Source organism: Eumetopias jubatus, unplaced genomic scaffold, assembly GCF_037043125.1.
Source record: "Eumetopias jubatus isolate StellerSeaLion01/CBP00866 unplaced genomic scaffold, mEumJub1_p1.0 scaffold_10, whole genome shotgun sequence".
Taxonomy (NCBI): domain Eukaryota; kingdom Metazoa; phylum Chordata; class Mammalia; order Carnivora; family Otariidae; genus Eumetopias; species Eumetopias jubatus.
Window position 1 is genome coordinate 51,157,880 of NW_028274816.1, and position 121,525 is coordinate 51,279,404.

Below are 121,525 nucleotides of genomic sequence, written 5' to 3' on the forward strand. Positions count from 1 at the left end.
ACACGGACCGAGGGAGCGGCAAACTCCCCTCCCCCAAACCCACACAGGCCTGGACCCACAAGGAACAAGCCCCAGCCCCCGGCTGGGAACCTGACGTGGACGCACAGACACACACCCTCGGAGACACACAACCCGCAGACACACACACACACACACACACACACACACACACAACACAAATGGACACCCGAACGGGCACACCCGGCTACACAAACCCTAGGATGGACATCCAACCTGGACACAAACACCCAACGCAGCCAGCCCCGCGCACACCAGCTGGGGGGAGGAGGGGGACCCACACCTGGGCACACAACCCACGCACACACACCTGCACACAGCCCCTCCGATGGGCGCGCGACAGCCCCCCAGACACACAGCCGGAGGGACAAGCCACTCGGGGGGACACACGCGCGCGGCCGGACACAGCACCTCGGCTCGACACCCAGCACACACCCGGATGGCCACACAAGCAGGGCGCCGCACACGCCGGCGCCGGGCACACACAGGGCCGCGCGAGCGCACGCCGGGCCCGCCGCAGCGCCGCGGACACACACTCACACGCTCGCACGCTCGCACCCGCGCTCCCACCGGCGCCCCCGCCCGCCGCCTCCCGGGCCGCTGCGGGCCGTGCTCACCCAGCCCGGGGGGGCCCCGGGCCCGGCCCCGCCGCCGCCGCCTCGCTCCGCGCCATGGTGGGGGGGAGGGCCGGGGGAGGGGGCGCGGTGCCGCGGGGCCGCCTCCCTCCCGCCTCCCGCCCTCCCTCCCGAGCAGCCGCCGAGCTCCGCCCTCCGCGCCGCCCGCCGCCAGAGCCCCGCCGCCGCCACCGCCGCAAGGGGGGAGGGGGCGCCGACCGGAGGGGGCGGGCGGGGCGGCCGCACCGCCCAGACCCCCGCCCCCGGGGCGCACCGCAGACCCCTCTCCACTGCGGAGCCGCCAGCCCGCCCCCGACCCCTCCCCAGCCCCACCTCCAGCCCCGCTGGCTTCCCCAGAGACCCCCCCCCCGACCACGCCCCAACTGGCTTGGGCACTCGGATCTCGCAGCGGAGACCTGGGATCATGTCCCAATACGCAGGGGAACCTCAGACCATGCCTTACCTCCTCTGAGGACCCAAACCATGTTCTACAGCCACCCCGGACCACAAACCATGTCCTACTCTCCTAGGTGACCTCAGACTCTGCCCCATACTCCAGTGGGGACCCCAGACCATATCCCAGCACCCAAGGGGACCCACAGCACCCCCCACAGGGACCCCAAATCATACCATAACATTCAGGTAGACCGCAGAATATGCCCCAGCTTCCAGAGAGGACCCAAACCATACTTCAACATCCAGGGAGATACCAGATCATGTCTTACTTCCTTTGGGGACCCAAACCATGTCCTACTGCTTCTTGGGGACCCCCAGCCATGTCCTTCCACCCTCTAGGACCACAAACCATTCCCTGACCCCCAATAGGGACTCCAGACCATGTCTAATTTCTAGGGGGACCCCAAAATGTCTTATTCCCCCTAACTTTCCTCATTACCCTCATTAGACCCAGACCATCTTCCCCTCTAAGCCCCCCTCTTAGTTTCCAGAACCCCTGATTTGCCCCCAGATTCTTTCCCTGCCTCCTTCCTGTTCCTACTCTTTCTTTTGGACCCTGCAGACCTCCCCCCTCCCTGTGACTTCCATGGAGCCCAGATTCCTTGCTCCTTCCTTGGTTAGACTCCTTTCTTGCCCAACTCCAACCCAATAGCTGACCCCCAGTCCCTCCCCCAAATCCCACTGAGTATCTCAGGCCACTTTCCACTCCTTTCTGAGATACTCACCACCCCCCCAAACCCAACAAGTCCTCTCCTCCAAATCTGTCTTACTGCAGTCCCCCAGCTCCCTGGCAGCTCAAACCCTTCCCATTTTGGATCCCACTGTATCAAGGTCCTCTGCCAAACCCCTTCCCTAAATTCTTCCTAGTCACATCATCGCTCGAAGCATGCCCTATCCCTACTCCTCCAACACACCAGCTCAGTCCAACCCCTGGTCTTGGCACTCTTTCCCTTTCCTTTTCATTCAGATCTTAATTCAAACATCATCTCTTCAGAGAGGCCCTCTTTCCCCCTTCCCAGTATGCACCTCCACCCCCACCAATTGTCCTGATGTCTGCCAATTACTCTAAAATCCATAAAAAATTAGATGGGTTGATGGATGGGTTGATGGATGGGGATGTGATAAAGCAAGTCCAATAAAATGTTAATGGTAGAATCTAGGTGGTGGGTCTATGGGTGTTCACAGTAAAATTGTTTCAACTTTGCTGCATGTTTGAAATTTTTCATAATACATATTGGGAGGTGAGCAGGAGGACTCTCCCAGAAGAGACTAAAGAGGCAACAAAAGGTCCCAGCATTTCTATCACATCATCTCATTTTATTTCCTACCTAGCTCTTACCGTGCTTGTTAATAATCTTGTTTGTCTCTTTGTTTACTTATTTGTTTGTTTATTGTTTGTTGTCTAGTCATTGAAATATAAGCCTCCTGAGGGGAAGAGGCATGGGTACCAATTTTCTCCAGTGTCCAGAAGGGCAAATGGCACCCAGTGGGTGCTCAACAAACACGTGTTCTTGAATGCCTCAGGAGAGGGCCTGGGAGCTAGGCCCACTCCAGACTCCTTGCAGGAGCCACACTCAGCAATAAACCTCATGTCCCAGCCTGGGGTCACTAGAAGGGAAGGGGGAAACCCCCAGCGGTAGAAGGACACCCCATAAGGTCAGGGAATGTGAGTTGGCCTGAAAAGAGGACAACAGGTGGAAGTTTCCTCCGGCCTTAATTCCTGCCCCAGACTTTGTAATAGCGACTGGCAACCATTCTCACACTTCCACGATTAGGCCCCGCCCCAAGCCTAGTCACACACACACACACACACACACACACACACACACACACACACCACCCCCTCTCTCCAAGGCTCTGCGCAAAGCAAAAACCCCAGCACTTTCCGACCTCAGGTTGCGCTCAGGCCCCAGACTTTGTAATAGCGACTGGCAACCATTCTCACACTTCCACGATTAGGCCCCGCCCCAAGCCTAGTCACACACACACACACACACACACACACACACACACACACACACACACACACACACACACACACACACACACACACACACACCACACCCCACCCCCTCTCTCCAAGGCTCTGCCCAAAGCAAAAACCCCAGCACTTCCCGACCTCAGGTTGCGCTCAGGCCTAGGTCCTACCCTCTTAGCCCCAGCACTGCCCCGTGCACCTTAAACTCCACCCCAAAAGCATCTAGTTTTCAGTCCAAGCACCGGCCCCTCTTGGCTAGTTTAGATCCTCCATTCTCTGTTTCGCCCTAAATCCCGTTTCTTCCTCTCCAACATAAGCCCTATTTTCCTTGAAGGTTAGCAGGGAGAAGAGCCCCAGGGAAGCCCTAGAGCCTGGATTCAAAAATTAGGGAGCCTGGATCTGTGGAGCCTGGGTGAAGGCTGTTGGGAAGAGAGGAGGTAGTCCCTAGTTTGCCGGGGGGGGGGGGGGGGGGGGGGCTTGAAGGAGTGGCCCCAAACCTGGAGCCATGCCCCATTGTGCTGACTCTCCATTGGATAGTGTATTCTGCTCTGGCCTCTCTGATTGGTCCCTCCGCAATCCCTCTAGCCAAACCTCCTCTGCATTGGGCAGCCCCCAGAGCCACCCTCTCTGATTGGTCCTTGCTTTCCGAACTCCCTGCTCCTGATTGGGCAACTCCTCGTACATGCCTCTTTTTGGTTGGATTGTTTGCAATCATGAGCCTGGAGGCTGACAGAAGTCCAATTACGTGGGAAGGACGAGAGGGAGAGGGGAGGGGGAGGAAGAGGAAGGGATGAGTCCCTAAATCCCCAACCAGGGAGAGGGAGTGGCCCTTGACCACCAGATAGCCTTGAGTTAAAGTTCTAATTGTGCAAACCACTAGCTGTGGGGCTTCAGGCAAGCATTTTTGGCTTCTGTGCCTCAGTTTATTCATCTGTAAATTGGGGATAATGATACCATCCTCATGGGGTATTGTTAGGATTAAATGAGTTAACACCTGTAAAGTGCTTATAGAAGTACTTGGCACATAGGAAGCCCTCAATCAGAGAGTTTATTATTATTAATTTGATCATGTAAGTGCATGCACCTTGGACAAGTCCTTCTGCCTCTCTGACCTCTGCAGGCCGGCCGTTGCTTGACCTCTTAATTGAACGACCTCTCCTATCCCCAGCCCTCCTCTTCTTTCATCTCTAGCCATCAGAGACTGAAGCTGTGATCACAGGGAGGAGTGGAGATGTGCCTGGCAGAGATGGCCTGGTGAGGGCACCAGGACGGGTGTCAGAGAGAAGCTCAAATCCCGCCCCCCCCAAATACGGGGGGGGGGCGGCGTGTGTGTGCGAGGATTTCTCTATGCAAAGGGCTTGTCCCGATAGAAGACAAGGGGCAAGGGATGGGCAGAGGCAGGTGGTGAGGGGATGGTGTGTTCTGGCCGGGGGCTGGGGAGGGGTTGGAACTGGGCTTGTGGACCCTCCCCCAGGAATGACAGGGCTGGGGGAGGGACATCCCAGGCCCAAGGTCATTGTGTCACTGTTACCATGGCAACGAACACCTCTCTACAGGGAACCTGAAAAGGGGTAGGGGGGAGGGAGCTCCCAGGTCCCTGGATCTGGGGACGGAGAGAGGAACAGAGACCGGGAGGAGAAGCACAGAGAAAGAAAGAGTGATTTATCTCTGTGAAGACCTGCCCATCTCAAAATTCTCAGAGCCTGGTACACTGTGGGTGCTCAAATAAATGTCCCTCAGAGACAAAGACAGAAAGCCCAAGAGACTCAAAAGCCCAGAGATGCCAGAAGAAAGAAGGAAGAATCGCCTGACTGGGGCGGGTGTAGGATGTCCCTTTCCTGACCTTCAAATTCATACCCCTCAGGGGTCCACTGAGAGCCCTGGATCCTCTCTCACCTTCCCCAGCCTTGGGTCCTCAGGCCTCCCTAACCCCACAAACCACCCACCCCAGCAACTCCCTGAAGCAATTATGTTTGATCCTCCAACAACTTTTCTGCCTTTAAATTCTTCCAGCCTGGGGGCTCACTGAGAAAAGTAGCATTCAGAGCCAGCTAATGCCTGCTAGCTCCTAGAGCTGGGGTGGGAAGTGGGGAGGAGAGGAAACAGGCACTCTGCCTCCTTCACTCTCAGGAACCCAGGTGTCCTTATTCCCCTAGGAGTGCCGCCTCCTGGATTCGGATATTTTCCAATTCCTCCCGGAAACCACCCCCCCCCCCCCGCCAACTCCTCCCCAGGAAACCCTACAGGTCCCTCCCTTTCTTTCCGAGAAACAGGTACCTCCCCCTCGCCTTTCCTCCTGGGACTCAGCGGGCATCCACTTGGTCTGCCTGCCCTCTGCTGGCCTAAGGCCGGTACTGCAGGGACCCTTGGCTAGCGCTCACAAGGAGAAACAGAAACAGAACTGAGGATCTCTGAGTTCTTGCATTTTAATTTCTGTCGGGTCTCAGACGTTCAGGTTCTAGGGGTCCCAGTTCCCAGTTTCTTCAGGGACTCCAACATCAGGAATCCAGTTCTCCAGCCCAGAGGTCAACGAAAGAAAGACAACTTCTCTTGGAGCCAGGCCTCAGTGAGATCATCAGTGGTGCGGATTTCAAACACCTGGGCAGGGAGAGTTCTCCACATTAAGACCCACTCAGGAACCGAGGGGGTGAACACTCTGACCCCCTCCGCCCCTCAGAACAGGAGCCCAGACCCTCAGCCCATCCTCCTTAGCCCTGGGGAGCCTCAGCCCCAGGCCCAGACCTTTGTGAGTTCTGCAGTCTGCACCAGTCTGTTTTTACTCCCTGCATACATCATCTGCTGTTCAGGCTTGCAGCCTGTAGGAAAAAGAGGAGAAAAGAGCATAACTGGGGGACCCCGGTTATCACTAAGGCCCTAGCAATGTCATGTAGGCCCTGAAGTTTTCAGAGTCCTGAGAGCTGTTCTAAGGTGGTCTCTTGCTGCTATACCCAGAGTTTTGGGGCTTGTTTGGGGGGGGGCTTGTTATTCTGAGGGTCCCTGGAGATGGTTTCGAGGCCACACAGGAGTTTCTAAGCAAAAGGGAGAGGTTAACTGGCTTATACACCTTGGGACTCAGGAGGATGGGTGGGCCCTTAAGGAATCTGAGTCCCCACCTCCGCCCCGCTGCCCTCCCAGCCCCCACCCACCACACGTGCCACGCGCTCACACCAGTCACACATTCCTGCACACCCCACGCACAGAATCTAAGACCCTCTTGTGATGGACAGGGAGAGCCGTGCCTTACCCACGGGGCTGGAGAAGATGAAGCACAAAGGGTAGGACACTCGGCCGTCCTCATGCACGTACTTGTAGCTGTAAACCACGAACCTACACCAGCGAAAGGGAATGCAAATTCAGTACTTCCACCTGGAGCCCAATGCCCATTACCTGAGTCCACAATCTCAAAATCTTGCCTGAGTCTGAAAAGCTAGGCTTAACAAATGAGACCCCAGGATACTGGCCTCAAACACAAAAGGATGAAAAATAATCATGGTAGGTGCTTGTTTGATTCACAATGACCCTCTAACGTAAGTGCTCTTATTATCCCCATACTACAGATGGGAAAACCGAGGTCCTGTGGTTTTCTTAACGAGGTTCTCTTGGATACAGGAAAGATTTGAGCCCAGGGAATTCAGTGCCGGAGTGTAAGGGCTCAAGTACCATGTGGTACCGTCCAGAGCTCTAGACCTCTGGCCTGAGACCAGGGCGGGCTCCATCATTTGCCAAGCACAGTGCGAAATGGAAATGTGGGGCCTGCTGTTCAAAAGGCAGGAGAAAAGCTATTCCCTTCCCTCCGCAGTCTCTCTCCCGACTGGTCATGGTCTTTTAAAATTTGTTACTTCAAGTCAGGCTCTCTTGGGCCTGGGGACACTAGCAGGGGGAGTACAGATGCTCGCAGAAAGACCCTTGAAATTGCCATGCGGGGGGGGGAGGTGTGCCAACCCTGACCCTGATTCTGACCCTCCCCCCATCTGCACTCAGGCCCCCTGCGAGGGACAGAGGACAAAAGCACTCACTGGGTAGGGCAGTGACCAGGGGAGAACCTGTCCAGGGCCGAAGGAGGGAACATGTGTGAGCCGAAGAAGGCTCCAAGCCCCCACACATGCTCCACTGTCCCATCAGACTTTATACAAAACACAAATTCAAAGATAAAACCATAAAAAATTTCCAGATGGCAGGCAGCCGCAGAGCACTAAGCCCCGTCTGTGTTTGAATCTCCCTTCTGTGCATGGGGCCCAGTGCAACCGCACATGTCAGACACCTGGGGAGCTGGTCCTGGCTGAGATCGAGAGCCTGAGATGTAGGGTCAAAATGCTGGGGCACCCCAAATTCACCCTAGTGGAGATGAAAAATCTAAACAGACTAGATTTCATAGGAGTTTGACGTCAAAGAGCTCCTCCGTACAAAAAGCACCAGACTCAGGGCGCCTGGGTGGCTCAGTCATTGGGCGCCTGCCTTCGGCTCAGGTCATGATCCTGGGGTCCTGGGATCGAGCCCTGCATCGGGCTCCCTGTTTGGCGGGAGGCCTGCTTCTCCCTCTCCCACTCCCCCTGCTTGTGTTCCTGCTCTCACCATCTCTCTCTGTCAATAAATAAATAAAATCTTTAAAAAAAAATAAAATAAACTTCAATATAATCGCAAAATTAAAAAAAAAAAAAAAAGCACCAAACTTAGGAGGCATCACACAGGATTCCCCCCATCATTAAAGGTCAAACGACTCCTCTGCTTCCCAAAGTATTCTCAGGCATTGAAAAAGAAAAATTTCATTTTTTGTTTAATGAAGTAAGTGCAATCATGAGACCAAAACCTGACAAAGTTTGTACAGAAAAAAAAAAAAAGAGCAAGCTCTAATATCACATATGACTATCAGTGTAAAATTCTGCAATAAAATATTAGTATACAAACAAAAAGTCCTAGGGTGTGAATTCGTGGCCTCAAACCCAGATCAGAGCCTGTGATTAAGACTAGAATCCAAGGGGTCCCCCAGTCTGTTCCTTCATCATCACCCCCTCTCCCCGGCTTGACCCTCCCCTCCCTACCCCTAGGATACCTGGGCTGTCTCTCTGGCAACTCTGTTTTTAGTTCGTCTGGAGAAATGTTCTAGGGGGGAAGAAAAAGAAAAGACTGTCAAAGTAAGCATGAACTATGTGCCAAAGCACTGGTCTAAGAAACACACATAGATCAACTCATCCACTTCTCCCACAATTCTGTGCGGTAGCTTCTCTTCTTATCCCCACTTTACAGGTGAGCAAACTGAGGCCCAGGGTTGTGAAGACGCTGGTCCAAGGTTGCGGATAGCGAGCGGCAAGATTCAGATTTGAATCTGGGTTCAAATCGTAACCATTTTGCTACACTGCCTTTCAAAGGACCTGAGAGAGCCCAGCTCCTAGCCAGTCCCCCTCCCCTGTCAAACAGCCCCAGCCTCAGCCTCCATGGGCCACCCCCCAAATCCTTACCATAACACAAGTAAGCCTTATCATCATCCCCGTGTGACTGATAAAGACAGTGAGGCAAAAAAGAGGGATATCTACCCTTTTATAAAGGATTTCCCCTGGCTTTTTGTTGACTTATCTGGAAACTTTCATTTAAGTGCCAATAAAATATCATCACCACCATCATTTTATTGAGCATATTCTATGTGCCAGGCCCACTTCTAAGCTCATGACAAGGATGAAAGCATTGAATCCACAGACCCTATGAGGTAGGTACAGGTATCCCCATTTCACAGATGGGGAAACAGAGACCCATACAGGTGAAGTTTCTTGCCTCGAGTCACAGCTGAGCTGGGATTTGACCTCCAGGCCTTCCTGGCCCCCAAATTCAGGCTCTTAGCATCAGTTCCAGCCCCCTGGTTCTCCCAGTCCCACCCTGCCCTTTTTGGGGGTCCCATCCATCCCAGACTCTCACCTGAAATTCTTCCTCGAGCACCACCATCTGCCGGTCTTTGTCCACCTTCACTGGGGAGGAATGGCACAGAGGGGTTAGTTGCCCCTTCCATCCAGTGGCAACACTAGCCCAGATTTCCTTGTTTGTCCCCACCCCCTCTGCCATCCTTCCAAGGGAGGAGATGACACTCACTTATTATGGCTGCATTGTCCGTCTCTTTTCTGAAGCGAAATTTTCTCAGCTTTTCCTTTAGCTCAGGGTCCACCTCGCACACCACCAGGGAATCGGACTGCCAGAGAAGCCCAGAAAGAGCTGAGCTGGCCTGGTCTCAGCCCCCCACCCCCTTCCCCAAACCTCAGTTTCTCCATCTACTCATGAAGAGGTGGGTCTAACGGCTCATAGGACGCCTCTGGGTACTTTAGGGAAAGGGCGCTTTCCTCAGGCAGGTGCTACCCCTTACCAGTGCACACATTTGGGGTGTAGGGCAGAAGCTGGGCTCCAGCCCTCTAGGCAGGTGCCCTTGGGGAGCACTTGAGGAGACACGGGGATCTGCTCGCCTGGGGCTAAACCCGGAACCAGCCTCTCTCTTCCCCACAGCGGGGTAGCCCTCCCAGCCCCTGACTAGCCCACAGGCTGACCTTCACCCAGGCACTCTCCCAGGCCCAGCCCCAGCCCCCAGCCCTTCCCATACACCCCCCAACCCCCTGACCATGACTTTTCTGTCCACAGGCCTCTTCTTTTCTCAGTTCCGCTGTCTTCTAGAGGTGGGGACCAGGGCTGCAGGGGGCGGGGTGTGGGGCAGGGGAAAGGTTTCATCCAACACCACATCCTGTTTATGCCCATTCTGGGACAACTGTCTCAGAGGGCTCCTCCCCTTCCTTCCTTCCCCTCATCTGCCAGGACCTCCCAGGCTTTGCAATCACCCAGACCGGGGTTCAAATGCTGCCTTGCTGTGTGACCCTAGCTAAGTAACTTCACCCCTCTGATTCAGGATTCTTGTGAGGATAAAATAGCTTCACATACCTCCTGGCATGGTGGACATGCTCAATACACAGTAGATAACAATGAGCTCTTTAGTTCCTCCCCTCCTCCAGGAAGCTCTCCTGGATTGTCCGCCCTCTGGAATATTTTGATTCCAGAGTAGAAAAGGGGAGCTTAGGGATGTTGGCTAGCCAAACTGCCACCCACTGCGTTGATGGGGAAATGGAGACTCCACAGCACCCAGGTAATGCTGAATTTTTTCCTGCAGTTATTCAACTTCAGGGGCCTAATAATGGGCCCTACAACAACGGTGTCCAATTCTGTCAGACCGCTACCCCCTTTTTTATTAGGTGCATTTTGTGTTGCCCCCTATCCCACTGTGAAATGAAATTCCTAGATAACGTAACCTACTTATACACAAACTCCCCTCCCCCAAAATCAATACAATGTCCTGTCATATAAAGGAGAAATAAAAGGGAAGTAATTTATGGGAAAACTCCATGTATTTCAGTGAGAAAATATAAGCCAACAAAAGAGACTCTTCACAGGTCCCAGGTCCCCATTGGCTGGCCCGCCATGCTGGCTCCAGCTGTAGCCTTCCAGAACGCCCTCCACAGGCACTGGATCCCGCCCTGTCCCCCTCTACTGACGGGTGTCACTGGAGCTATTCTCCTCCCTGCATCATCAATGTTCCCATCCCTACTAAGATCTTTCCTCTTGGCCTACACGTGGGGTTGTCTTCCTTCTTAAAAACGAAGAACCCTATCTTCCGTCCAGCACTGCCCATTCATTTCCTTCCCTTTTCAGCAAAACTTCTCAAAAGAATCATCTACACTTGCAGCCTCCAATGTCTCCTCCTGATTTTCTCTTCAGCTCTCTCCCAGCAGATTGTTACTCCTGTCCCCATCCCCTGAAGTACCCTTGTCGGGGCCACCAATGACCACTATGGTGTTGGACCTAATGGTCAATTATCAGTCTTCCTCTGTCATCCCCTGTCAGCTGCATGTGACACCATCCATCCCTCTCTGTGCCCTGAAGAAACACTTTCCTCCCTTGGCTTTCAGGACAACACCCTGGCCTGGTTTTCCTCCGAGTGTTCTAGCTGCTGCTTCTTGGCTTCTCTTGCTGATTCTTCCTTTTAACGGTGGGGTGTCCCGGGGCTCAATCCTTCGTCTCTTTTTCACCTACCATCCTCTTTTGATTTCATCCAGTTTCTTGGCTTTCAAAGGGGATACCCTATTTATTTCTCCAGCCTGGGTTTCTCCATGCACTCTACACTCCTACATCCAGCTGCCCAGCTGACATCTCCACCTGGATGACTGTCATCCTTAACCTGTCTCATTCCTCTCATTGTACACTAGAACTTGTCAGTTCTGAACTTCATTTTGAAATGTAACCAGACGGGCGCCTGGGTGGCTCAGTCGTTAAGCGTCTGCCTTCCGCTCAGGTCATGATCCCAGGGTCCTGGGATCGAGCCCCGTGTCGGGCTCCCTGCTCGGCAGGAAGCCTGCTTCTCCCTCTCGCCCTGCTTGTGTTCCATCTCTCGCTGTGTCTCTCTCTGTCAAGTAAATAAAATCTTAAAAAAAAAAAAAAAGAAAGAAATGTAACCAGAACCTGCCCAACTCCCCCCTCCACGGCCCATACCCTGGTCCCATCCACCTGCATCACCTGCCTGAACTCTTGCGGCAAACTCCTCACTGTTCCCCTGCTCCCCCTCCCATACTCTATTCTTCACAGGAATGCCAGAGGGATCCTAATAAAACCCAAGGCAGATGACATACTTCCTCTCTCAAAACCCTCCTACAGCTTCCATGTTATTTGAATAAAAGCTAGAGTCCTTACGGTGGCCTTTATCTGGTGGTCTTTCCCCCTCCTCCATTACCACTTGGACCTTGTCTTCTCCTACCCTCCTCTTTGCTCACTCCATTTCAGCCATGTTATCCTCGTTGTGGTTCTGTGAATAATCCTGCCACTGGGACTTTGCACTTGCTGTTCCCTTTTTGGAACCCTCTTTCCCTTATGATTTACCCCTTCATTTCTTCAGATTTCTGCTCAAATCTCACCTGATCCAAGACACCTTCCCTCCCCAAAATAGTGCTGACCTCATCACTCCATTCCCTCAGCTTGCTTTATTTTTCCCCGTAGCACTTACCACCAAGTCACATTGTATTTATTTATCATGTCCCCTCAACCAGAATGTAAGCTTCAAGCATGAATGTAAGCTTTGTTCCATTGTTTAATTTCTAGAACCTTGAACACCACCTGACAAATATTATGTTAGGTACTTGAATATCGTTGAGTGAATAAATGAACTGTTAACTATGGAACTACTATATATGCTGTGAAGGTTTTTACTTAAATGTAGGGGGTAATGGATGGGGTTTGTGATATCCCCTCCCCTGGCTTGAAATGACCTTTCCTCACTGCATCTTCCTCTCTGGCTGCCGCTTCTCAATCTTGGAGAGATGTCGATTCCTTTGCTCAAACCTTAGGTGTCCCCCTTTCTCAGGGTTCTGTCCAGTCCTTGTCTCCGTTCATCCTTTGTATCCTTCCAGGCTAGATCACTAACACCCACAGCTTCATTACCATCTTTGATGATCGTCAAATCTTGGTTTCCAGCCCCAATTTCTCTCTTAAGCTCCAGACCCGGTGCTGTGCCACCACCCAGCCCCCCACTGCTGGTGGCCCACACTGGACTCAGCATCTTGCAAACCTGCTTCTCCTCTGGGTCTCCTTCTCAGGGAGGCACCACCAACCCCTAACCCCCCAGGCAGGGGCCTTGTCTAAGATTTCACCCTCTCACCCTGCTCTGCGGCCAGCCAGTCCCAAGGCAGGTTCACTCAGCCTCCTGGGCGTCTCTCCCGACCCACACCGCCTCCCTTTCCCACAGTCCGGTCCGGGTGCAAACGCCCCTGTCCCACCCCAACTGCCTCCCTGTACTGAAAGCCCCCAGTTTTATTCCTTCCAATCCACGCTCCATATGAGAGCCAGAGCCATCTTTCCACACGCCCAACTCACCATGACTCTCCCTGGCTTGAAGCCCCTTCCATGGCTCCCTAGTGTCCTCAAAACAAGCCCAAACTCCCTCAAGTGAGCAAACATCTGGCCACAGCTCATTTCCCACCACTCCTTGCCTGGAACTCTACACTCCGTCCACCCCGACCGCATTTTCTTTGAGTTCCTCTAACACGCCATGTCTCTGTCACCTTCTGGGTGAGGGCCCCCGCTCCGCTTAGTCACCAGATCCAGGGAAGTTTGTGGAAGGAACAGATTACAATACTCAAAGCAACAACTCCCATTTGTTGACGGCCTCCATTGTGCCAAGAGCTTTCTACGCATCGTCTCTTTCAATCCTATTCCCACTTGGGAGAGGGCTGCGGTGGTAGAGCTCTGACTCCAGAAGCCTGAGCGCCAAACCGTAACCTGGCCGGTCGGGCCCACCTGGGCCCAGGCCTTAGGCGGGCGGTGCAAGAGGGGCGGGGAGGCCGGCCTTGAACACCAGATTCAGGAATTGTGACCTAGCTCACGGCCACTGAGGTAGACGCGCGCGAGACTGCCCCCTGCGGGCCGGGAGGCCCAATCCCTGGCTCCGCCGCGCCCGTTGCCCACGGCAACGCCGCGCGCGCCCCGCCCCCGCCCCCGCCCCGCCCGCCAGCCCCGAGGCCCCAGCGGGGCCGACTGCCCGTCAGCCCCGCGGCCAACCAATCCCACCGCGCAGGGGGCGGGCCTCTGGGGCCTCGCTCAACCTCCAGCGCTCCCCTCTCCGCCAGGACCCCGCCTTTCTCCGCGCACACCTCCCGCCCTTCGGACTGCCCTCGCCGCCCGTTGGCGGGCGCGCCGTTCGTCACCGCGGCGTGAGCTAATGCCGGCGCGCGGCGGCCCCGGCGGGGCGGGGCCAGGGGCGGTGACGCACGGCGCGGTGACGCAGCGCGACGGCGGCGGCGGCGGCGGCGGCGGCGGTGGTCGGTGCGGGAGGAGGGAGGGCAGCTCGCGGGCCGGAGAGGGGGCGACGGCGGCGGCGGGGGCCTGAGGAGGCCCGAGCGGCGGCGGCGGCGGCGGAGGCCGAGGCGGTGAGTCGCGGGCAGACCCGGGCGGCGGCGGGGCGGCGGCGGGTCGGGGCGCGCGGGGCTCGCCTCAGGGCGCCCCAGGCCGCGCGGGCGGCCCCGCCCCCTCAGGGACCCCGAGCAGCGGGCGGCGGCGAGCGCGGGCCTCGGGGGTCCCGGCCCTCGAGAGAATCCCCCACCCCCGACCCCCGAGTCGCCCGCCCAGGCCGCCTGGGAAGCTTTCCTCCGAAACCCTCCTCACACCCTGGGGACCGCGAGGGGCCGGGCCGGGGACCTTCCCCGTGTGACCCCCCCGCAGGTCTGCCTCAGACACCTCCCTGGAGGGCGTTCCCACAGCCCCGCCAAACCCGCCCTAGAGCCCCCCTGAAAACCCGCACCGCTCCTCCGGCCCGAAATCTTTCCGAGACCCCCCCCCCTTACGTCCCCACCGTCTTGTCCAGACGCCGGCTTAGGTCTCGGAAATCTTCCTCAGCGAACCCCTTCTCTGGCCCCAGATCCCCCATCCTCCTCCGTCCAGAAATATTCCCCGGAGGCCACTCCTCATCTATTCCAACAATGTGTGTCATATCTCCTCCTGGAGCCTCCCTCATAAGCCCTAAAAATCTCCTGCAGTCTCCCTGAGATCCCCTCCAGACCCAGCACATTCCGGAAATCTTCCCCAGAGACCTATTTCACATATCCCCACAATCTCCCCAGGTCTTCCCTCTCACGGGTCCCCAAAATTTTCCCTCCTACCTACCCCCCCATTACCAGAAATCACCTGGGAGACGTTTCACTCATGGCCCCCAAATCTCGGAGCCCCCTCCCCGCCACCATGTCCTTTGGAATGTCCCTGATAATACCCTGGAAGTCTTCCTCAGAGACTCTCTGAAGTGTCCTCACATCCCCAAAATTCACCTAGAGGGACCACCCACCCCCCACGCACCAGCCATCTCCCGTACACACTCCCCCTTCACAACAAAGTCATCCCTTAAGACTCTTCCACAGATCCCAAAGATTTCAGGTCCCCCAAGTCTCACCAGCCTGAAATGCCCTAGAGATCACCCTCACATACCCCAAAAATCTTCCTCCAAGACCACACTCACTTATCCCAAACATTCCTCCAGAGATTCGCTAAAATCCCTGGAGAACTCTTATCCCATATTCCAGAAGGCTTTTCCACAGCCCCTGTTACATACCCCAACTCTTTCCCGGTAACCTACACCACATGTTCCACAGATTTCTTCCGGATTCCAAAAAGGTCCCTTGTAGTCTCTGATACTCTCTAGAGTCCTCTTTAGATGACCCTTGAAAATCCCCCTTTCTAGACTGATGTTTAGTTGAAGTTTCAAAACCCTTTAAACCGTAAGACTCTCTTCATGACCTCTGTGAGATGCAGTTTTTCTAAGACCTCCTCACATCTTCTCAGAGACCTCGGCAACCCCTCAAGCCCTCCTGGGATAAGCCCTTGAAATCTCTCCCAGGACCCTTCCGACACCCCCAAGAACCCACTGAATCACTGCTCAGAGACCTCCTGCCTTACAAAGATACTTTTCCTAGAGGTTTCCCTCCCTGAACTCTTCTTCACAGGTGCCCTCAGGCCCTCTAGAACCTCCTCCCCATTCAGTCTTCCCTCAAAATAACAGCTCCTGCTCTTAGAAAGTCCCAGAATTCTTTCTGAAAAACCTTCTACTCTGACATTCCCATATTCCACTCAGAAGACCCACCTTTCCCATACTATATACCCTTTCGAACACTTTACTCAGAGGTTTCTCCTCACCTGAGCTCTCTTAGGAGTTCCTGAAAAGACCTCTGCCATCATGCTCCAGTACATCCAAGATCTCTCTCAGGAGACCACACCTCCCCCAGACACCCTTTAGAGAATTTTCTTCAAAATTGCTCTACATCAACAACCTAACTCCCCGCACTTTCTGAGACTTCTTTGGAACACTCCCTCATTTCCACCTGTGACATCCTCATCCATTCAGGACCCTATCAGATTTACCCCTTTGGGATCCCTATTTATACCCTCTCACCACCTCCATTCTCTTTCCTTTGAAATCAACTTAGAGATCCTTCTCAGATCTGGACCTCCTTCCCCCCATTGTCCCTTCAGAGGCCCCCAGCATCTTCCAGGCTCCCCTCATCCCTGAGAGCCTCCACTGTCTCCTTTTAATAAAAAAATCCTCAAGAGACAGCCTCACCTCTTGAAATCTCAACCCTCAGAGACTTCTCAGGCCATTTTTCTTAGGTTTCATCCTCATAGACTCCTCCTCCCTTCGGAGGTTGAGAGACCCTTAACACCCTCCTTAGAGACTTCTTGAGGACTCCCCCCATTTTCTTTCCAGCAGCCTTCTCTTTCCTTTTCCCTTTTGAGGGTCTCCTCACTAAAGAATCCCTTCCCCTGTAGCAGTGGTTCTCAAAGCATGGTCCTTGGACCAGCATCAACATCACCTGGGAACGGGTTAGAAATGCAGATTTTGGGGTCAAGCCCAGACCTACTGAACCAGAAAACCTGAGAGTAGGACCCAGCAGTCTGTTTTTAGGGACCCTCCTGGTGACTCTGATGTATGCTTGAATTTGAGAACCATTGCCCCCTGAGAGGATTTCCCTTTTGCCACAGAAAGCCCACTGAAAGATGCTTCAGGGTATGCGTCTGCGCTCCTGCCCACCCCCATTTTCCTGAGAGTCCCTTTTGTGAAATATCCACCCTCCAGAAAGTCTCCTCGCCCTCCTTGAAAGGATTTTGGCTTCTCTCAGAGGTCACCCCACTCTGTGAGCAATTACTTCATATTCTACCTTTGAATGATTTCTTCTCAGGTCTTCCTCAGCACTTTTACCTTCTGGCTGCCCCTCCACACCATACCCTAGCCTTTGGTGCATCTGCTTCAAATTGCTATCTCCTTGAACACCTATGTCCATCTCTAATCTTCATCTGTTCCTCTCCACATAGGCACCCTCCCTTTAGGGCACCTTCAGGTCTTTTCGTTCTCTGTGTCTTACTGTCCAGAGTCCTCCTTTTTACTTCTTAGGGCACCACTCACCTTCTCCCTGTAGTTTTTCATGTACTTGTCCACTCACCCTCACTGGACTAGCAAGTTTGGAAAGTACTGGGATGTGTCTTATTTGTCTCTGAATCCCACAGTGGGAATCAGAGAATGGGCAGCTCTTCCTTCGCATTTGGCCAGAAATCTCTAAGTTTTTCAGATCTTACTCCCCATTCAGGTTCTATACACCTTCCCCACCCCCTCCTGTCTTCTCTCTCTACCCAACCCCCATTGCCTCTCCTCCTAGAAGAGGCTGTCTTGCCCCTCCCACTGCTATTTGAGGGACTTTTTTTTGTGTTCACTCCTGATTCTGAGCTGCCTTAGGTCCTATTCTTGGTGACCTGCCTTACCCCATCCTGGTTGGCTTCACAGCCTTTATAAGTCTGGGGCCTCCACAGGGCTCTCAGCTTTCTCTGAGGGATTCTGTTTCTGTCTAGGATCGAGAAGAGGAAACAGAGATCACAGGATAAACACTGGAGCCTGCCTTCAGTGAGCTCACAGTACATTAGAGGGGTTGGGCAGGTACATGGGGCAGAACATGAGGTACAGATTATATGCTTTGGAAATTTGGCAGTGAAAGAAGGAGCCCTTTATCTGGAAAGACTTAAAGGAAAAGGTGGTATTGGGCTCGGTGATGTTCCACAGGAGTTGGGACAGTGGTGAGTAGCCTTCCAGGCAGAGTTAACAGCTTTGCAGTGGGTCAAAGACAAGGCCTCCTCATCTCCCATCCATGGCATCTCTTCTCTTCTCTTAAAGGACAGAGATGAAAGAAAACAGATCTCTTCCATCTGTATTGTATTTGCCAGCTGCACTTTTATGACCCATAGAGTGATAATATTAATGACTACTGTTTATTGAGTAGTTATTATTTGCCAGTCACAGTTTAAACGCTTCACATGTATTCTCACCTCATGTTCCTCATAGAAACCCTATGAGGTAGGTAAGCTACAATTAATATCACTTTACAAATGATGAAATTGAAGACAAGTGGCACAAATGGAAGGCCTCTGGACCCTGTCCATCCCAAGATGATAGTCCCGTGAGTCATAGAGTGGATTTTCTGTTCAGATAGGGTTGGGTGCAGTGAGGCATAGTAGCATAGTGGTTAAGTATGCAGACTCGGGGGCCAGACAGGATTTGCATCCCACATTGTCACTTACCAGTTTTGTCACCTAGGACAATTACTTAAATTCTCTGGTTCTTAGTTTCCACATCTAAAAGATGAAAGTAATAATGATATTCTATCTTATAAAATTACTGCAATGATTGAATTAGTTAATATATATAAAGTACCTAGAACAATGTTCTGCGTATAAGTGCTCAGTGTTATCAAAAATAAATGGTAAGTAAGTAAATAAATAAATGGCTCATGTCAGCCAGGACTCCAAAAACATAAAAGAACCTTAGTCCTTAGTTCAAACTGGTTTAATCAAAAAAGAGAATTAGTTGGTTCATGTTACTAAAAAGTCCAGGGCTGGGTTGGCTTCAGACCTAGCTTCATCCAGGAATTCAGACAATCTTCTCAGTAATCTCTGCCCATTTCTCCAAGGAGTTAGCTTCATCCTCAACAGATTTCTACTTTGTAGTGACTGAGATGGCCTTCAGCAACCCCAGGCTTAGATCCTACTTCCTTAATAGCCTTAGTGGAAAGAGAACTCTTGCCCAAGAGCCCCAGTTTGAAAACAGTTTCTTTCCTGAATAAGTGTGAAATAACAGAAGATCCTTAGGAACATGTTTGGGGTTCTATACCCTGGAATTCTCTCTTGCTTGCTGAGGTTGCTGTGAGTCCATCTCATGACCTTTCTGAGTACTGGTGGCAGTCCCCCTCCTCCCTTGTTCTCCAGCCCCAGTCATTCTCCACTCTGTGATGGTTTGGATCCGGAGAGAGTTTATGGTTAGCCTGACCCAACCAGACTTTCCTTTGGGATCTCACTGATAGAGACAGGGAAGAGATGACTGCCCGGGTTTGGTGGTAGCCTCGGTAGGATAGTGGAATCCAGGAGTAGTGGTGTTCAATCCTGTACCTCAGCTTTGGGTTTTCCGGACTGTGAACTTTGTGAGAGGGTTAGGTAAATTACCTTGAGTAGGGTTTTGTTTTGTTTGTGTTAGTGTAAATTTGTTGAATAGAGTCTGATTGAGGGCAAGTTACAGAACAACAGTATATACAGTGTATAAATCTCAACTCCAACAGTTAAACAATTTATGGAGGCACTTTTATAGGTACAGGACATATAGCAGTGAATGAAACAGCCAAGGTTTTGGAACTCGTGGTGCTTACATTCTGATGGGGGAGTGGAGAAGATACATAAACAAAAGAAATCAGTGATATGTGCTGTGAAGGAATTAAAATACTGTGAAGGGCGCCTGGGTGGCTCAGTCGTTAAGCATCTGCCTTCGGCACAGGTCATAATCCCAGGGTCCTGGGGTCGAGTCCCACATCAGGCTCCCTGCTCGGCGGGAAGCCTGCTTCTCCCTCTCCCACTCCCCCTGCTTGTGTTTCATCTGGACTAATGTAATGCCTCCTAATCTACCTCCTGCTTCCAGTCTTACCCCTGTTTTCCTTGCAAAAATCAGTGAACATTCTTTAAAAAAAAAAAAAATTTCAGATCATGTCACTGTCTTGCTTTAAAAACCCTCTAATAGCTTACCCTTCTTTTCCTTGCAAAAATCAGTGAACATTCTCTCTTACACAGGTAGTTAAGTGGTAGGATTCTGTTTCCAGCCCAGACAGTGTGGTCCCAGAGCCACCTGAGTTTTACGAAAGAAAAAGGAGGGCATGTTTAGCTGATGTTAAGAAAGAATTACTGGGGCGCCTGGGTGGCTCTTGCTGTGTCTCTGTCAAATAAATAAATAAAATCTTTAAAAAATAATAATAATAAATAGAGTGAAAAAGAGGGTGGCTGTGGCCACTATATTTGGGGTGGTTAGAATTGGCCTCTGAGGAGGTGACAGTTGAGCCTGAAAACCTGAAAGATGAGAAGACACCAGTTGTGGGATGATCTTGGAGTGGGGCATTCCAATCTTAAGCATTGTTTGATGTGGAGAAAGGACTGCTGCAAGGGTGGGGGGGGTATTTTTCACAGATACAGTGAGGGTGTGCTTGCTGTGTGTCAGGTGCAATGCTAGGAACTGAAAATGTAGCAGTGAATAATACAGCCACAGTCTTTCCTTCCCTCATGGATCTTACAGTCTAGGCATTTCTGGAAGAGCTGCAGCCTTCAAAGAAATACCTTTCGATGATATCAGACCAAAAACTCCTTCTTGGGGAGATGAGGAAGACTGGGACACATATGAACCCAGATCTGATTGATGAGAGGGAACCAGCCATGTGGTGATCTGGGGAAGAACATTTCAGGTAGAGGGGTCAACAGCGACAAAAGCCCTGAGTTGGGCTCAAGGAACAACAAGGAAACCAGTGTGAGGGAGAGGGGGCAGGGGATTGGAGAGGCTAGATCATGTAGGGCCTTGTGGGCCATGGTAAGGAATTTTACATTTTCATTTAAGAGACTTGGGAAGCTATTAGAGGGTTTTTAAAGCAAGACAGTGACATGATCTGAATTTTTTTTTTTTTTGAAAGAATGTTCACTGATTTTTGCAAGGAAAACGGGTAAGAATGGAAGCAGGAGGTAGATTAGGAGGCATTACATTAGTCCAGATGAAAAAAGATGGTAACTTAAATATGGTGGTGGCAGTAAAAAATCAGAGAAGTAGATGTATTTTGGGTATAGAGAAAACAGGACTTAATGATGGGATTAGAGAAAGAGAGGAATCCAGGATGATAATAGCTAACAACTCTGTGAGAGTACGTACTATTATTAAACCCATTTTACAGATGAGAAAACAGGCACAGCAAGGTGAAATCTCTTGCCCAAAGTTACACAGGTAGTAAGTGGTAGGATTCTGTTTCCAGCCCAGACAGTGTGGTCCCAGAGCCACTTGAGTTTTAGGAAGGAAAAAGGAGGGCATGTTTAGCTGACGTTAAGAAAAAAAAAGAATTACTGGGGCACCTGGGTGGCTCAATCAGTTAAGCGTCTGCCTTTGGCTCAGGTCGTGATCTCAGGGTCCTGGGATTGAGCCCCACATCAGGCTCCCTGCTCGGCGAGAACCCTGCTTCTCCCTCTCCCTCTCTGCCTGCTTGTGCTCTCTCTCTTTCTGTCAAATAAATAAATAAAAAATAAAAAAAGAAAGAAAAAAAGAATTATCAAGACCAGAGGAATAGATCTTATGGAAGAGAAAGGAGTCCAAGATGACTTTAAGAAATTCTGAGTTGTCCACAGAAAGGTGATAGTTGAATCTGTGGGAGTTGATTATCAAGTGATAGGATACAAGTATAGAGAAAGGAAAGAGATAAAGATACTGTTTTATTGGGGAAGGGTCAACACATTTAAGGGTGGGATGAGTGAAAGAGAGCGATACATGGGGGCAAGGGGGAAGGGGTACCAGCTTCCTCTCTACTCCAGGGTTTCCCACAGCTTCCCAGGGGGCGCTTATCTTCCAGGAGGCCCTGCCTGGCTTCTCCCCTCCTCTCCCTCTGTTCCTCAGAACTATTCATACAAAAGCCTCATTCTTGGCTGAGGCAATAGTATGCATATTTTGTGTACATATTTCAGGAGTTTCTGAAAATAATGGTTGGTCTTTACAAAAGAGAAGTTGAGCTCCCTTAGCATCTGACATTCTCCTGTTCTCCAGTCGGGATAGTGAGTTAACGTTAGGTAACTAGCCTGTTACCTTGTTCATGAAGTATGAATTCCTGAAAGGCCTAGGTGGGTGCTATAGAAGGGCTAGGAATGGGTAAGTAGGCTAATAGGACCCCCCTTATTTAGAGATGTTGTTATTAAAGGGTGTACCTTTTGCCCAACTTTTCTAGGTGGAAGGGAACTTATAGGAGGCTGTAATATTCTTAGGAATAAGCAAGAGCCAGACTATCTGGCCTTGAAAGTCTGAGCTGTGTGTAGTCTTAGGCAAGTGACTTAACCTTTTCTGTGTCTCAGTTTCTCCATTTGTAAAATGAGAATAGTACTGTGTGTGTATATCTGTAGATATGTGTGTAATACATGTGTATCTCACGTATATGTGTGAAATACAGCATATATGTTGTTTTTAGAATCAAATGAACTCATCCACAGAAAGGTGTTAGCATAGGGCCTAACATATGACAGGATCGGTGCTATAGGAAGATATGCTAAGGATCATGGTAGGTATTTTTATATACATTGTTTCATTTCATTCTTATAACAAGCCTCACTGAGGAAGAAACTGAGTTACTTGCCTAAGGTCAACACAGCAAGTAAGTATCAGTAGGAGAGCCCAGGTTTCGGCCATATCAGACTCCACAGCCTGGCTTCCAGGTGAGGAGAGCTGACCTGCAGAGGCACCTCCTATCTGTGGACCACTTCTTGCTGCTTGAAGCCAAGGAAGGGAGCCTAGTGAACAGTTTTTCCTACAACCTCTTAGCCAATTTTGGCTTCATTTCTCACCCTCCAGGGTTGGTAGATGCTTCCAAAGGTTACTTGGTCCCATAGAGACCAAATATGGCAGCAGTAATATTGGACTGTTTGAGAGGCTTTTGCCATAGCGGTTCCCCTCTAGTGTCTTGCCTCAAATGAGGGAGTTGTTTTTTGGTCATACAAAGACAAGACCAGAGCACTGGTGAATTCTGTTTTTGTATGGGAGCAGTCAAGGCTCTTCCAACTTTAAGTGATAGAAACACAACTCAAACTGTCCTTAGCCCGAAAGGTATTTATTGGTCCATATAACTGAAAAGTCTGGGGTGAGAGGCTTCAGGCTAGCTGGATTTGATCCAGGTCTTCAAATGTGAACGGGTCTCCTTCTTTGTCCCCTTATCTCTTGACTCTGCTTTCATCTGAGTTAGCTTCATTCTGAGACAGGCTGTCCCTGTGCGGTAGCAGAAGTGGCAACCAGTAACGTCAGGAGGTGTTGTATATCTGAGTAACTCTAATGGAGAACTTACTGTCCCTAGTAGTTCCAGCAGGAATCCAGTGAAGACTTTCCTTGGCCAGTAGATTTTCTATGTCTACTCCTGGAGCCAAGGAAGACAGTTAATTTTTCAAAGGTACCAGAAGATGGGAATGGATGTTTGGTAAGCAGATCCACCAGAATCCATCACAGTAAAGTGCCTTGGAATAGTCAGTGCTGATGCCTCTTTCGTGGCCCATCGTACCAACCCAGGCCTTCCCTTCTCATTGCTGCCATGCACCCAGGACAGGGGGTAGCTGGGGACCTCTAGCCCTTCGATGGAAGAAGGCCATACAGTCCTCACCTCCAGTCACCATCCAGACCAAACACCTAGCATCCTTCTGTCCTAAAAGTGACTGTTTCTCTAAAGCCCCCAGTGTTTATTGAGAATTGTCAGGGCCATTGCTGGGCATTAGATCCTCTCGGCCAGTCATGTTCCCGAGCAGCTGGGTGGTTTGAAGTTATAAACCAGAGAGGCCTGAGGGAAGGATAGTTCCAGACTCCTGGTCTTTTCACAGTTTGCATCCATCTATTCCAAGGACTGCAGGCCACAAGCTTTGTTTGTTCCTTATAGTGGTTTATTGTTGCTGTTTTAATGTGAATTTGTTTCCAACATTTAAAAATAGGGGAATTTTATTTAAAAATCCTGATTTCTGGTTCCTCTTTTAAAAACAAAAACAAAAAGACACACACACACAACTAAGACCTAACAATACTGGACCCAAATTCCCCCATGGCAGCAGTTGATTAGAGCTAAAATAAGTGACTTCTCCCTTTAGACAGGGTATGTACTTTCCAATTCACCATAGTCCTCACCAGCCTGCTTCATTCAAAACCTGGCCTTATTATTAAATGTCACGTTTGAGACGCTGGTCTGTTCCGCAGCTTTGCTTATTTGGGGGAAGAAGCTGGTCAGCAGCTTATTTAGGGGGCACAGTGCTGTTGCTTAGGAAAAGTAACAAACCAGTAAAAGTTCATGGGAAAGACAGTGCACAACTTTGGTCTGTTTGTGGATTTGGTCATCTTTTTGCCGTAAATGCTGTTGGCATATCAAACCTCTCGTCACAAATGTTCCCTCTGAAATAGTAACATGTCCTTCTATCTTATGAGTTGCCACCCAGTGAAGGAATCCCTCCCACTCCCAAGGGATGTTCATCTAGCTTCCACTTGACCACTTCCATCAGCCAGGGAGCTTATTACCTCCTCACATGGCAGCCAGTTCCTTTCTTGGACAGATATATTATTTTAAAATTCTTCCTTATTTTGAGGCAGCTGCTGTCTCCGTGGGGCTGAAAGCCACAAAATGCTGGAGCTGGGAAGGGAAACTGATTTTTTCAGGCCTGTGAACTACCACTCATCCATCCTGCATTCAGGGCAAACATTGATAATCACTCACAGTGTTCTTTCTCACTGAGCTGGGAAGTAGAATGCAACCTGAAAACTTTTTCAAATAAAATTATTTAAAAATTACAAAAGTAATATGTGTTTACTTGCAACTAGTGAAATGCTACAAAGTCATATGAAGATAGTTAATAATTCCTTCTTCTCTCCAAGGTAACCAATGTGAACAGCCCAGGGTGTGTCCTTATACGCATTTCTTTATACACATGCATGTATAGATATTATACATAAGGGGTTTTGTATGGCTTTTTATTTTCTTTTTACAAAAATGACATTGTATTGTATATATTACTGTGGAGCTTTTGATCATCCCTGCAGGTTGGTGGTTAAAGATCAAACACTATATATAGTTGTGTTTTTTGTATTCTGCTCTCGGGATCAAGCATGTTTTTGATAGCTACACAGTATCCCATCATGTGAGGTATGTCCCCAGTTTATTAATTATTGCCCTTTGATGGGTATTCCTATTGCTTCATTTCTTCAGGATCCTTCTCACCACAGTGCTCCAAGCAGCCACTACCAGTTGTTTGGAGCTAACCTGTGAAGTAAAACCCATTTGTTGTGTCTGATCCAGTCTGGCTCCTTATCTTACACATTGCAGAGAAGGGAAGCAGACTAGCTTAAAGATCAAAGTGAATCAGTGTCTGGGGCAAGACTAGAACTTAATTTTCTTGACTCTCAACATTTCCCATGTCACCTCTCACTTCCAGCTATTTTCCCTGGTTATCCTCTGGAGTAAAAGAACAAGTCTAATTCCTCTTCTGTGTGCTACCCCTTTAGATATTAGAAGTCAGTTATGTCATTCCTTCTGAGTCTTCTTTTCCCCTGAGGAAATTTCCTCAGTGCCTTCAAATTTTTCTCTTAGGACAAGGTTTCTAAATCTGTTTACCATTCCATGGGCCATTCCTTCTATCATCCTCTTGCCGCAAGGCTCAATCTCAAGTGTGACTTCCATGCTTACCTTCTTTATTCATTCTTTCAACAGATTCATATTGAGCACCATCTATGTGCCAGTCACTGTTCTGGGCACTGGGTGACATATAGCTTGCTTTTTGGTGGAAAGAGAAACAACAAAAATAAAATGATACCTGAGGGTGTCAAATTATATAGAAGAAATAGCATTAGTGTGACAGACTCCTTAGATTGGATGGTCAGGGAAGCTCTCTCTGAGGAAGTAACATTGAGCTGAGACTTGAGTGACAAGTAGGGGCCAGCCATAAGTAGGTCTGGGGGAAGAGGATTCCAGTGAATAAGAAAACTTGGTACAAGATGAGGTTGGAGAGGCCACAGAGTCTTGCAGGGCCCTGTAGGCCATGATATGTTCAGGTTTAGTTTAGGTTTCATTTAAATGCAATGGGAAGTCTTTGGAGGATTTAAGCCAGGAGGCAACATTTGATTTCCTTTTAAAAAAGATTTCCGGGGGCACCTGGCTGGGTCAGTCAGAAGAGTGTACAAATCTCGATCTCTCGAGGTCATAAGTTCAAGCCCCACGTTGAGTGTAGAGATTAATAAAAAGGTAAATAAACTTAAGATATCTGGGAGGTCTGTTTAACTTGGAACAAGGTTTCATTTTCCCCTACACTTTTCCTTATATCCAAAGGGATTGACATCTGGGGCAGTTTGATCTGTTCAGGTGTCTCACAGAGGATCTGCCAGGTGAGTCACAGGCATCCTCAGATGTACCTCACAGCCCTCTTCAGCGGGAGCATGGAGGTTCAGGGAGATGGCAGTAGCTCCCTAAGACCTGAGCCCAGCAGGTTCAATGGGTCTTTGTGTGGAGTTCTCAGTCCTTTGGCAGCCAGAAGGAGATAGAGCCAAATGTGGTTTGGGGATAGAGCCAAGGCACTGGTTGCAGGAGAGACAGGGAAATGTGAGTGGAGACCTAGAGCTCAAGACACTTAGAAAAAGGCCTCAGAGTAGTGTCCAGAAATCAGTCAACTGCAGAATAGGCCTGTTGTCTGCCCAGTTAACACAGCTCCTGTGTAGTTCCTGTCTGAGAGGAATTTGGACAGTTTCTTGCTTGGGAGTTTTTTTTACTTTGGATATGACCCTTCTCAGGTTGGCATCCTTTGTGCTCTTAGGAGTCTGAGTGATAGTCTGGCATCTTTGGGAGCCAAGGGGACTTCCCAACCCAGGCGGCTTGGGTCAGGAGTAGCCTTCAGGGGAATGAAGAAGATGTCTGGGGGAAACTCACCTCAGAGCAGAGATGAGTGGGATCTTAGAGGTCAGAGCTGCACCTTTTCCAGAGTGGCAGAGTTGGGTTGAAGGAGGTGAATCCTCCAGCCTGTTGGAAATCTTTGAAAAAGCCTTTGTCCATGCCCCTACCCATGGGCACTGAGGCAGTTACTGATCATTAAGCTATCTGGATACTTGAGATCTCCACTGGGATCGCCACCCCATCATCCACTCACATCTTAGCTTTGTGAGTCTTAGACTGAAATAATATAAACTCCATGGAGTCCTCTTAGCAGGTGAGCAGGCCCCCTCCCCCCCCTCTCAGAAGAGGTGGCCAGAGACCAGCAATGTCAAGGCATGTGCTGGGGGTCATGTGTCACCTGGGACCACGTCTCCATTAATTCAGATCTTTCCCTGTAGTGTGCAGCTTCTCCTATTTCCCATTTCTGGAAAATCCTACCAACTTACTCTGCTTCCTTTGGTCCTATGACAGCTGGGCATGCTAGGCAGCATCTTCTCCTTAGTCTATCTGAATCCCAATCAAGCCTTTTCTCTGGATCTGGAGATTGGAAGGAAATTTGGTTTAGTATCTGCTAATTGGCTTCATCTTTCTCCCTGGGGGCTTAGTAGAGCAGATACCCTGAGAGAGGAAGGCATGAAGCCTCCTTACCCCCTCAATCCCCACTAACCACGGTAGTTCCAGCCCTTTCATTCTGTCTGACCCCCTTGCTTCCTTTTCTAGGAGCCTGGAGAGGTGTGGCTGGACCAAGACCTCCCCCGATGTGAGCAGGTTTCCTCCTCCCCCCACTGCCCGTTGCCACCACGCCAGGGAACGTCCCCAAGCCCTGGCCCTCAGGGGAGAGGTAACAGGAGCCTCAAGCCGAGACCATGTGACGGCGCTGGCCCTCGCCACCGCCGTCCCCTCCACCCTGGCCCCAGGCCTGGCACCATGATGTTCCGAGACCAGGTGGGCATCCTCGCTGGCTGGTTCAAGGGCTGGAATGAGTGTGAGCAGACGGTGGCCCTGCTGTCACTTCTGAAGCGGGTCACTCGCACCCAGGCCCGCTTCCTGCAGCTCTGCCTGGAGCACTCGCTGGCGGACTGCAATGACATCCACCTGCTGGAGTCGGAGGCCAACAGTGCTGGTGAGTCTCCACCCCTAGAGACAAGCACAGTGGAAGGGAGACCTGGAACAAAAGCAGATGTCAGAGGGCTGAGGAGGCCCACCCCGACAATGTGCTGAGAAATGTGGGTCCTGAGCTTGTAGGTGGGTGGGGAGTCCCTGACCTCCCAAGTCATCATCATAGGTCTCCTGGGGCTTTGTTGCCAGATGTCCTCAGATGTGGAATGGGGGCCTACTGGGGAGGACAGTGCAAACTGGAAACAACCCAGAGCAGAGAAAGAGTTATGTAGGGTGGCCTGTCTAGGCGGCAAAGGAAGAGACTAAAGTCATTACCTACGAAAGGGGGTTGGAAGCTGAGCAAGTAATTCATTTCTCAAGCTCCAGGACACCAGAGCTAGGAGGGAATTTTAGAATTCTTCCAAAATTTATGAGTCATCTTAAACTGTTCTTTACTCCCAAAGGTAAGTTGGACTTAGGCATAAACAGCTTCAAGAGAGTTCTGAGTTTAGATATAGTCCATATCAGTTCCCTAAGTGCTCAGTAGAGAAGTATTCTGTGTCCCATGAGGTTGGCGTTGGGATGGCTGAGCCAGGCTTCTCTAGAACTGTCTGTCCCAAGAGCCCCACTCGTAGACCAGAGTCAGGCCAGAGAAGAGGGCAAGTTGTGCTACCTGAAAGCTAACTGGGGAGGGGACCCGGAGGCTCCGTGTTGGCGCATCCAAGCCCTTCCCACCTTCTTCCCCATGATAATAGTTCACATTGAGCCCTTACAACAAGCCAAGTACCGGCTTTACTTGTATGCTAATTATGAAAGCAGCCTCCTTGGGTGGCTCTAGAGTCAGATTGTCTGTCATTTGCAACATAACAAAGTAACTTAAATCGTTCTGAGCCTTGATTTCTTCATCTTTAAAATCAAGACAGTAACTGTGCTTACCTTCTAGGGTTGTTGTGAGCTCTGAGAACAGTACCTGGCATGTAGTAAACACTCAATAGATGTAAATTGTTTTTGTTGTCAGTAACTTATTTAGTCCTCACAACAACCCCATGAAATAGGTACTGTTATTATCCCCATTTTATAGGTGAGGAAATCCACATGGGCTGCTAAGATTGGGACTGGGGAGTCACAGAGTTACCTGGCTTCCCTCATCTCCCCAGGTCCCTCCACCTTTATAATAGTCACCTTTATTTTTCTGAATTTTTATGTACAAGTCACAGAAGCACCATGGTTATAGGGTTCGGTGGCTCCTCAGGCCAGGAGTCACACCGGCTTAAATCCCTCACCGGAGGACAGTGAGAACAAGAACCTAGCAAGGCTGCCGCAGGCTAAGAGCTCCGCAACTTCACACCCCTCCCCCCCTCCCCACCAGGGAAGGCTCCTCTCTGCTCTCTAGCATCAGGGGCCGGAGTTCTTGGTTGCAGGACGGCTCTGCCCCCAGAGTAGGGCTCCTTTGGGGCAGGCCATTGTCTTATGCAGCTTTGGCACACATCCCTCCCACCCCATCCTGAGCAGGCAGTTGTTGAGCACTGGGTGCCAATCTTGTCTGTGTATCAGAACCATCAGTGGTGTTTATTCTGTTTTTTTATTAGAACATGTTTAATTTTTGTGTTTGTTTTCAAGACTTGTAAAATCAAACCGTATGAAAGGTAAAAAAGTGAGGGCTCCTCCCTTCCATACTTCCTCCTTCCCAGTTGGTGTATGTTTTGTGAGATATTCTGTGCATGTGTGAGTACACATACTCTCCGTTCAGCTTGTTCATTGTTTTGATCATTTTATTTATTTTTTTAAAAGATTTTATTTATTTATTTGAGAGAGAGAGAATGAGAGAGAGCACAAGAGGGAAGAGGGTCAGAGGGAGAAGCAGACTCCTCGCTGAGCAGGGAGCCCAACGTGAGACTCGATCCCGGGACTCCAGGGTCATGACCTGAGCCGAAGGCAGTCGCTTAACCAACTGAGCCACGCAGGCGCCCCTGTTTTGATCATTTTAATACATAGAGTGGAACACTGTACATATTAACCAATTTCATTTAACAGTATAACTTGAAGATTTCATACATATATATGTGTATGTGTGTGTGTGTGTATATATATATATACATATATATACACACACACACATACATCCTTCGTTGTTAATGGCTGCATAATAGCAAGAATACATAGAATGGTATGTTTGGTCCTGCTCTTACAGTGTTGTGATGAGTACCCTTTAAGCATCTCTAGGATAAATTCCTAGAATTCTGTGGAACTGCTAGTTTGAAGTGATGTGCATTTAAAATATTCCCTAGGGGCACCTGGGTGGCTCAGTCGGTTAAGTCTCCAACTCTTGATTTTGACTGAGGTCATGATCTCAGGGTTGTGGGACTGAGCCCCATGTCAGGCTCCTTGCTCAGTGCAGAGTCTGCTTATCCCCTCTGCTCCTTCCCCTGCTTGTGTGCACATGCGCTGTCTCCCTCTCCGTCTCTCAAATAAGTAAAGTTTTTAAATAATAAATAAATAAAATATTACCTCTTACCACATTGCCTTGAAAGACATGGTACACTTTATTCCAAGAACCGAGGCCCATCCCAGAAGGTTTGCATTGGGATTTGAGGGGTAATGCCTAGCCAGGGCTGAGAATTGATGAGGAATGAATTCACTGGTGTATGAAAATATGAATCAAGGTCTTCGGCCATAGTCCCATGTTAGATGGTGAGAATGTAACAAGCTGGTACTTGGATGGAGAGGTAGGGAAAACTTAGAATGAGAGAAGAGAAGGAGGGTTATGGTGTATATCAGAGTTGGCAGGAATCCTGCCAGGGTTAGAGCAGAGCATGACTGGAGAGAGAGGTGATCACAAAGGTAAATTCTACAGAGCCTCGAGTGGCTCTTTCTTTTTTTTTTTTTTAAGATTTTATTTGTTCATGAGAGACAGAGAGAGAGAGAGAGGGAGAAGCAGGCTCCCCGCTGAGCAGGGAGCCCAATGCGGGACTCGATCCCAGGACCCTGGGATCATGACCTGAGCCGAAGGCAGACGCTTTACCATCTGAGCCACCCAGGCGCCCTTGAGTGGCTCTTTCTTAATAGACATGGGGCTCCAAGACTAAGGAGGCCTGTGTCTCCTGTCTTGGTCCCACCCTCAAGTAGAACAGCCCCCTTGCCTTATTTGTGAAGGAAGGAGCTACTTCCTGGGCCTAGAGGCCTGCCTTGTGGGAGGAACTGTGCACCCTCTGCCTTTTTCTCTTTCCTTGTTCATTATGGCCTTCCCATTCCCTTGTGTTTCCCAGACTTGCGTCATCATCCACCTTATCTGGTGGAGGGTTACTGACTGTTAAAATCCAGCCCCTCCCCCTCAAGCCAGACCCACCAAATTAGAATCCTGAGGGGATGGGCCTGGGAACACATACCCAGGTTCTGCTGTCCAGGCAGTTTGAGAGATGATGCCCTGCTGGATGAATCATTTGTCATGGGACTTGAGAATAGGAATCCGTACATCCAGGAGTTCTAGATCCATCTCTGCCACTAACACCTCTCAGGTGTTGGACCAGTTCCACCCCTCTTGAGCCTGAGGATCTGTATCTGAACAGTGAGATACTCTTCAAGTGCCTCTTGGGCTCTGAAATAACGCACCAAAGAAGGTAGAGCCACAGCCAAGCATATTACTGCCTTTGTTTGGGAGCCCAGCACGTTCTTCTAAAAGAATAGTTCTTAGTATTTTAAGAGATGGACTCTTCAGAGAATGTGTTCCCCGCCCGCCCCCACCACCACCAAGATGCACACTTACCCCACAGATCAGATCATGAATTCATTTAGTACACCAATCCCCAGGGAAGAGCTGCCTCATAGGGTCTGAGACTCTTCAGCTTTTTAGATACCTTCAGACCAGGATGGCTGAACAGTGAGGCAGATCCTCTGCCATTTTTTGGGTTTGTACTCTGTGTCCCAGCCACCCAACCCTGCCCTTTCTTTAAGTTCTCCCAAGGAGACCCTGGGTTCAGGTTTGGGTTTGGGTCAGAACTACCCACCGGCCCATCTCCTCAGAAAGGGCAGGGAGTGCAGAGGGCTTGATCTAGGCAAGTGGGTCCCAACCCTGGCTTCATGTCAGAACCATGCAAGGACTTTATAAAAATAATCAGAGGGGTCGCCTGGGTGGCTCAGTCGTTAAGCGTCTGCCTTCGGCTCAGGTCATGATCCCAGGGTCCTGGGATCGAGCCCCGCATCGGGCTCCCTGCTCGGCGGGAAGCCTGCTTCTCCTTCTCCCACTCCCCCTGCTTGTGTTCCCTCTCTCGCTGTGTCTCTCTCTGTCAAATAAATAAATAAAATCTTAAAAATAATAATAATAATCTGAGGCCTGGGTTCTATCCCCAGCAAGTCTATTTGTTAAGCTCCCTAGTTGGCTCTTGTGTGCATCCAGTGGAGAACCACTTGTCTTGATACCGGCACTGATTCTGGGTGGGCCCAGGAAGGTGGTGCGGGTATGCAGCCTACTGGGAGTAGGGAGTTGGGGCTGTGGAAGGGGGATCTGGTCTGGGCTATTCCTTCCTCTCAAGCAGCTGGGAGGGTTTAGGGAAGTCCCCCAGCCCAGGCAGCCAGTGTTGGTTTCATGGAAGCAGAATCTGAAACAATACCCAGGAAGAAAAAAGCAGTAGTACCCTACGGGTCTCTGGAACAGGGAAGGAGAGGCCCCAGCTTTCCCCTTGCTGTCATCCCTGTTCGTTTTCCCAGCGCGGTCTTCCCTGCCTGTGTGGAGCTATAACAGTAACCCTGGCCCTCTCTTTCCCCCTGATGCTGACTTGGACCAAAACGGTAGAGCCAGGGAAGCTGAAATCCCCTTCGCTTCCTGGGCCACATTTCCTGCATTTCTTTCCTCCTCCTGTCTTCTGAGTCAGAGTCCCTGTATCCAGCAGGTTTAAACTCCTCCCTCTCTGGCTCACTGAATCTGGGTGGGGAAACTGAGGTCAGGAGGGGGCCGAGGCTGAATGAGTCACCAGAGCTCAGCTCTCATGCCTCCACCCTCCCCTTTGAAGCTCTACTGACACAGTTCATCAAACAAAAATGTGAGCCCCCTGGCCCTCCCCCATGTTTGTGCGAGCTGGGGTGAGGTAGAGGAGGGCGTGCTTGCAGCCAAACCCAGCCCCTGTGACGAGTGCCTGAGGCTGCCACGATTGTTGCAACAGCCCAGCACATAAAAATGGATTTGCTCCTATGGCAGTCTCCAAGATATATTTGGCTCCTATGATTTGCCAGGACCCAGGGTCATGACCTACTTAGCTCTGGTCACCTGGCCAAGGAGAGTACTCATGCACAGTCTCTCTGGTCCTTTCTGTGCCTACAGAATCCAGGTTTGCAGCTTGGTGAGAAGCAGCCATTGGCATCATGGCATTCCCCAGCCCCCTCCCCCATCCGCCCACCTCTAGAATTTCATCATTGCTTATTGTGCCTCTAGCTCAGAGGAACCAGAGACATGTCTGTTTTTGGTAAATAACTGCATGAAATTCCCCACCCCTGTCGGGAAGCTTAAGGGGGAGTCCCAGATGCGCCCTCTTATGTTAATTGCTCCCCACAGCCCCCACACAGCGTGGGCTCTAAATCTTCAACCAGGAGCAATGACAATAATAGTTAAAATGCATGGAGTACTTAACACATAGGTGCTTTGCACGATTGTCTCATTGAATCTTTACAACAGCCCTTGACAGGGTTTTTACTACCACTGTTGTACAGAAGAGGAGACCAGGCTCAGAGAAGTTAAAGGACTGGCCCACAATTATGTTGACCTAGGTCACAGAAGCAGAGGTAGATTTTGAATCCAGGCAAGCTGGCCTGTTGAACCTGTGCTCTTACCCAGTATACTCTGCTGGGACATGAGACAGGGTCACCTGAGAGGTCAGGGGATCCTTGAGAGGCCACATGATACACACTTAGACACCAGTACCTTCTAGGAGGCCATCTGGGTTCAATTGTGCAGGTATTCCTTAGGCCCCTGCTGTGCTTCAACTCTGGGCCAGACTTTTCTGATCTGAGCAGGAAACGAAGTTTCATCCCCACCCATCATCTGCAGCCCCAGCTGGGCTCACCCCAAGGGGCCTGAGGCTGCGCAAATTCCTTGGACCAGTTCCAGTGCTCACTGATGCTTCCCAGTCATGGGAGGCCCGCCCTCCCCACCGCACCGCTGCACAGACACATGAACACATTTCCCCAGGGTCAGCCTCCAGTCGTCCAAAACCACTTTCTCCTTTCTCTGTAGTAGAACAAGGTCCTTCTTTGAGCCCAAGCCTTGGGGCTGTTCTGTCATGTCCCCTGGCAGTACCAGAGGAGAAGCTGTGTCCCATAGCTCTGGGGTCCTGGCAGTATTCTGGGGTGGGGGAGGGAATAGACAAGGCTTCTCTCTGTCCCAGAGGCCTCTGGCTACCCTGTAAGGCCTAAACAACAGCCATTGAGAACATCAGGGTAGGGCTGGAAGGGGTAGGCTGACTGCTAGAGAGGGAAGAAAAACACCAATCACTGAGTCACATACTAAGTGCTTACTGTGGGTAGACTCTGTCAGGTGCTTTACATGCATTGCCTCCCTAAATCCTCTCAATAGCCCTGTAATCCCCCTTTTCCAGAGGAGGTAGCACATTGCCCAGGCAACTGTATAACACAGGCGGGATGCAAGCCATTCACTTTCTGTCCCTAATCCTCATCACTATATTTCTTCTTCTTTCTCATCAAGAGCAAAATCGTCAGGTATTAAGTCAGGGAAATGGGGTACCAGGGTATTCGTTCCTATATGATCAAGTGCCAGATGGAGGTAGGAGGGTGGGAAAGCTGAAGGCTTCCTGAAATCAGGAAGGCCTGTCCCACCTTGGAAACATCCTTAGATATGGGGATGACCTAAGAATCAGCCTTGGAGTCGTGGGGAGCTGGTTCAAGAGAAGGCGGAGGAGATGAGGTTTCCTAGCCTCAAGTGGCAGGTCCTGCATGAGATCTGGAAAGCCAGGGACGGCGGTGGGATGGAGAACAAGAGACTTGGCATTGGAGAACTAGTACAGTGTTATGGGTAAAAGTTCCTCCCAGTTCTGGAGGCTGACTGACCAGGGTTCAGATCTTGGCTCTGTCACTTTGGGGAAGTGATTCCACCTTCTGAATCTAGTCCCTCATCTATAAGATGGAGATGTTAAACGAGGGTTGAGGTGAAGTTCTTAGCATAGCGTCTGGCATATAGTAAATGCTCAATAAATGCTACTTGTTATTACTAGTGTGTAGTGTCACTGTGCTATTTTGGCCAGTACTGTGGGCATAGCAGGAATTGAGGACTCTGCATAAATGGATGAATCCCTGGGCACTCAAACAGGGGTTCTCTAGGAAGTTTAGAGCAGAGAGTCCCAGGCCAAGAAAATGTGTAGTTATATGGCCAGGAGTTGGGAGTTGTGTGTGATTCATTTTCTTAGAGCTACAGATTTAAGCAGAATTGGAATTTTTTTTTTTAAGATTTTATTTATTTATTTGACAGAGAGAGAGCGAGAGAGGGAACACAAGCGGGGAGGGGGGGTGGGAGAGGGAGAAGCAGGCCTCCCGCAGAGCAGGGAGCCCGATGCGGGGCTCGATCCTAGGACCCTGGGATCATGACCTGAGCCGAAGGCAGACGTTTAATGACTGAGCCACCCAGGCGCCCCGCAGAATTAGAAATTTATGTGAATTCCTGGACCGTAGATTTCCATACAGGTCATTAAGAGAAAGAGAGGCGTGAGGGGGTGTTTTTCATGTTTTTGTGCAAGGCTCCCTATGCAGAGGAGACCAGTGGTCCTTGGAAACTTAAGCCTTTAGGAAGTTGGGTTGAGACACCATCGGATGCAGAGGGATCCAGGTCGGGGCTCAACTTGCAATCCAGATGCCTAGTATTCTGAGGCTCTCCTTATATAATATATGCCCATTCCCAGCCTTTCCAGGACCAGGAGTGGGCATGTGGCTTTAGAATCTCGGGGGGTATTTGAAAAGAAGGAGCAACAGTAAGATACAGTAACTGTGACATTCAATAGGGCGGCTCATATTTGCTGAGGACTTACTTTGTGCCCTACTTTGTGCTGTGGTCTCACTTACTTCATAGGAGCTGTGCCAGGTAGGAATGATTCTGACCCCTACCTGACAGAGAAAGTAAAGCTCAGTGAAGTTAACCACATTTGCCCAGAGTAACATGGTCAGTAAATGGGAGAGGAGGGACATAAGCCACATCTCTACCTGTTCTTTTTCATCACTCACCCCTCTAGGGTCCTAGCTCTGTCAGGTTAGAGCCAGCTTCTTTACCCCTTCCCAGGACCTGACCAATAGCCCAAGTAGCTCATATCTCAGAATGCTTGTGTTAGGTGTTTGCAGATAGTCACCCTGGCTACAGGTCTGAGCTCAGTTGCCCAAGAGGGAGGACATAGTTGGCCCTATGAGATCATTATCTCTTTTCTCAAGTATTGGTATTCTTTGTCCCTTTCCTTTGCCCTGTCAGCATTTTCTCCCATCCTCTACTCCATTGAGCTAGTTACAGAAGTGGTAACAAGGTTTTCAAGGAGGACAGTCAGACCTGTAACAGTTCCTTCCTAAGGCCTCCTTTATGTGGCCAGGCTGTGGTCTTATTCCTGGGGAGTGCCCTTCTGGGTCAAGAGGGGAAACCTGGCTCATCTCCACAGACTTAGGCTATCACACTCTGGGGTGGGAAGAAGACGTCGCCAGATCACTATATCATGGAGCAGCTGGGGAGACTTCCCGGAAGAGGGCAGGTTTAAGCAGTCCAGAATTTGGGTGCCTGGGTGGCTCAGTCAGTTAAGTGTCTGCCTCTGGCTCAGGTCATGATCCCAGACCAGAGTCCTGGGATCGAGCCCCGAGTCAGGCTCCCTGCTCAGTGGGGAGTCTGCTTCTCCCTCTCTCTCTCTCTTCCCCTCCCCCTGCTCCTTCTCTTGCTCACTCTCTCAAATAAATAAATAAACAAACAAACAAACAAACAAATAAATAAATCTTAAAAATAAAGGGCACCTGAGTGGCTCAGTCGTTAAGCATCTGCCTTCGGCTCAGGTCATGATCCCAGGGTCCTGGGATCGAGCCCCGCATCGGGCTCCCCGCTCCGCGGGAATCCTGCTTCTCCCTTTCCCACTCCCCCTGCTTGTGTTCCCTCTCTCGGTATGTCTCTCTCTGTCAAATAAATAAAATCTTAAAAAAAAAATAAAATAAAAATAAAGCTATGCTAAAAAAAAAAACAGCAGGCGTTTAGTAAATGCATTCTTTCCATATGCCTGGCCACGTCCCATTCTTTATTAGCTCATTGGATCTCAGGACAACACTGTGAATTGGGTACTGTAATTATCTCCAAAAGTTTTCAGGTGAGGAAATCATTGCTCAGTGAGGTTCAAGGTGACTTGCCCAGGGTCTAGCTACTAAGTTGGAGAGTCCAGAGCCCAAACTGGTAACCATCATATTCCACTGTCATCCCCTGTCAGGAAGGAGGCTCTTTTGATAGGGGAAAGGGGGTGTGAGTAGAGGCTGTGAAGATAATGAATGGGGATACAGCAAGAAGGTCAGGCCTGGGGACAGCAGGAGGAGCTCAGATTCCAGAGTAGCAGGTTTGGCTGATGGCGAGCCACAGCAGGTGTTGGAAAGTAGGAGGGATGGAACCAGGAAAAATTACTCTGGCAGTAGGGTGAGTGCATTGGGTCTCACCAATACGAAGGACAAGCTTAGGGGTCATGAAAGGAGAAGGGAGAGGACATTGGAGCTGAAGGAGCAGACTATAGGTAGCACTCCTGGGTCTCCCTGGCTCCCCTGACATTTCCTTTTGTTCCCTCTGCAGCCATCGTCAGCCAGTGGCAGCAGGAGTCCAAAGAGAAGGTGGTATCCCTCCTGCTGTCCCACCTGCCCCTGCTTCAGCCAGGCAACACAGAGGCCAAGTCTGAGTACATGAGGCTGCTGCAGAAAGTGCTGGCCTACTCGATCGAGAGCAATGCCTTCATTGAGGAGAGCCGCCAGCTGCTCTCTTACGCCCTCATCCACCCAGCCACCACACTGGAGGACCGCAATGCACTGGCCCTCTGGCTGAGCCACCTGGAAGAGCGGCTGGCTAGCGGCTTCCGCACCCGGCCTGAGCCCACGTACCACTCACGCCAAGGCTCAGATGAGTGGGGGAGCCCTGCAGAGCTGGGCCCTGGGGAGGCAGGGCCAGGCTGGCAGGACAAGCCACCCCGGGAAAATGGACACGTGCCCTTCCACCCATCCAGCTCAGTGCCGCCAGCCATAAACAGTATTGGGAGCAACGCAAATGCAGGTGAGAGAGTGGGGGTTCCAGGAGGCCATGCCTACTTGAAAAAGGTCAAACTGGGCTCTTGACTCGCTCTTTGGCCTTGGGCAAGTCACATAATCTCTCTGGACCTCAGCTTTATGAGGCCGTGCAGAGCTTGTGAACTGGCGTTCCGGGAGACGTATCTGACCTGCAGACATGTCTTGTTGAGCCCAAAGTGAAACTTTGGTTTTGTCTTGTTATGTGTTAAAATAAATTTGGTGACATAAGAAATGGGGAATTTTCCCCTAATAATCCAGATTTCAGTTTCTCTTAAAAGTTAAAAAAAAAAATCTGACAACTCAAGTCCTATAATCCTGTAGTAACAGTAAGATGGGGCTGAATATTGTGTCCCCCCCTTAAAATACATGTGCCCCAGTTGGCCGGTGCCCCTGCCACCTTCCTTTGGGCATGTCCGATACCTTCCGGACCTCTGAAAGCATTGAGTTACTGGCCATAATCTAAGGTCCCTTCCAGCCTAGACATTGTGGATTTGTGCATATGGCTTCAGCTAACAGCACTGTTTCTGAGAAATCTGTGTTTGTAAGCCTGTTTATGTAAGATGTAATTCACACTGTAAGGTATTAATAATAGTAGGTAACATTGTTGAGCGTTGACTGTGCTGTAAGCACTTTTCTGACGTGATCTCATTTAATCCTTGTCGCAACTTTATCATCAGCCCCATTCTAGAGATGACACTGAGACTCGGAGAGGTGAAGTCATGTATTCAAGGTTATACGCAGAACAAGTAGTGGAATGGTCCAAAGTTCAGACCCAGGCAGTCTGACACCAGAGTCTGCCCCTGGTGACTACGCTGTCCTCCAACTAAGTGGTCTGGAAAGGGCTGTGTTGGTCAGCACCCCAGAGGCTGGGGTGAGCAAGAGGAGCTGGTATTCTAATGAATTTTTGAAATATTAGTTGAAATGAACAGGATAAGGGAAAGTGGCATTTCCAAGGCTTGGTGAGGTAATATTACCTGACTCCAGGTGTGAGAGGTTTCCAAGATTTAACCTCAGCATGGCTGGTCCCCTTTGGCTGGCTGGTAGTGGTTAAAGCAAGCCAAGAATGAGTGGCAGTAAAATGTCATCCATTCAGGGGTGGGGCGACCCTGGGTCTCCTGTTGGCACCTGGTACACATCCTTGATGCCCTGAGCCTCTTTCTTCCCCCACTTTCATATGGATGTCCTGGCCACCTGCCTCCCTCTCAGGTGCTGGTAAGAATCAAGGAAAACAGAGGGATAGGAGAGCACTTCTTCATCTCTAGCAACCCAAAGTGTGTTAGACCTTGTTTTATAGTCTCAGAGCATCACAGTTTCTGGGTCCAAATTGGGAAAATATATTAATAAGGATAAATCTAGCTAAGATTATTGAGCATTCAGTCTTTTTCAAAAGCTGTCCTGAGAACTTTACGCATATAAATTCTTTGGCTGAGTCACAGAAAAGTCACCTGCCCCAGGTAGTATAGCCAGAATTTAAATCCAGGCAATCTGGCTCCACAGCTCATACTTTTAACTGCTGTTTTGCATTGCCTCCACCTAAAAGTGACCCTGCCATAGATGCTCGGACCTCATCAAGGGGAGGGTTTACCCATGTAGGGTGCCCATACATTACTTCCTCCCTCCAGTGGGGACAGCAGCTATTAAAGGACTGAGCTGGAGCAACGTCAGAACGGTTGAACCAGAAGAGAGAAAGGAATTGGGCCTTCCAGGTAGAGGACACAGCATGAAATGAAGTCACAGGGGTGGCAAATTGGAGTATTCAGACAGGTCTGGCTGGGATGGAAAGATGGAAGGATTTAAATGAGTAATAGCAGTAGCAGACATTCATGTTTATTGTGTGCCTACCCCTGTGCCAAGGACATTACTTGGAAATGGAGGCAGAGGGGGCAGACAGAGTGACTTGCCCAGGATCATAAAGTTAATAGGTGACAGAGCCAGAATTTTAGTGCAGGTCTGTCTTGACTCCCAAATCTCAGTATATTAGGGCCACATTCTGGGGGCCTTGAAGGATAGGGTGAAGCTTTTCAACTTCAAGCAGTTGCAGGAAACAGGAAACCATTAAAATATTTTTGAGTGGGGAGCAAGGATTGGCCTGTAGGGGCAGGCAGGGTGGGTTTGGGGTGCTGCCAAGGACAGACCAGGGTTTCTTGGAGAGTGTGAGGCCCTGGATCTCCTGTTTTTATAGCTCTCATGCTGTGGCCGGCCTCCACCCCAGTGCCTGGCCAAGCAGGACTCCTCAGGAACTGCACGATCACTCCAATCAGGATAATTTCCTGCCCTCTCAGCCTTGCCTGCTTCCTTCTTGGCTGAGAAGGGAAGAGGAGGAGGCCACAGGCACCAAGACAGGCAAAAGAAAAAAAAAAGCCTATACCGAGTCCCATGGGACCCAAAAGGTGCCGTTTTCTGGGAATCCAGACACTTGGAAGAAGCCATGAGAAGAGGACCCCAGAGGTCACAGGCAGAGGTGGAGGCTGGCCTGAGGGGATGGATCAGTGCACTGCCCTGTCCTTCAGGTGACTTCCTGGCTAGGAGCATAGATTTTGTCACAGGTGGAGGAAGGTGGTTTGGGGCCTGTACCAGGTTGGTTGTCCTTCCTGGGTTGAGTTTTGGTGGAGCACTGGCAGGAATCCCAGCCTTTCCATCAGAAACAAGGCTAGAGTTCTTCCATTGCTGCCTCCCAACTCCTTGTGGCACCTGGGGCAAAGTGCTTCTGTTCCCTGAGCCTTGGTGTTCTCACCTTCCCAGGGGAGGCTTTGTGGCTTTGTGTCCTTGTCTTTTTATTTGACTTTGGGTACTTTTGAATTCCCTGTGTCAAGCTCAGAGGCGCCCTTAGCACCCTTAGGATGGACCATGGGTGCCCTCCTTTGGGCTTTTATGAAACCGAGGGCTCTTGTGTATCATGCCCTGCACCTCATCCTGGCGACGCAGAAATGATTGAGCGGGGTTGCTATTCCTGCAACTGCTAAAAATTGAAAAGCTTCACCTTATCCTTCAAGGCCCCCCCGGAATGTGGCCCTAATATACATGAGCCCAGAGTCCAGTGTAGGAGGCGGGCTGGTGATGGAAGTAGTAAATGCTAGGCTTGAGGCAGTAACACAGGGTCCCAGGGCGTGCAGAGGAAGGAGTCACAGAAAAGCTAACACTCGAGTGAAGAGTGAAGGCTGAAGTGGCTGGGAGGGAAGGGTGGAAGAGCAGTGAGTTTAGGCAGAGGGAGTAGTTATGTGGAAAGGTCTGGAAGCTCGTGGAACCTGCCTTGTCCTGAGGATGGTTAAAATCAAGTTGGAACCCTTTTCCTACCTCAGGAATGGGATGAATGGAGAGTATGAAACATCTTGTGGAAGAAGCCCTGGATTCACCCTGAGTCACTGGGCCTCATGGGTGGCTGGTTTTAGCTCAGTTCAGGAAAAATCTTTGGGAGGTGGTGAGGCCCAATGACAGGGATGTCAAAGAAGCAGTTTATGTATTTCATTAATTCATTTACTTTACAAATGCTAATGAAGCAGCTCCTCCGGGCCAGGCCCCACTATAATTACTGAGGATACAGTGATCTTTAAGACAGGACAAGTCTCTGTTGTCACAGATCTTGTGTTGTAGCAGGGGTGTGCCATTCATAAGCATGTACACAAATAACTAGGTAAAATCACTCCAGGTTATGGTAGGTGCTATAAGGAAGCTAAGTAAGAGTCATATAATAGAGTAACCAAGATTGGTTGCAGGCAGCTATTCAGGGAAGGCCTTGGAAGAGATGATGCTTGCTGGAGATGAGACTTTAGGGAGCCAGCTGCTAAGATCAGGAAGACAGGAAGAAAGAGCAAATGCAAAAGTCCTGAGGCTGGACAGCTTGAGTGTTCCAGGAATAAGTAAGGGTTGGTGGGGAAGCAAAAGCTAAAAAGTCTTGAACTGAAGGGTGAGTTGGGGGAGGTGAGAGGTCAGAGATGAGCAGGGCCCAGGTCCCACAGGGCTTTGTAGGTGTGTGAAGTTTGAGTTTTATCCTCAGGGTGAAGGGAAGTCCTAGGTGGGATTTAAAGCAGGGACTGACTTGGTCAGATTTGCATTTTTAGAAGGATCAACGTGGCTTCTGTGAGGTGAATGGACTGTAGGGGGCAAGAATGAAGGCAAGAAACCAGTAGGGAGGCTGCAGCAGTAATTCCAGCAGGGCGCACCAGCTCCAGACCAGGGTGCCGGAAGAGAAAGTGAGGAGACCCAGAGATGTGGTTGGGAGCTTGCTGATGGGTTGGGCGTGGGGAGGAATGAGGGAACGAGCAATGTCTTGTAGGTGGTTCCCCTCAGACCATAGGGTCCCTTCCTGTTGTTGGATTCTGGGCCCGAGCCGCCGTCCGTGGCACCAACCCGGGGGTATAATCTCCTGTGGTCAGATCTCCAAGCCTGACCTCTTGCCTCTCCCCTTCTGGCCAGGTCTCCCCTGCCAAATTCACCCCAGCCCGCTGAAGCGCTCCATGTCGCTCATCCCCACGAGCCCCCAGGCCCCTGGTGAGTGGCCGAGTCCAGAGGAGCTCGGGGCCCGGGCCGCTTTCACCACGCCCGACCACGCACCCCTCTCGCCCCAGAGCAGCGTGGCCTCCTCTGGCAGTGAGCAGACGGAGGAGCAGGGCTCCAGCCGGAACACTTTCCAGGAGGACGGCAGTGGCATGAAAGGTATGACAGCAGAGGGCAGCACTAGGACTCTCTGAAGAGAGGCTTCTGCATAGCCTAGAGGACAGGAGGGAGCTGTGGCCTTCTGTCCTGTCACCCTGTACCCTACCCTGGGCATGGGCAGGTCTGAGCGGGGAGTGAGTCTCTGCCCTTAGGGCTCAACACTGAGCAGAGAGATCCCTCTGGGCCCTGGTCTGATAGGGGAGAAACCCCTGCTCTCAGACACCCCAGCCTAACAAGGCAACCAGGACACAGCAGTAGCTGATGGGACAGAAGTTCCAGGAAGACTTTTAGGGATACCAGTGAAGTCATCCTAGTACATGACCAATCAAGCAGCTCAGAAGGGTCAGATGTCCTGATAGCAGGGAAGGCCACCTAGAAGGGTGCAACTGGGCAGGAGAAGAAGTGGCTTATGGGGGAGCCTGGGTGGCTCAGTCAGTGAAGCGTCTGCCTTCGGCTCAGGTCATGATCCCGGGGTCCTGGGATCGAGCCCCGTGTCGGGCTCCCGGCTCGGTGGGGAAGCTGTTTCTCCCTCTGCCTGTGCTCCCCCTGCTTGTGCTCTCTCTTTCTCTCTCTCTCTCTCTCTCAAGTAAATAAATAAAATCTTAAAAAAAAAAAATGCCTTATGGACCCTTGGCTTTCCCCTACTTCTCCCAGTTTTCTGCAGTTTCTCATGTGACCTCCGGTTATGTTGTACCCCCTCACTCCCTCTCCCCCCTTCACAGCGGAGTTCCATAGGGCTCAGGAAAAGGTGGTCTGATGCTGGGGCCTCAGCGTTCCACCAAGCATGGACCATTAAAAACTGCACAAAACTGCTCCCACCCCACAACCCTTCCCCTGCCCTGGTCACAAGGGCCAGATTCCCGACCTCTTTCTCTCCTTTTCCACAGATGTGCCCTCATGGCTCAAAAGCCTCCGCTTGCACAAGTACGCGGCCCTCTTCTCACAGATGAGCTACGAGGAGATGATGACGCTGACTGAGCAGCATCTGGAGTCTCAGGTGACGCCAAGGGGAACATCAGGGACGTGTCATGGGCAGCACCATTTTGACGTGGCCCCAGCCTCTGATGTCTCTTCAGGCCTTGTTGGGGCACCCCAAGTACCTCAGCCTCACATTTCCAGCTTCCTCTCCCTTTCTGCCCCTACCACAGAATGTCACCAAAGGTGCCCGCCACAAGATAGCCCTGAGCATCCAGAAGCTGCGTGAAAGGCAGAGCGTCCTCAAGTCCCTGGAGAAGGTGAGGACCTGGTACTCCCATCTCCAAGGCCAGCTGACTGCCCGGTGGCTCTGGGTGGCCTCCCCTGGGCTTCCCCAGCCCTCAGGTCTGACCTCCAGAGGCCCCAGCCCTAGGGAGGCCAAGAGCAAGTTGGATCACAGGGTTCACCTGCCCGTGGCTGAGAGGCTCCCCTCCCTTTCTGTCCTGGTCTGTGCCTCCAGACTTTGTTAACTCAATCCCTGCTGTCCCCTTTCACTTTTCCATTTCTGACTGGTGTTTCCGATGGAGCAGAATGTCTCCCTGTGTGCATGATCTCTCTTTCCATTTGGTGGTTTCTCATTCACTCACTCTCCTTTCATATCTGTCTTGATTTGCATTCCTTTTTCCCTTTCCTTGCCTCTTGCTTTCTGGTTCCATCTTTGGTGGGACCCTGAGGCCCCAGCATCAGACCACCTTCTCCTGAGCCCCATGGAATTCCACTTTGAAGGGGGGAAAGCGGGAGTACGTGTATACAGATGGGTACATATATGTGTGTATATGTGAGCTTGTCTTGTCCTTACCTGCCTTCTCTAAGTGCTAGGACACGAGCCTCCACCGGCCCTCTCCAAGCTCTGTCTGATCCCACTTGTGTAGTCATTCTATGTAGCTGTGGGGGTCAGCATGTGACCCTAGATGTGTCCTCCCTACTCAGGATGTGCTGGAAGGCGGGAATCTGCGCAACGCTCTGCAGGAGCTGCAGCAGATAATCATCACCCCCATCAAGGCCTACAGCGTCCTCCAGGCCACTGTGGCTGCTGCCGCCGCCACCACCCCTACTGCCAAGGATGGGAGCCGGGGGGAGCCACCACTGCCAGGTGCTGAGCCTCCCCTGGCTCACCCCGGCACAGACAAGGGCACTGAGGCCAAGGACCCTCCAGCTGCAGAGAGCTACCCCCCTCCACCAGCTCCAGCTCCCACTGATGGCAGTGAACCAGCCCCGGCTCCCGTCGCCGACGGAGACATCCCCAGCCAGTTTACACGGGTGATGGGCAAAGGTGAGACCAGGCAAGGCCCAGCAAGAAGTTCTGGGACAGGGAGCCAAGTGAACCCAGTCATCAGGGATCAAATCCAAGTTAAATGATGGGAGCAGAGCTTTTAAAGTACCCTGGGGACTAGATCACTTCAGAGAGTGGCTGAGACTGAGTAGCAAGGCCCTGCCCTCAGGTATGTCCCAGTTGATGGTGGGAGACAACCCTTACTTAACCCGCACAGTATCTCCAGCCTGAGCAGAAGAGGGAACAGTGTGTCAGTGGAATTTGTGTACAGTATGAGGCAAATCCGTTGATTCTTTCACAGGAGACTAAAGTCCACAGGACGGGGATGGTGCAACTCATAGTGGGCTTGCCCTTTCCTAAGGCAGCATGGCATAGCCAACTTTACACTTGGGTCCATATCCTTTTAGCTGTGTAACCTGGGGCAAGTGATTCCACCTCTCTGAGCCACTGTGGCGGGCTTTATATATCCTCCAATAGCCAGGTACTGTGCTTCGCACACAGCCGGAACGCATCCATCCGGAGTGTCCTCTTCCAACTTTTGTGCTGGCCAGCAGGGGCCGAGGGAGCTAGAGTATGGCAGAGGACATGCTGGGGCTAACGTCCCTCCCTCTCCCTTGCCCCTCAGTGTGCACCCAGCTGCTGGTGTCCCGACCAGACGAGGAGAACATCACCAGTTACCTCCAGCTCATTGAAAAGTGCCTGACTCATGAGGTGAGGCCTTCTCTAGGGTCCCAAGAAAGGAAAGGCTGCCTCCATCGCTCTCAGCATCCACATTCCTCATGCGGCCCTCAGGGCCCTGCCCGGCTGGCACCCACCCAGCGTCCCCAGCCCTCATCCCACCAGTGTTGGCTCCAGTGGCTGCTGTGAGCTCTCCTTCTCAGAGCCTTACTACATATTCCTTCTCTGGGGAGCCAGATTCCCCTCCCTCCTGCTGGTCCCTTGGCCCTCAGTTCGAATAAATACACCTCAGGGACGCTTTCACTGGCCCCTCATAGCAGATCAGGCTTCTCGCGCCTCCTGGGCTTCTCCCTCACGGTACTCATCACAGTTCAGATGGCCTGCGTATCTTCTCCCCAGCTGAACCATTAGCTCTCTGTGTGCAGGTTACCTCTGCACCCCAGCATTGCCTAGCACAGAGCAGGCAGGCCGTAAATATTTGAGTGGATGAATGGAAGGCAGATCTGAAAGCACACCCTCCCTGCTTCACGCTCCCAATTCTAGGCGTTCACGGAGACGCAGAAGAAACGGCTGCTGTCCTGGAAACAGCAAGTGCTGAAACTCCTCCGGACCTTCCCACGCAAAGCCGCACTAGAGATGCAGAACTACCGGCAGCAGAAAGGGTGAGTGGGCGGGGGCCGTGGGGACCTTCACTCCCAAAGCCCTTGGTGCTGGACAGGTGGTGCTCAGTGGGCTGATCGCATTCTGGGCTGGGAATTGGTTGTCCTCGTTCAATCACTGGGTGACCTTCCACAAGTCACTCTGTGAAGATTTTCCCAGAAGAAAATCAGGGTGTTCTTACCACTAGAACAGGGTACTGAGCTGGCAGAAGCAACACGTGTCCCCTGTTCTCCCCTGTGTGCAGGGGGCTGTGAAGTCCCTTTTCTCCCCAAATACTAAATATCGCGTTTGAGAATTCAAGTTAGAACTGCTCTAAGTGGATGTGAGGAAACCTTTGTCTGCTCCCATCTCCATCCTGGGGGTACCTTGGGGCAGGAGTACAGAGTGTGTGATACAAGGACTTGGGCAGGGAGTCCTTGTTCAGAGCAGGTCTGTGTTCTGTCCTTCCCATGGGGATTATGATGGGAGAGGTGAGGGAAGGGGCGGACAGCGGGGCCCCAACCACCTCAACTGACACCGTGCCTTCTCTCTCACAGCTGGGCGTTCGGCTCCAACTCACTTCCCATAGCTGGCTCTGTGGGGATGGGGGTAGCCCGGCGGACCCAGCGGCAGTTCCCCATGCCTCCCCGGGCCCTCCCACCCGGCAGGATGGGCCTTCTGAGCCCTTCAGGCATTGGGGGCATCTCCCCCCGACATGCCCTCACCAGCCCCAGCCTTGGGGGCCAGGGCCGACAGGTGAGCCAGCGGGAAGCGGAGGGCGTGGCACTTCTGGGTTTGGGGTGGTGGTGCCTGGGCTGTGCATGTCCATGTGTTTGCACCTGGGCCCGGCTCAGAGGGGAGAGGCTCCTTTGCCAGCTCCACCGAGCCTGGGCTTGGGCCTCAGGCTTTGGCCTCTTCCCGCTCAGCTCACCACTTTTCTCTTTCCCTGTGCCCTGTGCAGAACCTGTGGTTTGCCAACCCTGGAGGCAGCAACAGCATGCCCAGCCAGAGCCGCAGCTCTGTGCAGCGCACCCACTCCCTCCCGGTCCATTCATCGCCCCAGGCCATTCTCATGTTCCCTCCAGGTAAGCTGCCCCTGTCCTTGCGACTCCGCCTCGGCAGTACTCTCAGGTGGCCCTCCTCTCAATCCCATTCCCACTGTCCTCTCCTACCTCCCACCAGTCTGCACCCATCTTCCCACATCCTGAGTTTTCTTTTACCACCCCGCACTCCCCCACTGCTGTTTTCTTTCTCCGATCCTGCTGCTTTCTCAGTCTTCTGTCTTCCCTTCTCCCAGCCCTACCTCTCCACACCTCTCCCTCCCTGTGTTCACAGCCTTAGTGTCCCTGTTGGTCTCTGTCACTGTCTTCTTAGAGGATCATTAAATACTCAGTTTGGAAGGGGTGGAGGGGACGAGACAGTCAAAGCATCGAGGTTTCTGTGGAGGGGAGTCCTGCCTGTCAGTCCCCTGGGATTCTTTCAGGCAGGAACCAGAGACTTCAGTTCTTAGATCAGGTTCCATACTAAAGGGTCTGTGAGGTGAGACGGCTGTTTTCCTTCAGCTCACAGATGAGTCTAGTGATGAGAGATCAGAATGAGGGTGAAGTGGGCAAAAGGGAGGTTAAGGAAACGCTAGCCCTGCCTTGCTTCTCGAGTGGGGGTGTCCCCTGCCCTGGGCCTGGCCTGCTGCTGGCCACTGAGGCTGCAGAGGCAGAGAAGGCTGGTCTGGAAAGGGCTGCCTCTGGAGAGATCTTCAGTTTGCGGGTGGATGGGGCGTCTGGCTGGCTCATCAGTAGAGCATGCAGCTCTTGGTCTCAGGGTTATGAGTTCAACCCCCATGTTGGATGTAGAGTTTTACTTAAAAAAATTTTTTTTAAATTAGATTCGCATGTGACCCTAAGCTCTTCATGACATAAACTGCCAAATCAGTGGGTTTCTTAACTTACGAGATTATGTGAACTGCCATCTGTCAGAGGCAGAGGACCCTGTCCATTGTGTTCATCCTAGCCTAGGGCTTGGCACGTGGTAGGCATTTGTAACTGCTGTAAATGACTGGATGGATGAACTGCGTGAGCAAAAAATTGGAACAGTTCTTTCTACCGGCGTGCTGTGTGCTGAACTGTGTGTCCGGCGGCTTTCCACGCCGTCAAATCAGATCCTCCCAGCTGCATACATGAGGGCGCTGGTGGTATTCCCCTATCAGTCATGAATCTGAGACTCAGGTGACTCGCCCAAGGTCAAAAAAAATATTTGCTAAGAAGAGACAGTTAGGTGTCCCGACATGGCCTGAGCTCAGAGTTCACTGGGGATGTGATGACAGGTGAGTCTGGAGGTGGGAGCAGGCTCTTCTGAACTCAGGTAGAAAGCTCAGGCTTTCTCCCCATAGCAGTGAGGGGCCAAGGAAGGGGTTGTAAGCCATGTGGGGTGGGGTCAGGTCTGCTCAGGGAGGTGGGCTGTTTCCCAGACACCAGAACAAGAGGCCCTTGAGAGATGGTTTGAGGACAAGCTCCATGGCTGCTGTCCTGATTTGCCCCATCTGCTGGGCCTGCCCAGATGACATCCTGCCCAGGGGAGCAAGTCCAAGTGGGGATGGGAAAGGTTCTAATTAAGCTTCTGCACCAAGTACAGAGCAGGTCATCAGTCAAGGAGTTGGGGGCTGCCCAGTGCCTGGGGCTGGTGCCCAGACTGCGCCTAAGGCAGCATGCAGCGTGTGGCCTCCAGGAAGCCCCCTCAGCTTCCCGTCACTGCCTCGGCCTGCTGGTCAGGCTTGCTTTTCCTTGCTAAGCCTCTGCCCTTGCCATTATTGCCTCTGCCTGCTCCGTGAGACCCCCCAGGCTCGTCTGTGTCCTCCGTCCGTGCCCCGTCATCCTTCCATGGGAGCGTGTGCCGCGTCTTACATGCGGTTTCTCTGTCCCTTGCCCCCCTCCCTCCCTCCTCTTATTTATCCCCCCCCCCGCCCCCCGCACCAGCCCACCCAGTCCTTTGTCTCCCAGGTTCTGCTTTCCGCACTCAGTTCAGCCCTCGCCTCTGTTCTTTCTCCCCCTCAGACTGCCCGGTCCCTGGGCCTGACCTGGAGATCAATCCCACTCTGGAGTCTCTGTGTCTGAGCATGACAGAACACGCCTTGGGTGGTGAGCATTTCCTCTTTCCCTGACCCAGCTCCCACCTACCCAGCAGCGTCTCCACCTCTGAACTGAGCAACTCAGAGCATCCTGAGGGGTCCCTAGGGGAGGCCAGCCTCCAGGGAGGGCCTGACTGGGATGACAGGCTACCCGAGCGCCTTCTCTTGGGCCTCCCGCCAGTTCCTGATCTTCCTCCCTTCCTCCCTTTCTTACCACAGATGGGACAGACAAAACCTCCACCATCTGACGGGACCCACAGCCCAGCGCACCCATAGGCTCCCTGGGCGGCGGGCGGGGGCCAACCCCCAACGGGCTTCTCCGCGACAGCAAGAGGGTGGGCTGGCTCAGCTATACATTCTAGTATTTTTCTACTCTCTCACCCTTTTAACTTTTGTTTAACATTGGCACACGCCTTGCTCACTCCCAGGCCCGTCGAGGGATCTCTGCTGAGGCTCAGGGAGGTAGGAGGCAGCCAGGATAAAGGGGGCAGGGACTGGCCAGCCTGACTGCCCCTCCTTCCCTCCCTCATCCCCCACCTGGCCCCGTCCCACCCCTGCCTCCTCCAGACTGCCGGCCACCTGCCCCTCCTAAGGGAGCAGCTTCCCCCCTATCTTATGGGACCTGCTCAGAACCATCTGACATTTGGGGAGAGAGAAGCAGGGTTGATAACCTGCTCTCCTGGTTGTTATTTGAGAGGAGCTAAAGAGAAGGTGGTAGATGAGAGGAGCCTCTCTCTCTCTTTCCTTGCCACCTTCTTCTCCTTCCCCATTCCCACCATTTCCCGAGGATAGGAGCCACCCTCCTTTCACTCACCTCCTTTTGCCCTGTTTATCAGAGGTTCTCTACAATTAATTTCTTAGGCCTATTTAAGATGCATATTTATATAGTTCTTAACGGTTTTTCTCTCTGATCATTCCCTCTCATTTTTAGAATCCCCAGGCCTCTCTCTGAGCCAAGAAAGTGGCAGGGGGAGCCTGAATTTTACGAGGGGAGAGGGCAGAGCCCCCTCCTCCAGACCCCCTCGCCCTTCCCCACTTCCCCCCAGTCCTGGCTCCCCAGAGGCAGAGGTTGAAGGCAGGGAACCAGGGCAGCCAGTGAGGTCAGGAAGTCTGTTGCCTTAACATCCCCTTCCCGCAACCAACACACACCCTTGTCCACTCCCAGGTCTGGTTGCTGAAAGACTTGGGTTAAGGAGTAAGGGAAAGGGGATTGTTTGGTTTTTGGTTTCTTTCCCCACCCCTCTTTTCTTTCATCCTTCCCCACCCCCCATTCTGTCATGACCTCACTTAAGTGGAACACTATATCATAACCCAGAGATTTGTCCCAGCTGTGGAGTCATACAGACCCTCTGGTCTCTGTTCCTGCTGAGGGGTTGTGCTGGGGCCCAGGTGGAGGGAGGGGACTTGGGGGTTCAGACTGTGGGGAAGCCAGGGTCCCCTGTTCCAACCCCCTCTTCCCACTCAACCCACCCACCCCCCCCACTGGGACATTCTCAAGCTTTTCACACCGAAAAGGAAAAAAAAAATGTTATTTTTAGATACATTTTATGAATAACTTTTGTTATGAATATGGCTGGTAACCATTGTGTATGTTATTAAAGATACAAAATGTTGGGAAAAAACAAAAAACCAAAAAAAAAAAAAAAATTTTAAAACCACCGCCCTCCCTGCACTCTCAGCCCATTCCCCAGACCTTCTTGCCTCTGCCCTCCTGGTCTGGACCTCCCTCAGCTCTGAGCCCAGGGAGGGGGAGGAAGCCAGGGGGTGGGGTGGCCCTGGGGATCTGCTAAGGTCCCCACCTCCTCTCCCAGTGCCGGGCTGGGTGGGGTGTCAGGTTTATTTATGTACCTCTTGCACACTCATCAACCTATGCAAGTCCCCCACCCCGGCCCCTCCATGTTTCTGTGCCTTTGCTCATTCCCCTCAAGCTCCCAGGGCTTCTCCAGTCCCCCTCTCCCAGTAGCCCCGGGAAGTGGGATGGACAGGGGCCACCTCGTTTGGAATCAGCAGGGTGTCCCTCTTACAGGACCCTCACCACCTCCCAGCCAGTTCTGTCTTCTTCACTACCCATCAGGGTGAGCTGGCTCTGCCGGCATTGGGAGGTGGTGAGGGACACCCCCCAACACACACACACACACAACGGGAGGCAAGAGCTGCCCCCCTCCCCCCACCTGACAGCAGAGTGTGCAGGACGCAGGCGGCCCCACTCTGATGGGCAGGACCCTGACCCTCTTCTGCCCCAGCCCCTCCCCAGCCCCCTCCCCCCACCATGATTTCACCCTCCCTCCTATCCCCAGCCCCACTGGCAGAATCAGCTTTGAGTAACTGTACAGTTTTTCTCGCTGTTGGAGAAGACTTGTTGGAGTTTCACTTGTTTAATGGTCTGGGCTTATTTTGGAAAAAAAAAAAAAAAAAACAAGAAACAAAAACAAAAAAGGATTCTGACCTTTGTTATGCTACACTTCAGGGAAAACCTAGTGGCCTTAAGCTGAAACCACGGAGCTCCTGGGAAGGGGGGGGTGGGGGGAGGAGAGGTATAAAGCAAATGAGACCACAGGGCTGGGATGGGACATAAAGGGAAAAAAGTCGGTTTTATTAACAGCAAGGCTTGGAGGAGACGAAGGAAACAAAGGGAAAGGGCTCGCCAATAGACCACTCGAAAAGTGCCTTCCTGCGCATAGCAATCGCATTATAATCATGTCTGCACCAACCCTGAAGGACCTGGGACTCAGTCACTGTCACTGTCGGCTTCACTGGAATCAGAAGCTGCAGCTTCACTGCCATCCTCCTGGGCGGAGTGCTCACTGCCACTGGGGAAGGGACTGGCACTGCGGCTCCGGCTCCGCTGGCCACCCCCATCACTGCCACTGTCCGAGTCATTGTCACTGCCACGGGCCTGGCCTCTGTCCTCATCATCAGAATCCGCATCGTCTTCCGAATCCGCATCACTGCCAAAGATCTCCTCTTTGTCCCGAGCGGCCCGGGCCTCGTCCTCGCTGCTCTCATCCTCACCGCTACCACTCTTGTCACTCGCCTCATCCCTGTCACCCTCTTCACGTTCACTCTCGCTGCCCGAGCGCTCATCCTCGCTGCCTTCCTTCTCACTGCTGCTGCCTTTCTCTCGCTCCTCATCTGTAAGGGAGTAGGGAGAAGTGAGACCCAGTTTCCCACCCTTCCAGAGCTCCTGGGATTTGGCCTGTCCAGCTTTACCTGAGCCCCCAGCTTCTTTCTCTTCTGTCTCCATCTCTTCTTCTTCTTCCTCCTCGGGTTCATGGTTCTCCAGCTGGGCCTTCCGTGCCTCCTAGAAGCAGCAGGGTCGAGGGGAAGGAGGATGCTCTGTCAGGTTTCTGTCTCTCTCCTCACCCACCCCCACCCTCTCCACGGGTGCCCTGGGCCAACCAGTGATGTTTGTTACCTGGGCTTCTAATTCCTTTTCATTCATGTCCCGGTGTTTGACCACAAGCAGGGCATTGGTGCCAGACTGAACCCCAGCCTTTGCCCGACGTTTACTCAGGCGGACCCTGCAGTGGGCAGGTTGGTGGGGAGGGGTGTGTGGAAGATGCATATTTTAAAGACCCCAGTGGGGGATCTACTCTAACTTGGTTCTTACTTCCTCACCAATGCTTAGTCCAAAACAGACCAGAATAAATGCAGGTTGAATGAAGGAGACTAAACTCAGAGGTTGGATAAGGGAAAGGGAAGGTTAATAGCTCCATGAGTCCGACGTATTTATAAAATGTACACACACACACAGTGTTACGGATATGTAACAGATTTAAGGTGAATTAGCAACACTTAAAAGCACAGAACCTAGATTGCTGGCTTTCGGAAAATGTTAATCTGTGGCTCCACTGGGACTTTTCCTTCCCATAGAATAGCAACAATAGGTTGGAGCCCTTTGCTGGCCTAGGTCATGGTGCCCCTTGGAGGCTGCCAAGAGCTCCAGGTCACCCAGAGCCCACCAGCCCACAGTGCTACCTTTTACATGGGATCAGAATTTGTGATCTCTGCTTTAAACAAACTCAAGGTCACACTTTCTTTCCCAACCTTTACATACACCAAGGTCCCTAGCACAGGAGTAAACTTCCAGCTCTCAGGAGAAAGTTTGTGGGGGTCACCTTTTTTAACTCGGGTATCCAGGATTTCATTTGAAATATTTACGCTCATTTGATGTATTACTCCGTATTCCGCCTATGCTGACTTTCACATGAAGTCTCTTATTACATCGGAGGGAACTTGGCTATTCACCCTACAAAGAAGCTCAATCTCGAGATTTTTTTCCTGGGTTCGTGTGTTAGAACCAGGTCCAGCTCACATGCTCAAGCAAGCTGCTTCTATTCTTGTTTGAAACGCCTCCAAGTCCTCCAAATGACCTCCAAGGTGGTTCCTGCGTACCCTAGGCTCAGGATTCTAAAGCACAGGCCCAGGCTAATCTGAGGTAGGGGTGTACCAAGTACCTGGTCTCCAGTTCGTTGTAGTAAACCCCGTCACCCTCCCGGAAGATGAAGAAGTAGTTCTCCTCGTAGCCCTTGCTAGCTTTGTTCTTCACGTTCCAGTTGTACTCCCGAGCGATCTTATAGTCGTACCTGATGAGGACGAGGGGAACAAGGTCAGCAGCCCCATTTCTTTCTTCTAAGGGAGAAAAGGGAGAGCCAGTCCTCAATTCCCAAAACCTAATCCCAAGCCACGCACACATCATCCGGTGCATAGTCCATCTCCTCCTCCTGGTCCCGCTTTCGTTTCTTCAGCGTCTCTTCCACAGGCAGGAAATAGGCCACAAACTGGTTCCCTTCCTCATCCATCATGCCTCTGGATGGGAGAAGAGGAGGAATGGTGAAGAGTGAGGACAAAGGAGCAGTGAGGAACAGGCCAAGGTGGGCAATGGGGCCACTTACTTACCTGATCATGGCCTGAGACATCATCTCCAAAGCAGCTGCACCACTCGTGTCCTTGGGGGCTGGGTCGGAGTCAAAAATTACCTGAGCACATGGGTTGATCCACATCTAGGGGCAAGAGCACTGGGATTAGACTGGGACAAGCAGAGATGGCAGGCTATCCCTTGCTGCCTCCTGCCCTGGATCTGACCTTAAAGTCTGGGAAGACAGGCATGACCTCCACCGGTGTCACTCGTGGCTTGCTGTAATGCTGGGAGATCTGGTGGGGGCAAAAACAGGGTGGGTGAGGAGGATGCGGAGCTCTGGAACTGCACCTTGGTCTGCCCCCAACCCCCATCCCATCCCAGTCCTTCAAATACCGATTTCTGGGCATCCTCAAAAGTTTTCTCAATGGCTGTGATCTGGCTATCCCTGTCTTTGTATATTTCTTCCTCCGTGAACTGCTGCTTCACAGAAACCCCAATCCTAGGAGTAAAAGAGGGAGGCCTTTAGGGATCACTGGACACACCTGAAATCTCCACTTTCCCTCCCTACCCACCACAACTTACTTGACCTCAGGCTTCTCGTTGGAGATGCCATAACGATTGAACTCCGTGGAGATGTACTCAGTCTTCCGCATCCACGGCACCACCTTTGCATGCTGCTGGGATCTGGGGGTAGAGTATTAGGCACCTAGGACCCACCACCCTCCTTCCATCATAGATCCGCCCCCCATCTCCAGCCCCCACTCAGCACACGCTCACCTCTTGGAGCTTGTGGGGGCCTGAATCTCCTCTTCCAAAAGCTTCTCATCAGCTGGATCTAGGAGTACTAGAGGAGAACAAAGCGGTAGGAGGACTATGAGGGCTGTGAGGGAGGGCCTGGCCTTTGCTGGCGTAGAGCAGGCCCTCCCTGCCTTCCCACACACCGTTGGGGTCGATGCGGTAGGTATCGGGGTTGATGAGATCAATGGTGACCCCCAGGTCTGGCTCAGTGAGGAGGTCGTGTTTGTGCTGTTTTTCCAAGGAAGTCGCTTTGTACTGGACGAACCTGGGTGGGGAAACATACCCATTATATTTTCCTTATTCCAGCTTTACCCTTCACATTCCTGCTTCCCAGAGCCTAAGCTTTTCCAGGGAGGAACTCAAATTGGGAGTGTCCCCCCATGTTGGAGTCAGAAGGCTGGCTCTTCAGTGGGAAAAGACTTGGACACTGCTTGTTTCATTCGTTAACAAATGTTTATGGAGCACCTACTACCATATTACTAGGTACCGTTCTAGGCCCTGAGATGAGAGCAGTCAACAAAAGCAGCAATCCTTGCCCTCAAGGAACTCATGATCTGAGTTGTTCCGCCCTCCTCCATCTCAGTCTCACCTGTTCTGGTCAAAGGGGTAGGTGATGAACTTGGGGTCGAAGGGAATGTCCGGGAGGCTATTGCAATACTTGACTCGGCAGACCACTCCAGACCTGGGAATACAGTGGCTCAAAACCCAGCCCCTGCTGCCCCACCTCTGCTCCCAGCCCCCACTGGTCCACCCCTTCTGGGAAACCCCAATGGGGCTCACCTCTCAGGCAGAGTCCGGTGAGAATTGGGCCTGGTAGGTAAGAGAGAGAGACATTGACAGAAAGATGGAGAAAACAGGATTGACAGAAAAATTAAGGGGGGGGGTGTCTCCAAGCTTTTAAAGAAGGGAAGGAGGGGGTGACAAACGGTAATCCCTTTGGGAGGGGTGCTCCAAGAACTTTAACGGAAGGACCCTAGGATTCAACTCCTTGTAGAGAAAGTGTCTCCAAACGCTTTCATGAATGAATCCAACTGCTCAATCCCTTTTGGAGGTGCCGTCTTCGTGTGCTTTAATAGAACTACGTGCTCAATTGCTTTTAGCAAAAGGGTTCTCCAAACGCCTGACTGAAGTAATAAACGCACAATCCCTTCTAGACAGTCTTCCAAGAGCTTAATCCCTGAACTCCATGACAGGGAGGTGGGGGCAACACCCCATCCCTGAAGGAACCCACCCCTGTCTGTCAAAAGTGAGCGCTGCGTGACGTCACGGCGTTCGCGGCGAGGGTTTGACATCACTGGCGGACCCGAGGGGCTGGTGACGTTGTAGGAAGACACCCGCGCCCGACCCCCCGCCTCGCCGAAACCTGGATAGACCTAGACGAAAGCGGTACAGCCAGGTGGCGTGGCGCCTACCTGTGGCCATCCTCCCGCTGGGCCTGGGTCTGGATGGTGGGCGCCATGGCGACAAGGCGAAGGAAGCCCGGACGGGGTCCTTCCTGAGCCGCGGCGAGACGCGGAGGGGTGTACCGACGTCGGCGGGCGCCTAATCCGAGAGAGGGCTCGGTTTGGCGCCGCTCTCTGCCAAGGTAGGGTCGGAAGGAGGTAGGCTGGTGAAGAATTCCAGTGGAGACTCAGCTAAACGCGCAGGCAGCGCCAAAGACGGACTCCCAGCTCCGGCTCCACCAACTGCCGCCAAGACGCTGAGGACCCGACAGGTCGCCTCAGGCCGCGAGGCCTTCTGGGAAATAGAGTCCGGATTAGACCCACACCCGGATTGGCAAACGGCTGGGTAAAGAGCGGAGCGAGGGAGGAAGAGCCTCTTGTGATTGGCGAATCGGTATCTCAATCTGGACGTTTTATTTGAGAGTCAACTCCGGGAGGCGGTTATTCTTTCCTCCCGTTGGCTGAGTTATTTGGGAGGCGGAGCTAACTAGCAAGCGGGGCCTGGAGACAGGGACGCTGAAAAGAAACCGGGAGAGACGCTCTTGTGGCGCACTTCCGGTGCGCTAAACTGAGAAAGATGGCTGCGTCCCAGCAGCAGGCTGCAGCTGCTTCGTCTGCTGCGGGTGTGGCGGGTCCGGGTTCGTCTGGTGGCCCGGGTCCGCAACAGCAGGCGCAACCACCAGCACAGCTGGTGGGGCCTGCTCCGAGCGGGCTTTTGCAGCAACAGCAACAGGACTTCGATCCGGTGCAGCGTTATAAGATGCTCATCCCGCAGTTGAAGGAGAGTCTACAGGTGATTGGCCGAGAGCTGCTAGAAGCTAGCGGGGTTTGGTTCTCTGATTCCAAGGGGGAGGGCGGAGGGGCTCTTTAGTCTGGGAGAGCGCAAAGGAGCATTAGGCAGGAAAGCGGAATGACATTTGGTCCTCTTGATGAGGCCAAAGCGAAGCTCTGCGGCTCGACAGTGCGAGCGGATCAGTACGGATGTTGGGCCTGGGAATGGCCGGAACTCGAGTGGGAGGGAGTTTAAAGGTAAAACAAGGCTCTGGTGGTTAAAGCCTGAGGAAAGGACTGCCCTCTACAGAGATTCTGCCTGTGATTGGTGGATGTGGGAGGACTGTAGGATATGTCGGAGAGATTATTGGGAGAACCCTAGGTGAGAGCCGGCCTTTGGGAAAATATGGGTGCTACTCTGGATTGACAGGAGGAGAGGTGCCAAGTGAAGAGGAAGCTTGCAATTGAATATATATATTTTTAAAGATTTTCCTTATTTCAGAGAGAGAGAGAGAGAGCAAGCATGAGGGGGGCGGGGGAGGGGCAGAGGGAGAAGCAGACTCCCCGCTGAGCAGGGAGCCGAGCGCCGGCCCATCCCAGGATCCCGGGATCATGACCCGAGCCAAAGGCAGACGCTCAACCGACTGAGCCACCCAGGCGCCCCGAAATTGAATAGATCTTAAGAGTGTAGATCTATCAAAAGTGTCCCCTTCTGTTTCTCTATTTTCTGCATTTTTTTTCCTTAACTAGACCTTGATGAAGGTTGCAGCCCAGAACTTGATTCAGAACACTAACATTGACAACGGACAGTGAGTATAGTCCCCTTTCCCCGGTCTTAGAACCTCATACCCGGATCCCCACCCACCTACCCCCCTTCCTTCTGTTTTCAAGCCCCACTCCTTAGCAACCCGGCTTGCTCTTTTGCCTCTTCTAAAACAGCCCCTTAGGCCCTGCCTTGGGCCTTCTGGGCCTAAACTTGGTTTCCTGATGGATACTTGGTTGGGTAGACACTGAAGTCTCGGAGATTGGAAATCCATTCTCCAGTCACCTTCTCCTCCTGGGCTATAGAAAGAGCAGTGATGGACCCATACAGCGCTTTGACAAGTGTCTGGAGGAGTTCTACGCACTCTGTGACCAGCTGGAGCTCTGCCTGGTAAGGGGCCTCCTAGACACTGGGTGACCACAGTCCTGCCTCAGTCCCCAGGTCTTCAGGAACTGTCAGTCAGCACACACTGGGCATCTCCTAGAGGCCACACTTGTGCCTCAGCTGATGCTGGGGACGCAGTGTTGCTGCAATCCTTGCCTTCACTAAGCTTCCAGTTCAGTGGGGTGACATACATCTCCAAACAGTGACAGCTGAGAGTGGTCAGGGCTGTAATAGGAAAAGCCCAGGCCACAGAAGTCAGGGCTATGATGGGGGAGGCACAGGAGGAGGGGTCAGGATTAAAATGAGGGAAGCTCAGGGGATTGTGGAAGCCCCAAAAAGGCACCCGACTCTGCCTAGGGTGGGGCAGGGAGAAGAGAGGGTGGCTCAGAGAGGTTTACTGGTAGAGAGCACATCTGAGCTGAGACTGGAGCAAAAATGGAAGGGGGCAGGAGTTTCGAGGAGGGCAGGTGGCTAAGAGCACAGCCTCTGGAATCTGGATGGACCACCAGTCTCTACCTGTGAGCTTCGGGTTTCTCCTTTGAGAAACGGATTTTGGGGAAAGACGGCAAGATCATACATGTAAAAAGCGTAACGTGGTACTAAGCACGTGGCAAACGTTTCCTGTAGTGACATCATCATCATCATTATTTTAAACTGGGGTTTGAGGCCCCTGGGTGGCTCAGTCGTTAAGCATCTGCCTTCGGCTCAGGTCCTGATCCCAGGGTCCTGGGATCGAGCCCCACGTCAGGCTCCCTGCTCGGCAGGAAGCCTGCTTCTCCCTCTCCCACTCCTCCTGCTTGTGTTCCCTCTCGCTGTGTGTCTCTGTCAAATAAATAAATAAAATATTTTTAAAAAAAATAAACTGGGGTTTGAAGGAAAAGTCAGAATTTGAGAAGCCTGGTGGTGGCAAAAAGGTGTTCCAACCAGGAGGAACAGGTTCTACCTTAATTTCCCTTTAGGAATGTCACGAAATTCAGTTTAGCTGAGGTATAGCAGGCATTAGGGCTTGTTGGAATTTTTTTTTTTTTTTTTTTAAGATTTCTTATTTATTTGAGAGGGAGAGCACATGTACATTCGGGAGCAGGGGGCAGGGGCAGAGGGAGAGAGAAGCAGGCTCCCCGCTGAGCGTAGAGTCTGACGTGGGGCTTAATCCCAGGGCCCCCAGATCATCACCTGAGCCGAAGTTAGACACTTAACCCACTGAGTCACCCAGGCGCCCCAGGGCTTGTTGTATTTTGAATATAGCCCCGAGGGTGCTGGGGAGCAGTGGAGGAGTTTAAGCAGGGAAGAACGTGGACCTGCTGGCTTTTTTAGGAATATGGCTGCTATATTCTTTGGCTGCCAAGTGAAGGATGGGTCAGAGGAGCCAAGAGTGGAGGCTGAGAGCCCAAGGAGGCAACCATGACAGGATTCAGGTGGGCTAGGCTGCACCAGGACAGGGCCCTGAGAAATTGGGGACGAGCAGATGGGAAAGCTACACAGAAGGCTCTGTGTACAGGCTATGGGGCTGCCAGACCGTGGAAGGAGCGGTCTCCAGGATGAGGTCCAGGGCTCCAGTTGGAATGGCAGTGCCCTTCCTGCGATAGGGACCCAGGAAGAGGAAGAGGAACAGTTTGGTGGGGAGGGTAGAAGAACTCTGGGATTTCAGGGGAGGCTGGGGACACAGGTGTGGTGTTGTCACTGCAGAGGTGAGAGCTGAGTGGTGCGTATGGGTGGGACAGCCGTGAGAGGCCATGAGCACGAGAGGAGCTGAGGCCTGGGAAGTGCCTCACTTAGGGCTTGGGCAGAGTAAGCAGGAATTAGACAGAGCAGCCAGAGAAGGAGGAGGAGAACCAGGAGTGTCATCAGAGAAGTCACTGCCAGGGTCAAGGCTGGAGTTAGGACAGTCCCGGCACCGGCAGCTGACACTCATTCCATGATGTGCTAGGATCTCTGGCTGTCTCTCACGCTCTTCTCACCACTCTCACCTGATGAGGTAGCAAAGGCAGTGATTAAACCCATTTTGTTTTCCAAAGAAGGAAAAAGACTCAGAAGCAGCCGCGTGCCTCAGGGTCACCCAGCACGTGGTTGGCAGGGCCAGGCTCTGACTCCCAAGCCCCTGGGAGTCCAGAGGCCAAGCAGGCTACCCAAGGCTGGCCCTTAGGGTGGGGTTGGGAGCCCCGGGAGTGACACTGATGCCGCACCTTGCCTTCCCGTCCACAGCGCCTGGCCCATGAGTGCCTGTCCCAGAGTTGCGACAGCGCCAAGCACTCTCCAACTCTGGTGCCCACGGCCACCAAACCGGACGCCGTGCAGCCGGACAGCCTGCCCTACCCACAGTACCTGGCGGTCATCAAAGCCCAGATTGCCTGTGCCAAGGACATTCACACTGCTCTCCTGGACTGCGCCAACAAGGTCACGGGCAAGACGCCTGCACCACCTACAGGCCCTGGGGGCACCCTGTGAGCTGGCAGGGCTGGGAGTGGGCAGGCTGCTCGGGAAGGGGGCGGGGAGGGAATGAAGAGTGACCTCAAAGCAGCCTGGTCTCTGCCTCTTCTTCGCGCCTGAGCCCTGTGGCGGGAGCCAGCAGGGGGCAGCAGAGGCCAGCAGGGAGCACGCAGGGCGGGGCCTCGCCGCTCCCGGCCCCCCGCTGTCCTGCCTAGCCGGGATGCACTTTGGACCGCCTGTTGATGACCTCTTCCAGAGGCTCTCCCCCAACTTGGCCTGAGCAAAGAGCCCTGACCTGCCTCTCTCCCTCAGTCCTTCCAGATTCTGTTGGGGGGATGGTCTCTCCGTGGTTGCTCCTTTTTCTAGCTGTCTCTCTGTGTGTTTCTAAGGTATGGGTCTGTTGTCTGTCTCTCATTTGGTCTCTTTCTGTCCCTGTCTCTCTGCCTCTGTGGTCCTGTCTCCCTGTCTCTGACCATCTCTGTCTTAGTCCCCTTTTGCTCTCTTCTGCCCCCAGTTCCTAAGTGGGACTCTGTTTTGAAGGGGGCCGGATTCCGGGAGCCAGACCCCTAGGCTACCTGGGGCTAGGGGAAGAAGTTGCATTTCCAGGGGCCACGGCCAAGTCCAGGGATCCCCTGGACCCAGCACCTCCCATGTCAGCCCAGCCCCCAGGTCCTCAGCCCAGGAAAGGGGAAGTGAAGGGGTTCTAGGCCCTGACCTCAGCATGCCTGGTCTGAGAGCAACTCATTCCCCCACCCCAACCCAGAGCCTGCGTCAGCAGCATTCAGACAAGGGGCATTGTGCAATCCGTGGTGAAGCCTAGCCCAGCTGGATGCCTGGGTCCCTGTATTTTTAGCCCCAAAGGAGAAGTGAAAAGGCCCTAGCAGGGGTGAATCATCAGTCCTGGGGAAGAACCCAGGCGCCTGGGCCCCAGCTCCGGGAAGCAGGCCTTGGGGAGGGGGCTTCAGGGAAGGGTGGCCCACCGGGCTCCCCCTCTTCTCTGAGAGCGAGCTTTGGGAGCTCAGGCTTGGCTTTCAGGCCTGGGCAAGTACAAGGCGGAGCTACCAGCCCAGGCCCAGCTGTTGGGGTGTGAAAGGCTCAAGTGAGTCAGCTTGCTTGCGGGACTGCCCCACCCAACACCTTCTGTGCCCTGGTTCCCATCTTGCCACCCAGAGGCGTCCTGTCCCAGACCCCACGTCTGCAAGGAAAGCCTGGGACTGTGGAGACCTGTGATTCACCCAGAGCCCGAGTCCCCACACAGGAGTCCTGGGAAATGGCCAGCCCCTCTGTGTGTGTGTATGTGTGTATGTGTGTGTACACATCCCAGAAAGTTCCTTTCTTGAAGTGCCAGGCATGCAGGGCAGGCCCCCACGAAGGGTAACAGACTTCTCTCTCTCTCTCTCTCTCTCTCGGGCACTAGCTGAAGACACTGTCCACAGGAATAAGTCTGACACAAATGCAAGATATGCAGTTGAAGAATTATGTTACTTTGTTTAAAAAAAAAGTTTGAGAGCTTAGGTTGGGTAGTGGTCCATGGGTATTCATCATTATTATAGTCTGTAAATAGATGTTACACATATTACTTGTCAAATAGATGGTAAGATTTACTTTGGGGGAAGAAAAGTCCTTGGCAGAGGTCACGAAGGTCTTGCTGAGAAGGTGCTACTGGAGTAGATTGCATGTGGGCATTTGGAGGAGCATCCCAGGGAGGAGAGCGGCCAGCGCAAAGGCCCTGAGGCAGGAATGTGCTGATGTGTTTATGGGACAGTGTGGAGGCCTGGACCACAGCACAGGGACAGGGGTAGAAGTTCACACAGGTCACAAAGGACTTTAGCGGAGATTTTTACTAGATTATTAGACCCAGAGGGAGATTATACAGCCTGGTGCACAACCACATACTCCAGGGAAAGGTGTACATGAGAACCACAGCCACACAGGGCACAAGAGACCATGCAGAGAACAGCTTAACCCACCGCCCTACAATCATGGTGTCCCCAGGATCTCCGGTTCAGTGACAGTCCCACAAACCCTAAAGGAGCAATCCAACCACATGAATATACAAACAACTCTAATCACCATTTAACCCTCTATCTTTCACCCCATCGCAGACTTTGCCCATCACAGGCTGACTCAGCCCTACCCTCAGCTCAACATTATCGAAAGCAGCCTTAGCTGGGGATAGATAATGCTTCTCAGGTACAAGTGTGTGCGTGTGTGTCTCGGCTCTGCCCATGGAGGCGGCGAACAGTGACCAGCCGCCCTCCCCATCATGTGCGCTGTAGACGTCAGGAACCGAAGTTCACCAGTTTCACTGCCTTGTGACTGGGCCTCAGAGGAACCTCATCCAGACTGTGGCCTCCCCGTGTTCTCAGCCTCACCCCGAATAAGGACACACACTTGGAAACACTAATTCGCGACTCGCGCAGCTGTGGGGACCATGCACACAGCCACAACTACCTACAGTCACACAGGTGCTCACACACACAGCTTCCGAGTCGCGCTCACAGGTCCTCCTCCCGCCGGAAGGCCCGGCTACCCAGGCCCTCACCAGGCACTCCTCAAGGGGTTCCACACAGTCACTCCAGAGCCCACGGTGGTTCAGCGCCCCGCAGATGTGCGTGTAGGTATGCAAGTCACACGTTCCTGTGACGGCCACCTCGAAGACAACTGCAGTTGAGTACACACTCCCACACGCAGAGATGGCTAAAGTAAACAGCAGAGTCACCCGCACAAGTGCAGGTGGTTTCACACATGTATTCACACAGCCGTGGCGGGCGGGACTGGAAGGGCACAGCCCTCACACAGGAAACGGGGCGCGCACCCTCGTGTCCCACACCTACCTCCCCTAACTGTGCACCCAGCCACGCCGGGGCACACACGCTCGCACCTGCAGTACACACACACACTGAACGTCGGACCCGGTCCCCCCCTGCCCCCCACCGCTGGCCCACGCAGTTGCACGCTCGGCCGCGCCCGCTCGCGCCCAGGCACGCCAGGCGCGCACACGTGCCGCGAGGACACGCTCCCCGGCTCGCCCGCGCACTCGCACCGACTCTCACACCCCCGCGTTTCCCGTCCCCGCTTGTTTTTCTGGAAACTCTGCTCGCCGTTCCCCTCCCCCTAGGCCGGAAGTGCCCGCCGTATTTTTAGCCACACTGGTTTCCGCCCCTTTCCTCCTCGCTCTGCCCGCCCAGGAGCTACCCCCCTGCACCCCGCGGGGGACCCCGGCCATCCCCTTCCCCACCGTCATTCCAGAGGGGATTCCCGGCCGCCGCTGGGGCCACGGATTTTCCCGCTGGCTACGTGGGGAGCGGGGAGGAGTCCTGCCCTGAACTTCCTCCCGGGCTGGGTGTCTGGGGCCTGGACGGGGTGGGAAGGGGGATGGGAGCCAGACTCCTAGATGGGAGAGGGGGGAGAGGCTGGGGGCTCGGACTTGGACTAGAGAGAGAGAAGGGGGCTGGGCGCCCGGACTTGGGGGGTCTGACGTAGGAGAGGCTGGAGGCCCGGTCTCCTGGATCTGAGCAGAGAGGTGGTTTGGAGATCCGCACTCCTAGAGCTGAGCAAGGAGGGGCCGAGGCCCGGGGCCCGGGGTCCCACCCGTCTGCATTTCGGTGGAGGATCGGCCCTTCCCCGCGCAAAGCTCCCTCTCCAGCCTCTTCGAGCGTCGCCCAATCCCAAGCGTCCCGGCTGTCGGGGCCGATGACTAAGCAGATAGGAGAGGGGAGGGGGTCAGCCTGACTCAGGGCTGGGAAATGCTCCCTGTCCCTAGGGAATCGAAACTCCTCCAGGATCGCGGCCAGAGCCGAGCCAGACTCCGGGGACCCCCGGGTGTCTCCCCACCTCCCGTTTCCCCGCCGCCTCCGTCCTATTAGCGGCACAGGGATTTGGAGCCCAGCCGGGAGGCGGGTACCAGACACCTCCCCTTTCCCCTTTTTCCCGTTGTCCTCGAGGCTGTGTGTTTACAGGCGACACAAGCCCTGGTTACAAGAGAGGAACCCGGGCGTCCGGGTCGAGCCTCCTCGTCACGGCTTCCAGGAAGCCCCCCTCCCCCGCCCCTTGCGAATGAGTCACGGGCGAGCGGGAGGCTGCAACCGTGCCAAAGCCGCCCGCAGCCGCCCAGCTCACGGGACTGGCCGGGAAGGTCCCTCAGCCCCAGAAAGCGCCGCACCAGGGATTCCCCCGAGCTCTGTCCGACGAGGCAAGTCGGTGTGCCTGCCGACTCTTCCCACCTCAATACGAGCCCGCGGTCGCAGCTTGCAAAAATAAACTTTCCACCGTTATAACTGCACTCTATGGCAATGATTTCTACCCCCAGGTTTTCACTCAGGGCAGCCAGCTCACCAAGATCCCCTTAAAAGTAAACTTTCTTCCCAGGTCTCTGTAACAGAGTGTCACTCAGGGCTGTGACAATCACAAACTTGCCAACGTGGGGCGTAATCCCCGCAAATTAAGAGTTCTCTCGAGGCACACCCCTTTACAAGACACCCCTGCAACCATCGGTCGGGGGGATGACCCATTTCTCCCGCCTCCAGACGACTTTCCATCCAGGCAACCCTCCACCACAACAAAAGACCTCCCCGTTTCCAATCTTGAGTTTTCTCAGAGGACAAACTCTTAGTAACAGGCACTAGGAGAGTAACTTGGCCTTTCTGTGCCTGGGTTTCCTGGTGCGTAAAATGGGCATAATAACGCCCTTGAGTTAATGTATGTAAAGCACTTTCATAGAACAGTGCTTAGCCCAGACGGAACGATCAGAAGTGCCATTCTTTATCTGCATGAGCATGAGAGGATCCCTTCCTGCCTCTCCAGGTATCCCGGGCCCCACGCCCCCCGCGAGTCGGGCTAGGGGTATGGCGAGCGATCAAAGGTCTCCGGATCTGGGCTGTTTGGGGGTGAGACCCAGCCAGGCGGGTAGGTCTCAGAATTCCCCACCCAGCCTGTTGGTCTCCTCTCGGTGTTGCTCCTAGGGATTTCTGTTTGTAGGTGTTTGTTTCTCCCTCTTTTTCTGTTTATGTGGCCCTCCCTCTCGCTTCCCGCTTCGAGTTTGTCTCTCTGGAATTGTCTCTAACATGTCGTCTTCTCTGTCTCCCAACTTCTTCTCTCCCTGCCCTGTCTCACCCTCTGGGTCTATGTCTCCCAGCGTGTGTCTCTCCCTCCACGTCTGTCTCTCTGTGTGTTTTTCTCTTTGGGTCTCTCCATTTCGGTCTCTCGCTCTCTCTCTCCCCACGTCTCTCCCCGCCCCCGTCCGCCTCTCCCGCGCACGCCCTCTTGGCCTCAGCCCGTGTCAATTCCCCCGGGAGCCCTGCCCCCACCACGGCGCAGTTCGATTCTCCACGCCTCCGTCTCCAGCCTTGAAAACTGGGCCGACACCACCCCACCCCCACCCCCACCCCCACCCCCCTCCCAACCCTGGGCACTCCCCGCTGGGTCGGGGCCGCCCGCGGGGCGGGCTCCGGTTCGTCTTGGCCGGGGGCCGGGGGCCCAGAGGGCCTGGCTGGGGGCGCGCGTCCGGGAAGCGCCCCTCCTGGCCCCACCCACCCGGGCCCGCCCCGCTGGCCCCGCCTCCACCGCCTCTATAAAAAACCCCGGCTCCGCCGGCCAACCGCAGCCTGACTTCAGCGCTCCCAGTTTTGGCCGATTCCGCAGCCCATCGGCCTTTCGCGCCGCCATGGATCTCACCGCCATCTACGAGGTGAGCCCCGCCGAACGACACCCCCGGGGTCTGCTGGCTTGACTCCCTCCTTAAACTAGGGCTCTCTAGCGCCGAAAAGTCCGGCCAGGGACCTCCGGCTCCCTTCTCAAACTGCAGCTAGGAAGAGTCGTACACTCCGGCCCGGGGTCCCTGTCTCCCTTTTCAGACCAGTGCGAGTCTCGGGAGGTGCAAATGGAGCTCGCGACTTCGGGTCTCCGGCGCAACATTGGTGGGGTGGCCCTCGGAGATGGAAAGTTGGAGGACTTTTTTCAGACTCCGGCTGTCTGGAGGCGGAAATGGCCCCACACCTGGCTTACCCCCTAGCAGTTGCTGAGGGCGCGGTTTTGCGCGGAGGCGTCTCTGGGGTTGGAGTCTCGGGGTGAGGGGAAGCCAACTTCTGTCTCTCCACCCCTTGACCCAGCGGAGAACTCTGGGAACTCTAAAACCGAAGAGATCCCGAGTCCTGGGTTAAGTTTGCATGCTTCTCCAGTTGTGAAACTGGAGAACCCCATGCGCGGGGTCAGATCCCGAGGGGCCCAGAGGCTCGAAATTGGGAGGACAGTGGTGGTGTCTGACTTTGAGGGTCTCCTCTTGATCCGGTCGGGGGAGCCGGGGTGCCTTCCTAGGTCCCTCGGGATAGGCTTCTGTCGCGAATAAACTCAGAACGCCCAAATCGGGATTCCCGCGATCCGGCACCCATATTTTAATGTGGGCAGGTGGGGCTCAGGCCGGGAAGCCCACAAACCGGACTGGCAGGCTCTTAGGTGCCCTCCAGCTGTGGTGGGGCGTCACCCAGCATTTTCGGTGTCTTAAACAATCCTTGTTCCCACAGAGCCTCCTGTCGCTGAGCCCTGACCTACCATCTGACAACGGAGAGACCGAGTCCAGCCCAGGCTGGGCCTCCTCCAGGCTCTGGAGCCTCAGCTCATCCGACAGCAGCCTGGCTGGGGTGGGTGCCCGCCTGCCTGGCCGCTCCACCAGCCTGGTGGAGGGTCGAAGCTGTGGCTGGGTGCCGCCACCCCCAGGCTTCGCCCCCCTGGCTCCCCGCCCAGGCCCTGAACTGTCGCCCTCACCCACCTCACCTACTGCAACCCCCACCACCTCATCCCGGTACAAGACTGAGCTATGTCGGACCTTCTCAGAGAGTGGGCGCTGCCGCTATGGGGCCAAGTGCCAGTTTGCCCACGGTCTGGGTGAGCTGCGCCAGGCCAGCCGCCACCCCAAGTACAAGACCGAACTCTGCCACAAGTTCTACCTCCAGGGCCGCTGCCCCTACGGCTCACGCTGCCACTTCATCCACAACCCCAGCGAAGATCTGGCCGCCCCAGGCCACCCCCATGTGCTGCGCCAGAGCATCAGCTTCTCGGGCCTGCCCTCCGGCCGCCGAACGTCACCACCACCAGCAGGCCTGCCAGGCCCTTCCCTGTCGTCCTGCTCTCTCTCTCCCTCCAGCTCCCCACCACCACCACCTGGGGACCTTCCACTTTCACCCTCTGCCTTCTCCGCCGCCCCTGGGACCCCGGTGGCCCGAAGGGACCCCACTCCCGCCTGTTGCCCCTCCTGCCGAAGGGCTACCCCCAGTAGTGTCTGGGGGCCCTTAGGCGGCCTGGCTCGGAGCCCCTCTGCACACTCCCTGGGATCTGATCCTGACGAATATGCCAGCAGTGGCAGCAGCCTGGGGGGATCCGACTCACCTGTCTTCGAGGCCGGGGTTTTTGGGCCACCGCAGCCGCCTGCAGCCCCCCGGCGACTCCCCATCTTCAACCGCATCTCCGTTTCTGAGTGACAAGTGCCCGCCCAGTACAGATCAGCTGGATCTCAAGGGGGCCATTTCTCTTTTGCCGCGGGCTCCACAGGGGCCCCCGGGGCTGTGGGAAACTGGGGCTGTGGGAAACTGCGGGACTCCAATCAAGTAGCCTCCCCACCCCCCACTTTCCAAAGTGCATTAACCCACTCCCCTGACCCCACACTGGGGCAGGTCCCCAGTGTGCAAGCTCGGTGTTCATGGTGTTGGGGGAAGGAGAGTTTTCCGGGGTCTTGTAAAAAAAAAAAAAAAATGTAGCAGATTTGAGGAAGGCAGTGAGCCCTCTACCCACCCCTCCCTTTCCCAATGCTGTGAATAATAGGCTCCCACTGCCCCCTTCCAATTTCTCCTAGACCCTGAGGTTCCAGTATCTGGTGGTGACTGGAGCCTCCCCCTGAGGGGGAATCCTGGTGCTCAAATTTCCCTCCAAAAGCAAGTAGCCAAAGCCATTGCCAAACACCCCCCCGACACACACACCCCCAGCCATTGGGCCCTTTATTTATGACGACTTTATTTATTCTAAGAGATTTTATAGTATTTATATATATTGGGTCGTCTGCTTCCCTTGTATTTTTCTTCCTTTTTGTAATATTGGAAACGATGGAATAATTATTGTTATAAGTATACTATAATAATATATTAATATATTGTTAAAAGTTTATTTTTGTGTTTTTTGGAATTTTTAAATAAAAGGAATCTGCGTGTAAACTGGAATCCTGGATTTTCTGCGGTCTAGAAGCCGTAAAAAGGAGCGGGGAGGGTGGCCTGGGCTTTTTTCAGAACCGGGATAGGTACGGTCGACCGATCGCCCCCTCGAGCCCTCGCAGACGGAGCCGCCCGCGGCGCTTACCTGGCAGGAAGTGACGTCACCTGGCCCGGCCGTTCACCTGAGAGGGCGGGGCCCAGGTGAGGTCACCCTAGGAACTCGGAGAGCCAGTTCCCGGGGCGTGGGGGCGCAGGTGCTCCCGTCCAGCCGGGCTCCTTGACCCAGCTCGCGGCCGGGCGCGGGCGGGGACGGCATGTTTCCGTCCCCAGGGGGCCGAGGGAGGAGGGCGGGGCGGAGCGGAGAGGACGGAATGTGCCGGGGCGCGAGCCCAGGACGGACGGGGGCGGCGCGGCGGGTGGGGGAGGGGGCATCCCGAAAGTCGGGGCGTCCCGGGGTCCCACCACCCGGCGTTCCAGGACGTGAGAGCCCGGGAGAACTCAGGCTTTCTTAACCCCGGGGAAGGCAGCGTGAGAGCCCCAGGATTCCAGACAGAATCTCAGAGGTAGTCTCGGCGACTCAGAATTCTAACCCCCTCGTGTCTCCGAAAACTTGCAGGGACCGCAAAACGCAGCATTCTGGCTTTTCGGGCCCCCAGAACCTCGGAATTGCAGAGTCTTGGCCCGTCGGGACTCGAGAAGTTGGGCATTTGGGGAGCCTTGGAAGATCAAGGGCTCGCGCTCCAGGGTGGGGGCTCAGGCTCGCCAGGCCCGAGTGTGGGTCGCGGCCGCGTCGGGCGGGGCCCCGGGGACAGCGGCGTCCTCGGACCATACAAGGCAACAGGCTGCGGGAACCACCCTGGGGCGGGGGAGCCGGCCGCCCCGCGCCCGGAAGCCGCCCCGCGTCAGCGCCGGGGCCCCGCCCCCCTTCCGCCGCCGCCACCGCCCCCCTCAACCCCTTCCCCCCTTCCCTTTCCTCTCCCCTCCCCCACTTCCCTCTCCTCTCCCCACCCTCCCCCCTGTCAGTTCCTCCTGCGCCGCCCTTCCCTTCACCCTCCCCAACTCTTCTCCTCCCCCAGTAGTCCTCTCCCATTCCCCTTTTTAATGTGTTCCCCTTCCAGCTCCCACCCCGCTGTGTTCACCCCCTCCTTTCTTTCCTTCAGTTCCCCTCCTCCTCTCCCTTCCCTCCCCCCACCCCCCCCCCCCGCCCTCTCCACCCTTTTCCTCCCGGGCTCTCACTCACTGTCTCCTGGGTTCCACCTCTCCTCCCCACCCTTCTGCTCCCTCCTGCTGGTGTTCTCCCTCACCCTCTCCAGCCCCTTCCCCTCCTCTGCCTTCTCCCCTCCCTTCCTCCCCTGCCTCCTTGCCCTCTCTTCTTTGGCTCTCTCTCCTTGCCCACTGGCAGGCCCTGACCATTGATCTCCTCTTCCCAGAAACTGCACTCCCCTCATTTTTGGGAAAGGGCTCAGATCTCCAGACTTAGGAGAAAGGGTTGGAATAAAAGAAAACACGGAGACCCAAAGACATTAGGGAGGTAGAGAGCAAGAACAAGCCAAGCAGAGACAGTTTACAGACACTGAAAGAACAAGAAACTGACATCTCTGGCCCTTCCCTTAGCAAAAACAGATTTACTGCCCCTTCCTAAAACAAAAACCTCATTTGAGAAAATGACCCCTACCACTAGCTACCAGTGCCAAACACCTGGGAGTCCCCTTGACTACTCTTTGTCAAACCCACACCCCAGTCCAGCAGCAATTCTGTGTGATACCTTCCACATAGATCTACCTGTCTCCTGTGGCTCCCACTCTGGTCCTACCCAGCGTCATCTTGCACCTGAACCTTCCTAGCAGCCCCTTCCTGGTTTCACTGGCTCAGGACGTACCCTCAGTCTCTCCCCACTCCCCAACAAGACAACCCCAGGGAACCTGTCCGGACACCTGAGTCAGAGTCAGATCACATGAAAGGCAAAGTCCTAAGTCCTTCACCAGCCTACATGGCCTGATTCTTTGGCCACTGTTGCGCTATTCACACTGGCTTTCTAGCTATTCACCAATATACCTGACCTGCTGCTTCAGCCACAGGGCCTTTGCACTGGCTGCTACCGCTGCCTGTCCTATTCCCCCAGGTATTGCCATGGCTTACTCCCCTCCTATAGGTCTCTGCTCAGATGTCTCCTCAGTGAGATGGTGTTTGACTATTACTATTACAACCCACACTGAAGCTCTGACACCCTCATCCTCCCTACTTTGCTCTACTTCTTCCATGACATTCACCACCATCACCTAGCATATAAAATGTAGTTTTCATGCTTATAGAAACCTGCCTCTCCCACTGGAATGTGAAATCCTCAGTGGCAGGGACTGTGTCTTGTCATTGCTGCATCACTCATGCCTAAATCCTAAACAGGAGTCAGTCACAGAGTGGATGTTCAGCATTTGTTGAAAGAAACAAATCAGTTCAGAAAAAGGGAGGAAAAGAGAGAGTAAACTCCAAAACACGGGAGGAAAAAAATAGTAACTATGTGATGTGATTGATGGTAACTGAACTTCTAGTAATCATTTCACAATTTACACATATATTGAATCATGTTGTATACCCTGGACTGACTAATACGGTGTTATATGACAATTATATCGGGGGGGGGGAACCCAACACGGGAAAGATGGAGAAAGAGGCAGTGCCATACAGTTTGCAGAAGACCCGGCACATCTACAGAAGTCTTAAAACTGAGATTTGCAGACCCAATTAAACGCTCGGGCATTTAAGAGGCGACACCACCCTCTGGCGGCCCGGGTGGAAACGGCACCTCCCCACAATACAGAACGCTCTGCAGGGCGGTCGTCAGAGTTCCAGGAGTTCCAGCCCGAAAACTCCGAAGATCGAAACGTTCATTTCTCTAGGTGATGATGTAGATGTTTTGGTTGATTTCTAAGATACATAAATTTATAAAAAGAGCATAGGAAGAAAAAGATGCTCCAGGTGAGGATCGAACTCACAACCTCGGCATCGCTCCGCTCGCACTGTCGTATAAGTACCGCGCGCTAACCGATTGCGCCACTGGAGCTCCGGCCGCACCCTCCCGTCGCGAAGTCCTTCAGTCGTTCTAGGCCACGTGACCTCGCCGGACAGCTCCGCCTTTTGCTGCATATGCAAATAAGAGTGTTTTGGCTGACCAATGGGAGAAAGTGCGCTGCCAGTTCCGGATTCTCACGCCCCGAAGGCCCTTGCTGTAAAAGGGAAAAGTCTGAGAGGCGTTTGGAATGTGGGGGTGTAGCCTGCCCGCGGCTCGCCTTCTCATGAATATTCAGAATGCGGGGGGAGGGGTCTTAACCCTTTACCGGCTGCCTGGCCGGAAGGCAGCCCCTCCCCCCCGCGGGCGGGAACAGGATATGAGCCCGGGCGACTGGGGGGAGGGGGAAGCCCCAGGCGACCGCCCCCCGCCTCACAGCTGGGACCGGACTCTCCCGCCACAGATGTGGCGCCGCCGCCGTCAGAGCCCCGTGATACCCATCCCAGAGCCTGAGGGGTCCAAAGTCGTGGACTCCGGAGTCGCGAGTCTCTGCACCGCGCCCTGAGAGACCCCAAAGCGCAGGCTAAAGGAACGCAGATATCCAGGTGCCCAGCGCCCCCTCCTGGAGGAGCCGGGAGTCCGAGCGATCCTGGAGGCCGAGCTTCCTGCACCCGGGTTTAAAGAACTTGGGATCCCAGACCGGTGATTTACCTCCAAGGGTTCCCAGATATCCGAGCCCAGATATCCGAACTCGGCATACGGACTCCTAGCGCCCCAGCCAGTTCTGTTTGGGGCTGAAACGCCCACTACTTCAAGGGGACCCAGGAATTTGGGACTCCCCTGCGCTCCCGCCTGAAGATGGTTTAATCTCTGCTCCAAGAGTTAGGGGAACTCAGGAATCCTGTCGCCCCACGGCCATATCTAGAAGATTCAGGAGTTTGGGTCCCCAGCGCCCCATCTGAGACCCAGGAGTCGGGACTCCCAGCATCCTCATTTAGAGGACCAAGAAATTCGGACCGCTGCATCCCATTCTCCGAGAGACCCCGGATTCTGATTCCCGGAGCCTGCGAACCCGAAGTTCACGCCCCTGGCTTGCAGAGACCCAGGAGTCCGGCTGTGCGCCTCCCCGGGGACCGTGCTAGGGTCGAATAAGAATCGAGCAGCCTCGGTTCGGGGCTGGAGACTCCCTGGGAGGTGAGGGGGGAGGCGAGGGGCCCCGACGGGCTGGGGGAGGGGGCGGCGCCGCAGCCGCTGAACAATGAGGGGGCGTGCCGGCGGGGGGCGAGCGGAGGCGCCGGCGGGAGTTTGGGTCTGGAGGGGTGTGGGAAGGCACTGGGGACCCGGGCCGCGGCTGTGGGGACAGTAAGCGGATCGCGGAGGGACTGGCTGGAGGGGGGGAGGGGGGTCGAGGGCTCAGGGCCAGCGCCCCAACTCGCAGCCCTGGGCGGGGGGAGGGAGCCGTCTGCAGGACCCTGGCATCCGGTCCCCCAGCCTCCTCCGCCCTCCCCTGGGACCCCGCGGCCTCCCGCCCACGGCTTTTCCCAGCCCTGCCCCTCGCCCTCGGCTCCAGCCAGAGCCCAAACGTTCCCAGGATCCCTGAGCCTCCGGCCCCAGACGGACCAGACTCCCAGCTTCACTCTTCTTTGTCTCAACCTTTCCGTCTTTTTCTCCGTGTTATCTCCCCTTGTGCCCCTGTTTCTATCACTGTGCCTCCGTCTGCCCCATTAGTTACTCACAGGGGGTCCCTCCTGGGTTTACACCGCGCTCCTAATTCTCTGGCCTAATCTGTGAGTGTGGGCGGCGGGGGAGGCCGATGGCCTCCTGATAGCCGAGACGGGGATCTTTCTGAAGCAGCCGCTGAGCCACTCAGCCATGCCCGAGGGAGCCCGTGGACCGAGCCTGTCCAAACCCAGCCCTAGCCTTGGCCGTGGCCCCACAGGTGAAGTGTGTGACTGTGCAGCTGTGTGTGAGACCCAGACAGGTGAGCGTGCAAGGGAGGGTGGGGTCCGCTGGGCATTGGTTCCTTCAGTCGAGGCACTGTGCAGGCCTCCATGACTGGCCCCCGTGCTGGGCAGTGCTAGCAACACAGGGTGACTGAGACAGTCCCAGCCCTGCCTACACAGAGCTCCAGGTCAGCTGGGGCAGATGGCACCATCCCCGGATGCTGACAGTCCAGAGGGGGAAACCCAGGGTAGAATGGTCAGGGCTGGGACAGGGTTGGGGTGGGGGGTGGAGAAAGCCCCATCCCCTCACTGTGGGAGTCTAGTCCGGTTGCGCAGCGGACAGCTTCGTGCAGGAGGGGACATCTAAACAGAATTCAAAGAGGAGGAGGAATGAGTTGGGGAAAGCAACGAAGAGTATTCATTCCACACGGAGGGAACAGTGTGAGAGCAGAGGTGAGAAGGACTGGTTTTTCTTAAGTAACTGAAAGCAGTTGAATAGGACTGGAGTCCGGAGTGTGAGAAGTGGTGTGGCTGTGGGAAGAGAGCAGAATGGAAAGGACTTGAATGGCCACGTTGCATAGGGCCCTGTGCATCTGAGGAGTTTGGACTTTATCCTGAGGACATGAAGGGGTTGTACTTGGAGTGACGGGGTCAAATGGGCAAATTATTAAAGATCTCCCAGACTGATACATGGAGGTGGATCAGAGCAGACCCTGATGGGAGAGGACTGGACAGGACCGGGGCAGCGCAGTGGGGAGAGGAGACGGGAGCCCGGGGTAAAGATAGTGACCTGGTGTGGGTGAGTGTACGGCCAAGAGCACTCACTCAGTTGGGGAGACCCCCTGATCTCCTGCTCCACACCCCCAGCAGCCCCTGCAGCCCCTGCCATGGCCTCCCCCCGAGGTTCTGGGAGCTCCACATCCCTGAGCACGGTGGGCTCTGAGGGGGACCCGGCTCCAGGGCCCACCCCAGTCTGCTCAGCATCCAGGCCAGAGCCCCTTCCAGGGCCCCCCATCCGCCTGCATCTGTCACCCGTGGGGACCCCGGGTTCGGCCAAACCCTCGAGGCTGGAGCGAGTGGCGCGAGAGATCGTGGAGACAGAGCGGGCCTATGTCCGGGACCTTCGCAGCATCGTGGAGGTGAGGCAGGCCAGCACCTGAGCACAGTGGGGCCCCGAGCCAGCCCTCCACCCCCGTAACCCCAGTCATCCCCACAGGACTACCTGGGCCCTCTGCTGGATGGTGGGGTCCTAGGGCTGAGCGCGGAGCAGGTGGGCATACTGTTTGCCAACATCGAGGACATCTACGAGTTCAGCAGGTCAGAGGCGGGAGAGATGGGCAGGGGCACCAGTCAGGGGCGGGGGGCTATATCCTAACCCAAACTTTGGAGCCCCGCAGTGCCCTGTCTAGGCTGGTACCTGGGGTGTGGTGACACGGGGCAGGGATCGTGATGGGGAACGAGGAACCAGAGTGGTGGAGGGTGAGATGGATGGGAGCCTGAGAACCCAGATGAGGTCTAAGTAGTGGGATGGATCTCAGCACTATGTCAGGTCTGGGGTCACGATGAATTCGGGGCTCTTTTGGGGCCTGAAGATCACGCCAGTGTGAGCATTCGTGTGACCATCTCGGCCTGGGAACTCCCTCAGTTCCCGATAAACCAGATGGTTGGCCAGTGGCACCCAGGGAGGAGGATGCTGGGGTCCAAGGATCATGACCCCTCCGGGTGTGTTCGCGAGATCTTCAGATTATTGCAGGAGATGGGAGAAAGCATGACAAGATCTCAGGATCGCAATAGGATCTGAAGATCTTCACAGCTCTGAGGGTCATGACACCCTTCTCCCTGGCCCATATCACGAGACACTGCCCCCCCCACCCCCGCTGATTTTGAGCGAGGGAATGGGATGCTGTCCGTGGACAAAGTCTGAGCAGGTTGTGACCTCCCAGGTTGGAGTCAGAAGACTCCCTTTGGATGTGGTGGCCCCTTGAGAGATCCTGGCTGCCACCAAGGCCCCAGACCTCCTGGAGTCCTTCCACGGGGCTGTGGGGATGGGGCAGTCCCTCACCACCCTCTCTCCCTCACAGCGAGCTCCTGGAAGACCTGGAGGGCAGCCGCAGCGCGGGGGGCATTGCCGAGTGTTTCGTGCAGAGGGTGAGTTGGGGTGAGGGCGCTCAGTCTTGGGGGGGGCTGGGGCTGGGGGGATGGGGAGCAGGCCTGGGCTAGGCCGGAGGGGGGCCCTCCGGGGAGGTGGGACCTCGGGTCTCTCTGACTCCCGTGTCACCCGCAGAGTGAGGATTTTGACATCTACACGTTGTACTGCATGAACTACCCGAGGTGAGGGCTGAGGAGCCCCTGCTGGGCCCCAGGCCTTGCCCACTGAGTTGCTGTGCCAGCCAGCCTCCCTCCACCTCGACCCATCCAGCTCCAACCCCTGCCAGACTGTGACAGTAACTGACCTCTCCCTAAGCTGCCCTTGACCGCCCGCCCCGCCCGCCCCGCCACTCCCCGCCCCCTCCCAGCCCCGCCCGCGTGGGGCCACCAGCCCCCCTGACCTGTGCTATGCCCCCAGCTCCCTAGCCCTGCTCCGGGAGCTGTCGCTGTCCCCGCCTGCAGCCCTGTGGTTGCAGGAGCGCCAGGCCCAGCTCCGCCACTCACTGCCCCTGCAGAGCTTCCTGCTGAAACCTGTTCAGCGGATCCTCAAGTACCATCTGCTGCTGCAGGTGGGCTGTGGCCCTGGGGGACTGCTCGGGGAGGGCAAGGTCCTGTCCGTCGACCACCTGGTGGGATGTCTGGAGGGTGGACCTAGGACAAGTCCCTAGAAGCTGGGACAGCATTTGGGGCAGGGGCTTGCAGCCAGTGGGGACTGGTCCCAGCTGATGCGACTTTCTGTCTCTGCCCGTGTGTCTCTCTCGTCTGGGTCACCATTTCTGTCCCTACCTTTTTCTTTTTCTCTGTCTCCTGTCATTATCATTCTTACTCTTGTTTCTGTCCCCTCCCTGGGTGCCTGGTGGCTGCCTGGCAGGAGCTAGGCAAGCACTGGGCAGAGGGCCCGGGTGTGGGGGGCCGCGAGATGGTGGAAGAGGCCATCGTGTCCATGACCGCGGTCGCCTGGTACATCAACGACATGAAACGCAAGCAGGAGCACGCCGCGCGCCTCCAGGTGAGCCCAGGGGGGGCGGCGGCCGGCTGCTGGTTGGGGGCAGGGGGCAGGAGGGCCTCTGGTGGGGGCGATCAGCCTCCGAGGGCGGGCTGGGACAGCACCGCCCTGTGGCTGACGCCCCTGTCTTGGTGTGTGTGCACTTCCTGTCTTGGTGTGTGTGCATTTCGGTGCCTTTCGCACCTGGCGGGGTCCCGGCAGGAAGTGCAGCGGCGGCTGGGCGGCTGGACTGGCCCGGAGCTCAGTGCTTTTGGGGAGCTGGTGCTAGAGGGCGCGTTCCGAGGTGGCGGAGGGGGCGGCCCCCGACTTCGAGGGGGCGAGCGGCTGCTCTTTCTGTTCTCACGGATGCTGCTCGTGGCCAAGCGCCGGGGACCGGAGTACACCTACAAGGGCCACATCTTTGTGAGTTCAGGGTTGGGGGTGAGGCCAGAGTGTCCCCCGCAAGGTTTCTCGTGTATACCTATACCTGTGTACCTACAGGGAGGGCCGGGGGCGGGGTCTGCAAAGGAGGGACCACCCAGCTCAAAAGGGCCATGTTTTCTTGAGTCCAAGGATAGGGCATGAGGTTTAATGAGGGGTGAGGCCAGCAGGATGCAGGTGAGGGCCTGGGGAGGGGGGCGGCCTGGATTTGCCCACCAGGCAGGCGTCTTCATGAGGGGAGCACATCTTCTTGATCCAGATGAAGGCGAGGAGCTGGTGAGGGGGAGCAGAGCCAGGCCTGGTGGGGAGGCTCAACAGGGGGAAAGGGGACCCACCATGCAACCTTACGGGGCACGTCTTTCTAGAGGGTTCCTAAGCCCAGATTCATGCAAGGGGCACACTGCTGAGTCTAAGCTCTGAGCTTGCTGCCCCTTTCTGTCCCCCCCGCCCCCCTTATTCAGTGCTGCAACCTGAGTGTGAGCGAGAGTCCACGAGACCCTCTAGGGTTCAAGGTGTCCGATCTGACTATTCCCAAACACAGGCACCTGCTCCAGGTGGGTGCAAGGTGGGGCTGGGTGGTCAGGGCTCCCCTCAGCCTCTAGACCTCACACCCAGCTCCCGATTCCACCCCTGTCCCACCCCTAGGCCAAGAACCAAGAGGAGAAGAGACTGTGGATTCACTGTCTCCAGCGCCTCTTCTTTGAGAACCACCCCGCCTCCATCCCTGCCAAGGTATGGCTCCTGCCATATCCGTCAGCCTTGAGCGTGCTGGAGGACCACCCCCCACCCCCATAGCCCCACAAGACCCTGAGGATAGGGGGACCCTCTTAGACCGTGATCAATAAATTGCAGAGTTAGGCTGCCTGCGTTTGAAGCCCAGCTGAAGCTGTCCCTGCTCTGTGACTTCGGGCAAGTAGGGCAACCTCTCTGGTCTCTGTTTCCTCGCCTGGAGGAATCAGCACCGACCCCGCGGAGTTGGGGGGATTACTCATAATCATCAGTCACGTGACGTGCCTCACGCGTACAGCACCCATTAATGGGACTGTGACCGGGGTGCTCAGAGACAGGCCCCCCCCTCGCCCCCCCCCCGCCATGCAACCCTCACCCTTGTCTCTTTCAGGCCAAACAAGTTCTCCTTGAAAACAGTCTGCACTGTGAGTTGGGGCCTTGGGTCGGGAGGATGTGGAAGTAGAGGCATTACTCCCAAGGAAAAGTAGGTTATTGGGTTCCAAATTTCTCCTATAGGTGCTCCTAAAAGTAAGCCTATCCCAGAGCCCCTGACACCCCCGCTTGGGTCTCCCCATCCTCGGGATGCTAGAAGTTTCACTCCTGGACGAAGGAACACAGGTAAAGATGGAACCCTGAGCTTCTCTCCCCACCCCCCGGTTTCCCTCCCAGGAACTGCCCCCCCCAGACTTCTCCTCCTTCGGGAGCCTGGAGCTGGGCCCCTCATGGCCTTCTCCTCTCCCTCCCCCCACAGCCCCGTCTCCAGGACCCTCTGCCACTCGCCGTGGCCGCAGACAGTCTGGTGAGTGTCCTCCACCTAAGAGTTGACTAGAGAATGTGATGGGACCTGGGTTCTTTTTTTTTTTTTTTTAAAGATTTTATTTATTTATTTGAGAGACAGAATGAGAGAGAAAGCACATGAGATGGGGGGAGGGTCAGAGGGAGAAGCAGACTCCCTGCTGAGCAGGGAGCCCGATGCGGGACTCGATCCCGGGACTCCAGGATCATGACCTGAGCCAAAGGCAGTTGCTTAACCAACTGAGCCACCCAGGCGCCCGGGACCTGGGTTCTTGACATCATTGTGTCCTCTCCCCAGAGCCAGTGAAGGACCCGTATGTTACATTTCCACAGAACGGTAAGTGACCGCTGTAGCCCAGCCAGGTCCAGCCCCGTCTTGTCTGTCTGGCTGTCCCTTCCCAGGGGATGTCCCCCGTGTGCATGGGGGCGGGGTGACGGGCAGCTCAGCAGCTGTCAGGAATGACCTTGTTCCCACATCTCATTCTTGTCTCTTTCTCATCTCTCCATCCCCAGCTAAGCCTAGACTCAAGGTAAGAAACACCCTAGGACAGGGCCTGGGGACCCGGACTCCTGGGTCTGGGAGAAAGGGATGGAGCCCTGGACTCCTGCCCTCCATCTTCTCTCCTTGCTCACAGCATGCTGGCAGTGAGGGGGAGCTCTACCCCCCCATAGAGCCTCAGCCGCCAGTGCTGGCTTCTGGACCCCCTGAGGACCTGGAGGACCCTGGACCCCCCACGCTGGAACCCTCCGGGACCTCCATCACTGAAGAGATCCTGGAACTATTGAACCAAAGAGGCCTCCGGGATCCAGGGGTGAGCTGGGCATCACATTACGGTGTGCTTGGGGCTGTCGGCTGGGGCGGGCACGGCTCCGGGGGCTCAGGAGGGCCAGCCCGCCCTGACATCTTTGGCCTCTTGCACAGTGCCCGCTGCAGCCATCCCCCCACGACATTCCCACGTTCCCCGGCGACTCCCAGGTGCCGGGCAACAGTGAAGCCCTCACATTCCAAGCCCTGCCCAGCCGGGACTCCTCAGAAGAGGAGGAGGAGGAGGAGGAGCTAGAAATGGACGAACGGGGGCCTTCCCCACTCCACGTCCTGGAAGGACTCGAAAGTTCCAGCGTGGCTGAAACTCGCGACGTTCCCGGCCTTAGCAGAAGTCCAGACGCACCCAGCCTCCCTGAAATTCCCGGCCTGTCTGAAATTCCCAAGATTCCCCGCCTTCCCAGTCTCTCTGACATTTCCAGTGTTTTTGAAATGCCCTGCCTTCCAGCCATACCTAGTGTCCCGGACATTCCTAGTCTCGCCGGTGCCCCCGCCCTTCCCTGTGACTCATGGCTCCAGGGACCTCTGCGGCGGCCCGATGAGGCTTTAGCCGCCAGGAAAGAACTGGTCCCCGGAGGCAGCTCGGCAAAACGGGGAGAACCCTCCTCCGGCGGCAGGGCAGGGCGGGAGGAGGCTGAAGAAGGGGAACCGTTCCCAGACTTCCAGCCCCAGGATGTCCCCCGAGATCAGGGATTCCCGGATGGGTTGGAATTCCGCTCTTGTTCAGAGATCCGGAGCGCCTGGCAGGCCCTGGAGCAAGGGCAGCTGGCCCGGCCAGGTTTCCCAGAGCCACTGCTGATCCTGGAAGACTCGGATCTGGGCGGAGGCGGCGGGAGCGGGAAGGCTGCAGCCCCGAGTTCCGAGAGGGCAGCTTCCCGCGTGCGAGAGTTAGCCCGGCTCTACAGCGAGCGGATCCAGCAGATGCAGCGGGCCGAGACCCGGGCGTCAGCCAATGCCCCCCGCCGCCGGCCCCGCGTTCTGGCACAGCCACAGCTGTCCCCCCGCCTGCCCCAAGAGCAGGCCGAGCCAGGTGAGGTCCGCGTGTGTGGTCGGCAGAGACGGCCCAGACGGAGACCTCGGTCCTGACTCTGTTCTTTCTGTGCACACAGGGCCCCTGCCTGCCTTTGGACACGTGCTGGTATGTGAGCTGGCCTTCCCGCTGACCTGTGCCCAGGAGTCTGTCCCCCTGGGTCCTGCCACCCGGGCTCACGCCGCCACACCGTTGTCTAAGCAGGGAGGCAGCCTGGATGGCCGGGGTCTCCATGTTTCAACTTTGCCTGACGCCACCGCTACCCCTGTGCCCGAGCAAGGAGGCCCCAGGAATATCCAGAATGTGGCTACAGCCACCACAGCCTTGCCCCGGCAGGAAGACCCCCCAGATGTGCAGGCGCCGGCTACAGCTTTGCCTGACCCAGAAGGCCACCTGGAAATCCAACTTCCAGCTACCGCTCCTTTGCTTGAGCAGAAAGGCCGTGTGGACGCCCAGGTTCCAACCAGCCCAGCTCTGCCCAGGCAGGGGCACTGTTCTGATGTCACGGTCTTAGCCACCGCCACTGTGCCCGAGCAAGAAGGCCCCCTACGTAGCCAGAGCCCGACCGGTACCCCGTTAGCTAAGCAAGGAGGTTCCAGGGATGCTCCGTTCCCAGCTGGTGTTTGCGATCAAGCCGTCAACGTGGAGCGTAAGCACGGAAGCAGCCTGGACCATCCGATCCCAGGCAGCACTGCACTGCCCTTGCAACATGACCTCCCGGACGTTCTGGTTCCGGGTACTTCACCTCCACCTGCCTGGGAAGGCCCCCCAAGCCATCAGATCCCAGCCAACACCCCAGTGTCTTTGCCCCAAGACCCCTCAGACATTCAGCTTCTGGGCACCTCAGCCTTGCCTGCACACGGAAGCTGCCTAGACCGTCGGATCCCAGCCAACACCCCACTGTCTTTGCCCCAGGACCCGAATGTTCCAGCCGCCACGCCTTTGCCCCAGCAACCAGGCCTCCCGGACACCCAAGTCCAGGCCCTCCCACTTTTGCCCAAGCAGGGAGGCCTCCCAGACATCCAGGGTCCGTCTGCTGCACCTTTGCTTCAGGAACAAAGCTTCACAGACCTTCAGGTCCAAAAACTTACACCTTTATTGGAGCAGAAGAGCCTCCCTGACGTCCGTGATCCGCCTGCAACACTTTGGCCTGAGCAAAGAAGCTCTCAGGACATTCAGGGCCTATTATCCACCCCAGGTCAGACCACCGTGGTTTTGTCCAAACCAGGACGCCACTTGGCCTCTCCTGTCACCAGGTCAGAGTCTTCAGAGTTGACCCCACCCCACAGTCCCCCTCCTCCAACCCGGCAACTCCTGGGCCCCAACGCAGCTGCCCTCTCAAGATACCTGGCAGCCTCGTACATCAGCCAGAGCCTGGCTCGGCGGCAAGGGCCTGGGGGAGAAGCTCCCTTGGCCTCCCGGGGTTCCTGGTCCTCCTCTGCCCCCGCATCACGGGCCCCTTCACCCCCACCCCAGCCCCAGCCCCCACCTCCCCCAGCCCGGAGGCTCAGCTATGCCACCACGGTCAACATCCAGGTTGGGGGTGGCGGGCGGCTTCGGCCAGCCAAGGCCCAGGTCAGGTTGAACCACCCTGCTCTCTTGGCCCCCGCCCAGGAATCTGTGGGCCTTCGCAGGGCTCAGGGAGCTCCTGATGCCCCTTTCCACATGTGAGCCAGGATACCGGGCTTCTTGAAAAGCAAGGACTTCAGCCAGATGCCACAGACCCTCAGAACTTCACCCAGAAGTCCAGACACTGAGCACAGGTGTAGAAATTGCTGCAGCTTTCCAACTCCTGGAAGCTGCTTTGGCGAATGGTCCTTTTTACTTACCTTGATTAACTCAGCAGGGATGGGGAAGGGGATGTCGTTAATATTTTGTTAATATTATGAAGTTATGTATCTTTTCCCATTCTGGAGGCAGTGGGGGGAAGACAAGACAATGCGAAGGCCGGACACAGCATGAATCAGCGGTTCTGAAAACGGGAGGCAAACTTGAGAATTACCGACAACCACCCATTACGATTTGGTGTTTGCTTTTAGAGAGTTTATGAACTACTTGATGCCATCCAGGAAAGCCAAGTTAAGCAGCTTGGTTCCAGGCAGACTTAGAAGTCCATTCCCTTAGCAATTTATCCAGCTCATGCGTCCTAGCATCTCATCTGTCCGGCCGTCTCTATGTCTAGCCTTCAGCTGTGTGTCCATCTGCCTGGCTACCTATCCCATCTTCCGATCCAGATGCCGTGGTTTAGTCAACTCTACCCTATTCATCCATTCATCATCCTGCCCGTTCTTCCATCAGTCCATTCCTCCATTATCCCACCTGTCCATTTTGTCCAACTAACCCTCTGCATTCATCCATGTTCATATTTCCCCCTTTACCCATTCGTACATCTCATTCACTCAACCATCTAATCCATCAGCACAACCACCCAACGTTCTCTACCATCCGTCCATCCAACCATTTTGATCTCTCCATCCATCCCTCCTTAATCAGATTCTTCTGGGTCCTGGTGCTACAAAATTTCTGAGATTGTTCCACACTAACACCAGAGTCAATTGGGTTTGGGATTCTGGAAAGTCTGTTCCACATCTGATTTCTCACTCCCCAACACATGAATGTCCCAATTCTTGTGCCCACCTACACACATCGGATCTTTTCTACCCCCTCGCTCTAGTTTGGGACCTCTCCAGTGCCTCGGCATGCCCCCGCCCCCAAGAAAGAAATTCAGGTCAGAGACAAAGGCTTTTATGTTATCATCATTCTGCCCCTTCCCAGCAGTGGCATGTGGGGCAAGTAGCATAATTTAAGCGGTTTCTTTGGTAATACTAGCTTCATTCATTGAACTCTAAACCTCTTGTACTTAGCACGTTGTCTTATTTAATTTTTCCTGGAATTCCCTGAGGCACCACCGTGTCATAGCTGAGTTCAAATCCTGACTTTTCTGGTTGGCATATGACCTCCCTCTGAGTCTGGGTTTCTTCAGCTGTGCCAGCTGAAAAACTACAACAGTACCTGCCCTGTAAGATCATTGTAAAAATTCAGCGAGCACAGCCTCATTTCCCAAATGTATTTGAGCCTCTGACTCACCGGGGCACTTCAACTAACAGATCCCCCAGGATCCAGGATCTAGTTCCAACTTACGGAATCAGAACTTCCAGGGCGGGAGCCTAGGAATCTGAAGTTTTAACAATCAGCTAAGTGGACATTTATTGAGGACTAACTGCACAGCACTTAGTTACTTTATGTGAACCCATTCACTTTGAATCCTCTCAAATGTCCCTAAAAGGCACGTGAGGATGGTTTCTGATCCTCACTTTAGAGATGAGCAAACAGGACAGAGTAAGGGATTTGCCCAGTCACAGCTAGGAAGGGGCAGAGTTGGAACTCAGATCCACACAGCCTAGCTGGGGTCCATACTGGTAAATGTTTATCCTGTGCCAGGCACAGTTCAAGAACCACTTCCCTCTGGAATAAGGCTTATAACCTAGTGCCTCAAGGGCCCTGGGTGATTCTTGGCTGAGTGAGGTAGCCAAAACAAGGCCTGGCTCAATAAATGTTAGCTGCTGGCTTCTATTTAGTTATTTATTGCATGGTTACTGGGCTATACAGCAGGGCCGGGGCCGAGCCGAACTCCTCTGCCTGGGCCCGCTCCACTTCAGCCTCCCAGAGGTCAAGACTGAGGTTGCCCTCCCCTCCTCCACCCCCAGCTGCACATTCCCAGCTGAAGGAAAGTTCTCAGCCTGGCCTGGGCTCCCAGTGGCGCCGGAATTCCCGGTATTTGAGGAGGCGGCTGGGAGGGAGAAAGGGGCCGTCTACTCCAAAGCCTCAAGTGGGGAAGGAGAGGCGAGCCCCCTCCGCCTTTCCAGATGCAAGATGCATCCCAGCTGTGCCTCTGGCAGGGAGCCAGGAGCCTCAGGAAGGGGGGGGGGGACGGTCTCCGAACCATGGAGAACCATGGACACCAGGCTTGCTTCGGCCCCTCCTGAACCCTGTCCCTGGACTCCATTACTCCCATCTGCCAAACGACTCCTAGCTCTCCTACACAGCCCTAGCTGACACCTTCTCAGGAACACCTTCCTTGCTGGTCCACTAGTCTGCCCACTGTTAAGTTAGCCCAGCCTTCCTTAGTCACAGTTCAAATGGGCTCAAAGTGGGAGGGTAGTGCCCTGCTGCCTTCTTTGGGACATTTAGGTTAATGCCAGCCAAACCCTTAACCCATTAACTACATCTCCAATGCAGAACTAGGTGAGCTGCAGTTATGTGGCCACTAGGCTGATTTCCTTACCTAACATCTAGACATCTGCCTGCCACCAACCTCACAGGAACAATGCTTAGCTGGGGACCTAATTGGTGCCAATCAACCCCACTGTCCATCTGTAAGAAGCACTATCCATGTATACTTCCTGTAGATCCATGTTGTCCTGCAGAATGTTCCTCACAATGGAAATGTTCTCTCATCTGTGCAGCCCAGTACGGCAGCCACATGTGGCTAATGTATTGAGTGGGGCAGATACAAAAAGGGCAACTGGACAATAAATTTCAAGTCCCTTTATATATATATATATATATATATATATAACTTATAATTTATATATATATATATAAATATAGTTTGTAAAGCTTTCCCTTCTCCATCAATGTCGAACTGCCTTACAACGTTCTTGCCAGTACCCCCAGCAGCAGGGGGGAGTGGTGTGGGCCCCCACCTGGGGACAGATGGCTGAGGTATCCAGGTAGCTGCAAGGCTAATGTGGGCGGAGATGCCCTTTCCACTCAATGAAGCTCACTGGCTTCCTGCAAAAATGCAAAGGGTGGGGGGTAGGGGAGAGGACCAAAGGTAACTGAATCCACAAGCAACACTTTACTTCCCTATACACATAAACCAGTGCTGTCCCACAGAACCTTCTTCGACGAGGGAAATGTCCTGTGTAGCCCATGAGTAGCAACTGAGAGCCCACTACGTGTTGGCTCTTACTACACGGCACGCACAACAGATGAACAAGTCCTCAGACACACGTTCTGAGTCCTGTAAGGACAGTCACCACCATGAGTGCAACCAGGACCTTTTCCCAGGAGGGAGTATTGACATCCTGAAAGATGAATCGGGGGGGAAATCCCACCCCTTCCCCACATCCCAAGCCTGTCTCCCTACAGGTTAGCACTAGGAAAAATTCCTTTCCAATCCAGGCGCGGCCCTTAGTGGTTGACTTCAGAACGCACCCAGGAGGTTTCTCCTGTCTTCATACTCAAGTTTACTGATCGTACACGTTTCTACTGCTCCTCCTTGACACGCCATTACAAGAGCAGCAAAGGGACTGAAAAAAGACAAACTCAAAAGGACACCTCACACAACCAATGGCCCACTTGGCTTCCACTGTGCCCACACACTGGACTCTATTGGAGGTGCAGGGAGACTGGGAGCAGGCCTGCTCCCACCCATCCACACTGACCCTGGAGTGGTGTCCTCTGGAAAGGCTTACGATCCAGACTGGCATTGGGCTGGGGTGTTTTTTTGCATTCGTTTTAGTCCAAGACCCACCACAAACGACCAAAGCACAATCTCTGAAACCGTTAAGTCCCGTGACAATTGTTTATTATAAAGATGAACCCTCATCCTCACGATAGGCTTATCGGTAGGATTTCTGGTAGCGAGCACGGGCACCAGGACCGCCAAACTTTTTGGATTCGCAGCGCCGGGGATCAGCTACCAGCAGGGTCCGGTCGTATTGGATGAGGATGTCTTTGATCTCCTTCTTGGAAGCCTCATCCACGTCTGGGAATGAAAAGAGAGTGAAGACTGAGGTAGCCATGGAAGCGCCCTCCTAGTCGCTCAGGCTAAAGACGGGGGGCTGGTCCTCCACTTGCCACCCACCCACCCACCCACCCATCAGGAAGGAGCCATTCTCACTCACATTTCTGGTAATAGGCCACCAGGGCTTTGGAGATGGACTGGCGGATTGCTGTGAGGGAAATACATGCACGAGAGAGTGTTCTCAGCTTTGTGAAGGCCCAAGAGTAGGGCCCTGCTCTCAATTGTCACCTCCCCACCCCCACGTGCCCAGTTCCTGGGACTCACCATAAATCTGGGCCACGTGACCACCACCCTTCACTCGGACTCGGATGTCCACCCCGGCAAATCGCTCCTTGCCCAGAAGCAGAACAGGTTCCAGTAGCTGGAGGAACAGGGGACATGACAGGATTTTAGATCACAACCCGGGCAGCTGAGTGAGCCTTGATGCTTTTGTTTTACCTACTTTAGGTCTCAGCTCACAGATCCCCACATTCACCTCCACCTCCCCCAAGCCTAGGCTGATCCTTCCACCCAGGCGGAAGCCTTCTCTGGGCTCCCCCATCCCAGCCCGGACTATGTTGCGGCAGGGCCTGGTACTGAGTCCAGTCTGTCTTCTCCACTGGACTGGGAGCTCTATGAAGGCAGGGCCTGGGGATAACTGGATCACTGCTGTGTCCCCAGCACTCAACGTGAACTACACAAACAAAACCTTTGCATAAATGACAATCAGTAAGAGTAAACCACAACGTTTGATGTCTGCAATGCAAAGGGATCCCAGACACTGTCATATTAAATTCTAACTAAACCTGCAACAGTGTTGTTTTTCAGAGTTAGAAAGGTGACAGACTTTTATTAATACCTTGCACACCAGAAACTAACGTTGCATTTCGAGTACACTAAAGTTAAAAAAAATAAAAATAAACTAAAAGCAACGCACAAATGTGTTCTCATACGCACTAAGAAGCTTACACCGACAAACTAATCTATCCTCAAAACAGTCCTTCAAGACAGAAAATTACCCCCCTTTTATAAATGAACCCAAGGGAGAAAAATGAAGTTACTTGCCTCAAATAACAACACAGGTAAAAGAGGCAAAAAACAAACCCTGCTCTTTCCATTCTGAGCTCAAGAAACTGAGGCCAAAACTGGCAGGGGAGGAACCCCTTTCACAGCAAAGCACGACAAACCCAAATTCTGTTCGTGTTCTTCCAATATTTGATTACTAAGCACCTACAATGTCCAAATTCTACTTTTAGACACAATGTTTTAAGAAACCAATTGATTTCTGTCCTCAGAGAGTGTATACTCTAGGATGGAAAAGACACTTTAGACTGTAAATACGACACACGTCCCCCATTAACCTACTACAAGAAACCAAGCCGCGCAAGCTCCCCTTATCCTTCAGTCCCCAAATGACTGGGGTTCCAAATGTCCCAATTTTGAAAGCACCCTTTTAATCTGCACGTTTTCACTGTCCGCTCTTATCACAGTATCTGAGCCCCCCGAAAATCCAGCTCCATCTCCAAAGACCCCTTTTTCTGTCCCCAACTCAGCTTCTAAACATCCCATTGCTGATACCAGATCCCTCAGCTTCCAAGACCAATGAATCCCAGGAACCCATTTAACTCTCTCTCTCTCTCGAGCCCTCCAGTCAACCCAATCGCCCACCCTCAATGCCAGCACCTTATATTGCAGCGTGCGAGGCTCGATCATCTCCAGGGGCCGCCCATTCACCTTGATGAGGCCGTTGCCGCGTTTGCAGTGCGCCACGGCTGTGGCCGTCTTCTGCGGAAAGCGAGAAAAAACAGCGGAGCCACGTGAGCTTCGGCCCCCCGGATCCCAGATCGACCCCAGAACCTGCCCGTAGGCCCCTGAAGACCCCGGCCTCCCTCCGCCCCTCCGATCGGGCACCCAGCCTACCTTGCGTCCGAAGACCTGCACGGACTGCAGAGGACCCTTGGACGGCATGGCTGCGAACGTAAGAACTCCTCACCGCGCGGTGCCGCAACCGGAAAAGGAACGTGCGGGGCCACCCCGGCCGCTTTTCAGGGTCTGCGCAGGCGCTTTGGGTGCTGTGTCGCGACGGGAGAGCGCTTTACGGCTCATATTGCAGCCAGAGGGCGAGACTTCGGAAGAGCGGCGGGAAGGGAGGGGGGGGGGGGAGTCCCAGAACCGGAGGAGGCGGGACCTGGGAGTGGAAGGGGCGGGACCTGAGGTGCGCTGGGTGCAATCGCGGAAGGATGAGGGCGGGCTGTTCTTCACATTCTCGGTCCTCGTTGGTCACCGCCGGTTCATTTGCATTTCGGCTCTTTAATAATCTTCCTCCACCCAAAGATCAAGTCTCACCCTCCTCCGAAGAGCCTCCTTTTACCCCGTACCACTGGTCGTCCTCCTCTGTAGACTCCATCCTGCCCTCTAGACACCCTTCTCCCCAAATCATCCGCCATCAGAATCCACAGCAGGAAGTCAGGCAGGATTTCCAAATTCAGGATTCAGAACCCACCCCCTCCGAGAGTCCTCTCCCAGAATCTTTCCTTTTAGCGCCCCTCGCCCAGAATCCATCTTTCACCAGAATTTCCTTCCTTTTAGAGTGTCCTCCTCCCAGAATCCCCCTCCTCGGAGCCCTCACCCAGACTTCCTCTTTCCCTGAATCCTCCTCCACTCAAGAGCCCCAGAATCTACTTCTGCCCGCAATCCACCTTTCCCAGAACAGCCCCGTTAGAATCCCCTTTCACAAAATCTCTCTCGCTTTCGGAGCCCCCTCCTTCCAAATCTACATTTCCTAAGAATTCCTTTCCCTTCAGAGCCTCCTCTTCCCAGCAACTGGCTTCCCCTCGATTCTCCACTCCTTAGAGACCCTCCCCCCAGAATGCCCCCCTTCAGGGTCCCTACCCTAGAATCCCTCTTTCTCCAGGGTCCTTCAAATCATCTCTTCATTTCCTCCGGCAAATCACCCTACTCTCCAGACTCCTCCCCCCCCCCCAGAATTCTCCATCCCCAGCATCCGCCCATCCCATCTGAGGAACCTCAGGATTGAGTTGCCCCTCTGCTCCCCCACACTCAGCATACTCCCTTCCCAGGCAAAAGGCTTCTCTCTCAGAGCCGCAGAGAGCCCACGGTTGGTTGCTTCGTTTCTCTGGCAGCACTGAGTCAGAGGTCCAAGGTTCAAAGGGTGGTGGTGACTTACCTTGTGCCTGGAAGGTGGAGAGAGGGGGTGGAGGTTGGTGGGTGGGTCTGTGGCAGGAGGGAGGATCCTCAAGCCCAGAGTCCAGCTCCAAAAGGGTGAGAGAGGGGAGAGGTGGAGGGAGGGAGCACCCAGAGGCTGACCTGGGGGGACACAGACCGATACACAGCACAAGAGAGACAGGCACACATGGAGAGAGACAAAGAAGGGGCCAATGAAGAAGAGGAGAAAGAAGACAGACACAGGGTCAATTACAGATGGACCCAGAAAACACAAGTGACGGCGATTCGGAGGCAGAGAGGCCAGCCCTCAGAGAAAGAAGACGGACAGGTACAGGGAAGCATGGAGATTCCAAGATATTTGAAATATGGAAATACCTGATACAGAAATAGAAGTAGAAAGGAGAGCAAAGACCCCCAAATATGCACCTGCAAACACAGATAAAGTCTAGCAGGGGTGTTTTCCGATGAGAAGACAGGCCACAGGATTCACATACTCTCACACACTCTGTACTACCTTATGGACCTGTTGGGGGAGGGGGGTGGGACGGGACTTCCCCAAATCCTCCAATCTCTCTGGGCTGATCCTCCTGCCCTTGCTGAGACTTATATCTTCCTGTGGGTGGTGGGGGAATGGTGTCAGGGAACCCTCTGACCTGGACCCTCCCTACTGTAGGGTGACCATCTTCCGCTGGGGCTCTTGGAGAACATTCCCTGAGTATCTGTGGGTTGAGTAGAGCTGGGCGGGAAGGGGTCAAAACACTTCAGTCTTCTAACCTGCTCTGTCTCTCTGTACTTGTTGCTTCCAGGACGCTGGGCTGGGACCAGAGAAAGCCTGGGGGGTGGGCAGGGTGCCTGTGTGGCCTCTCTGGACCATCCTCCTCCTGGTACGGCCCTTGGGAGGCCTAGGATCACCCCTCTGTCCTCGGGAGCCTTTCTACTTTCTAGTTGCCATAATGAAGATGCTGGTGAGGAGGAGGGAGGGGAAAGACAGCAGACAGGCAGGGAGGGGGTGGGAGGGCATGTTTGAGGAAGGGTCAGGCTCTCCCCTCCAAGATCTGATTCTTCTCCCCGCCCCAAATTATAGGGAAACAAAAACGAGGGCACTCTCTACACCCCAGATGATCTCTCGGTGAGTATTTCATTAGCTCCTTACTGGACCTTGGAAGTTTAGGGAGAATCCACTAGGCTCAGAACATATGTTGGGGGCAGGAGGCAATGGGGCTGGTGTTCTGGCTGTCCAGCTGCTGACCCAACTCCCAGCCTTCACAAATACGGTTTGTTCACTGCTGTCTCCAACACCTATTTTTTTTTTAAGATTTATTTATTTATTTGAGAGACAGAGAGCACATACACACAAGCAGTGGGGAGAGGGAGAAGGAGAGAGAGAATCCCAAGCAGATTCCCCGCTGAGTGGGGAGCCCAACGCAGAGCTCAATCCCAGGACCCTGAGATCATGACCCGAGCCGAAACCAAGAGTTGGTTATTTACTTATTTACTCTTCACACTGACCCTATGAGGTAGATAGGGCCACCACATATGGATGTGAAGAATGTATATTGCACAAGGATGCCGCATCAATAAGGGCAGTAGTCACACCCTGGATATATTTGTCAATTTCTGGTAGATAGCAGTAATGTACCTTGTTCTAACAAGCACTTCCAAGTGTTTTAAGAAAGCAGTGTCATTTTCTAGGTATAGGCTAGTGTCAGCCCTGAAGGTAGGAATTCTTCAGAGTTCTGTTTTACAGATGAGGAAACTGAGGGCCAAAGAGGTGAAGGGGCTTATCCTAGGCCATGGTTCAGAAACCCCAGGGTTGGGGATTTGGGTTCAGACCCTTGCCCAGAGACACCAAGTCACTCTGTTCCCACAGGTGTGTCCTGCTGAGACTCTAGGGTGCTTCCGGCTGGAGCTGTCCGTGATCCAGTTTGAAGAGGGCCCATCCTTGGGGATTGCCGTGTTCCGGCTGCAGCGTCTGCTGGATGCACTGGGGTCCCGGCTGTGGGTGACTGGCCAGGGCCCTTGTCCACCCTGTGAAGGACATCCCCAGAGACCTGTCCCTCTCTTTCTGGCCAAACTCTTGGAGTTATTACAGGGGGCCTGTGCTCGGCACCGGCCCTCAGCATGAGCCTGGGAGGACACAGACTCCCTGGTACTGCTGGAGAGGCTGGGTGGAGAGAGGGAGAGAGGACTTGGTCTCTAGCCTCAGCTAGAGTCCTAAGCCTTCTCCCTCTCCTTTTAGGCCAAAGGACTTCATGTGCAGCCCAAGGAACCAAGGGGAAGAGGAGAGAAGGAGGAAAATAAGATCCGAAGCCTGAAGTCTCTGACCTCCTGGGATGCGGGGGTAGATAAACTGGCCCCCGTTTGCCCCTATTCTCCTTCTCAGATACTCACTCCTCTCTCCTCTTCCAGGAAGGGACAAAGCATGACACAGGTGTCTTCTAACTGAATCCCACCCCTAGAGGACAGGGAGAGTCTTGTACCTCAAGTCCCTGATTGCAAATAATTACCACCTGGAGAGATTTAAAGTAATACTGATGGCTAGGCCCCAATCCAGAGATTTTGATAATTGGTCTCTGGTGGATCCTGAACATCATAGTTTTAAAATCAACTTCATTGAGGTATATTTGGCATGTAGTAAAAAGCATACATTTTAAGTGTACATTTCAATGAGTTCTGACAAATGTATACACAGCCACATTTCCATCACCCCAAAGCATCCCTCATGCCCCTTCCCAGTCGATCTTCACCAGTCGTAGACACCCACTAATCTGCTGTCTGTATAGATCAGTTTTGCTTTTTCTAAAGTTTCATATGAATGGAATTAGAATATGGATATATGTTATTATATATATTATATATTTATCCTAGTGTCTGGCTTCTTTCACTTGGCATGATGTTTTTGAGATTCATTCATGTGCATAGCAGCAGTTTACTACTATTCCATTGTATAGACACACCCAATTTGTTTATCCACTGTCCTCACGATGGATATTGCGTTGTTTCTACTCTGGGTCTACTGTGCATAGCTCTCTTCTTGTGTCTTCTTATGTACCGCTGGGGTTGAGCCTTGAGAACCACTGATACGCCAAGGAAGAACTTTCTATGGGGAGGAAATTACTGTTCCTTCTTGTTCCTGGAGTAAATGTCTTCCTACAGCAATGTCAATAGGCATTTTATATGTGGAATCCTATTTTGAAGAGCTGCTGTTAGCGACAACCCCTCCCCAGTCTGTCTTGGTTTCAGTCTGGGATTGTTGGATCAGGGAGTGTGTGCTTATATAGACACGCACCTGTGGTATAGTCATTTCCTGGTCTTGCGAGCCAGCTGGTTGCCCAACCACACCATGCTACCCTGTAAACTAGGTGCATATTAAATTTCTGTAAATTGAATCCAGGTGTCTCAATGCTTATGCAAGAAATTTTAGCAATGTGTTTTAAAAGTTTCTGATCTGTTGTCCCCTTCATCAGATTCATTTTTCTTATCTCTCTCTCATGCCCGGTCCTCTTTGCCACCGTCAGACAAATAATTACTAATATGTAAATTCACATTGATTTAAACTTAGGGATTTGTAAAGGAAAACAAGGATTTTCAGGGTCACCTAAACTTGGGGAGGAGCCTTAGGTCTGCCACTGTGCAGTTAGTTTATTTCTCTGAGCTTCAGTTTCCTTGTCGGCAAAATGGGGGTACTTACCTCCTAAGAATGTTTTAGGGGGTCTAGGAGATAAAGTCTGATTTATTTGCTAATCCGTTATTATTTGGTCATTCCATGACTCCTCACGGCTTGGCACACCGCGTTAGTAAATTCAAGCACGAATTCCTGGCTGGAAATGCTGGTCGGTGAATGAAAGTGAGAGTACCTTAACCCCTCTTTGACCCTCCCAAGATGTCGACTCCATGCTCTACGTTAAGAGAGACACGCCACTTTCAAGATGGCGTCCTGGAAGTGCGTCGCCGGAGATTAGCTCCGGAAATCTCGCGTTAGGCGAGGCCAACGGGTAGGTTCTCGCGAGAGGGCACGTCAGTCCCAGCCAGGCGTCGTGTGAACAGCTGCTGGTGCCGAAGGCTGAAATAAAAACCGGAGCGGTGAGGGGTGGTGGGTCGGACGTCTAGGTAGCAGCGCTGGGGGTCGCCGGGGCCCAGGGAGGCTTAGAGCCCGGATTCGGGGAAACGGAAGGTGTAGCAGGTGGCTTAAGGGGTAGCCTTTCGGGCTCACGGTTGCCAGAACGAGGCTGCCGGAAGTGCGCTAAGGGATTTTTCTTCTCCCGGGAACTGGCGGGGAAACTGAGGCTGGGGTGGGGCTCCTGTCTGGAGGACGCACTGAGGCCGCCGTCTTTTCCTGCAAGAGCAGAAGATGTCGGACAGTGAGGACAGCAACTTCTCCGAGGAGGAGGATAGCGAGCGCAGCAGTGACGGCGAGGAGGCCGAGGTGTGTGGCTGGGACATGGTGGGGAGGCATAGCGCCTGGGGACAGGACCAGGGCAGAAAGGCCCCTATGGGAGCTCAGAGGAGATCAGAACGAGCTCTGGCCTCTGGGAGCTTCCAGGCTGTTGGTAGTGATAGAGAAGTAGGTAAGCCTAAGTCAAGCAGAGGGACAGGTGCGGGAGGCCCGGGATGCCCCAGGTACAGTGAAGTAACAGGTGATGTGTATAAAGGACCTGGCATATAGCAAGCACTCACTGTTAGTTTTTATGAAGAAGTGTGCTCCGTCATTTCGAAAATATATTTTTAGTGCCTACTGTGTACTAGGCACAATTCTTTGTCCGGGGGTTGCACCAGTAAACAAAACAGATTTTGAAAGTCTTTGCCTCTGTGATCGTAAATAAACATAACCGATAAGTATATCGTTTAATAAGGCAGAGAGTACCCTGGAGAAAAGTAAAGGGGAATAGGGAGTCTTGGTCAGTTTTAAAAATAAGGTGAGTCTGAGAGGGTGATGTTTGAAAAAAGATGTTGTGGGAGTTGAGGGAGTGAGTCGTGTGGAGGAAAAGTGTTGCGGTAAGAGGAAGGGGAAGCAGCACATGCAAAGTTGGGAGCGTGTCTGCATGTTCAAGAAGTAACAAGGAGTCGAGTTTGGCTGGATCAGAGTGAGTGCAACAAAGAAGTAGCAGGAGCCAGATCGTATAGGATCTTGAAGGTTCTGGTGAGGAATTTGTCCTGATTGAGTGCGACAGAGCTGTGAGAAGTTTTGGAGCAAGGAAGGGGTGTGATCTCATGTTTTGAAAGGATCACTTCTGCCTTTGGATCTATTGAACATTACTGTTTCAGGAACCAAATAAATATTTCCTGGGACATACCTGATTTTAAATACTGTACTATTAACTGTTTTTTTCTTTTGTTTATTTCTGACTTATTTGTTGATTAAATAAATGTTTGAGCATCTACTACTGTGTTCCAGATTCTTCCGGGTGTTGGAGAGAGTGGAGCAAGGCAAATTTTTGCTTTCACGGAGTTTACACTTAGTAGGCAACAGTTAACAAACTGATAAAAAGATGACTCGATGATTGTAGATGTCTCCTTTAACCTCCAGAAACGTAAATCAATTTTTTAAAGTTAGTTGCCATCACTTGTAAGGGCTATTTCATGTAAAAATCATGATTTTTCCGGGAAAGTGAGAGAAGCCAGCAACCTGAGACCCAGGATTGTTCTACCTAGCAGCTCTTTGCTCAGGAAGTATCAGCCTGCTGGAGAATGGGGAATTTTCTCCCAGTTCCTGGGATGTATCAGTTGCCATTTATCGTCATGCCTACCTTCGGGGGACTTAAGTAAAGGAAAGATTTCCTGTACTTGTGTCCTGGGAAATATCAGGTAGACAGAGAGTACCATAGGTTTCCTTTGAGCTGTCCTCCTTACTTTGGTTCTTTTCTTGATCTCTGTAGGCATTTGATTGTCAATCCTTGTGCCCTCTGGGGAGTCCTCAGCTTCCAGTGAAGAGTTGGAGGAATTGGGAAGCCATGGTGGGGCTGAGGCAAATGGGAGGATGCTAGGAAGGGCTTTTGTTTCAAGCAGTAGCACTGGGTTCTTGGTCTCTCTGACTCATGGCTTCAGGGCATTGTTTGTGGTTAAATCCTGGTGGTAATGAGATCAAGATCCCGGGGTCCTTTTCCTGGCTGCGACATCTGGTTTGCTATGTCCAAATGTCACTTCCCCAACACCACACCGGGCTCCTGACTCACCTGCTGGCCTATCTGCTGTCACCAGATGAAGCAAGAGGACGACAGTGAGAAGCCAGTCAGAGATGGGACTAGATAGGCTTTAGGACAGCCAGAAGTTAGCATATCCTTGAAGGACCAGGCCCTGTAGAATGAAGTAGGTAGGGATGGCAGATGATGAGCCGCTATTGGGGGAATGATCTGTTTCACCATTCGCAGCCCCAGTAACCTGCTCATTCATTCATTGAACAAGTGTTCCTAGTTTCTATCATGTTGGGATCACTGGCTCCCTCATGGAGCTCTCTGTCTTGGGGTGGAGATAGTTTTATAAACAGATGGTTCCTTCAGGGGATTGTGAGGACGGACAGTGTTAAGAGCGCATTCAAGCCCCAAGATAACACAAAGATAGTAACGGGAGTCCTCTTCTCGGGGACTGGGGAGCCCTCAGGTTTGGAGAGAGGGTTTTGCTGGGACTGAGCCAGGGGAATGATGACAAGGTTCCTTGAACTCAGGCTGTGGTCCTGTTGTGGTTTGAGCTGGTAAGATATGGGACATTGTGGATTAGGGATATGTACTAAACAGATCTTTCAATTGTCTTCTGTTCCCATCCCTGGACTGGGTGATGTTGGGGACCCAGCAGTGCCTGAGATAGCCTGGGCCCAGCTCTTAGGGAGCTCTCAGTGGTCAAGGCTGTGATGGAGGAAGCTAGAGAATGATATGCCTGACTTTGCTGGGGGCGGGGGATAGGCATGACTTCCTGGAAGAGGGGCTATTTTGATTGAAGTAGGAGTGAGAGGCAAAGGAGAATAGTTTTGTTTTTTTTTTTTTTTGCAGAGGACTAGCATGAATGATGGATAGCACTGAGAGAGCATGGTACAAGTGTTTCACTGTGGCTGGGACCTAGCATTTGGAAGGGGGAGCCCAAAGAGGCAGGATGAAGGGGAGAGGCAGTGAGTGTGTGTTTCTAGTCTAGGCTGCTAGGGAGCTCGTTCTTTACCTGAGGGCAGTGGAAGAGCCATGGCCATGTTTGAAGCAGGGGACCAAATGATCCGTTTCATGTTCTAGATCATATTTAGTTTGCCAAGACTACGGAATATACTTTAGGTCAGGGGTGATGAGAGGTGCTTTCAGGTAGAAGAACAAGACCTTAAGCCACATTGAATCATCATGAAGTTATTTTCTAAGTTGCCTGTCCTGTCTTTTGATTGGGTCATGGAGAAAGTTTTACTTTGGTGCTACTGTGTCTTGAACACTTTGCTGAAATTTGCTTGTCTCCATGTTTATCAGAACAGGCTTTTGGCTTAGAGCCTGCAGCTGGCAACAGGATCATGCTAGGACTTAATAATAACATGTTTTGCTTTTATCTTTATGGTTACTTGTTGCTTGTGACAAGCTAACTTCGAAAATGTCTTTACTTCTGAACTATTTCAAAGTATGGAAAAGTTTCTCTGTTAAGCTAAATGAATAATGTGAGTGAATTTAAAGAAAATATCAGGTAAATGAATTTAAAGAAAATATGAAGAATATCAGGTAAATATTAGGTGAATTCACACTGATGTGAACTTGGCAAAAAAGCCTGAAGTTAGTGAAGAAGAGATTGAAGTTCGGGGAACACTGTTTTGTCTGGGTCCTTTCCTTTTGTGACTGGTTTGAAAAGACAGATTAGAGGCCAAGAGGCTGGGCAAGGAGCTAGATTTTAGAGGGCCGTGGCCTGGTCTAGGCTAGGGGCTGTAGGGATGGGGAAGAAGGGACAGACTGGAGGGACAATGTTCCAAAAGCAGAAAGGCCAAGAGTTTGGTGCCTAATAGAAGCTAGAGGGAGCCAGCACAGGTCTGGGGGAAGACATTGAGGTCAGTGTAGGATGTGGTATCTGTGCAGGGCTCAGAGGACCTCTGGGGGAGCCATTTGTGGAGGCTGCTGACACATGGGGGCCTCTAGTTCTGGAAGAAAGTGTGACCTGGAGACAGATGGGGCATCACGTGCAGAGACAGGATCTGAGGCTGTGGAAGGTAAAGTGGCCCGGGGAGAGTGTATGCAGCGAGAAGCAGAGTGGGCCCCCGGCCGAAGCCTGGGGACGGAAGCCATCACTTGGGTGAGCAGAGGAAGAGGGGAGTGCAGAGGATCAGCCAGAGAAGTTGGAGAAAAGCCAGGGTACTGTGATGTGACAGATGCCAAGGGAAGAGCTTTTCTCTAGGGAGGGAGGATCAGTGGTGTGAAGTGTTTTGTAGGTAAGGAGTAAAGATGGTTCATGGAACTAGCAATAAGAGGCAGGCAATGACCTTGGGGAGCAGTGTGGACGAACTAGAGACGTCCAACAGCCAAGGGAGCGGATGAGATGGCCTAGGGAGTTGTAGGGTGGAAAGAGATGAGGGCCAAGGACCAAACTTCATGGAGCTACATTTACGGGCCAAGTGGAGGCTAGCAAGGCGCTCTAGAGGAGCAGGAGGTCTGGGCCAGCTCCCAGGTATTGGGTGGGTGGGTGACAGTGCTGTTACTGAGATAGGATGGCTGGCAGAGAGGCCCGGCCAGGGGGGAAGGGAGTCTATGCAGAACAGAGGGGATTATTGACTAGCCAGGCAGAGGTGGCATCAGATTTGGGGGTGGGGGCTTGGTGTCTGGATTTGGGGGTATGGAGCCTTGGTGCCCCAACCCTACCCCTGACTCTCCAGGTGGAGGAAGAGCGGCGGAGTGTAGCAGGCAGTGAGAAGGAGGAAGAGCCTGAGGAAGAAGAGGAGGAGGAAGAGGAGGAAGAATATGATGAGGAAGAGGAAGAGGAAGATGATGACCGGCCTCCCAAGAAACCCCGCCACGGCGGCTTCATTCTGGACGAGGCTGGTATGTCACAGGGCTGTCCGGTGCTGAGCAGCAGCTGGACTTCCACCTTCACTTCTATTTCTTGAATGTACTTTTTTTGAAAAAATTTGGGTAAACGTCAAACCCACAGTAGTAGGATAGTGTGTGGAACCTCCATGTCCCATCAGCTTGCCTCAAGAGTTAACAGCTTAGTACCAATCTTGTTTTGTTTCTTCCTCCTCACTTCCACTGCTGGATGATGTGAAAGCAAATCCCAAATACGTAATTTTGCCCTGAAATATTTCTCTCTGTATTCCTAAAACATCAGTCCTTTTATTTATTTTATTATTATTATTTTTTAAAGATTTTATCTATTTATCTGACAGAGAGAGAGAGAGACAGCGAGAGAGGGAACAAGCAGGGGGAGCGGGAGAGGGAGAAGCAGGCTTCCTGCGGAGCAGGGAGCCCGATGCGGGGCTCGATCCCAGGACCCTGGGATCATGACCTGAGCCGAAGGCAGACGCTTAACGACTGAGCCACCCACACGCCGCACATCAGTCCTTTTCAGATACAACCGTTATAATACCGTAATTGTCCTTTAAAAAACTTGAAATCTGTGCTCGTTGTGAAAAGCTCCAACGACCTAGACGTAGGCAGGACAGGGTCCCTCCTAGCCTGCCTCTGCTCTCTCCTCCATGTGGCCCTGGGTGAGTCGCGGTCCATCCCTTGGAGCCCTTTTTCCCCCTCTGTACAGAGGGGACAAACAGTCCTTCGTATTCCAGAAGGGATTATTTTGAGGATTTGGGGGGGCCGAACACATAAAGCACATTAGGTGGATGGCAACCCAAAGTGACATGCCCAGCCTAGAGCAGGTCCTCAGAAAAGGGGCTTACCTATTAACGCTCTGTAGGCCCATGTCACACCTACTGTTCTGTAAACTGCTTTTTTTACTTTCAGTGATTGTGGAGGAGCATGTAACAGATAGCGTAGATTAAATGAGTTAACTCATGTAAAGAAAGTTTACTGAAGAACTTTTGGCACCTCAGTGCTCGATAAACTTCAGCTGCTTGTCATCATCATCATCGTCATCATCCTGGAAATACCCATTCTTTTTCCCCGATGGCTACATAGTATTTTTTCCGTAATCTGTTTTATTTAACCAATGTCTTATCTGATACTGAAGTTTATGTTTTTCATCATTACAAGCAGCACTGCTGGGAACACCTTTTTATGTACTTAGACACATAGACACAAGTTATTTACCTAGATTGGGGGTTCTTAATCTTAACCTTTATTGTGCTATGGCTCCTTTGGCAGTCTGGTGGAGTCTGCAGACCCCTTTTTAGAACCATGATCTGAGATGCTGAGGGGAAAAATAACATAGGATCCGAAAGAGAACAATTATACTGAAATGCGGTACCTAAATATTCACAGAGTGTGTGGGTTTCATCATGAATGCATTGAAATAACAAGATTTAGTGGAGGGTCTGATAAGAATCTAATTTGGAAGTAGCAATGAGTGCAAATGACATTTTGAGGTATCTGCTGCTGTAACGTGCTGGGAAAATATCAGAGTTCGCTGCTAAGGTGGTTGTGATTTATTTCCATTGTTCGTAATTGAGATAAATATGACTTTTCAGTTAGAGATGAGTGAAAATGTAGTATTTTACCTGTCATGGACCCTGAAGATTTTCTACATGGTAAATCCCTATAAATCAAACTGCTGGGCAAAGGGGATGCATATGATTTTAAAGGCCTTCCGATGTCTGCGGCCAAATATTGGCCCCTGAAAAAGCCATACCCGATCCTTCCACCAGCCATCCATGAGGGCGCTTCTTCCCTACCCATGTAAAGGAGAACCACTTGGAATGCCATCTGCCGTTTTCTTGGGACCCTCTCCCCTGAGGGAACAGAGGGGCAGGAGATGCTCGGGACACTCCTGGTCCTCCCCTTGAAGGCTGAGGGGAGGGAGTCCTTTCTTCGAGAAGAGGTCTCAGGTAGCAGAAGGGCCGAATCTAGAGAAGGGCTAACATGCCGTGTGACACGGACGTGGGCTGCCGGGGACAACCGCGCGTTGGTTGTGGGAGCTTTGTTGGGCACTGCGTGTGGGAAGGCTGTGTGGTAGTGCCCATTGATGTTTTAACAGGCAGGGACCCTTTGATCCAGGAGTTCTTTTTTAGGATTTCACCCGACAATTAAACCCGCACAGGCGCGTAAAGACACGAGGCCAAAGATAGTTGCGGCAGTCCTGTTTTCAGTTGTAAGTGTCTGGTGACCTAAATGTCCACTGATGGTAAGGGCCTGGGAAAAGAGTTACAGGGCAGATCATCAGATAGCAAATGAGGCATGGCTTCTGTGGAAGCGCCCCAGGCTCGTAGGATTGCTTAGAAAAAGAGGAAGGTACAGAACAGTGTGTTAAAAAGTTGCCTTGGGGCAGGTGGTGGTGGAGGGTTTAGATGCATTTCTTGTATATGCATAGATGATCTCTCGGCAAGAAACTCGTTACAGAGTTGCCTCTGTGGAAGGGGACTGAGCTAGTGGGGGTGGAAACGGGAGGGAGACTTCCCTGCACACTATACATCCTCTGAACGCTTTGGATTTTTTCATCACATTTGGGAATCACTGTTCAGTTTTTAGCATAATATTCGCTGCGTACGGAAGAGCATGAGTAACATAGTGAAGAGGTTCGGTGCATGAACCCTGGAGCTAGCCTGATTCTCCGGGACCAGCTGAGAGTCTTTGGGCCAGTTAGGTCCCCTCTCTGGGCCTCAGAGCCCTTAGTGGAAAATCCGAACGGTGCAGGTACCGGAGGATTCGGTGAGGAATCTGTGGCAAATGCTCACAGCAGAGCAGGGCACGTGGGACACTCTTGGTAAGTGGTAGTGTCACAAACCTGAGGGAATAATAACAAAACCAACAGATTGTGAATCACGTCTTTAAAAAAACTATATGCTGGTCTTGATAGTTTGGAGAGAACTTTTGTGCTTACTTATTTTGACCTGATTTTTTTAAGTTTATTTGATGATTATTATTATTATTTTTAGTGATCTCTGCACCCAGCATGGGGCTTGAACTCTTGACCCCAAGATCAAGAGTTGCACACTCAGCTGACTGAGCCAGCCTGGTTCCCTGACTGGATTTTTTTTTTTTTTTAAAGATTTTATTTATTTATTTGAGAGAGAGAATGAGAGAGAGTGTGAGGGGGGGAGGGTCAGAGGGAGAAGCAGACTCCCCGCTGAGCAGGGAGCCCGATGCGGGACTCGATCCCGGGACTCCGGGATCATGACGTGAGCCGGAGGCAGTCGCCCAACCAACTGAGCCACCCAGGCGCCCGTTGACTGGATTTTTTAAATGGACTTGTGGGTGGGGTTGGGGGAGGGATGGGTTTTAGAGCCAGAGGGGGGTGGAGCTGCCTGGGAGACCCGATCCTGTGGCCTGAAGCAGCTCCGTGGCATTGGGCGAGAGCCTCACTTGTGCGGGCATCTCTGTCCTGTCCTGACCTGCACGTGCATGGTTGTCATGCCCACCTCCCAGTGATGTCTCCCAGGAGCCACTGCCATGAGGTCCCCTGTGCTGCAGCTGCCTCCCTGACTGCTTGGCTTTCCTGTTGCAGATGTGGACGATGAGTATGAGGACGAGGACCAGTGGGAAGACGGGGCAGAGGACATTCTGGAGAAAGGTTTGTGGGGGCCCCACCTCTGCAAGACTGCTTTGGGGTGTGACCGAGAGGGTCTTGAGAGCCCATCCCCCACCCATGCCCTGCACCCCCCCCCCACCCTCCTCACCTCGCTTCTTTCTGTCGTTGCCAGAGAGACCAGCTCTGTACCCTTTTCCTTTTAGGCCCATGAGTTGGGGGGTGGGGGCTGTGGGTGGTGGGTGTGGTGGGAAGGGGACTCTGGGATCCCAGGGCCCCAGTGAATCCCTTCTGGGGGTTGTGGGGGGGTGGGCTCTGTCCCAAGATACCCCCCACTTCCTGGGCCAGTGCCCCCACTTCCCTGTTTTTTCCGTTTTGTGCGCCTCATACATTTCGGCTTCTCCCCCAACCACCTGGTGCCTGGCCTTTACTTTTGATTTTCAACCTTCCTGTGTCCCTCCCTTCCCCTTCCCCCAACCCATTGGTTGATTTCGCTGCTATAATTTGGCTCATACTTTGTCTGCCCTCGCCCACCACCACCACCACCACCACCACCACCACCACCACCACCACCTCCTCTTCCTCCAAGTAGAAGAGATTGAAGGTAAGAATCTGGAAACTGTGATTCCCCGACCCTCCTCCCATATCCTGACATCTCCTTCCTGCCCACAGCACCCTCCCTCCACCCCTGACCCCCGTCTGGCCCTGGGGGCTCTGATTCATAGAGGGTCCAGAATCAGGGAGTTCTGAGGCCAGGTCTCTAGCCGTTGGCCTGGGAAAGTGTGTATCTGTTTATGTGTGGGTGTGAGCGTTGTGGGCCGCAACGATGGGTGGGGTGGGGTGGAGTTCAGGGCATACTTAGTGGCTGTGAGATGGGGAATGGCTGGATGCCCCCCCCGTCGGGCCCTGTCCTCCCAAGTCTTTTTCATGAGAAGCAGGATTGCTGAGCAGGACAGAGTAGAGGGTGAGGATCGGGGGTTCCTAGTGAGGTCTCTCCTGCCCCAGGGCGCAACTCCGGCCCTCTCAGCCCCCATCACTTCCTCCAGGCCCCTGCCTTTCACCTCCCCTCACTCACCCCATTTGCCCATTTTTCTGCAGCCTCCAATATCGATAATGTTGTCCTGGATGAAGACCGTTCTGGGGCTCGCCGCCTACAAAACCTCTGGAGGTAAGCAGGAAGGTGGAAGGGTGAGACTGGTTCCCAGGGGAGATTTGGGTGCAGGTCAGCCCACCCTTCTCTCCATAGCCTTTCATTCATGTTTACTTTCCCCCTTCACACCCCAGGGACCAGCGAGAGGAAGAACTGGGCGAGTATTACATGAAGAAATATGCCAAGTCGTCTGTGGGAGAGACGTAAGGGCACGGGGCGGGGGCAGGTGGTCCCTTTTCCAGAAGGGTCAGGGCTCTGATAGAGCCTCACCCCCCTTCCCAACTGCCATCCTCTCTCCAGGGTGTATGGAGGATCCGATGAGCTCTCGGATGACATCACCCAGCAACAGCTGCTCCCAGGAGTCAAGTAAGGGGGGGGGTGGCATGGGCGGGCTGAGATGGGGGGATCTTGTATTGGGGTGATATGTGTACGCAGACACAAACTGGTCGGTGGTGGGGACTAGTGGCAAGTTGGCGCTCGACCGCTTCCTCCCGCTTATGGATGGAAGGATGGAGAAGGAGAGGGGGTGGAGGGAGAGGAAGAAAGATGATTCAGGTTTTTCGGGATGAGGCCATTTCACTGAAGGGCTTCCTTTTCCTCTCCTGCCTAGGGATCCAAATCTGTGGACTGTCAAATGTAAGGTGTGTTCTCTGGGAGGCAGGGGAATGGGGGAGGTGGCCTTGTTAGGGAGAGCTCACCACCTTTCTGTCCTGGGTCTCCTTGGCCTGTCAGTCTCTCAGTCCTGTCTCTGCCTCTTCATCCCCCACCTCCCAGGCCCCTGCCCTGCTGTGCTCCCCTCGCTTACTCACTGTCTCCCGCCCCTGTCTGTCTGTCCGCCCATCCCTCTTGCTCCGTACCTCTTCCTCTCCTGCTCCCTCTCTCTCTCTAGTCTATTTTATCTTTCTTGCCTGATGATTCGGTCTGCCTTGCTGCGGTCTCCTGCCCCTTTCCCTGCGTCCGTCCTTCATGTCCTCATCTCTCTGAAGTCTGTCTCTCTTCTTCCAGATCGGGGAGGAACGGGCCACAGCCATTTCCTTGATGCGCAAGTTCATCGCCTACCAGTTCACAGACACGGTAAGTTGGGTAGGCAGGCAGCATGGAAAAGGGAGAGTGAAGCCCAGAGGGAGGGACGGTGTAGGTCCAAGGGTACTAGGTGCCCATTACATGAGTGACTTTAGCTAAAATGATCCCTCCCTGGACTGAAGGGCTCTTCAGTATCTAACAGAGGTGCCGTCTTCACTGTCTTTGCATTCCTGGCAGGGGTCACCAGCCCCTGTAGCCCTCCAGAAGTCAGCCTTCTTAGCTTCCTGAGGTTTTTCTGAGTCAGTTCTGCCTGTTCACCGACCCTGTTGGGCAGCTGTCACCCTTTTACTGTTCGGGAGGGCTCCTAGGATGGAACAGGCTGAGTGTGTCAGGGGACAGGCTTGTCGGGGAGAATTCCTTCCTTCTCTCTTTCAGCAGTCATCACATATCCGCTGAACCCCTGCTCTGGGCAGGTCTCTGCACTGGGAGGTGCTAAGGACACATTGGTGACCTTTCCAGAGCCGGTCCCACCCCTTCAGGGCTCATTCACAGCACACAAGACATGAAGATGCTGCATTGAGTTCACAGCTCTTTCTTTAGACTGTGGGAGTTTGAATCCTGCCCCTGCTGTATCCTGCCCCTGCTGCGTCTTAGCCCTGTGACCTTGATCAAGCCACTTCCCCTTTCTGGGTGCCCTGCTTGCCCCTCAGCATCATTAGGATTAAGTAGCTTTAGACATGTCCAGCTCTCAGCCAGGACTTGTCCTGCAGCTTGTGTTCAATAAACACAGTTATTGTCGGAGGCATAATTGTCAGTTTGGGAACAGGGGCAAACCTTATGAAGGATATACTCAAAATTGACGAAACATGGAGTGAATACTAACCCTGTGCTGGCTGCTGATTTTCTCACTTAATATGATCCGTGTTAGGCCGAGTGCATTGCTTTTACCTGCTGAAACAGTGGATGTGTGTCAGTGGGGCCAAGTGGATAGTTGTAGGATTTGCAGATCATTTGAAGTGTGCTTAAACCTCGATCATGTGTCCTGGGCAAAACTCTAGTGACCATTTGAGTTAGGACTGATTATTGTTTTTGTGAAGTATATGTGTATTGTAGAAGGCCAGCTCTCCCTCCCTGAGTCCCAGTTTTCGGAAGGAATTACTGTCGGTGTGTGTCTTTCCAGGTCATCTTCTCTGCAAGTCAAAAAATGTCAGTTCTGTTTGTCTTTGTTTTTGTTTTTTTAAAGATCTTATTTATTTACTTGACAGAGAGAGACACACAGAGAGAAGGAACACAAGCAAGGGGAGTGGGAGAGGGAGAAACGGGCTTCCCGCGGAGCAGGGAGCCCGATGCGGGGCTTGATCCCAGGACCCTGGGATCATGACCTGAGCCGAAGGCAGACGCTTAACGACTGAGCCACCCAGGCGCCCCATGGTTTTGTTTTTGTATTAAACAGAATGGTATTACTCGGTATACGTATTATTTTGCAGTGAGCCTTTTGTCAATGCCTTAATCATCTTCTCATGCCCAGTAAATATAAGGTGGTTTCCATTTTCTGCTATCGCAATGCTGAAACAATTTAGTTGTTTCTTTTTTAATTGAGATACAATTTCCATACCGTAAAATCCAGGGTCATGGTGTATGATCTTTCTTATATGTTGCTGAATCCGGTTCTATTTTATTAAAGATATTTGCACCTGTGTTCATAAGAGATACTAGTCTGTAGTTTCTTAACGATGTCTGTGAAGGATTGATGTTATTAAAATGTTGGGTAGAGGGGCGTCTGGGTGGCTCAGTGGGTTGTCTGCCTTGATCGAGCCCCACGTTGGGCTTTCTGCTTGGTGGAGAGCCTGCTTCTCCCTCTTCCTCTTCTCTCCCCACCGCTCATGCTATCTCTTTCTCTCTCTCTCTCCCTTGCTCTAACCCTATCTCAAATAAATAAATAAAATCCTTAAAAAAAAATAAAACGTTGGGTAGAATTCACCAGTGAAGCTGTCTAGTCCTGGCTCTGTGTGTGTGTGTGTGTGTGTGTGTGTGTGTGTGTGTGGAAATTTTTTCTATTACTGATTCAATATCTTTACTTCTCATAGGTCTATTCAGATTTTCTATTTCTTAGTCAGTTTTGGTAGTGTACGTCTTTCTACGGAAAACATTCGTTTCATTGAGGTTATTTGATCTGTTGGTGTGCACTTGTTCGTACTTTTGCTTCATAATCCTGTCAGGTTGGTGGTAATGTCCTTTCTTCCATTCCTGATTTTTGTAATTTGAGTCTTGAGTGACTTGAGTCTCTTGTCTCTTTCTCGGTCAGACTGGCTAAAGGTTTGTCAAATTTGTTAGTCTTTTCAAAGAACCAGCTTTTGGTTTTGATGGACTTCTCTATTTTTCTGTTTCCTCTCTTATTTATTTCTACTCTTATCTTTGTTATTTCTTTCCTTCTGCTCGCTTGGGTTTTAGTTTTCTTTTCCTTTTCTAGTTTCTTTTTTTTTTTAAGAGGAGGGGAGGGGCAGAGGAGAACGAGAGAATCCCAGGCAAGCTCCGTGCCCAGCACAGAGCCCAACATGGGGCTCGATCCCACAACCCTAAGATCATAACCTGAGTGGAAATCAAGTCGGACGCCTAACAGACTGAGCCACCAGGCGCCCCTCCTTTTCTAGTTTCTTAAAGGTGAAAGGTTGGGCTATTGATATGAGACTTTTTTCTTTTTTTTCTTTTTTAAAGATTTTATTTATTTGAGAGAAAGAGTGAGCCAGAGAGAGCATGAGCTGGCAGAGGGTAAGGGAGAAGGAGGCTTCCCGCAGAGCAGGGAGCCCGATGCAGGGCTCGACCCCAGGACCCTGGGATCATGACCTGAGCCGAAGGCAGACACTTAACCGACTGAGCCACCCAGGCGCCCGGAGACTTTTTTTCTTTTTTACCAGCTGTAAATTTATCTCTAAGCACAGCTCTCTCACATCCTGTAAGGTTTAATGTTTTTGTTTTCATTCATCTCAAAATATTTTCTAATTTCCCTTGTAATTCTTAGGCTTTTTTGTCTTAAACTATTTTATTTTTAAGTTATCTCTGCACCCAATGTAAGGCTTGAACCCACAGCCCCACGATTAAGAGTCCCACACTCCACCCATTGAGCCATCCAGGTGCCCTGTAATTCTTACATTTAATCTCTTGGTTACTTAATGTATTTCCACATAGTTGTGAATTTTCTAAATCTGTTACTGATTTCTAATTTCACTCCCATGTGGTTGGAGAATATATCTCATATGATTTCAATTCTTTTACGTTTGTTGAGACTTAATGGCCTAACATACGGTTTATCCTGGAGAGTGTTAAGTGTGCCCTAAGAGTATGCATTCTGGTGTTGTTCGACAGATTTCTATCTGTAGATGTGTGTGAGGTCTAGTCGGTTTATAGGATTGCTCAAGTGCTCTGTTTCCTTGTTGATCTTCTATCTAGTCCTGTCTATTTTAAGTGGGCTATTGTCTCCAGTTATTATTGGTGAACTGTCAGTTTCTGCTTTTATTTCTGTTGCTTTTTGCCTTGTGTCTTTTGAGGTCCTGTTGTTAGGTTCATATGTATCCGTATTTGTTGTATCTTCTTGAATGATTAAACCATCTATCAGTATAAAACATCCTTGTTTGTCTCCAGTAGTTTTTGTCTTAAAGTGTGTTCTGTTTGCTATTAGTGTAGTCATTCCTGTTCTCTTCAGTCCAGTTATTTTTTACACATAGTATACGTTGTTTACCTTTCTTTCTTTTTAAACAGAGAGAGCATGCTTGCAGGGGGTTGGGGAGGGGCAGGGGGAAAGAGACAATCTCAAGCAGGCTTTACACCTAGTTTGGAGTCCAACTCGGGGCTCGATCTCCCAACCCTGAGATCATGACCTGAGCTGAAATCAAGAGTTGGACACTTAACCAACTGAGCCACCCAGGCGCCCCTACGTTGGTTACCTTTCTGTGTCACTACATATAGATTCGTTAGTTTTTTAAGTGCTACGTTTTATGCCATAGTTTAACAAATCCCTCTTGGGGGCATTTACAAACGTCCAGTCTTGTTTGTTTGCTGTCATCAATAACTCTGCCACGGACATCCTTGTGTCCGGGTCGTTGCACGAACATTTCTGTGGGATAAATTCCCGGAAGAGCGAGCACTGTGGTGGCAGCTGTAACTGTTCGGGGCACTCATGTCTCACTGTCCCCTGCCATGGGCTCGGCCCTGCAGCCCCTGCAGATTAAGTCAGTGGTGGCGCCAGAGCACGTGAAGGGCTACATCTATGTGGAGGCCTACAAGCAGACGCACGTGAAGCAGGCCATCGAGGGTGTGGGCAACCTGCGGCTTGGCTACTGGAACCAGCAGATGGTGCCCATCAAGGAGATGACAGATGTGCTCAAAGTCGTGAAGGAGGTGGCCAACCTGAAGCCCAAATCCTGGGTCCGCCTCAAGAGGGGCATCTATAAGGACGACATCGCCCAGGTGCCAGGGCTGGGGGTGGGGCAGGGTGGCTGAGGGGCTCGCGGCGGTCACACTCCTGCTCCCCTGTTCTGTCCCCCCCCCTTTTCCTTTTATCATTCCCGGACCCTTTCTAGTTCAGAGAGCAGACCTCCACTCAGATTAGGTGATGCAGAGCCTAGATTTTGTTGGGAGCACACAGGATTGTGTGTGTGTTCAAAGCACACTGAGTAAGATCTGAAGGGGGTGAGGGAGGGAGCCTTGTGGAGTTCTTGGGGCAGAGTGTTGCGGGAGAAGGAACAGCATGCCAACAGGTCTGCCCTGGCTGAAGCAAGAGTGTGCGAGGGTGAGAGTGGCAGGAGGTGGGCGCAGGGAGGGGACCGCGCCTGTGGCCCGTCATAGGGCTTTGGCTTCTACTGGAGGTGGAGGGACACAGATAAAATTTAAGATTTTATTTATTTATTTGACAGAGAGAGACACAGCGAGAGAGGGAACACAAGCAGGGGGAGGGGGAGAGGGGGAAGCAGGCTTCCCGCCGAGCAGGGAGCCCCATGTGGGGCTCCATCCCAGGACCCCGGGATCATGACCTGAGCCGAAGGCAGGCGCTTCACCGACTGAGCCAGCCAGGCGCCCTGAGACTTAGGTTTTAATAGGATTACTCTGGTAGCTTCATTGAGAATAGACTCCTGGTTCTCAAGCAGGGGCAGTATTGTCCGCATGGGACTTTTCTTGGTTGTGTCAAGTGAGGAGGGAGTCGCTGTAGCATCCAGTGGATAGAAGCCAGGATTGCTGCTAATGCCCTGCAGCATAGGGGACAGCCCCCCACAACAAAGAATTACCCGGCTGGCAAACCCTGGGCTGGACCGGACGGGGCCGCAGGAGCACGGAGACCAGTGAGGAGACTGCCGCCGTAGTCCCGGTGGCAGGTGATGGGACAGGCCCAGGGTTGCAAGTAGGGAGGAGGGCAAGAGGTCAGAGCTGAAGACCGAGCTGACAGGAGTTGCTGGCACACTGGAGGTGGGTGGAAGAGTAAGGGGGAGTCCAAAACGACTCCCAGGCGGTGTGCCAGAGCAGACGGAATGACGGAGGGGAGAAGACCGGGCGAGGAGCAGGCCCGGGGACCAACAGGAGGTTAGTTGTGGGTGTACTAGGCTCGAGGGGCCTTTCAGACATCCGAGCAGAGGTGTTAAGCAAGTAGTGGGTATTGTGCTTCAGAGTTGAGAGGAGACAGGCTAGAGAGAGTGGAGAGTTGTCTGCAGTGTGATTTCTTCACCATCACCCCCTGTCCTGCCCTTCCTGTGTCTAGGGTTGGGGAGGGAAGGCCAGGGCCATCCTGACCACCTCCTTCTCCTCAGGTGGATTATGTGGAACCCAGCCAAAACACCATCTCCTTGAAGATGATCCCCCGCATTGACTATGACCGCATCAAGGCCCGCATGAGCTTGGTACTGGGGGGATGCCCTGGGGCTCACGGGTGGGGAAGATGCCTGATCCTTGCCGGTGGCCGAGCCCTCCTCCTTCACCCTTCCCACCACGCCCCCTTTCCTCCGCAGAAAGACTGGTTTGCCAAAAGGAAGAAGTTTAAGCGGCCTCCACAGAGGCTGTTCGACGCTGAGAAGATCAGGTGAATGCTCTTGGGGCCTGGCTGGGCGGGGTCCCCTGAGCTGGGACGCAGGGTGTGCCTCCGCAGGCTCCCCCACAGGAACGTACCTCTGACCCATCCATGCTTTGCTTTGTGAATGGTCAGCTTGGCAGCACTGCCTCCGTCAAGTTATTGAACATCCCTGGGCCTCTGGCTTCTCTGCTATAACCACCAACAGTGACGCCCCCTGCCTCCTGGGGTTGTCGTGAGAGTCAGATGAATTAATGCTCACGTGTACCCAGAGTAGCACTTGGTCCCAGGATCACGGACTGAAATGGGATCTCTTGGCACGTCAGGCTCTGTGAGGTCTGTTTCCCTGACCTCCTGATGCCTGGATAGCGGAGGTGGGGCTATCCTTCGAGCCCTTCCCTGTCAGGGAGTGTCCCTCGCCCTCTGCAGCTGGAGGGAGCTTTGGAGCAGCCCAGTGAGCCCAGCGTTCCAGGGCTAGCCAGAGGGCTCCCGATGGGGGGAGGGCAGGAGAGGAGGAGATGCAGGAACGAGAGCCACTGGTCGTGTTCTAGAATGCCTTGTGAGCCACCAGATGGTTTTTCATTCCTTTAAAGGGGGATTATAGAACGCTTTTTGAGCTGTACCCCAGGATTTGGCTAATACCTCACATGCCTGAATTGGGCCCCCTTACCCCCCTGCTTCCACCTGACTGGACCTCCTTTTACTGAGTGCTCTGACCTGGCCCGCAGAGCTCCCTCGGGCCTCCACCAAACTCAGCACGCCAACGAGAAGAGGATTGAGTGGCAGGAGGAGCTTGGCCTGCTCCCCCATGCTCCCTTTTTGGGAGTGGGGCAGGCTTTCCCTCCTCACTCTAGAAGCGTGGCCTGGAACTCTGTCCCCCACCCCACATGCAGGGCCAGGAGAGTTAGGGCGTAGGCTTGGGAGTCCCATCCCCCGAATTTGAATCCAGACTCAGACCACCCTAACCATGAGGTGTGCCCCATGCGAGCCTCGCTCCCTCATTTCCCTGGGAAATGTGGGTCATGTGAGTGATGTCAGAGGCTTTGGGGAGGAGGTCCGTGAGGTGTGTGGCCAGGCCAGGCGTAGGCTGAGTGCTCCATGTGTGCTAACCGTTGGCGTGCTCCAATGCTGGGTCCAGCTAGTATTCACCGAGTGCCCCTGCTCTAGGGGAAGTAGCAGTGAATGAAAAGTGTTAGACCTCTGCCCTTCGGGAGCTGCTATTCTGGTTGGGGAGACGCATTAAACAGTAGCTCATCAGAGGTGAGGTGCGCTGTGCTGAGCAGTCAAGCAGGGAGAGAGCGCAGCAGAGTGCAGGGAAGAGTCTCTGGGCTCGGGACATGTCACTCGGCCAGGAGGGCGCGCCGTGGGATGGGATGGGGCAGCCATCCTGTGATCCTTCCCCTTCAGCCAGCAGAGGAGCCTGAGGGCCAGCAAGATTCTCTTCTTAATCCCCCTTCCAATCGTCTCTCCCCCCACAAAATCCCAGGTCCCTGGGCGGTGATGTGGCCTCCGATGGTGACTTCCTCATCTTCGAGGGGAACCGTTATAGCCGGAAGGGCTTTCTGTTCAAGAGCTTTGCCATGTCTGCTGTGGTGAGGGTCCCGGAGGGCGTCTTGCTTACCATGCTGGGGGGAGCAGGGAGGCCAAGTTTTTTCTCCCTCCTTCAGTCCAGGCCCCAGAGCAGTGGGTTATCTGGGTCTGTCCTGGATATCTTCCGAGTCAGGAGTGTAGGAGCGTCCCTAGGGAAATAAATCTCACCATCTCCTTAGCCTGCTCAGCTGGGCTGTGACACTGACCTTCTTCTACTTCCTTCTCTTCCCCTTGTTTCTTGGGGCTCAGATCACGGAGGGTGTGAAGCCCACGCTCTCTGAGTTGGAGAAGTTTGAGGATCAGCCGGAGGGCATTGACCTTGAGGTGGTGACTGAGAGCACAGGTATTTGGTCCCTGTCGGTAACTCAGGCCAAGGAGGAGGGGGCGGCTCATGGTGGACAGTCCCCAAGTCAGCCATGCACCTACCCCTGCAGGGAAGGAGCGGGAGCACAACTTCCAACCTGGGGACAATGTGGAGGTGTGTGAGGGCGAGCTCATCAACCTGCAGGGCAAAATCCTCAGCGTGGATGGCAACAAGATCACCATCATGCCCAAGCACGAGGACCTCAAGGTAGGCCGTGCTGCCCGTACGTGTGTACTGGGCTGAGAGCACGGTGTATTTGTGGGGTAATCCAAGGTGCTGCCTGGTTTGAGTTTACTTTAAGGGCGCATGTGTCTGGGTCTGTGTGTCCGTCTGAGGGTTTGTCCGGCGTAGCACGGTGTGTCTGGGGTGAGGCTTTCTCCGGCAAGGCCTGAGGAAGTGTCTAGTTTGTGTCATATGTTTTGGGGACAGGCTTTCTGTGTGTGGAGTAAGGGGTGTCCGGGATGATACCCTGAGTCTGAGGTGAGCTGTCTCTGGGGCAGTCTGAGGGTTGTCCAGGCAGCCTACAGGAGTCTGTGGTTGGGTGCTCTGAGCCTGAAGTGGGTCTTGGCAAGGTCTTTTCTGCGAATACGAGTGGCTTCTGGAGATGGGGAGGTGCGCGGGATGTGGTTGCTTCCCTTGCCCGGCTCAGCATCCCCACACCCAATCCCCAGGACATGCTGGAGTTCCCGGCCCAGGAACTTCGGAAGTACTTTAAAATGGGGGACCACGTGAAGGTGATTGCTGGCCGATTTGAGGGTGACACAGGCCTCATTGTGCGGGTGGAGGAGAACTTCGTCATCCTCTTTTCTGATCTCACCATGCATGAGGTAGGTGGGGGGAGGTGGGGAGCGGCACGGAATGTACCAGGACCAGACCTAGGCCGAGCGGCCACTTGGACCCTGCTTTACCCCTTTTCCATTTCCCACAGCTGAAGGTGCTCCCCCGGGACCTGCAGCTCTGCTCAGAGACGGCATCGGGCGTGGATGTAGGGGGCCAGCATGAGTGGGGGGAGCTGGTGCAGCTGGACCCTCAGACCGTGGGTGTCATCGTGCGACTGGAGCGGGAGACCTTCCAGGTGTGTGTGTTGTACTTAGTGGCCGGGCTTCCTTGTGGGGGTCTCCCTCTCCCTCGAGCTCCTCATCCTGGGAGGTGGCAGAGCGTGGTGGCCAAGAACCCAGACTGCTCTGGGGGGCCGATGGGGCTCTGTCGGCCAGGGTTGGCTTTGTGGTGTCGGGCAAGTGGCATGTCACTTACCCTCTCCGTGTGTGTTTCGTGCCCTGTAAAATGGAGGTAATGTGGTAGCACGTATTTCTTTTGTTATGACTGAGGCCCTGAAATCAAATATGTAAACGCAGGTGCTTGCTCGAGGGCTGGGGGTTGCAGGTGCCCTCTTCCCCTCCATCCGTACCCTGTGGACATGGGAGTCAGAGCCTGATGCTTAGGACCCTGGACTCTGGATTCATATCTTGGCCCTATTGCTCCATGCTGTGTGACCCGGGGCTAGTGACTTGTCCTCTGTGGGCCTGAGATTCTTCCCTCAGGGAAATGGGAACCGTGACCGCAACCATCTCAAAGGGAAGTTTTGAGGCTTCAGTGAAATCTTGCGTGAAGAATTTAGTAGGGGGCTTGGCACACAGTGACGGGTAAACATAATGTTAACATCTGCTCCTGCACCCGTTTCTCAGGTCCCTGGTGCTCATTAGGGATGGTGTCTCCTCCTGAAAGGTGTTTTGGAATGATTGGGAACATTTTTGTTTGACCCAGTGCCTGGGCGGTGGTGCCCCGAGACTGCCAGGGACTCTAGACTTCTGCAGAGCTCGGGGCAGTCTCCCACAAGGAAAGATCATCCCACCTTAGGGAAGCCCTGGTCTGTGTCATCCCTTTCTACTCTCACGGCTCAGCATGCTCCCCTCCGTCCGTAGGTGCTGAACATGTATGGGAAGGTGGTGACCGTCAGGCACCAGGCTGTGACCCGGAAGAAGGACAACCGCTTTGCCGTGGCCCTGGACTCGGAACAGAATAACATCCATGTGAAGGACATCGTCAAGGTCATTGACGGCCCCCACTCAGTGAGTATAAGCTCCTGCCCATTGGCCCCACCTGAAACTGCTGGGGTGGGCCACGGCCCCAAGAGTGACCATCCTTTCCCCGTCCAGGGCCGGGAGGGCGAAATTCGCCATCTCTTCCGCAGCTTCGCCTTCCTGCACTGCAAGAAACTGGTGGAGAATGGGGGCATGTTTGTCTGCAAGACCCGCCACCTCGTCCTGGCAGGGGGCTCCAAGGTGAGGCGGGTGCAGCGGCATCCTGGCTCTTGGGTTCCTGGCCTTCCCCAGCCCCAGCAGCGACAAGAATGGGCTTGTGGGGGATTAGGAGGGCGGGTGTCAGGCTCAGGTCCTTGGCAGGGTTTACTGGGATTCCAGGCTTTTTACCAAATCATTCATCCGTTCAGTTTTTTTGAGCACCTGTCCAGGCTAGCAACTAGAGCTACAGCAGTGAATAGGAGGAACGTCTCTGGCCTTCTAGAGCTGCCAGCCCGGAGACGAACAAATCAGTAAATACAGACGTTGTACAGCGTGAGGCGAGGTGATGACAGGTGCCGCAGAGAAGAGAATAGGATAGAGAGAGAATCACGGGGGGCTGCTGCTTTAGATGGAGAAGGTTCAGGAAAGGCCTGCTTGAGGTGACACCTGTGCAGAGACCTGAACGAAGGGACCCAGAGCTGCGTGACTGTCTCTGGGGAGCAGCAGATACAGATGAGGTGGGACGTGTGGGAAAGCTGTACAGAACCAGGTCTCGGGAAATCAGGCCCGGGCTCTGGGGAGCTGGGACCAGGGGGTGGTCCTCACGGCCCTGTGCATGGGGCAAGGAATTCTCCTGACTTGCAGTCTTTATGTCACCGGGGCCAGAAAGTCCTGGCCAGGGGAGAACCGGGCCTCTTGATTGGCCCAGAGTGGCCTAGGGGCGGCAGTTTCCCCAAAGGGAAATGGAGGCATCGTCACTAGAAGGCGGGAGGAATGGCCGCCAGCCCAGTTCAAGCAGGAACTGTTCCCAGATGGAGGCAGGCAGTGGCATGGGGGCCGGGAGCCTGTCCCCCAGGCCCCTGCCTGCCGGTTCACTTCTCGTCCCTTCCCTAGCCCCGAGATGTGACCAACTTCACAGTGGGTGGCTTTGCCCCCATGAGCCCCCGGATCAGCAGTCCCATGCACCCCAGTGCTGGAGGTGAGGGGGAGTTGGGCAAGGATGTGTCTGGGGGCTGGGGAGGGCGGTTATTCAGCCCCCACTGTCTGGGTGCCTGCTCCGCTCGCCTGGCCATGATGGGGTTCATGGCTCATAGAGACCACGACCCTCCCCCACCGCGGCCCCCAGTGGCAGGCCAGGGTGGTCGCGGCAGTGTCGGGGCTCTGGCGGGGGCTGCCCAGAGGAAGCTCCTAAACCAGGGGGTGTGTGTTGGGAGAGTCAAGCAGGTGGAGAGGGGGCTTGAGGGCACTCTGTCCGTGGACATAGCATGGGAGGGGACGACATGGCCCTGGGGACTGCTGACGTCGTCCTTCCTCCGCAGGTCAGCGTGGTGGCTTTGGCAGCCCCGGTGGTGGCAGCGGAGGTATGAGCAGGGGCCGGGGGCGGAGAGACAACGAGCTCATCGGCCAGACTGTGCGCATCTCCCAAGGGCCCTACAAAGGTGACCTTGAGGGCCATATTGGAGGCCTGGGGAGGGGCACGGTGGGGACCCCACCCAGCCTGACCCCCTGTCTCCTCACCAGGCTACATTGGTGTGGTGAAGGATGCCACCGAGTCCACAGCCCGCGTGGAGCTGCACTCCACCTGCCAGACCATCTCTGTGGACCGACAGCGGCTCACGACGGTGTACGGGCTGGGGCAGCGCCGGGCCAGGAGGGGGATTGTTAGGTGGCGAGAGGGGCCTACTCACCCCACTGGTTCTGTGTCCACAGGGGCTCACGGCGCCCGGGAGGCATGACCTCAACCTATGGGCGGACGCCCATGTACGGCTCCCAGACGCCCATGTATGGCTCTGGTTCCCGCACACCCATGTATGGCTCTCAGACCCCTCTCCAGGATGGTGAGCATGCCCCGGGGGAACGGGGACGAGGGGTGACGTGGCGGGGCCTGGAGACAGGGCAGAACTGACAGACAAACACATCTGTCCCGTTTTTTCATTTCAGGAAGCCGCACCCCGCATTACGGTTCACAGACACCCCTGCATGATGGCAGCCGCACTCCTGCCCAGAGTGGGGCCTGGGACCCCAACAATCCCAACACACCATCCCGGTGAGGATCGGGGGTGGGGGACAGGGTTCCCTGAGCCCGGGTGTGTGAGTGGTTATGCTGGGTGTCTGTGGGATGGAGGGGTCTGTACTGCTGTCCCTGAATTCTCTGCTCCCAGCGCCAGGCTGCTCACATGCGAAGGGGTACGTGGGGCTGGGGCTGGGGGTCGGATAATCTCCAGTCCCCACCAGAGTCGACTGCTGCCGTTAAGACCTGGGCTCGGAGACAGATTTGTGTGCCGCTCTGGGTCACGTGACCAGTCGTGTGGCCTTGGGCCGGCAGCCTTGTCTCTGCCTCCCAGTATCCTCAGCTGTGAGACGGAGGCCTCTGGATGGGGCTGTTGTGAGGTGTTCAGTGCTGTTCTGGAAACATTTCTACATCGTTGTGATGACCACAGTCATTCTCAGCAGACTTCTGTCTCCAACAGGGCCGAGGAAGAATACGAGTACGCCTTCGACGACGAGCCCACCCCGTCCCCCCAGGCCTATGGGGGCACCCCCAACCCCCAGACACCTGGCTACCCCGACCCCTCATCCCCGCAGGTCAACCCTCAGTATAACCCACAGACGCCAGGGACGCCAGCCATGTGAGTCCACTGGGGCTGACCCTAAGCAAACCTTGCCCACACCCTCCCTGCTGCTGTTGCCTTCTCTTCAACACCGTCCCCAACAAATGCTCCCTTTTGTCTTTGACTCTCCAGGTACAACACAGACCAGTTCTCTCCCTATGCCGCCCCCTCTCCGCAAGGCTCCTACCAGCCCAGCCCCAGCCCCCAGAGCTACCACCAGGTGGCGCCAAGCCCAGCAGGCTACCAGAATACCCACTCTCCAGCCAGCTACCACCCCACACCCTCACCCATGGCCTATCAGGTATGGGTGAGCTTGCATGCCCTTATAAGGGTGGTGGACTAGGGGGCGCCAGGGTGGCGCAGTCGGTTAAGTGTCTGACTCTTGGCTTCGGCTTGGGTCATGATCTCAGGGTCTTGAGATCGAGTCCCGAGTCGGGTCCCAAGCTCAGCAAGAAATCTGCTATAGTTTCGCTCTCCCTCTCCCTCTGCCCCTCCCTGCGCTCACATGCTCACTCTCGCTTTTTTTTTTCTCTCTAAAATAAATCTTTAAGAAAAATGGGGGGGGGGGGCCTAGGATGGGCCTCCGGGCTATGTGGACAGCCAAGCTAGAGGACCTATTTACAACAACACTGTCCCCCTTTCACCCACAGGCCAGCCCCAGCCCGAGCCCTGTTGGCTACAGTCCGATGACACCTGGAGCCCCCTCCCCTGGTGGCTACAACCCGCACACGCCAGGCTCAGGCATTGAGCAGAACTCCAGCGACTGGGTAACCACTGACATCCAGGTGAAGGTGCGGGACACCTACCTGGATACGCAGGTGGTGGGGCAGACAGGAGTCATCCGCAGCGTCACAGTAAGTGGGGCCCGGGCCGGTGGCTGGGCAGGTAACCTCTCCCTCCGGGTCCCCAATCTCTGTGGTTACTGGGTTTTTGCTTTTCACCACCTAACCACATTTCCAGTACCCTGGGGAAGCAGGGTTGGAAGGGCTGGCCTGTAGGCCCCACAGGGCAGGGGTTTCTCCTCGGCCTGGAGCAGTGACTGGTGCCCAGGAGCTAATTATACTTTAACATAGTCCTCTGAGACCAGTTCCATAACACGGACTGAGCATTCCTCTGTGCCTGGCTTTAGCTTAGTGCTGGGCACCCCTACCCCTAGCGTTCCCCCTGCTCCAGCATTACCGGCCTTTCCATTCCTCACCGTCCCCAAGTTCCCTGCAGCCTCAGGGCCTTTGCTCATCACTTCCTCTGTCTAGAACTCTCTTCCTTCCACCCTTTTTCTAGTAAACTGCTACTCGTCCTTCAGGGAAGCCTTTGCGCTATCTCAGATCTGTCTTCTTCCGAGTCCATGTAATTTTTTTCATGTTATCTACCTGCTGCCTGAAAGCTTAAAGTTTACTCAGGGGGTGATTCTTTGGTTACTGAGCCTGTATTTCATTCCTAAGTAGCCCTAGTTCCTAGATGAGGGACCAATAGCCTGTTGGCCTTCCAGTAAATATTACTTGAATTAGTTAATTAAACACCAGAGTCCAAAACAGCTCCAGGCCCTGCCCTCATATAGCTCACATTCTAGTTGGGGAGGAGACGTGTCTCCCCAAGAGGGAGAGCCCAAGTGACCAGAGCTGGGATACAGGAAGCCCCAAGGGCAAGGGGAGCTATGGGAACCCAGAGGAGGCACCCTTACTCAACTTTGGAGGGGCTCAGGGGTGCTTCCTGGAGAAGGAGGCATCTGCATCGAGACCTGAAGAACGAATAGGGGTAAGCCAAGAGAAATGGCTGGGGAGGGGGTTAAGTGTGTTCCAGAAAGAGGGGACTTGCAAAGGCCTGGAGGTGAGGGAAAGCCTGGCACATCTGGGGAGTTGAAGTATGTTTACTGTGGCTGGAACATAGAAAGCCTAGGGGGAAGGTGAGTGACTGGGCCAGGTCATGTGGCAGGCTGGGGACCTTGGACTGTGTCCTGAGGAATCTAAGCAGGCAGAGCAGTGGTGGGATCAGGTCTGTGGTTCGGAATTAATTCACCATGTTGCTCTAGCAGGGATGGTTTCGGGGGGTGAGACTGGGGGCTGGGAGCCCTGGGGGAGGTCAGGCTACCCCGTAAGGCTGTGAGGAAGAGAGGAGTGGGGGAGGTGGCAGAGACCTTTAGGAGGCCAAATGAACACACCTCAGAGCTGGAGGTTGTCGGTGAAAGGGCTAACACGATGTCAGAGCTCCGTCCAGGGACTAGGGACTGTGGGGACATCCCTGAGATACAGGTGGGCCCAGGAGGGGAAAGATGAGACCCACTTGGGACATGAAGAGTCAGGTGCCTGAGAAGCAGTCTCTTTTGGCCTAAGTTAGCTTCATTCTGGTGCTTCCCATGCTGATCTGGTCACCCTGGCCCCACACACCACACTCCCAGGAATCAGGCCCAGCTTTTGGCCTTTCTTGCACTGGAAACAGGCCCAACTGACCAGGCTGTCCCTACCCACAGGGAGGCATGTGCTCTGTGTACCTAAAGGACAGTGAGAAGGTGGTCAGCATCTCCAGCGAGCACCTGGAGCCCATCACCCCCACCAAGAACAACAAGGTAAGGGGGGGCCAGGGGACGTGGGGGCCTTGGGCTGCTGACACGGACCCTGACCCCGTGCCCGCTCCCCACCCCCCCAGGTGAAGGTGATTCTGGGTGAGGATCGGGAAGCCACAGGGGTCCTGTTGAGCATCGATGGTGAGGACGGCATCGTCCGCATGGACCTTGATGAGCAGCTCAAGATCCTCAACCTCCGCTTCCTGGGGAAGCTCCTGGAGGCCTGAGAAATGCAGGGCGGGTGGACTTTGGCAGATATCTGGCAGATGGAGAGTGTCCCTCCTTCCTTCCCTGGCCCTTGGCTCTGACACAGGGTCTGGGGCCTGGCCTAGGGCTAATCTGGTTGTTCAGGATTTCCTTTCTGGGTTCCTACCTCCCTCCCTGATGTTCATAGGAATCAGAATAGAGTCTGGGGGAGGGTCCCCACCTTCTGTACCCTCCCTTCCCCAGCTTGCTTTTGTGTTACGGTCTTTCAATAAAAAGCTGTTTGGTCAAGCGTGTGTGTCTGTGTTTTGTAAGTGGGGTCATTTGTAGACCCCACTTACTTCCTGGGCAAATAACTGAATGGTACCTAAGCCTCAGCTTCCCCATCTAGAAAATGATACTGCCCACGCCAGAGGGCTCTTCAAGATGGATATATGAGGAGACATTGGAAAGAGATTTATTAGACCAGAGCCTGCCTGTGATTGAAGTTATAGCCCATTCTCGCTTATGTGAAGATCCATAACCCGCCCCAGGAAAACCTAAATTCCCCCTACAGTGCAGGATACTGCAGCTGATGGTCCTCTCCCTGGAGCCCACATAGCAGTGACACCGGAATTGCTGTGGCTTGTCTGATGGCTTGGGGGTGGAGATGGGGAGCAAGATAGAGAATGGAGCTTATTAGTACCTTGACCTTCCTTCACCTTCCTTATCTGACAATCAAATGTCTTTTTTTAAAATAAATGCAATATAAAATATATTTCAGATGTTCAAAAAAGATATGACACCCAGAACACCCATGTCCCCACCACCCAGCTTAGGAAACCGTACGTGGCAGGTGGGACCCACTTTAAGCAGCATCCCCAGTCCATTCCCCTCCAGAGATGACCAGAAGAAGCTTGACCTTATTTATCCCTAAATGTTTCATGGTCGTTTTTCATGTTTTGAGAGTATACATAAGCAGTATCTGACTTCCTTTCCTAAGTAAGGAGGGAAATTCTTCGTGGCTACCTGTAGCCCCTTATTTATCGACTTCCGTCTTGATACGCTTGACCTTGGAGAGCCGGCCGCGGCTCCTTTTGCTGAGACCTCGCTGAAATGGCTGGCTTTCCAGACCCTTCTTCGTCAGAAGCCCAGGGGAGGAGGAGCAAGAAAGGGCTCTGAGGACGGGAGAGAAGGCTGATTCGGGCCTCCAGGCTCCACGTTGGGGAGGGCTGGCTTCCAGTCCGCTTGCTGGACGGACCCCCTCTGGGCGAGACGAACTAGCTCGCGGGTTTCCTCTCTCAGGACACCATCCGCAGCCACAGGGTTCCCACGCGGCGGCCT

The 121,525-nt window shown here is 53.5% G+C and overlaps 10 protein-coding genes and 1 non-coding gene across 14 annotated transcripts in view; 6 read left to right on the forward strand and 5 right to left on the reverse strand.

Annotated features, from left to right (window-relative positions):
- LRFN1 (leucine rich repeat and fibronectin type III domain containing 1) overlaps positions 1-682 on the reverse strand; it is an 11,934-nt gene extending 11,252 nt beyond the window's left edge. Inside the window, exon 1 of the mRNA XM_028090656.2 lies at positions 636-682. The gene's annotated coding sequence lies outside the window, so the exon portion shown is untranslated. The remainder of the gene's footprint in view (positions 1-635) is intronic.
- Positions 683-5,468: 4,786 nt separating this feature from the next.
- GMFG (glia maturation factor gamma) lies at positions 5,469-9,769 on the reverse strand. 2 transcript variants are annotated; one of them, XM_028090745.2, is made up of 7 exons: positions 9,662-9,769; positions 9,145-9,241; positions 8,974-9,023; positions 8,117-8,166; positions 6,311-6,393; positions 5,809-5,882; positions 5,469-5,664 (listed from the first exon to the last, which is right to left on the reverse strand). In XM_028090745.2, exons 1-7 carry the CDS (start codon positions 9,662-9,664, stop codon positions 5,593-5,595), a joined length of 429 nt encoding a protein of 142 aa, XP_027946546.1. In that variant the 5' UTR covers positions 9,665-9,769; the 3' UTR covers positions 5,469-5,592. The 2 variants fall into 2 exon arrangements, with proteins under 2 accessions (XP_027946546.1, XP_027946545.1); XM_028090744.2 differs by lacking the exon at positions 9,662-9,769 and adding an exon at positions 9,413-9,597.
- A 4,143-nt stretch (positions 9,770-13,912) lies between these two features.
- SAMD4B (sterile alpha motif domain containing 4B) lies at positions 13,913-51,679 on the forward strand. Its single transcript, XM_028090741.2, has 13 exons — positions 13,913-14,003; positions 27,318-27,720; positions 37,486-37,956; positions 42,384-42,623; positions 43,511-43,620; positions 43,772-43,858; positions 44,529-44,871; positions 45,497-45,582; positions 46,093-46,211; positions 46,746-46,944; positions 47,150-47,273; positions 49,236-49,319; positions 49,529-51,679. Exons 2-13 carry the CDS (start codon positions 27,525-27,527, stop codon positions 49,555-49,557), a joined length of 2,088 nt encoding a protein of 695 aa, XP_027946542.1. The 5' UTR covers positions 13,913-14,003; positions 27,318-27,524; the 3' UTR covers positions 49,558-51,679.
- Positions 51,680-51,881: 202 nt separating this feature from the next.
- Positions 51,882-56,707, reverse strand: PAF1 (PAF1 component of Paf1/RNA polymerase II complex). The gene is made up of 14 exons (XM_028090742.2): positions 56,381-56,707; positions 55,749-55,778; positions 55,558-55,650; positions 55,112-55,233; positions 54,948-55,014; positions 54,753-54,854; positions 54,564-54,669; positions 54,395-54,463; positions 54,209-54,312; positions 54,002-54,118; positions 53,767-53,895; positions 52,725-52,830; positions 52,520-52,610; positions 51,882-52,441 (listed from the first exon to the last, which is right to left on the reverse strand). The coding sequence occupies exons 1-14, from the start codon at positions 56,425-56,427 to the stop codon at positions 52,038-52,040; spliced, it is 1,587 nt and encodes a 528-aa protein (XP_027946543.1). The 5' UTR covers positions 56,428-56,707; the 3' UTR covers positions 51,882-52,037.
- Positions 56,344-60,851, forward strand: MED29 (mediator complex subunit 29). Its single transcript, XM_028090743.2, has 4 exons — positions 56,344-57,203; positions 57,932-57,990; positions 58,250-58,334; positions 60,531-60,851. Exons 1-4 carry the CDS (start codon positions 56,988-56,990, stop codon positions 60,771-60,773), a joined length of 603 nt encoding a protein of 200 aa, XP_027946544.1. The 5' UTR covers positions 56,344-56,987; the 3' UTR covers positions 60,774-60,851.
- A 5,484-nt stretch (positions 60,852-66,335) lies between these two features.
- Positions 66,336-68,956, forward strand: ZFP36 (ZFP36 zinc finger CCCH-type). Its single transcript, XM_028090667.2, has 2 exons — positions 66,336-66,444; positions 67,277-68,956. The coding sequence occupies exons 1-2, from the start codon at positions 66,421-66,423 to the stop codon at positions 68,228-68,230; spliced, it is 978 nt and encodes a 325-aa protein (XP_027946468.1). The 5' UTR covers positions 66,336-66,420; the 3' UTR covers positions 68,231-68,956.
- A 2,965-nt stretch (positions 68,957-71,921) lies between these two features.
- Positions 71,922-72,014, reverse strand: TRNAI-UAU (transfer RNA isoleucine (anticodon UAU)). The gene is given in 2 exon segments: positions 71,922-71,957; positions 71,977-72,014. It is a non-coding gene; the product is annotated as a tRNA-Ile (tRNA).
- A 343-nt stretch (positions 72,015-72,357) lies between these two features.
- On the forward strand, positions 72,358-84,427 carry PLEKHG2 (pleckstrin homology and RhoGEF domain containing G2). 3 transcript variants are annotated; one of them, XM_088027600.1, is made up of 19 exons: positions 72,358-73,154; positions 73,812-73,941; positions 74,771-75,042; positions 75,120-75,220; positions 75,985-76,051; positions 76,188-76,234; positions 76,470-76,620; positions 76,923-77,060; positions 77,259-77,459; positions 77,939-78,031; positions 78,123-78,209; positions 78,598-78,631; positions 78,723-78,824; positions 78,958-79,005; positions 79,300-79,338; positions 79,515-79,531; positions 79,637-79,813; positions 79,924-80,854; positions 80,934-84,427. In XM_088027600.1, the coding sequence occupies exons 2-19, from the start codon at positions 73,833-73,835 to the stop codon at positions 82,523-82,525; spliced, it is 4,206 nt and encodes a 1,401-aa protein (XP_087883726.1). In that variant the 5' UTR covers positions 72,358-73,154; positions 73,812-73,832; the 3' UTR covers positions 82,526-84,427. The 3 variants fall into 3 exon arrangements, with proteins under 3 accessions (XP_087883726.1, XP_027946461.2, XP_027946462.2); XM_028090660.2 differs by having other exon boundaries at positions 73,815-73,941; XM_028090661.2 differs by having other exon boundaries at positions 73,815-73,941; positions 74,774-75,042.
- Positions 84,428-86,417: 1,990 nt separating this feature from the next.
- On the reverse strand, positions 86,418-88,677 carry RPS16 (ribosomal protein S16). Its single transcript, XM_028090678.2, has 5 exons — positions 88,566-88,677; positions 88,329-88,430; positions 86,931-87,027; positions 86,767-86,814; positions 86,418-86,627 (listed from the first exon to the last, which is right to left on the reverse strand). The coding sequence occupies exons 1-5, from the start codon at positions 88,611-88,613 to the stop codon at positions 86,482-86,484; spliced, it is 441 nt and encodes a 146-aa protein (XP_027946479.1). The 5' UTR covers positions 88,614-88,677; the 3' UTR covers positions 86,418-86,481.
- A 1,322-nt stretch (positions 88,678-89,999) lies between these two features.
- LOC114199003 (uncharacterized) lies at positions 90,000-92,362 on the forward strand. The gene is made up of 4 exons (XM_028090747.2): positions 90,000-90,159; positions 90,638-90,796; positions 90,916-90,960; positions 91,702-92,362. The coding sequence occupies exons 1-4, from the start codon at positions 90,019-90,021 to the stop codon at positions 91,954-91,956; spliced, it is 600 nt and encodes a 199-aa protein (XP_027946548.2). The 5' UTR covers positions 90,000-90,018; the 3' UTR covers positions 91,957-92,362.
- A 1,476-nt stretch (positions 92,363-93,838) lies between these two features.
- Positions 93,839-120,493, forward strand: SUPT5H (SPT5 homolog, DSIF elongation factor subunit). Its single transcript, XM_088027601.1, has 29 exons — positions 93,839-94,257; positions 98,650-98,815; positions 102,387-102,452; positions 103,000-103,011; positions 103,506-103,575; positions 103,692-103,760; positions 103,858-103,923; positions 104,168-104,198; positions 104,563-104,631; positions 108,793-109,044; positions 110,376-110,465; positions 110,574-110,644; positions 112,119-112,224; positions 112,472-112,565; positions 112,657-112,793; positions 113,258-113,413; positions 113,515-113,661; positions 114,509-114,655; positions 114,743-114,868; positions 115,721-115,805; positions 116,146-116,265; positions 116,348-116,450; positions 116,537-116,664; positions 116,768-116,873; positions 117,298-117,456; positions 117,571-117,739; positions 118,089-118,292; positions 119,906-120,001; positions 120,082-120,493. Exons 1-29 carry the CDS (start codon positions 94,183-94,185, stop codon positions 120,223-120,225), a joined length of 3,264 nt encoding a protein of 1,087 aa, XP_087883727.1. The 5' UTR covers positions 93,839-94,182; the 3' UTR covers positions 120,226-120,493.
- Positions 120,494-121,525: the final 1,032 nt, after the last annotated feature.

Excerpts from the sequence above, each read along its gene's own strand:
- SAMD4B (XM_028090741.2), top strand. The coding sequence starts at position 27,525 with ATGATGTTCCGAGACCAGGTGGGCATCCTCGCTGGCTGGTTCAAGGGC. Across the intron at positions 46,945-47,149 it reads TTGGGGGCCAGGGCCGACAG|AACCTGTGGTTTGCCAACCC; the intron begins GTGAGCCAGCGG and ends TGCCCTGTGCAG. Across the intron at positions 49,320-49,528 it reads GACAGAACACGCCTTGGGTG|ATGGGACAGACAAAACCTCC; the intron begins GTGAGCATTTCC and ends TTCTTACCACAG.
- PLEKHG2 (XM_088027600.1), top strand. The coding sequence starts at position 73,833 with ATGCCCGAGGGAGCCCGTGGACCGAGCCTGTCCAAACCCAGCCCTAGC. Across the intron at positions 76,052-76,187 it reads CCGAGTGTTTCGTGCAGAGG|AGTGAGGATTTTGACATCTA; the intron begins GTGAGTTGGGGT and ends TGTCACCCGCAG. Across the intron at positions 79,006-79,299 it reads CCGTGGCCGCAGACAGTCTG|AGCCAGTGAAGGACCCGTAT; the intron begins GTGAGTGTCCTC and ends TCCTCTCCCCAG.
- RPS16 (XM_028090678.2), bottom strand. The coding sequence starts at position 88,613 with ATGCCGTCCAAGGGTCCTCTGCAGTCCGTGCAGGTCTTCGGACGCAAG. Across the intron at positions 88,431-88,565 it reads TGCAGGTCTTCGGACGCAAG|AAGACGGCCACAGCCGTGGC; the intron begins GTAGGCTGGGTG and ends CGCTTTCCGCAG. Across the intron at positions 86,628-86,766 it reads GGTGGCCTATTACCAGAAAT|ACGTGGATGAGGCTTCCAAG; the intron begins GTGAGTGAGAAT and ends TTTCATTCCCAG.
- GMFG (XM_028090744.2), bottom strand. Across the intron at positions 8,167-8,973 it reads TGCTCGAGGAAGAATTTCAG|AACATTTCTCCAGACGAACT; the intron begins GTGAGAGTCTGG and ends CTTCCCCCCTAG. Across the intron at positions 6,394-8,116 it reads TTGCCAGAGAGACAGCCCAG|GTTCGTGGTTTACAGCTACA; the intron begins GTATCCTAGGGG and ends TCGCTGGTGTAG.
- MED29 (XM_028090743.2), top strand. The coding sequence starts at position 56,988 with ATGGCTGCGTCCCAGCAGCAGGCTGCAGCTGCTTCGTCTGCTGCGGGT. Across the intron at positions 57,204-57,931 it reads AGTTGAAGGAGAGTCTACAG|ACCTTGATGAAGGTTGCAGC; the intron begins GTGATTGGCCGA and ends TTCCTTAACTAG. Across the intron at positions 57,991-58,249 it reads ACTAACATTGACAACGGACA|AAAGAGCAGTGATGGACCCA; the intron begins GTGAGTATAGTC and ends CCTGGGCTATAG.
- ZFP36 (XM_028090667.2), top strand. The coding sequence starts at position 66,421 with ATGGATCTCACCGCCATCTACGAG. Across the intron at positions 66,445-67,276 it reads ATCTCACCGCCATCTACGAG|AGCCTCCTGTCGCTGAGCCC; the intron begins GTGAGCCCCGCC and ends TTGTTCCCACAG.
- PAF1 (XM_028090742.2), bottom strand. The coding sequence starts at position 56,427 with ATGGCGCCCACCATCCAGACCCAGGCCCAGCGGGAGGATGGCCACAG. Across the intron at positions 53,896-54,001 it reads GACTATGCACCGGATGATGT|GTACGACTATAAGATCGCTC; the intron begins GTGCGTGGCTTG and ends CGTCCTCATCAG. Across the intron at positions 52,611-52,724 it reads AAAAGGAATTAGAAGCCCAG|GAGGCACGGAAGGCCCAGCT; the intron begins GTAACAAACATC and ends TGCTGCTTCTAG.
- SUPT5H (XM_088027601.1), top strand. The coding sequence starts at position 94,183 with ATGTCGGACAGTGAGGACAGCAACTTCTCCGAGGAGGAGGATAGCGAG. Across the intron at positions 104,632-108,792 it reads CCTACCAGTTCACAGACACG|CCCCTGCAGATTAAGTCAGT; the intron begins GTAAGTTGGGTA and ends TCGGCCCTGCAG. Across the intron at positions 112,566-112,656 it reads GGTGGTGACTGAGAGCACAG|GGAAGGAGCGGGAGCACAAC; the intron begins GTATTTGGTCCC and ends CTACCCCTGCAG.
- LOC114199003 (XM_028090747.2), top strand. The coding sequence starts at position 90,019 with ATGGAGAGAGACAAAGAAGGGGCCAATGAAGAAGAGGAGAAAGAAGAC. Across the intron at positions 90,160-90,637 it reads CAGAGAAAGAAGACGGACAG|GACGCTGGGCTGGGACCAGA; the intron begins GTACAGGGAAGC and ends TGTTGCTTCCAG. Across the intron at positions 90,797-90,915 it reads TTGCCATAATGAAGATGCTG|GGAAACAAAAACGAGGGCAC; the intron begins GTGAGGAGGAGG and ends CCCAAATTATAG.